The 144,179-nt window shown below is 42.3% G+C and overlaps 1 protein-coding gene and 1 pseudogene across 2 annotated transcripts; both read right to left on the bottom strand.

The window, feature by feature from the left end:
- Positions 1-24,265: 24,265 nt before the first annotated feature.
- DCAF5 (DDB1 and CUL4 associated factor 5) lies at positions 24,266-121,761 on the bottom strand. Of its 2 annotated transcripts, none has more exons than XM_034992738.1 (9): positions 121,473-121,761; positions 95,491-95,634; positions 92,373-92,409; positions 91,337-91,476; positions 89,484-89,613; positions 66,207-66,420; positions 49,361-49,427; positions 32,241-32,368; positions 24,266-26,328 (listed from the first exon to the last, which is right to left on the bottom strand). In XM_034992738.1, the coding sequence occupies exons 1-9, from the start codon at positions 121,684-121,686 to the stop codon at positions 24,559-24,561; spliced, it is 2,844 nt and encodes a 947-aa protein (XP_034848629.1). In that variant the 5' UTR covers positions 121,687-121,761; the 3' UTR covers positions 24,266-24,558. The 2 variants fall into 2 exon arrangements, with proteins under 2 accessions (XP_034848629.1, XP_034848630.1); XM_034992739.1 differs by having other exon boundaries at positions 121,652-121,733.
- LOC118002351 lies at positions 34,343-37,249 on the bottom strand (annotated as a pseudogene).
- Positions 121,762-144,179: the final 22,418 nt, after the last annotated feature.

Genomic DNA, 144,179 nt, shown 5'->3' with positions numbered 1-144,179 from the left:
CCCTGACCCGGGGCTTGATCTCACAACCCTGAGATCACAAACTGAGCCGAAATCAGGAGTCCGATGCTTAACTGACTGAGCCACTCAGGCACCCCTATTAAAGATTTATTTATTTAAGTAATCTCTAAACCCAGCGTGGGCTCAAACTTATAATCCCGAGATCAAGAGTTTCATGCTGCACCGACTGAGCCAGCCAGATGCCCCTGGATCTGACTTTTTTTTTTTTAATGTTAATCACCATAAATTACATTATTAGGGTTTTTTTTTTTTAAGATTTTATTTATTTATTCATGAGAGACAGGGAGAGAGAGAGGCAAAGGCAGAGGGAGAAGCAGGCTCCCCGCTGAGCAGGGAGCCCGATGCGGGACTCGATCCCAGGACCCTGGGATCATGACCTGAGCTGAAGGCAGACGCTTAACCGACTGAGCCACCCAGGTGTCCCTACATCATTAGTTTCTGATGCAGTGCTCCATGATTCATTGTTTGCGTATAACACCCAGTGCTCCATGCAGTACGTGCCCTCTTTAAAGCCCATTTAAAAAAGATTTTTTATTTTTAAGTAATCTCTGCACCCAACATGGGGCTTGAACTCATAACCCCAAGATCAAGAGTTGCAGACTCCACTGAATGAGCCAGCCAGACACCCCTGGACCTGATTATTTTAACTTGTGACAGAGTGAATGGGTTTCTGCTCCTGGAAACCAAGCCAGTCCTGACTGAGTCCCTGCCTGAGGTCCCTGCTGGGCCAGTCACTTTGCGCTCATGCTTGATACGCTCGTCTAGCTGGGATTGTCGCTACGGTCTCCCAGCTGGTCTTCCCATTTCAGACCTGGCCCCTTGGTTTCTTCTCCCGGTGGCGGCACACACAGGGGATTCTGTTAAAATGTCAACCGGGTCTTGTCATTCCCTTGCACAAAATGCTCTAGTGGCTCCATGTCACTCGGAGCAAAGGCTGAAACCCTTCCCGCGGACCGCAAGGCCCATGCAGTCCGACCTCATCTGCCGCCACTCCTCCCCCGCCCTACAACAGCCACAGGGGCCTCCTACTCCGCAAACACCAGTTGTCCCCCTGCCTCAGGGTCTTTACACTTGCTGTTCCCTCTGGCTGGAACCCTCTCACTCCAGAGGCCTGCGTGACTCACTCCCCCACCTCCTTAATCTTTACTAAGGCATCCTCTTCTCAGTGAGGCCTTCTATAACCACCCTGGTTGAAAATGAACCTCCCAGGGCGCCTGGGTGGCTCAGTCGTTGAGCGTCTGCCTTCGGCTCAGGTCATGGTCCCGGGGTCCTGGGATCGAGCCCTGCATCAAGCCTGGCATCGGGCTCTCTGCTCCGCGGGAAGCCTGCTTCTCCCTCTCCCACCCACCTGCTTGTGTTCCCTCTCTCGCTGTGTCTCTCTCTGTCAAATAAATAAGTAAAATCTTGAAAGAAAGAAAGAAAGAAAGAAAGAAAGAAAGAAAGAAAGAAAGAAAGAAAGAAAGAAAGAAAGAAAGAAAGAAAGAAAGAAAGAAAGAAAATTGAACTGCCCAACATTCGAAACCTCCTTACTTGATTTATGTTTTTAATATAGCACAGAGTATCATGGAACATACCAGAGATTGTATGTTTATTCTAAGTCCTCCTTTACTATCACATAAGCTCTATGAAGTTGGAGATTTTTGCCTGTTTTGTTCTTTGATGTACCTTAGTTATCTAGAGCAGTGACTGCTATATAGTGTGTGCTCAATCAATATATGTTGAATTAATGCATTATCTCATTTAATCTTCACAACAACCAGGAGAGGAAGGTCCTGGACCCTCTCATAACCCGTGGTTAAGTGGCTATGTACTTGTCGAATAAGCCCACAGAACTTGACTTATTGGATCAGAAAACTTTCCTTACTGGTCACTTCAGGAAGGGGTGAAACTATGTCTCAAATGCAAATATGTCACCTGATGATAGGTCATCAGTCATCAACACCTTGGCAAAGATTCACTTATAAACTGTAATTCAACTTACTGGATTTTTTTTATGGATAAGCTAAGAGCTGTGAGAATTCCCAGAATGAAGCAAAAACATAGAGCTATTGAGGCAACAGTGGAGATACTATTGATTCATAAAAATAATCAGAAAGAAGGCAGGAAAATGAACAAAGAAAAGTAGAAAACAGGGGTGCCTGGCTCGCTCAGTCGGTAGAGCAAGAAAATCTTGACCTCAGGGTTGTAAATTCAAGCCCCACACTGGGGTAGAGATTACTTAAAAATAAAATCTTAGGGGCACCTGGGTGGCTCAGTTGGTTAAGCGACTGCCTTCGGCTCAGGTCATGATCCTGGAGTCCCGGGATCGAGTCCTGCATTGGGCTCCCTGCTCGGCGGGGAGTCTGCTTCTCTCTCTGACCCTCCCCCTCTCATGCTCTCTGCCTCTCATTCTCTCTCTCAAATAAATAAATAAAATCTTTAAAAAATAAAAAAATAAAAATAAATTAAAAAAATAAAATCTTAAAAAAAATAATAAAAAAGAAGGGGCACCTGGGTGGCTCAGTAGGTTAAGTGTTCGACTCTTGATCTCAGCTCAGATCTTGATCTCAGGGTCTTGAGTTCAAGCCCCACATTGGGCTCCAAGATGGGTATGGAACCTACTTAAAAAAAAAGAAAAGAAAAGTAGAAGACATGTAGTAAAATGATACATTTAACCCCAAATGTATTGATATTTACATTAAGTAAAATAGTCTAAATATTCCACTTAAAAGGCAGAGATTGTCATTTTATTGAAAAAGAGGAAGAAATCCACTTTATTGTTTCTTTAAGTTTATTTATTTATTTACTTATTTTAGTAATCTCTACACCCAATGTGGGGGTCAAACTTACGACCCTGAGATCAAAAGTTGTGTGCTCTTCTAACTGAGCTAGCCAGGCAGCCTTAGAAGTCCACTTTAAATATAAAGATATAGATAAATTAAAAGTGAAACAATGGGAAAAGACATACCATACAAACACTGTCAAAAGAAAGCTGGATTGTGAAGATAGTTTCATGGGTGTATACATATATCAAAATTTATAACCAAATTGTATTCTCTAAATATGTACAATATATTATATGTCAATTATATCCCAACAAAGCTGTTAAATTAAAATAAAACTTGGGGTGCCTGACCAGCTCAGGCAGTTAAGCATCTGACTCTTGATTTTGGCTCAGGTCATGATCTCATAGTTGTGAGATTGAGCCCCACATCCAGCTCTGTGTTGGGCATGGAGCCTGCTTAAGATTCTCTCTCTCTCTCTTCCTCTTCCTCTCCCCACCCTCTCTCTCCCTTTCAAATAAATAAATAAATAAATAAACCTTAAAAAAGAATGAACACTGAAGCATTTTTAAAAAAATAAGCTCTACACCCAGCATGGGGCTTGAACTCATGACCCTCCAAGATCAAGAGTTGCATGCTTGGGTGCCTGGGTGGCTCAGTTGGTTAAGCGACTGACTTCAGCTCAGGTCATGATCCTGTAGTGCCAGAATCGAGTCCTGCACCGGGCTCCCTGCTCAGCGGGGCGTCTGCTTCTCCCTCTGACCTTCCCCCCTCTTATGCTCTCTCTCCCGTTCTCTTTCTCAGATAAATAAAATCTTAAAAAAAAAAAAAAGAGTTGCATGCTCCACTGACTGAGCCAACCTGGTGCCCTGAAGCAATTATTTTAATATCAGACAGAGTACACTTCAGAATAACAAATATTACCAGGGATAAAGAGGGACCTTTCAAAATGATAAAGGATCAATTCATCAAGAAGACATAACAATCCTAAATGTATATATACCTAATAATAGGGCTTTAAAACATATCAAAAGATAAAAGGGAGAAATTAGAAAATCCATAATTACAGTTAGAGGTTTCAATGCTTTTCTCAGGAATAGAATAAATAAAAAATAAGAATATGGACTAACTTGATCTGATTGATATTTATAATACACACTTAAGAACAGCATTATATAAATTCCTTTATAGTGCACATGAAACAGTCAACAAAACAGACCATATTCTGGGCCATAAAACAGTCAGATAAGTGTAAAGTGATTGAAGTCAATCAGAGTATATTCTCTGACCACAGGGGACTTCAACTAAAGACCAATTTGCAAGATTTCTGGGAAATTTTTCAAATATTTGGAAATTTAAAGAACACTTCTAAATATACCTAGGGTCAAAAAACCCCAAACCACAAAAAATCCAAGGGACACCAGGAAATACTGTGAATTGAGTGAAAGTATAACATCTCAGAAGTTATGGGATACAGTTAATGCAATGCTTAAAATAAAACTCATAGTGGGGAGCCTGGCTGACTCAGTTGATAATACATGTGACTCCTGATCTCAGAGTCATGAGTTCGAGCCCCACATTGAGTACAGAGCTTACTTAAAAAAAAAAAAAAAAAGATTTGGATATGTCAATTATATCCCAGTAAAACTGAAAAAAATTATAAAAACTCATAGCATCAAATGCTTATATTAAAAAAATTAAAGGATCTCAAATCAATAAACTAAGTTTGCACCTTAAGAAACTAGAAAAAGAAGAGCAAATTAAATTAGCCCAAGTAAAAAGCAGGAAACAATAATAATGTGGAGATTAATGAAACAGAAAATGAAACAACAGATTAATGAAACAAACAATAGAGAAAATTGATGAAATCAAAAGCTGGATCTTTGAAAAGATGAATAAGATTCATAAACACCTAGGGCGCCTGGGTGGCTCAGTTGGTTAAGCGACTGCCTTCGGCTCAGGTCATGATCCTGGAGTCCCTGGATCGAGTCCCGCATTGGGCTCCCTGCTCAGCAGGGAGTCTGCTTCTCCCTCTGACCCTCCCCCCTCTCATGTGCTCTCTCTCATTCTCTCTGTCTCAAATAAATAAATAAAATCTTTAAAAAAAAAAAAAAGATTCATAAACATCTAGATAGCCTGATCAAGAAAAAAGAAAGGAGACATAAATTATTTCTATAGGAGGGGTGCCTGGGTGATTCAGTCAGTTAAGCATCTGCCTTTGGCTCAGGTCATGAACCCAAGTTTCTGGGATTGAGCCCCAGATCGTGCTCCTTACTCAGTGGGAGCCTGCTTCTCCCTCTCCCTCTGCCCGCCGCTCCCCCTGCTGGTGCTCTCTCTGTCAAATAAATAAACAAAATCTTAAAAAAAAAATTATAAACAAATAAATCAATAAATCCTTCCTGCCGAAGTGCAAGACTTACATATTGAAAACCACAAACAATGTAGAAAAAAATTAAACAAGACCTAAATAAAATTGAAAGATATTCCATGTTCATTGATTGAGTTAATATTGTTAAGCTAGCAATACTCCTCAAATTGATCTACAGATTCAGTACAACCCTTGTCAAAATTCTGTTGGCCTTTTTTGCAGAAATGAACAAGCTGATCCTAAAATTCATATGGAAATGCAAGGAACCCAGAATAACCAAAACGATTTTGAAAAGGAAGAACAGGGGGTGCCTGGGTGGCTCAGTAGGGAGTCTGCTTCCCCTCTGCCCCTCCCCCCACTCACCCTCTCTCTTTCTCTCTCTCTCAAATAAATAAATCTTAAAAAAAAAAGAAAGAAAGAAAAGGAAGAACAAAGTTGGAAGACAAACACTTCATGATTCCAGAACTCACTACAAAACTATCATAATTAAAGCAATGTGGTATTGACAAAGGATAGACATGTCTATCAATAGAATAGAACTGACAATCCAAACATAAACTTATACCTCTATGATCAGTTGATTTTCTATAAGGTTGTCAAAACCATTCAATGGGAGAGAAAGTCTTTTTTTTTTTTTAAGATTTTATTTATTTATTTGACAGAGAGACACAGCGAGAGAGGGAATACAAGCAGGGGGAATGAATGGGAGAGGGAGAAGCAGGCTTCCCGCGGAGCAGGGAGCCCGATGTGGGGCTCGATCCCACACCCCTGAGATCATGACCTGAGCTGAAATCAAGAGCCAGAGGCTCAACCAACTGAGCCACCCAGGCACCCCTATGTAGTAGTTTCCTAATTATGATACTAAAAGCACAAGCAACCAAAGGGAAAAAATTGAATTAGATTATTATGCATCAAAGGACACTATCAAAAACATGGAATCACAACCCACAGAATGGGATATTTACAAATCATGTGTCTGATAAAGGTCTAGTATCTAGAATACATAAAAAACACTTTTATAACTTAACAATAAAAAGAAAACCCAATTTAAAAATGAGCAAAGGATTTGAATAGACATTTCTCTAAAGAAGATATAAATATGGCTAATGTCATTAATCATTAAGGAAATGCAACTCCAAACCACAATGAGATACCACTTCACACGAACTAGTATGACTATAATAAGAAAATGGAAAATAACAAGTGTTGGCAAGGATATGGAGAATTCAGGCACCTCATATATTGCCGTTGGGAGTATAAAATGGTGCAGTCTTTTTGAAAAACAGTCTGGCAGTTAGTTCCTCAAGAAGTTAAACAGAGTTACCATTTGAACTACCAATTCCACTCCTACCCAAGAGAATTGAAAATATATGTTCACATGAAACTTGTACATGAATGTTCATAGGAGCACTATTAGTAATAGACAAAAAAATGGAAACAACCCAAGTGTCCATCCTGATAAATGGATAAACAAAATGTGGCATAGCCATACAATGGAATATTATCCAGCAATAAAAATGAATGAAGTACTAATACCTGATACACATAGATGGATCTTGAAAATATTATGCTAAGTGAAAGAAACCAGACACAAAAAGCCATATATTATAAAATATCCAGAATAGGCTAATACATACAAACAGAAAGTAGAAGTGGTTAAACAGAGGATTGGGTCGGGGGGGGGCGGCGCCTGGGTGGCTCAGTCATTAAGCGTCTGCCTTCTGCTCAGGTCATGATCCCAGGGTCCTGGGATCGAGCCCCGCATCAGGCTCCCTGCTCCGCGGGAAGCCTGCTTCTCCCTCTCCCACACCCCCTGCTTGTGTTCCTGCTCTCGCTATCTCGCTCTCTGTCAAATAAATAAATAAAATCTTTAAAAAAAAAAAAAAGGATGGGGGAAAGAGGGAATTGGGAGGTATGAGGTTTCTTTTCAGGAAAATAAAAAAGTTCTGGAATTAGATAATGGTGACAGTTGTACAATGTTGTGAATGTAGTAAAACTGAATTATACACTTTAAGATGGTTAAAATGGTGAATTTTATGTTACATGGAATTTATCTCAATATAAAATTGATTTTAAAAAAATCTTCCCACAAAGAAAACTCCAGGTCCAGATGGCTTCAGTAGCAAATCCTACCTAACATTTTTAAGGAAGAAATAAGATCAATTCTACACAAAGTCCTTCAGACAGTGGAAGAAAAAGGGCCACTTCCAAGTTCATATCTTAAGGTCAATACTACCCTGATATCCAAGTCAAACAAAAGATTTGATTAGAAGATTACAAGGAAAGAAATTAATCCGTAAAGAACATAGACCCTTAACAAAATTTTAGCAAATCAAATCTAACAATAGATAGAAAGGGAAATGAGGCATGTCCAAATCAGGTTTACCCCAGGAATAAAATGTTTGTTTACCATTAAAAAATTAATCAATGTAATTCCCTATACTAGCACAATTTAAAAAAAAATCCTACATGATCATCTCATTAGAGTCATAAAAATGTTGACAAAATTCAAAAGCCATTCAGTAAACAAGAAATAGAAGGGGATTTTCTTAACTTGATAAGGACATCTTTTTTTTTTCCTTTTTTGGTGGGTGCCACAGTGTGGAGCCCAACACAGGGCTTGAACTCATGACCCTGAGATTAAGACCTGAGCTGAGAATAAGAGTCAGATGCTTAACCAACTGAGCCACCCAGGTGCCTTGATAAGGATATCTTTTAAAAACCTTAGGATGCCTGGGTGGCTCAGTCGGTTAAGCGTCTGCCTTCGGTTCAGGTCATGATCCCAGGGTCCTAGAATCAAGTCCCACATCAGGCTCCTTGCTCAATGGGAAGCCTGCTTCTCCCTCTGCCTGCCGCTCCCCCCTGCTTGCGTGCTCTCTCTCTCTCTGGCAAATGAATAAAATCTTTAAAACAAAACAAAAACCTTTAGCTAGGGGCGCCTGGGTGGCTCAGTCGGTTAAGTGTCTGACTTTTGGTTTCGGCTCAGGTCATGATCTCATGGCTGTGAGATTGAGCCCAGTACCTCCAGTACAATGTGGAAAAGAAGTGGTGAATCAGACATTTTTGCCCTTTACCCAATCTTTGGAGAAGAGCATTCAGTCTTTCACCATTATGTATTATGTTAGCTGAAGGTTTTTCTTTTTTCTTTTTTCTTTTCTTTTCTTCAAAAGATTTATTTATTTGAGAGAGAGAGAGAAAGAGAGTGGGGGGAGGGGCAGAGGGAGAGAATCTTCAAATAGACACCCCGCTGAGGATGGAGTCCGACAATGCAGGGCTCAACTTGGGGCTCGACCCCATGACCCATGAGATCCCAACCTGAGCTGAAACCAAGAGTCGGATGCTCAACTGACTGAGCCACCCAGGTGCCCCTTACTATGAAAATTTTATGAACACCCAATTAAATGGACAGATATACCATGTTTATGGATTGATAGACTCAATATTGTTAAGAAATCAACTCTCCTCAAATTAAGCTATTTGTTCAAAGCAATCCCAATAAAAATGCCAGTTGGCTTTGTTTGTTTGGAGAAATTGAGAAGCTGACTCTAAAATGTACGTGGAAATAGAAAGTATGTAGAATATTCAAAACAATTTTATGAAAGAAGAACAAATTAAGAGGACTTATATTATCTGATTTCAAGACTTATTACAGGGGTGCCTGGGTGCCTCAGTCGGTTAAGCATCTGCCTTCAGCTCAGGTCATGATCTCAGGTCCGCTTCCCTGCTCAGTGGGGAGTTTGCTTCTTCCTCTCTCTCTACCCCTCCCCCCTGCTCATGCTCTCCCTCTCTCTCTCACTCTCTCTCTCTCTGACAAATATAAAATAAAATAAAATAGGGGCGCCTGGGTAGCTCAGTCATTAAGCGTCTGCCTTCGGCTCAGGTCATGATCCCAGGGTCCTGGGATCGAGTCCCGCATCAGGCTCCCTGCTCCGTGGGAAGCCTGCTTCTCCCTCTCCCACACCCCCTGCTTGTGTTCCCTCTCTCGCTGTGTCTCTCTCTGTCAAATAAATAAATAAAATCTTTTAAAAAATAAAATAAAATAAAAAGAAGTGCAATTATTTTGTATATTGACTTTGTATCCTATGACCTTGCTAAAGTCACTTGTTAGTTTTGGCTAAGGAGATGGGCAGGCAGGACAGAGAGGAGAGTGGAGTGGGGGTCATGCGTGGGGCTGCCTAATTTAGATCAGGTGATCAGGGAGAGGTGACATTTGAATAGATTTGAAAAAGGCAGGGAAACAAGCTGCGGAGAGCCAGGCATGGAGCTCTCTGAGAGGGGAGTTAGCTTCTCCCAAGGCTGCCCGGAATCTGTACTCACAACAGTGGTGGGAGCAGAAGCTGGGGGCTGAGCCCAGGTGTGCCCCTCTGAAACAGCCCGAGGGAAGGGGCTTCTCTGGGGTGGGGGTAATGCAGGCTGTACCTCTGAGCACCCCGACTGATGCTGGTAGCAGGCTGACTGCCTGCGGGAGCAAGTGCCTATTGTCTGGGTAGAGTGGTGCATGGAAAGTCACTTGTCACTTCCCTGGGGTGGCAAGGACACCGGCACCCTAGCTGGGAACCTAGGAGCCTCCTAATGTCTACTGGAACACAGCTTGTGTCACAACATGGTCCTTTTATATACTCATTCACTTGTCATCTGCCTGTGTCATGATCTCCATAGGGATAGGCACCCTCAAAAAGCAAGCAAGTGACCCCAGGTTCCATGTTATGAGCAATCTGGCAAGCCCCCTCTCCTCCCCCTAACCCTGTGAGTCCCCTGGGATTCCTGGGGAGGAAGTCAAAGTGGAGGGCCAGATGCCCGAGCACATAGGTGGTTCAGGCTCTGGGAAAAATACTTGAACAGGGGCTGATTCATAATTCTCATCCCACACAGTGAAACTGGAGACTACGCTGCATATTCTTTTTTCATGTAATTCTCACGACTGCCCTATAGGGTAGAGTATACTATTGCCATTTCCCAGATGAGGAAGACCCAGCTCAGAGTTTAGGTAACTTCTCCAAGGTCCCACAGCTAATAGGTTGCAAAGCTGCTTCTCTCCAGTGCCCAGTGTCTTTCTTTCCAAGCTCATGCACACCTGCCAGGACGCTTGGCGGGCTGAGCTTTAGAATGGAGTTTGCAGCCGTCAGTGTTTGTCACGGCAATGGGATGGGATGGTGAAGGTGAGCTCCGATAGGTGTCCTGAGGGGCTGTTGGCTCCTGTTAGACACCAGGAACCCTTGGATAGGAGAGGAGACTGGATTAGAGCCTACTTCACGTGTGGGCAGCCATCTTGCCCTAGAAACACTGCTACTCTGGGGATCACACAAGGGCTGGCCAAAGACCCCAGACACAAGGGCAAATCCATTCAAATGGAGCGAGGATCCTGTGACAAAGGGAATCATCGGCCAAGGACCTAGCTTGGAGCATCCGTGAACTCGGGGCGGGGGCATGGCGGGGGGCGGGGGGGACGGCACACCTAGTGAGTCATCAAACATAAAGCACCTGATGCTGCGGCGGCTGACTCATAGTAGGTTCTCAATCTCTGGTTGCTGTTATTATAAAAAAGACTTCATTTCCTTATGCAAAAATTGAATTGGAAGCAGAATTTCCTTCTGAGCTGAGACCCAGAGAGCTCTCCAGGGTGAGGGCTGTGGAAACCAGATGAAATTTGTTCCTAATGGGGGTTCTGTGGAAGCTCAGCTAGTAGTTCTATCAAATTAGCAGGCCCAATGGACACGAGGGAACAGATTTCTTCCTGAGCCTGGGCCTTGCTATCCCTCATCCCTTGGAAATCAGATTATGAAGAGGGCAGGGCCAGGGAGGAAACTGAACTAACACAATTACCAGTCCTGGCTTGTCCCCCTCAGCCTGGGAATTGGGCAGGGAGGAGGGGGAGGAGGGGGAGGAGGGGAAGGCAGAGCCTCTCTCAGGAAGCTGCAAATCCAAGGAAGTAGACAGGATGAACCCATTCCTGCTGCAAGGCCCCGTCTCCACCATCCCATCCTGGGATTAGTTGTCTCATCTCCACACTGTTCGCATGCAATGTCAGTAAAAGGGGCTTCTGTCCCCCTTGGAGATCAGTGTGGTCGTTCCTTTTATAGCTATGATGCCATGTAGCCTCGGCTGGAATCTCCCTAGTGATGGGGTTTTATTACCCATCAAGGCCTTTTATTCCATTATTCATTCAAAAGCAGCCAACTCTAGGCAAGACCACTAATATCTGGTCTTAGATTTGCCACAAACTGGGCGTACAAACTTTGGCCCCAATTTTCCCATCTATAAATGAAATATGTGGTCCTGTGGTAGGCATTGTGTTCATGTTCTCAATGTCCTTCCACCCTCTCCCGTTGTGAGGCAAGTTGTGATTTTCCAGGTGAACTCTGACTTATCAAAGCTCATCAGCCCAGCACCATGCCTCTTGCCATCATGGTCTTAGGAGTTGTCATGGGCATTGCCCTGGCCGTGGTGGTCCAAAGAGAGAAACTGAGACTTATAGAAATAGCATTTTAAAATCACACAACTGGGGTGCCTGGCTGGCTCAGTCGGTAAAGTGTGCAACTCTTGATCTCGGGGTTGTAGGTTCAAGCCCCACACTGGGTGTAGAGATTACTTAAAAAAAAAAAAAAAAAAAAAAAAACTTTCAAAAAATAAAACTAATGCTGGCAAAGCCAGGAAGGAAAAACATGTCTTCTTAGAGTCACACTGTTGACTAATGATAAACTTATGGTTGGTTAACAGAACGCATAAGGCCCTGCATACGTCCCTTCTAACTTCCATTGTGAGAAAACCCTCCGTTGCAGCCTGGCTGTGAGCCCCTTTAGGCAGTAGAGGAAGGGATCCATGTGGAGCCAGTCAGTCCTGCTCTGGAATCAGGTTCCAGTCAGTTCCAGGGAGCCCTTGGCTGTTGCTGGGTTTTCGAGCCGGAAGGCCAGAGGCAAATGTGCGCCATTTCAGGGCAGTGGCCCATGGGCAGGGTTAAGGTAGGTGAAGCTCACCCAATTCCAGTATGAAACCAGAAGCACAAAGAGGAAGGACCCAAGGGCAACCATGTGAGCATACTCTCCCTCTTCTGTTTTTTTCTTTTCTTTTCCTTTCCTTTCCTTTCTCTTTTCTCTTTTCTTTTCTTTCCTTCCTTCCTTCCTTTCTTTCTTTTTGTTTTTTTTTTTTAAGATTTTATTTATTTATTTTAGAGGGAAAGAGCACGCGCTCAAGCTGAGGGAAGGACAGAGGGAGACTCCCAAGCAGACTCTGAGCTGAGTGTGGAGGCCAACACAGGGCTTGATCTCACGACCCTGAGATCATGGCCTGAGCTGAAATCAGGAGTCGGAAGTTTCATTGACTGAACCACCCAGGCGCCCTGTTTTTCTTTTTAAATATATTTACTGAGGGGCACCTGGCTGGTTCAGCCAGTGGAGCGTGAAACTCTTGATCTCGGGGTTTTAAGTTCGGGCCCCATGTTGGGTGTAGAGATTACTTAAAAATAAAATCATGGGGCGCCCGGGTGGCTCAGTTGTTAAGCGTCTGCCTTTGGCTCAGGTCATGATCCCAGGGTCCTGGGATCGAGCCCCGCATTGGGCTCCCTTGGGCTCCCTGCTCAGCGGGAAGACTGCTTCTCCCTTTCCCACTCCTCCTGTTTGTGCTCCCACTCTTGCTGTCTCTCTCTGTCAAATAAATAAATAAAATCTTAAAAAAATAAAAATAAGGGGCGCCTGGGTGGCTCAGTTGGTTAGGCGACTGCCTTCGGCTCAGGTCATGATCCTGGAGTCCCGGGATCGAGTCCCATATCGGGCTCCCTGCTCAGCAGGGGGTCTGCTTCTCCCTCTGACCCTCCCCCCCCTCATGTGCTCTCTCTCTCTCATTCTCTCTCTCAAATAAATAAATAAAATCTTTAAAAAAATAATAATAAAATAAAAATAAAATCTTAAAAAAATAATATCTTTATTGAGATAAAATTCACATACAATGAACTTTTGAAGTGTACAATGATTTTTAGTGTATTTACTGAGCTGTACCATCATTACAATCTATGTTTAGGACATTTTAATCATCCAGCCCTAGGTAACCTTAACTTATTTTCTTTCTTTAGATTTGTCTATTCTAGATATTTCATATAAATGGAATCATACAATATGTGGGGTCTTTGGTGACTGGCTTGTTTCACTTAGCATGATATTTTCAAAGGTCATCCATGTTGTAGTGTGCATCCGTACTTCATTCCTGTTTATGGCCAAATAATACTGCATTGTATGGATATACCACATTTTATTCATCCATTCACCAGTTGATGGACGACATCTGGGTTGTTTCCACTTTCTGGGTATTATGCATAATTCTGCTATGAACATTTACCTACACGTTTTTGTGTGGCCCTCTCTTCTCTTGGTTTATTCATGCATTCATCTCATTTTCCTTCCCCCACGGGTGACAGTTCCAGTGTATGTAATGTGTATCTTTTGTTTGATGTGTTCATGATAAACGCATATTCCTCTTGTGTGCATGCATTTTTAATTTGTGTCCATGGTATGGTGTTACAGTTCTTACTCTGTTTTGCTTTCTTCACTCAGCCTTTTGTTTTTAGGATCCACCTATGTTGCCATGAGCAGTACATCTGATCCATTACTGCCAATGGCTGTGTGGCCCTCAGGGCTGGGCTGCTACCACATTTTTCATACCTACTCCCCAGGGACAAATACTTCCCTGGCACCACCCACAAACCCACAGTGGACATCTTGGTACAGGTCCCCTTCAGGACCTTGGTGAAAATGCCTAGAATATACGTCCAGGAATGGACTGCTGGACAGAGAGTACGTGCATACTTACTTTGAGTAGAGCCGGCGGGGAACAAGATCGGGGACACAAGGAGGGGCAGAATTGCTTTCATCCGTGTTTCCCACAGAGACATAATAGCCAAGAACATACATTTGCCAACCAACCTTGCAAAGCCCCAGGACCCCAGTACTGAGATGCACCACGCCTACTGAAGAATAAAGGTAGACCTTCATTTCTCATATCTTTTTCTTTCACGTTGCATCACTCTGCTAAGTTTCTAACTTAATCCACTTAAATCTTCTGGTCTCATAAAGTAGGGTTGTTCTTTATCCCTTGTGGATTAAAATTCTGAAGGAAAACTACTGTCCTAAACACTTTGCTCTGTTCTTGGGGTACAAAGATCTTTGACCCTATGATAACCATTTTCTCGTTTTGTAACTGGGGAAAAGGTGCTGGTGGGAACCGGCTCCTAAAATCCTGGCCAGCACTCAGGAGCGCCAAGGAATGGGAAGAAAAGGGAGGATTCAAATGATCCACTGGGAATTTTTAGCTCTGATGTCAGTGACTTCCTAGAGAGAGAGATTAAAATCCTTATGGATAGTGGAACCTGAGAAATTTCTTCCATGGGGGAAGTTCCTACATTTTGGGACGATCAACCATTTGGGCAAGGTTCGGGGTTAACAGATCACTGAGCGTCTACTGAAGAGGAGTGGTTTCTTGGTGAAGTACTCGCTCAGAGCTTACCTTACGTGCCTCCACCCAAGGGTGCCTCTTCTTACACAGCAGATGGGTGTCATCAAAAGCCTTTTGCAACGAAGCCATTTGTATGTAATATGAATCCCTTTGTCCTCATTTTCGTTTCCTAAGTTTGGATTTCTCTTGACTGGCTTTTCTGAAAGTGAAGGCCATACTCCTGCTGGACAGACCAAAGCTCTCTGGAGCCCCAGCAAGCCCCTGGGAAGGGACACAGCAGCTGTAAGGGCCTCCTGCTTCCTCTCCCTGTTGCCACTTCTTCCCCTCACCAGCTGCTGGCTTTCTTTTTCCTTTTTTTTTTTTCAAGATTTTATGTATTTATTTGACAGAGAGAGACACAGCGAGAGAGGGAACACAAGCAGGGGGAGCGGGAGAGGGAGAAGCGGGCTTCCCGCGGAGCAGGGAGCCCGATGTGGGGCTCGATCCCAGCACTCCCGGATCATGACCCGAGCGGAAGGCAGACGCTTAACGACTGAGCCACCCAGGCGCCCCAGCTGCTGGCTTTCAAACTCTACCTCTGGGGAGCCGCTTCTGTGGCTGGCTTTACCCAGAAGTATTTAGGACAAAAAGAGAACCCAGCATTTCCCAACACTGAGTTTTATTTCCAGTGTCAAGTTCTTGTAAAGGCCGAGAGGGAACAGATGTGAGGGGGTGACATCTTTGGAGAAGTCACCGGGACTCCCTACTTCTACTTGTCCTCAACGTCGTGCTTAACACCAGCATCAAGGACATGGGGCCAAAGGTCAGCAGGTCACTGGACCTGAGAGGAGAACACGATTATGACGACAGCGGTAGCAGCTCTCCTTACCCAAAGCCTGCTGCGTGCTGGACGTCGTGCCAGGGGCTGTGCGCGAGCTTCCGCGGGTCTGCACGATAGCATTGCAAGGTAAGCCTCATCTCAACTGAAGAAATTCAGGGTCAGAAGCGTTAAGTGACCTGGCCCATGTCACAAAGCAGAGTTTACCGAGGTCTCACTGGTTTTACTTTCTACTTCCCCAGGGCTACCTTGGACCCCCGCTTTCCACCCCTCCTGGGCCCCCATCTCTCCTTGACTCACTACTTCTGCTATTCTAAGGCGACTGGGCTCTGACTCAGCATGAGGGAAGGAGGTTTCTTGGCACCAGGAAGGGACACAGGGCTCAGGAGACAGTTTACAGATGGAATAAAGCTTGTTAGTTCCCTCTCTGCTGGGACTGAGGGGAAGCAGCAGCTGGAGAGAAACGGCCAGACGTGGGCAGGAAGGGGCTAAGCAGGGCCTGCTCACGAGAAAGCAGGGCCGATGCAGACACCACTTCTCAGTCTTGCCCTCTGACCCCACGGCCCCTCCCAAAGCGAGCCCCAGTGAGCCCTTGAGGGAGGCAGACCGAACAGCAGAAGCCGCCTGGACAATTGGGCAGCTGAGCCTCTCCTAGGCCTTGAAGTCACACTGGGGACCAAGAGGAAGAAAGTTGATGTGACTGTGGGGCTCAGCAGGTGTCACGGATTTGCACTGGGCCTAAGTTCTCCCTCCGTGTTCCCGCTTCCTCCCCACCGGCGACGCCGTGACCTGGGCTCCCAGCCTGGCTGGCCATGGGGCTGGCTGGCCCCGTCAGGAAAGGGCAAAGGAAGGAAGACCGGGTAAGGGAATGTGCAGAGTTCTGGGGAAAGAGCCCACTGAGCACTTGGCATGGCAGCAGGGGGAGAATAAAGGAGAACTGTGGGCCTCAAATGTCTCCCTTTCTGGACCTGGAGCTCCACCTGATGGAGCCTGCAGGACTGTGGTGTACAGCTGAGCAGGTAGCGCCCCCCAAAGCTCCGGGAGGGGCTATTCATACAGAGGGCAGCGAATGGCAGCCCGCAGGGATAGGCAGGAGCATAGGCAGAGTCTTGCCTTCCAGGTGCCTAGAAGATCATCTTAAGAGGCTTCCCATCATTCCAGATCTTGAAGGTGGGCACCCTGGAGCTTGAGGACCATCCAGGAATTAAAGAGGCCGTCACTTATCGTGGGATCAGGTGTCCCCAGCAAGGACCTGGACAGAGATCCCCTTCCTTTTTTTTTTTTAAGAATTTATTTTTAAGTAATCTCCACCCAATGTGGGGCTTGAACCCGCAAGCCCGAGATCAAGGGTTGCATGCTCTACCAACTGAGCCAGCCCAGTGCCCCCAGAAATCCCCTTCCTGACTGCCAAGGCCTTGTTCCTGGCCCCACGGGCACCCAAGGCTGATGTGGCAGAGTCTTTGATCTATTACTACAACAGCAATCACAAGAGCCAATCCCAATTAAAAACAAAATCTAAATGATCTTGCTGGACACAAACAAGCTGATTGTCTTGGATGTAGACAGAGCTTGGCCTCTTGGGCCTGCTACCCCAACCACTCTAGTCTATCTCATAAGATTGACTTCTTTCTGAAGGAGACCCCAGAGGCACACTCACCTTGGTCCTCCGCCTTTTTAGGCTCCCATCCCTCCTCCTGGTTGCCCCTTGCCCCTGTTGTCTAGTGCACCAACATCAGGATCAGCCCAGCCAACCCTTTTCCCTCCCTTCCAAGTGGAATCCAAGGACTTGCTTTTTCCTGAGTTCTTCATTTTACACGTTAACATGAGGAATGAAGAGGTAAAACCAGTGTAGGTGTTTAGCAGGCAGGGGGTCCAAACCCCACTCCTCAGGGATATCTCAAGCATACTTGCTGGTCTTAGGGGGAAGGATGGTTGCTGCCTGGACCCCGAATCAAGGGAGGAGAGGTAATTGAGCGAGTCTGATGTAGCTGCTGAGGGACTCAACTGGCCTCATAAGGAATACCCTAATTCAACAGGAGCCCACACCTGGGACATCCCCACAGGTCTCTCCACAGAAGCACAAGCTGGGGCAGCTGCAGGATTTGGACACGACCTGAGCAGAAGGACAAGCTTGCCTTTATGCCATGCCTTGCCCCACAGTCAGACAGACTTGGAATGAGGCAGAGTCTCCACCAGCCCTTCCCAGGAAGGCGAAGCTTGGCAGCTCCTGCCCAGGGAGTTCCAATCTGCTGCTTGGGGAACAAAATGCAGGAGTTTCCTTTGGGCAGGAAAGTTTAACACAGGAATAAAGATAAAGAGATCTGAGCTGTAAGCTGCTTCTCCAAGCTCGTTTCGGAAAAAGATCTCACCAGGATCTGACGGCTAAGAAGAACACAGTGATTTGAACCAGTCTTCCTGGGCCTGCAACTGGGCAGATACCATTTAAAATTTGTTCCATCCTCTTCTGGTCCTGGAGTGCTTACAACTTGAAAGGGTCTGCTTCTATTCTTAAGTCCCTGCATACCTCAAACCTCACAAGCTCAGCTCCCACCCTCTGGTTCCTTTTATCTTTTCCTCCAGTCACCCAGCATGTTTATTGCTTCTTTCTGAAAAGTCTTCCAAGGGATTTATTGACATCTCCAGGGGCTGAAATGTCAGGGCGGCATTCAGCAATCCGGGAGGGGTCAGAGTTGCTGAATGGTGCAGGGACAGGTCGCGTTAGTCTGAGTTTAAGGGACCTTGTGTTGATTTTCTGGGGGTGAGGGTGGTCCGGGCTAGGCCAACCTGGCTTTTCCTTTGCACCAGGCCTTTCTCTCCTCACAGTGCCTCCTTGCCAGCCATTTTCAATGCCTGCTGCTCTGCATATTGTAATCAGAGCCTGGAGTCACGCTGGGTGAGGGTGAGATCAAGGTAAGCTCCTCCGCCCAACCAAAAAACCACTTTAAGAACAGCAAGATGTCAGGAGAATGCTAGCCTCAGAAGCCAGGCCAAGCCATTTTCTAACATGAGGAGACTGAAATGGATGATGCAGCTAACCACCCCCACCTCCTTCAGGACAAGGTCAAAAGGGCTAATTTAAGCCTGAACACTTCCATGCCCTCCCAGTCTCCCCCACCCTGGTTCTGGCTTCTCTTCTGGAGAATGTGTTCTATTTGAAAAGCTTTTTCCCCCAAGTATAATTCCATTGCCTCTTTCCACTAGCAATTCAAACCTCTCCTGTCTCATGTTTCTCTGCCTGTCCTCTCCAAGTGCCACGAGTATGCTCTTAGATCCCTATTCCAGATCTGTCCTGAGCGTTTAGTGGGCTGGGACCCAACTCTGACCCTTTCACCCCTTGGCCTAACCAGACCACTGTTGGCTTTGTTATGGCTTAGCTTCTTCTTGAATCAGATGTTACAGAATATTACACACACACACACGCACACACACACACACACACACGAAACAATCCTGCATGGAAAACTCTGGTCAAAACTTTTCCTTGGAACACACACAGAGCATTTCCATGGCTTGCCACTTTCCTGATTTTCCAGGGCTGGTCCAATGCCAGATTGGGGAGTTTCAGCTCTGCAGGCTAGAGACAAGTTTGCTGTCCCAGCTCCTGAGGTCTGGGCCATCTCCAGTACCACCATACTAAGACTACAGTTTCATGAAATCTGCCACCACCCCCCCCTCCGCCTGCAGATTTACCCTTGTAAGCACGGAGATGTGATTCCCCAGTCAGCCAGGCCTGCCCTTTTTTTGAAGCTCCCAGCTCACAGGCATAGCCTTTAGATCGCTGGCTTCCCAAATTGGAGGTGATGTCCAAGGCCCTAGATTCTGCTTTAGGCAGGTCCATTTTAATGGGGATAATGTATTCTTTTCCTACGGTTTCCGATTAAGGCTTGCTAATAAATAGTAAATTCCTTCTCTGAGAGAGAAACTTACTTTCTATATTCCTTGGCAGACCCCATTTTAAAAAGCCTTCTACATGGTATATACGTTAGCAATAAGCAAGGAGAGCAAAAAAGAGAGGATGTGTTCATGGTAGCAAACATTTTAGTGCTATGTATCTGGCACTGTTCTAAGCTATATTTATATTTGCTCATTTAATCCTCTAACAATATGCAGAGATAGGCACTCTCCCCTTTTTATAGGTGAGCGGCTTCAGGCTCTGAGCAGTTTTATACCTGCCAAAGAACTCGGCTCACCAGCTGGTTCTGGTAGACATGACAGGGATGTCTCAGGAATGAGAACGCCACAAGATGGGACCTAGAGAGCCCATGGAATTGAAGGAATCCAATTTTAGAGTTGTGAGGGACCTCAAGAGTTTGAGTGACTTGCCCAAGGCTCAATGTAGCTATTCCATTGAAGAATTAGTATAGAATCCACTTCTTTTGCTAGTTCAATGCCATTTCCAGCCCAGGCACAGGTCGCTCTTAGAAGGAAAAGAAGTTAGCCTTAACGATTTAAGGTAGGGTCTTGGAGAGGCTAGAAAGTTTAGAAAACACTGACATGAAAAGAAAGTAAGAGATGGTGGTAGGGGTAGGTAGGCCCCAGATATCATGACTAACCAGTCTAGGACTAGTCAAGATGTTTGGTACCCCATGAAGACCTATGCAATCTCCAACAGCCACACACTCACCTGTTTTTGGTACACGCGAGAGTGTGCTGGTGTTCAGATCATTACTTCGTGGAATTCATGCATTCTTGCTGAGAGAAGTTCTCTCAAACCAATCCTGCATGTTCACTGACTTCCATCATGTTTTTATTTTTTAAGATTTTTAAGTAATCTCTATGCCCAACAGGGGGCTCAAACTGACGGCCCTGAGATCAAGAGCGGCACTCCACCGACTGAGCCAGCCAGGAGCCCCTTGACTTCCATTACAAATTAAGGATTTTACTTGGGGATTTTGGATCATCTTGATGACCAAGTGTTTTACAGGCCAGTCCATGGCATGTTCGGTGCTAATTCTGTGGATCTGGAAAGCTGCTGAACTCACCTAGCATTTCATTTCTTCCATGCAGCCTTCCCTCCCAGCTTCTGGGAGCTTCTGTTCAAAAACATCTCTCATGCCTAAGGATCCTGGGTTGGCATCCAGTTATCTCAGTGGTTTATTGCCTTTCTCCAGCCTTGGTGGTGGTACTAACAAAGCCAGAGAGAGGGAGACTTGCAAGCTAGCATTCTATACTTCAACTGGAATATTCCATTAGCTCATGGCTTTGGGTTCCAGAAAGGAGCTCATTTCCCAACTTCAGTAATTTGAAATACTAGCTATCCCATTTCCCTGCAGTGTGACTGTCTTGTCGACAAGCACTGCAGGACCCTTCTGCACAGCTCAGGTAAACCCTGTTGAGTGGAACAGAGCAACTCCTCCTGCTTGTCCCTGGCCATGTTAGTGCTGGCCCCAGGGAAGTTTCTCTTTGCCTCTGAGCCTCCGTTCTGAGAACCATCTTATCACCTTTGCACTAACAGTGAAATGCAATTACTGTGTACATGGCTCAGATTTCTTTTCACAGTTTTCTTCTGTTGCATGTGAAAAAATTCAAAATTACTTCCAAGCCACTTGAATTCATGTCCCTTCATTCCCGTATGAGCACTCACACACAAGTGAGCCCTTAGATTGAACTATCCCGTCTGAGACAACCGCACAGATTGTCCAAAGCCATCATCCTCTGTTGTAGGCAAGTCTGGACTCACTGAGGCTTACTTCACCTTAGTGCTTCAACCCTGGCCCACTGCCTTGCTCAGGTCATAAGGGGTGGATGGCCTTCCTCTGGAAGCATCTATTTTCCTCACGAGTGTCTTGGTTGGCAAGAACTTTTCAGTTAATTGAAGGAGGCAGCTTTATAGGCAGGATATAAAAGGTCTTTTTTCTTTTTTTTTTCTTTTTTTTTTTAAGGAACACGTCTGCAAAGCATGCTTGGTATAGGGCAGAAAAAGCAACTTGATATTTGGAAACATCAAAAACTTTCTTTTGGGGCTGTTTGTAATGTCACTTCACTGCATCACTCCCTCAGCTCCAACTAATAAAAGGGTCAATTCCAGGATCTCACTATCCTGAGTCCAAGGAGACCAAGCAGGTACCTCCTCCGACCCTACATTTCGTTGTCTAGATGTGACCTTTGCTCTATACCTAGAAGAGGCAATGACCACTGGCATGGATGTGGAATACCAGTTTTTCTTCTAGTCTTCAGAGTGGCTTTGAATCAAGTTTCAGCTAGAAAGAATTAAAACAGGAAAGAAATTAAGGATCAGAGGTGTCTAAGCAACCAAGTCTTCCCTGGAAGAGAAGAGAAAGCCGAGAGAAGTGAGTAATAGGTTTATTTGCATATACACAAGAGAAGAGCTAGCATTGCTGGGAAGTCACAAGAGGAGGGGCTTGTGAGGAGATAAGGCTTCAGCAGAGGAAGGCACCTTGACAAACAAGGGACTCCTGGCTTAGTAAATCAAGCACAGTGGCAACCTTCTTTTGCCCCAAGCCAACTACTCATTTTAACTCATTTACTGCTGTCCTAGAGACACAGGAATCACTTACAAAACCAGGCAGAAAATAAAGTGGAGAGAAATGGTTTTACCTATCTGGACCAGCCACTTAAAAATTTATGTACAGGATGCAGGAAAAAAAGAAAAAAACAACAATCATAAGAGGCACTTTTGAATAGTTCTTAATCTAATCAGTGCCATCTGTCCTGCTAGTAAAAATACCAACATGGAAAAATTTGGGGATCAAATGTGCTTCCAAAGTTGGGGCCTCAATTCACAAGGATTTTGGCAAAGGATTCTAGAAGTGGTTCCTGCCAGGTTTCCAGGCCCAGGATCACAAGACAGGAGATTTCTGGAAAGGAGAGTGGAGTGGCTACAGACACAAGCAATTCTCAGCCTCCTCCAGTGAGTATCTTGTGGGCTTATCTCCTGGCAAGTTGAACCTGGGGTGCTGGGAAGAGTCTCTCGTTGCTAAAAAAACGATCCTTCTTGAACACTAAAATCGAACCAGAATGAACTCTGACTTCTCTTTGGAGTACCCAAATGGGATTAAGGCTTTTAACATGAAAAGACCAAGTTCTGCATTTGGAAACTGTAACTACCAAGTGGCTAGTTCCCAAGGGAACTTCTTTTTCTCTAGGAAAAGTGGACTGTCCTTAGAGAAACCAGAAGAGGCTAGCTACTGATTAGATTAAATAAAATAGAACAAAAAGATTAGGTAGGCTGACTAGGAGGGGGAAGAGAAACACACACTGAGTGATTAAATCTTTTTTCTGTATATAAAGGATTAAAAAATTCCAATTTAATAAGTTTTGGAAAAGCAAATGTAAAATGACTTGGGCTTATAAAACCAGAATTTACAATTATCTGTGAATAGTCAAAGACAAATCATAGAACCATTTAGATTACAAATCCAAAGTAATTCTAATGGTTACAGAATCACTCTCCCACTCCCCCCGTGAGATTACAGTTGTTAAATCATAAGCATCCCCACTGCTACTCACACTCCTTCATCTCCTCCTAAGACCGTGTTTTCACACCCAAGTCACATCATGCATACCAGGCACGTCTTTCCTTTCACAAAGCTTAGCCAGATGATGCCTCCTTTTGGCTTAGATCAACAACCTTCCTTTTATAAATAATCCCTCTTCCCCCAGTGCCTAAATTCATCCAAGTCTTCATCCTCCACATGGTCCCAGTCCCAGTAGGCCAAGTCCTCCTCTAAAAGGAACACTGGACTGGAGAGGCTGCACCAGTGACACGTTCGGTCCTCTCTATGCCGATGCTGGCTGCACCCCAGGTGGTCTAGCACCTTTGCACCCAAGAAAGTGATAGTGTGCTTCTTTCTCTCTTCCTCGTTCTTGCCACTACTCTGCCTTTTCGTGACATCTGTGACGACGAGATATCTGGTCCTTCCTAAGTCTTCCTGGCTTGTGCAACCCTTCATGCATAACTGACTGGCAGGACCACTGTGATGCTGAAAGTCTCTTGGTCTTTCTCCTTCGCAGTGAAATGGAGTCTCTTCTAGCGGCCAGGAGTCTTAAACCAGAGACTCCTCTCTGCCTCCTAACCCACCAACTCAACAGCAATCTGTTTCTTTCGAGATGCCCACTGCTCTGCAAGATCTAGTCAGGACACCACAGCCTCTGCTACATGCAAGCCTGCGGGAAGACGCCAGTTCCTTCGATTCTGACCAATCATTTTGGGTTGAATTAAGTGAATATAGTACCACACCCTGTTCTTCACGACACTTCTTCATTAACAGACCTAGAACATCTGCTTCAGTAGTCTGAGCACAAAGCTCTTGAGGCTGTCTTTCCCCCTCCTCTCATCACGTGGGGCCGGGGAAGCGCCCGTTGGCCTTTACAGTGCCTCTTAGGAACTAGCACCCCAGCAGTTCGCGCGTTCCCCACCACCAGTCATAGTTTACGGCCTCCATGCAGAGTGTGGTGCAGCCCTGCTCAGTCTGCCATGGGTGAAATTTATCAGGGGTCTGTGTCCTCTGGAATCTGATCTTACGCGCTAACCTCTCATTTGCATTAAAACCGCTCCACTTTTAGTACGTCCACATTCAATGCTCAATGAAGAAGTGCTACTGAGAGAAAACATGGACGATTTCCCTACGAAAGGACCCATGCTTTCCATTCCAGCACAGCCAATGGGCTGAGGGCCTGTTCCCACTCTCCCCGTCATTCTTTCAGCACAGATCCATGACTCGGCGACAGCACAGCCGGGTCCAGCAGGCCCTCGCTGTTAAGACCCGAACACCTACAGCATGTATACAAGGTGAGATGGCAAAAGATACAGATCCACAGATCCTTTCTCAGGGAGAACTGAAAGCCTCTGAGACAATGAGCTCACACGTGCCGGTGAACACACACAAGAACAAGTCAAACGTCTCAACAAGGATTTACTTTAACAAAACGCACAGGTACGCGATGCTCGAGTCTTACTAGAAAGGAGTCACTTGGATTTCTTTCCCTTTCCTTACACAGCACAAGCCAACGGCCAGCTAAACATCCAGACCCATTACTGACGAGAAGGGAGCAGCATCAGACACGGAATTTCAGGCCCTGCTTTTATGTGCCTTTAATACTTTTTTCCTTTCCTCTGTGTTCACTAAACAGGATTAAAAAATTTTTTGTAAAGCTACATTTCATAGCTTTTTGTTTTCCCTTTGTATTTATCATGTTTTTAATTTCTTCTCTGAGGAGGAATTCTCTGAATCTGCATCTTCCAATTCGACTCGGTGCCTTTTGAGGCCACTATGGCCATGAACGGCCCTGCTGCTGTCTGTGTCCGGGGGGTCAGTGGGGTCCTCTCTCGTTCCAGCACTAGGGGTCTCACAGGCCATTTCAGACCCACAACAATCTTTGTGTAGGAGTGTCCCTGTCAGGGACAAGTTATCATGGTCAGTGTCCGAATGTCCTGGAGAAGAGCACACCACTGCCTCCAGCTCTCCAAAGTTCTGCCCATTGTTGTGGGGGTGAGGGGGGCGGGGGTGTAAGCGTCCATTGTTGTGGTTGGCACAGATGGTTTCGAGGCTCCTCTCCTCACTGTCATCAGACTGGGTCCTGGGACAGCTGCCAGACCCGCTGCCGAGAGTGGAGCCAGATGCCTTGGGGACAGGAGGAGAGGGCGGCTCCTCAGCCCGGCTGCTCAGGGCCTTGCTCAGGGCCTTCCCATTGAGCTTCTTGGTTTCAAAAGAGTGTTCTACAGATCCAGCATTGTTAGTGTCCTGTGAGGGGCCCTCCGGGGCCTCTGCCCAAGGGTGGCTGCTGTGCTCCTGGCCTGGGCCATTGCTGGGATTTCTAGCAGAAGTCCCTTCTTTGGAAGCATCCTTGCTGCGACCTTCAGGGGGCAGGTCCTGGTTCCGCGGGCCGACGGTCGTGCCAAGACAGGCTTCCTTACTGGAAGAAGGGGCTGGGCTGTCCTTGTGGCTGGTGCCCGCTCGCCCTTCATCGGCCTCCCCAGACACGAGCGAGCTCTCTCCATCTTTGTTACTGGAGTAGGAGATATAGGAGTAGCGGAGCCACTTGTAAGCTTTATAAATCTTCCGCTCGACCGACTCGATGTCAGAAGTTGGCGAGGCCCGGCTGGGCTGAATCTCCAGCGTGGAAGTGCTCCGCTCAGGGGAGGAGTGGGGAGAGGAGGAGAGGTCGTCCACTTTGATCTGGGGGTAATCGTAGTTGTCTTCTCCGATGTAGGTGCTGGCGGGCTTGCTGGGGGGGGCGGGCCTCTCTTCTCGGGCCGCCTTCTGCCGGCGCCGCAGGGTATTGCGCTGCCGTGTGGCCGTCCGCCGCTCGTTCAGCTCCTCCTCATCCTCCGAGCTGCTGGAGCTGCTCGAGCTGCTGGACTCGTCTTCGGGGCTGGGAGACCGCGGCCGGGGGAAGAGGTCTGTGTCCAGCTCCACCTCACAGGCGTTCTCTTCGGAATCGGACTCGTTGGAAAGGGCCAGGAGGCGTTTGTCCTGGTAGCGCCGCAGAGCAGACAGGCGCTGCTGGCGAGACGCGGCCTCTTCACACGTGGGCGGCGGCGGCGGCGACGCCCCTGAGTTGGCGGTGGTGACCCGAAGGGGCCCCAGGTGGAAGGCGCTGTCGGCATTCTCGTCCACTGTGGGCGGAGGGGAGCGGGGCAGCGAGGCCGAGGACTCGGAGTCGGTGTAGCCCGAGCGCTCGCTGACCCCCGCGTGCAGCTGGAGGATGGTGCTCTCGCTGAGGTCGCTGTCGGAGTCAGAGCTCCAGCCCTCGATCTCGCGGCGCACCAGGGAGTCAAAGAAGGCCATCATCCGGGGGTCTTCCTGCACGGACTGGTTGGCGTAGTCATGTGACAGGCCACTCCCACTGTTCAGCACCAGGCTGATGTACTCTTCGTGGGTATAGAGGCAGCGGGAATCATCCTCAATCCGACCGTCTAGGTCTCCTGTACATCCTGGCTGCTTGTATGGGCTCCAGATCTGCACAGAAGGCAAAAACAAAACCAAGGAGGCCTGATTGGAAAGTACTCCAAAGCTGGTGGAGATAAAGAACACTAAGGCAGAGCTTCTCCAGGCCCTTCCTGTCAATCAGCCAGGACTTGCTAACCAGCTTTAAAAATACATTCTTTACCAGACTGGATTATGTGGGCCACATATGAAAACAGAGGCTTCGGGAGTCAGGTGTTGGAAAAAGCACTGTCTAGGCCATAGGATCAGCCTCGGTGTCAGGAAACCTAAATCTTGTCTCTTGACCCAGGATAGTCACACACCATCCCCCCTACGAGCCCCCTCCCCTTTAGCTACTCTGTGAGTAGCTTGGAAATTACAATGACTCCCTTCATAATCGTGAAGGATAGGGGATGACTTGAAGGTTGGCCAATGTGTTCTAAACTCTCAGAAGACTGAAGCTGCGCACAGAGAGGTACCACTTTTCCAAAGTGAAAACAGACCCAGCAGTCAGTCCCCTGTGGTAGTTATTATTTCAGCCTATAACTCCACTTCTCCCCAACTGCAACATTTCTATTTTTAACTAATGGGAATTGCTTACTGGCGCTTGATAAGAATAGCCAACTGCCTACACTGCAGTTCCCTCTTGGACATGCAGGCAGTAGTTACCCAGGAAACTGGGTTCTCTTAACCAGTTGCTGCTAACCTGCTCCCCAACTCTCCTGTTAGCTGCAGGAATAGGCAGGACACCCCCCGCCCCAAGACCATGGCCCCATCCCTTAACGCTCCTCCACTCTATCATCAGACACATGGGCTGAGAGCCAAAGGAACTAGGCAGAGCTAGGACTCAAACTCAGGTCGGCCTGACTGCAAAGGCCCAACTTTACAAGTGGAATAAGTTAGGCGAAAATCAAGTTCAAGGTAATTAAGCTGTCACTGCAGATGAGAACAATTAGCTTCACCTGACTACCAGACTGGTCCACAGAGCAGCACACAGACGCTCAGTTACATCAGCCGGTAGCCATGGCAACTCAGATGAAATTCCAGGCGATTTTCTTGCCTGACAGGCTGGTGTCTATCTTTAGATGGCACCCAACCCAGAAAACAGGGCTCCTCATTCTCTACCCTCTATCAAGACAATGGCTTTGCTTCCCCAAAGCTATCCAAGGACAAATTCACCTCCTTGTGAGCACTCATCTGAGGCCCCATCCTTCCCGTGCTCTACTTGCAACTTCTGAGAGGTAGCACCTTTTTGGAGGAGGATCTCCAGTTCAAAAGGGGCTGGAAAAACCTAGGTTAGCTCTCTTCATCAATTCCCAACTCAGATTCATTTCTCCTTCGACTTTCTTTGCTGCCTGCAACTCCTCAGGTGTTCTCCCCTCTCCATCCTCACTACCTGACCCAGCGGAGGTTTAAGGCAGTGGTTCTCACACTCAGGAGTACACAGGGGTCACCTGAAGAGTCCTAACGGTGTTGACTCCTGAGCCCCACCCTTAGAGATTCTGATTCACTAAGTCACCAGCAGGTACTGGGGCTCTGCGTTTTTAACAAGGGGGATAGCAACTTTTTAAGAAACACTAGAATATAGTTAGAAAATAAGTGGCAGAAAATAAAGGATTTGTCTGAAGAGATCCTCAAATTCTATGTTTTGAGACATTTAGACATCGCCTTCAACAATAGGCTCAACTACAAATGACTATCTCTGCAAACAAATGTCCGAGGGAATAAAAGTTTGGTGGCTTAGAAAGGAAACTGAGGGGTCCCTTAGAACTTTTGGGGGGGTCTTATCCTATATTCCGGGCCAGATCTCTTACTCTCCCAGTTTAAAAATGGTAAAATTTTACTAACCATATTGTCTTATATGAAGATAAATCTATACGTGCTTCACAGAAACACAGAATTTGTTAACCGAAGTACAAAATATTAATGGTGGGATGCTGGTCCAACTATGCAACAAGCCAATTTCTAGGTTCTAATCTACCACCCAGCCCCTATGTCTTCACTTCAGGAATGAAAATCATTAACACTGAAAGTCAGCTTTTATTTGGGCTCTGGAATGTATTAAGCTGAGGTAGACTTTCATTCCTGAAGCTTGGAGTAATGGAACAAAACGCTGGATCAGGAGGCAGGAGACTTGAATGTGGGTTCCTACTCAGCTTGGGTTGACCTTGGATAAAGCTCAGCTCCCTGATCTAAACAGTGAATTAGATGGGTCTCATCCAATCCTAAGGTTCAGAGCAGAACAAAACCATCATCCCAGACAGCTAGTTTGCAATCCTCCAGGAACTTGTGGCTCAGAGCTGCACGGGCAGGCAGAACAGGTAGGAAACCCAGCCCCACCACTTCACAGGGCCCTGGGCAAATGACTTCACTCTTGAACACATCTTTTCTCATCTGTAGAAATGAGAATGATGAAAATACATAACCTATACCAAAGCACAGAAAAATGTGATGCTTTCTCTTTCACGTGGCAGCTAAATACCTCAACCAGGAAGTTTTAGACCCATCCTCAAAGAGATTTTCGAACATCAGAAGTACTGACCATCCCCCCTATTATCTTAGTCCTCATCCTAAAAATAACAGTTTCAAAATATTTGTTAAAGTGTTTATTTCTTTGCACTGAAAGTCAACAACTCAGAAGTAAAGCACCAAAAACACAATCTCCTGTTGCTAACATGTTAAATGTGGCAAGGCAAGCCTCCTCTTGGGGCAAGGTTCATGAGAAAAGGAGGAGGGATAAGCAGATTTCTCTCCAAGCCCAGTGAAAAGTTTAGCTCGGGGGCTGCTGAGGGGAAAAGATGCTGTTCAATTCTTATTCAAACACTGTCAAAATGGAAAGCAATTAAGTAGCAAGTGTTCTGATCCACACAGGTACCCATGACATGCTTGACATAGCAGCTCTAAGCCCCCTCCTCTTTGTGCTATTGTACTAAATTAGGAGATCTGACTACCAAGAAAATCTACACTGATAGGGACCTAAATATTTAGGCTATTTAAGGGTTCTCCGCCCTCTCTAATCTGGCTTCCGAGACCTTCTGGGCCCACCTCCTGCCCACCTTCCAGCCTTGTATCTTAGTCCTCCCTTTTTTTTTTTTTTTTAAGATTTTATTTATTTATAATAGACAGAGAGAGACACAGCGAGAAAGGGAACACAAGCAGGGGGAGTGGGAGAGGGAGAAGCAGGCTCCCCGCTGAGCAGGGAGCCCGATGCAGGGCTCGATCCCAGGACCCTGGGATCATGACCTGATCTGAAGGCAGACGCTTAATGACTGAGCCACCCAGGCGCCCCTTAGTCCTCCCTTCTTGTGCTCTTCCCTTTGGCCAAACATGATCATTTTCTGAACAGGTCCTACGCTTCACTGCTTCTGAGCAATTATTCGTAAGTATAATGCCTGGAACACAATAGGTGATCAATAAATATTTATTGATTCAACAAAATAATTAACTATCCATTGCCTCCACTTTTATTCCTCATATCTTACTCCTTCCTTTTGCAGTCTTTATTCTTCAAATTCTAGCTCAAATGTTACCTGCCCGAGATGATCCCAGATGGGAAAAGATCTCTCCCTCCCCCAGAGCATTGTTTCCATCTCTTGTGTAGCTATTGCGCTTTTCATTGTATTTATTTCTTGTCTCTCTTACTGGGTGACCTGCATTACCTTTTTTTGCCTTTATGTTCCCCAGAGGGCCTAGCACAAATGGCACACATTAAGTACATCACAAATATCATAGGTAAATAAATGAATATTGGTCTTTTCAGAAGAAAATGTCAGCATTTGCCCTACCTTGCCCCTCCAGGCTTAACTATAAATAACAAACCCCCTCTTTTGCTAAGCATGGACATTCGGGGGCTAGAGACCTGTTATGGGTAAGAAGAAGCTGGCCCCGACAACTGGGATTCTTCTTTTCTGGGCTCGGACGGCAGCAATAAAGGACAAGGGAGAAGGTGGAGTGAAGTGGAGAGAAAAAAGGTCTCAGGCTGGGCTAGAACATTATGCTCTTTGAGCCATTGATCCTCTCAGAAATACAAGCAGGAAAGTGACGCTTATTAAAATAGTCAGTTCAGGCATAGGTAATTCACAAGGCACTCCAGGATGGCAAGTCCCTGTTAGCATCCTCACTTGACAGCTGGGGAGCAGACTCAAAGAACTGTTTAAGGGTACCAGCTGTACTGACTTTAGGTTTCAAATGGCTAAATGAGCCTCCTGGTGGGGCAGGGTTCAGACACCACTAGAACCTGGAAGCAGTGAGCTCCATAGTTCAGTCTGGATAACCTTCCAGAGAAAACATTTTCTTCTCTTATTCCTCTGAGAACTTGGCTAGTTTCCACACTATGACCTTTAGGTTAAAGACTCCAGTTGACTAAACAATAACTGGGGAGACTAAGTGCAGAAGCATCCCAGAGTACATGGCCAAGCAGGAATCTCTCTACTAAAGGAGATGCCCGAGCAGAGCTATCTGAAAAAGAGAATGACATCAACAGGCCTAGAGACAACATGCTACTGTGCCAACCCATTAGTCATAGGCCAAAGGAGAAGAGATGGCAATTCAAGGAACAGGGCCAATCCATGATGTCCAGTGAAGGACTACTGAGATGACCACCTCCTGCAGAGGCCTCTGACTGCCTGCTGCCTTCTCAGCAGCATGGGGAGGGTGAGAGGCCACTGGGAGGAACAAAGAACAGGGCTCTATCCTGACTTTACCACTAATTAGCTGTGTAATTAACCTCAGATGTGTAGTTTATAATTGAAATCTCACCATCTATTAAAAAAAAAAAAGTCGGTAAAAATGATCTAGAAGTCCTGCTCCAGCTCTGTGGGAAAATGTGTGCAATCATGAAAGTCAGCCCTGATCCACAGGACCAATAAAACTTACATAAAGGAATTTGGAATGAGGACAAATAAAAATATTGACCCATCCTCCAACGTTACATTTCTGATAGCTTCCCTTGCCTCAGAAACAACTTGGTTTAACTCTATACGGAGGGAGGGAGGGAGGGAGGAAGAGAGGGAGGGAGGAAATGAAAACCACCAAATCATCACAAACCAATTTTTACCTTTTTCCTGATACCTTCCCTCAGGTTTTCAGTATCATTTTAGGGAAAAAAAAAAAATAGGAGTTTTAACTTTTAGGGGGTGATTATCATCTATCCTTACTTAAAAATCAAGTTATCAGAGAATCCTAAAGGATTCATCATTTGCCCCAAACCTTCATTTACACAGATGTGGAAAAGGGTCAGTAGCAACTGGAATGTGAGTGACAGGCAGCGGGCCGTCCTCCTGTGGACACAGGCCAGGCCGGGTCTCTCGGTTGCACGCTCTAGATACATTCCTTGACCGGGTTAAGTTCATTCAGTCGATGTGCAATTAATGCAAGCGTTTAGCCTCAACCACAACCACATGCCATGGTTTTTGATATGTTCTGCGACAATTTAGCTACAGTTCTGGCAGTCACTTAGTGATGTCTGTGCCATATCAGTACAGCAATTAATGCAAAGTCACACCGAGTAACCGAGGGGATGGTGGCTTCCAGATGAGGTTTGGAAAGCAGAATGCATCAGACTCAAGATCAAAGGCCATTGGAAATGCAGTGGCATACAAGTGGTGTCTAGTTTCAAAGCCTAGTGACTATTTTAAAAGTGGTCCTGAAAGGAGGGTTTTAAACCACTCTTTTAATATCAATTTTTCAGTATTTTACAATATGTTAAAATAATCGAAAAAAATTCTTAAGTAATCTCTATATGCAACGTGGGGCTTGAACTCACGACCCTAAGATCAAGAGTCACATGCTGTACTGACTGAACCAGCCAGGCACCCCAAAATAATGGAGAATTTTGACAGACCTTTAGTATGTTTTGGTATGAGGTCCTATATATATTGATCTAGTTTCTTCCAATTATGAATTGTAATAATTTGTCTAAAGAACAGAAGGGGAAGGTGCCTCACCTTGATAATCTTTTCTACACCAGAAGAGCAGATCATGTAGGTGTGAGGGTTAAATCGGACCTGGTTAACAATAGACCGATGCCCTTTCAGCACCATGAAGGCTCCGTTGACCACCCTACCAATGCCACCTGGGAAGACAGAAGGAAACAAAAATCAAATGATGAAATGGATAAAAGTAAATAGGTTCCAGTAATGGCAGACAAACAGCTCTGAAGTGGAGCCAAGATCTTTATTAACTATGCCACCAGGAGAATGCTTAATCTTACAGATAAAGTTGCTATGGAAAGAGGGAAGATGAAATATTCTCTCAGCATATGTGCTCTTACCAAGAGCCTTTATTTAGCCTTTAAGCATTGCCCACGCCCACCCACTGCAATTCCATTGTCAATGAAGCCCCAGCCACTTAAAACATTTCGCAAGTTTTTGATCCTCAAGATAGAACCCAAGTGTTACCTTAGAAAAGGCCAGTCATGAGCAAAATAAGACTGAACTACTTGGGAACAGTTAGGCATCTGAGCCAGGGACATGCAGAACCAGAAGCATACAATTACTTACACGCACAAAAAAACCTCTGATCCATTTGCCCTTAATTTCTTTGATGAAGGTTGCAAACAAACAAACACACAAAAGCCACTGGGAAAATAATGGAGAAAATCCTTTTGTTACCCTGACAGCAGGGAGAGCTAGGGATAAAGAAAGATTTGTGCCACTTTCCCGACAGGGAGAGCCCAAGTACTGAGAATCTGAATTAGAATAAGGGGCTTAAAGACACCATGTATGGATTAAAATCAAGAGGCCACTAATAAAAAGTTATATTTTAAGGACCATCCTGTAGGCTTTCTTCTTCTGTGACTGAGAAAAGCACCAGATGCCTGGAACTTATAACACAAATTAAGATGTCATCATTTATAAACTTGGAATAATCTCAAAGGTTCAACTTCACTGGTAAGGGCATCACACACAGAACACATGCACCCATGTTCTCAACAAGGTCGCTTCTGAGCAACCATCAACAGCTCAGTACACATAGGCCAGCCTGTGTCCCCAGCCAACTGGCAACCTATGATGCATTCAGGCACAAACAAATCAGCGTTCACTCATCTAAGCAGTGAACACCATCTTAGCCACTACCGGAAGCATGGCCACTAGGGCACAAAGTAGCAGCAGGCAGTTTCTGCTCCACATGCCTCCACCCTACTCCCAATGCCACCTTGTTCAAACCTTCATTCCAGACATTTCTCATCTCAGTGTCTAGAGGGACAATGACTAGCACAACATCCCTTCTCTAGAAATAATCTGGTTCTGGAGAAGATGTCTTCTGCTTTTGGCCTCCTGACACGCCTCCCCTTTTGACTCATGGAAGATATCCCTCTTGATTGCCATGTACATACACATCTCTTTTTTGACAGCAAGAGCTTTCAGATCTGCCAACTAGCACTAGGTGCTTACACTACTTGGTCAGTGACAAAATGTTCTTTGCCTAATTTTTCCATCATATTTGATGTTATTTTTTAAAAGGTTTGATTGATTGATTGATTGATTGATTTGAAAGAGAGAGAGAGTGTGGGGGGAGAAACAAAGGGAGATGGACAAGCAGACTCCATGCTGAGCACAGAGCCTGATGGGGGGTTTGATCTCACGACCCTGAGATCATGACCTGAGCCGAAATCAAGAGTCAGAAGCTTAACTGACTGAGCCACTCAGAAGCCCCTGACATTATTAATATTTGAATTATCTGGGATGGATAACACACGTAAAGCTATTCATATCTCAACCCAACATCATCAAGTTTGCTAATAAACCATAAAGGAGAATGACTAGGGCATAGAATTGATATGTTTTCATTGATCAGGAAAGGCTAGGGGCCCCTAGGTGGTTCAGTAGGTTAAGCTTCTGGCTCTTGATTTTGGTTCAGGTCATGATCTCAGTCATGAGATCGAGCCCTGCGCTGGTCTCTGTGCTGGGCATGGAGACTGCTTAAGAGTCTCTCTCTCCCTCCTCTCCCTCTGCCTCTGCTCTTCCTCCCATCCCGCCTGTGCTCTCTCTCTCACTAAAAATAAAAAATAAATAAAAATAAATAAAAATAAATAAAAATAAAAGGAAAGATTTAGCACCAAAGTAGGCTGCCGTGATGGGAAACCCTAGGTAGCCTGAGTGCACTGGGCTCCTAGAGTGGAGTGGGAGGAGTGGAAGGTAACCTGAGCCTAGTCAAAATAAAAATAAACAAGAAAATTAAGGAAAAGAGATCCATGGGAATCTAAACAGTTGTCTCCATACAGGGATCTTACCACCCTCCAAGGAGTTCCCTTGGGTATATATAGTTTTTTCTATATAAGGTTGATTCAAAAAGTAGCATTCCCACTCATGGGTCCCTTCTGAACTCCACGTTTCCAACACCCTACTCCTACCCATACCTGCACTGGAGTAGTCACTAGCAAAGAAACTTTGGGTTAAACCTAGTAAAATCTCTTATTTAATCCTACTGCCTCCAAGAAAAGTAATTTAAGTGACTCAGAGAGTTTGAGAGACTTCTTGGTCAAGATTTGAACCAGTCTTTTTGGCTATAATGCCCACTATCCTTTCCACTGTAACAGCGGCCTTTAAGAGATGAAAGGATTTGAATAGGGATGGAGTCTGAAGCTCATAAAATATTTTGCAATCTTTCTTGCAGTTACCATATGAGTTGGTTTTCTTTTTAAGCTCTCAACTTAAAAATGGGAAGGGGGAGATTCTATCCAATGGTATCTTGAGCACAAGTTCCATAGTATCACCACAGGAATTTCATCACATTGCCAACACTGAATAGTTCATGAGAGCAGAACTGGCTCTCTTGCATACCTAGAACTGGGGGTGCAATGCCTGAACTAAAGTAGGTGCTCAGTAAGCACTTGTTGAATGGACAGTGTTTCAGGAGAGGGCAATTCTAGAATATTACCAAAGAAAGACAGATGGAGGGTCTCACGTCTTAAAGAATCAACTACCATGGAACTTAAGTTTATCAACCAAACTGACCTTTCTGTCAAAGGTTATTTGGAATACAATTACAATAACTTTTGGACCTGAAGAATAATCGAAGGATCTCAACATCTGTAAATTCAGACCATGGGAAAACTTTCTATTCTTCCATGCAATGTGACCTCATCTGGTTTCTTTTCATGGCAGCAACTTTATTTATTTATTTACTTTTTCTTTCAAATCATTTTAATAACCTAGCAATGATTCAAACTATGGAAAGAAGATTCAAACTTGTTCCCTTAAGAGGGATGCTATCACAATTGCTTCACACAAGCAAGATCAAAGGCAACAATGAAACCAGATTCCCAAGAGCAAGGGTGATAAGAAGGCTTCAAGGCTCAGTTTGAAGAGCTTGGTTTCAGAAAGTCTCTGAGGGGTAGCAAAAGAGACATGAAATTTAAGGGACCCTCAGAGGGCACGGTTGCTGGGTCATGAGCACCTTGAAGCATTTCTTGACAGTGATTTGGTGTCGAGAGTATTTGTCATCTGGGGAGAACTGAGCAGGATGAGTCAAGCAGGTCTGCTATCCCAAAGGGTCAAGCTTCTTCAGCATATAGACCCAGTCTCCGTGCTCGTTGAGGTAATACTGGAGAAACACAACCACACCGAAGCCAGAAGTTCCAATTTCGCCCATGGTAACAATTTTAATACAGGTCTTTCCTCCTTCTTCCCACCCAAACTGATACCTAAGAAATCTGAAAAAGATACCTAGGAATTCCACAGAGCCAAGAGACTGATGGTGAAAACAGGTACAGGAAGAATTATGGCTGCCATTTGTTTAAGGCATCCAACGCTGTGTACACAGAATCAGAATAATGAATGGGCTTCAGGGAGGTTCGATAGTCCCTCTCCTGGTTTCCAGGTTTCAAATGATTGAATACAGCTGCTACTGTATAGTTTAGACACATTGATTATTAGAGAATACATTTTTATCAGTCCTGGAGATTTGTATAAACCAGATTTCTTCAATCAGAAATGGCTAAAGTCAAGATGCCAATATCAGTAAAAACTCAGCATCTCCATTACCTAGCCAGACTGCGCCCATCAACAGCAGGATCAAGTTGGCAGGAGTCAGCCAGGGAATATTTTTTTCTAAGAACTATATAAGCTACAAAATCTCCCTTCAGGATCATCTCTAAGACTGTGGTGAGGGGCCTGATGAAGATCAACCTCAACCCATGGTTACCTAGCTGAGTCAAGACCTAATCACTAATAATGGGTACCAATGACTAAACCAGCACATACCTGGGAAACACCACCTTATTCGTTCTTGAGCTGTCATTTGTTTATCCACTTCTATACAAACCAATGCTCATTTCTCTGAGCCATCTGCTCTGGCTGGCCCACCACACATTGGCATCACTTTGTAGTTTTTTTGGGTTTTTTTGTTAAGTCAAGGCCAAAATTCCTGTTTCTCCATCTTTCCTTTGGTTCAGATGGGATGCTAGGGAGGTTAAAAAGGCTATAAATCCCCTTACCTATTCTACTGCAAGACTTTAGAAAAGGAGTGGGCCATCTCATAAGATTCTAGTGTCAGTGACTGATTCACTACCTAGGGAAACACAAGGGACTCAGAGAAAACACCTTACTCAGAACCCCAATAAACACCATTCTAAAATGCCAAGGCCAAGTGTCCCTCCAGAGAAGACAAAGGGCTAAGTGTATAGTACTCATTTCCCTCCCCTTTCCTACCTATGCTCCCTTTTCTACAACATTCAGCCAGAGATTTGTCCCCTCAGGACTTTCAAGGGACAGGACACCACTCCCATTTCTTGACAACTTTAGTTACTTCTGTTCCTTGTCAATTTTATTTGCTTCAACAAAACCCTCTAAGAATGACTATGCTTTCAGCTCCAAAAGTAAAAGCAGCCTGGTCAAGTTTTCTTGATGCTATAGTCTAAGAGCAACTTATCAATCATGTTGGGAAGAGGTCCTCAATGGCACTTGGGGCTATAGAATAGGACACTTAAGTATTTTGTAATGAAATCAATCCCAAATCAACCCCAAATCAATCAACTGTATAAAATACCAGTATTAATTTTCCTGTCAGAGTTTTTGGATTTTCTCCCCTTCCATTAATTAATGGGTAGGACAAACACCTTTGTGAGGATGGGATGGGGACATGGTGGGTAACACTGAGATTAGGGAGGGTGAAGTGTGAAAGTGGTAGTGAGGGACCAGATGACTGGAAGGGGCTGATGGAAGATAAGAAATTAAGATGGCAGGAGATAAATTTGCATTTCCAAGCAACACAGTACTGGCCATTACGGAGAGGGTAAATATCCTTGATCTTCCAAGATTTATGCTGACGTATCCAAGAAAGTAGTAACAAAGCTGGGCATATAAGAAGAACTTAACAAATGATTGTTAAATTGAAATTAGTGGAGAACATAGTTTGTTTTTTCAAGTTTGGTTTTTTTTTTTAAGATTTTATTTATTTATTTGACAGAGACACAGCGAGAGAGGGAACACAAGCAGGGGAAGTGGGAGAGGGAGAAGCAGGCTTCCTGTGGAGCAGGGAGCCCGATGCGGAGCTCAATCCCAGGACCCTGGGATCATCACCTGAACCGAAGGCAGACGCTTAACGACTGAGCCACCCAGGCGCCCCTTTTTTAAAGTTTTAACTTCTTTTTTTTAGTAATCTCTATACCCATCGTGGGGCTTGAACTCACGAACCTGGGATCAAGAGTTGCATGTTCTTCTGATTGAGCCAGCCAGGTGCCCCTAGCAAACACCATTAAGAGTAGTATTTAGGGCGCCTGGGTGGCTCAGTTGGTTAAGCGACTGCCTTCGGCTCAGGTCATGATCCTGGAGTCCCTGGATCGAGTCCCGCATCGGGCTCCCTGCTCGGCAGGGAGCCTGCTTCTCCCTCTGACCCTCCCCCCTTTCATGTGCTCTCTCTCTCAAATAAATAAATAAAATCTTAAAAAAAAAAAAAAAAGAGTAGTATTTAAAACAAAAAAAACCCTTGGTTGCCTGGGTGGCTCAGTCAGTTAAGCGTCTGCCTTTGGCTCAGGTCATGATCTCAGGGTCCTGGGTTTGAGCCCTGCATCGGGCTCCCCACTGCTCAGCGGGGAGCCTGCTTCTCCCTCTCCTCCCTGCTCGTGCTCTCTCACTATCACTCTCTCTCAAATAAGTAAATAAAATCCTAAAAAAAAAAAAAAGACAAGACTCAGGTAAAAATGACAGATTATGGTAAAGGAAATGCTTTTAGCATTTCATGGGAGAACCTTATCTGGTAGGTTCTAGGTTGGAATATCAAACAAAATTATGCAGAATGTATTAATAGGGCAAGATGATGAGCAAATATATAAAGGAGCAGTACCACTTTGTAGGGGTGGTACCACTTTGTAAGTGTGGGGGTGCAGAGAAGTTGAAAAAGGCGACAGTGGTTACTCAAATGATACAATGGCAATCAAATCTCTGTAATTACGCAGTCCTTCCCTAAGCAATAAGACCTGGGCTTGGTGATACTCACCAAAGAACCCAATGGTTAAATTCAGTCCTCACGTTACTTATTTGACCTATCAGCAAGATCCAACATAGTTGCCTCCCCTTTCTTCACTGCCTTCCTAGGATCACCCTCTCATGGTTTTTCTGTTACCTCTTTGGTCACTCCTTCTTGCTTTCCTTTTTGGCTGCTCTCCCTTTTTTTTTTTTTTAAGATTTTATTTATTTGACAGAGAGACAGACAGTGAGAGAGGGAACACAAGCAGGGGGAGTGGGAGAGGGAGCAGCAGGCTTCCCGCGGAGCAGGGAGCCCCATGCGGGGCTTGATCCCAGGACCCTGGGACCATGATCTGAGCCCAAGGCAGATGCTCAATGACTGAGCTACCCAGGCGCCCCTTTCCCTGACTTCTTAACACTGGAATGCCTTAGAGCTTAGTCTTTGCTTCCCTTCTCTTGACTAGCTATACTCACTTGCTTGGTGATCTCATCCAGCCTGCGGCTTTAAATACTACCTATATGCAACCAAAACTCAAATTTTTATCTCTAGTCCAGAACTTCTCTTGAACTCCAGAATTTCATACCTCTATTATCCAAACTGTTCAACATCTATCTTCACCTGGATGTTTAAGCGACATCTGAAACTCTACCTGCTCCCCCTCTGCCCCAGTCAAATCTTTCAGGACATCCTGATCAGGATTTACCTTCAAAATACATCTAGCCTGAAACCTCTATTACCTTGGTTCAAGCCACCATCACCACTCGCCTGTAATATGGGAGACTCCTACTAGTTCTCCTCATTCCTATCTTTGGCAGCCCCACTCCCACCATCTATCCTCAACTCCGCAGCCAGAGTGATGCCGTTAAAATAGGTTAGATCATGTCACTCCTCTGCTCAGAATTCTCTAATGGCTCCCCTGTTTCACCCATGGTAACAGCCTACAGAGACACCCCTTGTGCCCCACTCACCCCTATTATTCCCCCCCCCTTACTCTACTTGAACACATTGATTTCCTTGTTATTTCTCAAACATGCAAGGCACATTCTCACTTCAGAACTTTCCACAGGTTCTACCTAAAATGTTCTTCCCCCAGATTTCTGCATGGCTAACTCCCTCACCACTTTGAAGTTTTGCTCAAATGTGATCTTCTCAAAGAGGTCTATACTGAACATCCTATCTAAAAAATTGCATTTCCCTGACCCCCTAATACTACTTCCTATCCCCCTTATTCTACTCTATTTTTTCCTTTTCCATAGCACTTCTAACCTTTTAAACATAATATAATTTATTGTTTATTGTATGCTTCTGTTGGTAGAATGTAAGCTCGATGATGTCAGGGTCTTTTGCTCCTTTGCTATACATCCAAGCCTCTAGAACAGTGCCTAGCATGGAGTAGGTTTTCAATGAATGTTTGACACATGAATGAAAAGATGTGAGTTTATTTGACTATAGAATGTAAGTATACTGGACAAAACTCAATCTCCGTTAGTGTGCCCCATCATCCAATGTGTGGATTCCTTCTGTTACATTTGGATGTTTCTTCTACAGCATTTTTACCATAGTAAGAGCAGAGAAATAAAGGGGCTAAAATCCTACCTCTATCCTTCATGGTCCTCTGAAATGCTAATTCCATGAAAACTTTACTGATCCCCAAAATCTCTTCAAGCCTCCCTTAATTACCTTTTCTATGGGCTCTGGAACCCACTTTTAAATTTAGCATGTGCACACACACATCCCCTTTTCTCATATTTCTAAGACTGTAAGTTCTTTGAGGGCAAGAAAGTGTTTATTCTTTCAGTCACCCATAGGGCTTTGCATAATGTCTTATGTCAGGATACTCAGTAAGTGAACAAATTGAAGTAAACCCCCTCATCATTTTCTCTGGAACAAGGCTTGAAAGAGAAGGCTAAAGCTATTATCTACAAAATGAGGTTTGGCAGGTACCTGTTGAGGCAATTAATCTATTTCATTCCTGACACCACTGGTAGAATAAAAGGTTACTGCTCTGAGGGGCAAGGGACTACTTCTTTTTCTTGCTATATCTAAAAGAGTTGTCCAAATAACCTCAGTAATTCCAAAAGTCCCGTGTGAACATTCTCTGGGTCTCTAAGTCTCAAACCGTAAGAATTAAATCAGGGTAGTGAGGGGTGCCTGGGTGGCTCAGTTGGTTAAGCATCTGCCTTCAGCTCAGGTCATGATCCCAGGGCCCTGGGATCGAGCCCCGCATTGGATTCTCTGCTCAGCGGGGAGCCTGAGTCCTCCTCTCCCTCTGCCGTTCTGCCCACTTGTGCTCTCTCTCTGTCTGTCAAATAAATAAATAATCTTAAAAAAAATTAAATCAGGGTAGTGACAATACAAAGAGCAGTGGCTGCTTCCTGGGGATCACATAACCACCTAAGAGTTAGGAAAAAAAAAAAAAAAAGTCAGACGGGGACAGCCAATGCTGTCAGTAAAGCTCAAAGAACTCCATAGACAGCAATGCTTAATTGCACAAAAAAATCAATTCCACTAGTTCTTCTTTCATCATCTGTACCTCACATGTGTTTACAACCAACTACTTGTGACCCATTAGAAACAGTTGTTCTTCCAGTCACAAGGGAGGTAAAAAGGAGATGCCTAGGCCTAACCCACTGAGAGTGAAGGCATGTCTAGAAAGAGGAGAGACAGAGCACACACACACACATGCAGGCCCGTGAACACGCATTTATCGCCGTCTCCAGCCTACTCCCTTGGCCTGCTGGCAGTGGGGGCGGTTGCGGGGCACTGGGCAGTGGAAGTGTGTGTTTCCCCCTCTATTCAGGGAAACATCTGTCACAGAGCGTTCCCCCTCTTTAACTACTGATGAATCAAGAGCAGCCTTGATGTTAACAACAACTCAACCAGCCATTCCTGAGGGCACCAGAGGAAGACAATGCCTTGGACTGTAAGTTTTTCCAAGAAAAGTTAAAAGGGAGAAAGCTTTCTTCATGCGGAATAACAATCATTGTAGAGTAGCTCCTGAATACCCTCAACAATATCCCTAAGAAGGTAGATATTATTACTATGGTTGTATTGTTTATATTGCTAATGTTCTTGTTTTACAGATGAAGAAATAAGTTTGGCAAGATTAAATTTTTCCAAAGCCGAAACTAGAAGACAAATGGATCAGGAGTTTAAATGCAGGCCTCCCGGGGCGCCTGGGTGGCTCAGTCGGTTAAGTGGCTGCCTTCGGCTCAGGTCATGATCCTGGAGTCCCGGGATCGAGTCCCGCATCGGGCTCCCTGCTCGGCAGGGAGTCTGCTTCTCCCTCTGACCCTCCCCCTCTCATGCTCTCTCTCTCTCTATCTCATTCTCTCTCTCAAATAAATAAAAATAAAATCTTTAAAAAAAATAAAAATAAAAATAAATGCAGGCCTCCCAACTCTATTAGTTATGTTTCCTTCCATAAATAGTAAGGTCTTAGCATAGAAGTATATCTCAAGGGAAGCAAGTCTTATCTGTAAAAACCCTAAAGTCCTTTCCAACAAGAATTAGGGGAAAGGGAAGGAGAAGATAATATGAAGATTTTCCAGAGACACCCACCTCCACCACATGTTGCCAAATTCATTACTTCCATACCTAAGTTACGAGGGAGCAAATGCTTTGCAAATTATGGATCTGTGGATGCTGATCTTACTATACATAGCAGTAACAGTGTCTTACATTTGAAAACACACATTTTTCAGAAAGCTTCCGAGACTGTTTAGTCATTTCACGATATGAGGCGCATTGGGAGGGGGAGGATTTTTACAGAAGAAACTAAAGCTCAGACAACTGCTGTTACATAACCTGCCTAGAATCACTCAATCAGGTAGTCAGTGGCAGCACTGGACTTGAATCCAGGTATGATTTTAAGCCTAATGCTCTTTCCAATATACCACACTGGCTCTATACATAACTGCTGGCCTGTTTATTTTATCTTCAGAATCACCGCATTAAAACAGATGCTCTTCCTACATACTTCAGAGGTGTAAAACATTCTGATGGGCTTTTACTTTGCCACAGCAAAATTCCCAGTTCTATTCCTTTAATTTTTATTTTATTTATTTGACAGAGAGAGACAGTGAGAGAGGGAACACAAGCAGGGGGAGCAGAAGGAGAAGCAGGCTTCTTGCTGAGCAGGGAGCCTGATGTGAGGCTCGATCCCAGGACCCAGGGATCATGACCTGAGCCGAAGGCAGATGCTTAACAACTGAGCCACCCAGGCACTCCTATTCCTTAAATTTTTAGAGAGGTTTTTAGAAAATGAGTTATTATTTGACATCAACTAAAAAACTAAGCCTAATCTTGCCCAATCTAGCGAGTTTTATGGTGGTTATTAGGTCTCACATCTCAAAATGATTTCCTCAGCCTACTGTAAAGCCCTACGCAAATTACTTAACTGATTTGCTAAGTCCATACTGTTTATACGATGAAATGTATTCATTTGGAGTTTGGAACTGGAGTTCCCCTGTGACTTTCGGTCTTTTTGAACAGGAGAGTGGAGGAGAAAAGGCTGTCCTTGCTTTTGGCTCACGTTCAGGACTGCTCCCCATGTAGTTCTCTTCAGCATTTCGTATGCACTGTGAAGCACACAGCAGGTATGCAATAAATGCTGATGGCCCGTCGGACCATGAAGGCATAGAACAGCAAGGCAGCTTCCCCATGTTAGCCTGCCTTAGTATCTCTGTGCAACTGGCACACAGGCATGCATTGAGAGAGCGAGCTCAGCCTTGTCCCATATTTTGTTTAAATCAAAGAGGCGGTAGATTAGAGTAGGAATTTCCCCACAGAGTTTTCATCATCTAAGCATTCAAAGCTAGAACCCAAGGGCCGCATCTAGTCCTCATATGTTTGGCTTGCCGAACATTGCTGATTTTTAGTTTTAAAATTATGAATTAATAGCCAACACTTAAATATAGAGAGGTTACATATAAAGATGAGAGGTGCTAAATATCCCTGAAGCCAGGTTTAAGGGTAGGGCCAAAACCAGGAGGAGTGAAAAGCCTGTATAAAGAGCAGTTACGCCATTGTGCTCCTCCTCTGAGCACATATGGCCACGAAGCTGCCCATTCCCCACACAGGCAGAGACCTAGGGGTTGCCAGCTGAAGTTGACCTAAAGAGGTTTTGGCCTAGAGACACCAGGTGCAGTGGAGGGTGGGATTAAACAAAAATCTGTGCACGGATCTGTGAAATTCACACCTCTATTCGGCTCTTAGAATTATGGCTCAACTGCCAGGCAAATACCCTCCAGATACTAGATCAAACATTCCCATTCTGGAAAGGCAGCTGATTTCAAGAAAGTCAACAGACGATGTCCAAAACTGAAAATTCAAAGATAGCCTAAATTACAGGAAGAGAAAGGAACTGTTGCATTTTTAAAAAATAAGTTTTGTAATATATTAATTTGATTTAAAAATTATGTACCTGTATTATTTTGGTAACAGGAAGTACTTAATTATAAAAATAGTGAAAGTTATAAAAAAAGAATAAAAAGAACAAAGAGAAAAAGGAAAGATATATGAACAAGGGGAAAGAAAAGAATGTGGGTGGGTTGTCAGAAGAGTGGCTGGAAGGCTGAATTCCCCAAATGAACCAAGGTTTATGGAAAATAATCCAAAAAGGTGCTGGTTACATGCAGAACAAGATGACGATCAAAGAGACAGACTTATTGTGATAGGCTGATGATGTAATGTTGAAGGGTAATATAGAGAAAACAAACCCCTCAATTACCAGTTAGGGAATCCAACAAGAAAGATAATCATAAGGTCCTGTTCTTGTCTTGTGTACAAAGAAACCCAAGCATCAAGTAAAAGATGGGGATCTAGGACCAACCACAGCCCACGTGGAAACCATGGGGGCTCCTAGTCAACTCCAAGTATGAGCAGATCATGGGTTCTGTGGCCTCCAAAGACAGCTTTTGTGATCCTGAGTGTACCTCCTGAAACACCCTGTAGCACACTTAATATCAAGAAGCCAAGATTTTCTCTGGTCTAGCCAAGCTACATCCGATGAGCTTATTTAGTTAATCCTTAAACAAAGGTAGAACAAATCCGGAGGACAGAAATCAGTTCAGCAAAGAAACTAACACCATTTCTTTGAGGAATTGCTAAACTGAATGTTGGGGAGGAGGATGCTATCTCTGGAGAGGATCTAGAAGGGGACATTCTCAGTAAGCCAGCACTCAACTACCAGGAAACAGAGTAAGACTTATGGAAGAACTTTCTAATCACTGGAGTTATCCTGGAGCAACAAGCACATCCTGGCATAGGTTTAAGTTATTCCTCAATAAAAGTGTACTTTAATATATGTAAGTTATAACTCAAGAAAAAAATTATTGTGGGGGTGGGTATGTGAAGAGAAAATTTTATAGCCAAATACCCATGTAGCATCCATGGGATGAATGCCAGGATGTCATGTTTTCATCTTATTTAGTTGAGAAAATTGTATTTCTATTGTGATTTATTCTTTGACCCATAATTATTTACTAATTTTTTTCTTCATTGAGAAATTTTAAAAAGATACAGAAAACAGCACAAAAAGTGGAGCTTAATAAAGTTTTTTAAGGTAAACACCCCTTAAAACCAACATCCAAGTCAAAAAATGGAATTTTTTTCTGGCCATTTTCATGCCCCATGTGCATCATTCCAATTACAATCCTTTTCCTCCCCTAAAATCAACTATTATCCTGATCTCTATAGTAATCACCTCTCTGCATTTTTAATAATTTTATTTATCCAAGTGTACATTCCTAAATAGTTTTGCCTGGTTTTTGTTTTATTTAATATGTCTTTTACATTTCTTAAACAATAGGCTTCCTCCTGTCCATCCTTTCCTTTTTTCATTAGAATGTACTTATTGGAGAAAATGGGCCCTTTGACCTATCGTTTCTGAAGTCTGGATTTCGTGGACTGTATGCTCGCAATGTAGTACAATATACTCCTCTGTCCTCTGTGCTTCCTGCAAACTGAAAGATGGATCCTGAGGTTTTATTCAGAGTTGTTTGGCAAGCCTATCAGTAGTATTGTGTTCTTTTTATCAGGAGGCACATAATGTTTAATTGCCTTTCTTTTTAAGATGTTGGCACCTGTCACTACTCAATATTTAGATGTATTAATTCATTGAGGGCTGCTGAGTGATTGCATTAGAATTCTATAATTTCTTTTTTAAAAGTGTCTTTATTAAACCTACATTTTTGGTAGGTATTTTCCCTGGATATAGAATTCTAGGTTGGCCGGTTTTAATTCTCTAAGCACCTTAAAGATATCATTCTATTATATTCTGGCTTCCATAATTTGGCCATCTTATTGTTGCTCATTATAGATGATTTGTGTATTTTCTCAGGCTGCTTTTGGGCTTTTTCTCATTATCTTTTGCCTCTAATAGTTTGACGTATGATGTGCCTAAGTGTATTATATTTATCCTGTTTGTGGTTACAGTTTCTTAAATCTGAGAATTAGTCTAGTTCATTTGTTTTAGGAAATTCTTTTAGTTATTGTCTCTTCATATATTGCTTCTGTTTTATTTTCTCTTTCTTATCCTCCTGGGACTTCAATTTCATATATGCTAGATCACCTGCGCTCTACTTGTCTCTTACACTGTTCTGCTCTTTCCATTCTCTGTTAAATGAAGTTATAATCCAATGAGACTGGTGTCCTCATAAGAAGAAGGGACACCAGTGATGTGTGTGCACAGAGAAAAGGTCATGTGAGCACACAGGGAAAAGGTGGTCATTTGCAAGCCAAGAGAGGCCTCAGGAGAATCAAACTTGCCAGCACCTTGTTCTTGTACTTCTAAGCTCCAGAACTGTGAGAAGATACAATTTTGTTGTTTAAGTCACCCATTTTGTGGGATTTTGTTATCGCAGCCCTAGCAGACTAACACAGAGACTAAAGCTGATTTCCTCCATATGGCATTTACCCATTCTACTCTTGAGAAAATAAAGTAAGGGGTTGACCATTCTCAATTTAATCAGAAGGAACTAGGTCAGCGCTGGGTTGCTTCTTTAGTAGGAATGCGTCTACTTCTGGTTTCAGATGTCTCAAAGTCCAGACCTGGAGGGTGCTTGTTGCAGGTGCCTTTCTCTAACTGGAGTCTGTGTCCTAAGCACCAGGAAATTACAGGATAGTTCACTCAGCCTTCCTGGTCCAGCCCCATCCTCGACTGTAAGCCTCTTAGGCTTTTTTTTTTTTAATCAATCCCTATGCCCAATGTGGGGCTCGAACTCACAACCCTAAGATCAAGAGTTGCGTGCTCTACAGACTGAGCCAGTCAGGTGTCCCACCTCTTGGGCTTTTAGTGGAGAGTCTGACAAGTCTCTGTTGTCCTCTGCTCTGAATGTTCTGTCCCTTGGAGATTTTAAGCTTAGTTCTTTATTCTCCTTCCCCTGAGCAGGTTCAAAATCTGGCAAAAGCTCCATGGAGCAGACCCCTCGCACTGGGGGGGAGGGGGACTTTGTCTCCAAAACACTGTGTTAACGTGGGACCTGCATTCTGCCTCTCCAGCCCAATCCCATAGCTCCCAGGACAACCCCAGCACTTAGCAAATGTCCTACAGGGAAGATTGGCCATGTGGTTGGGGCACCTCTAGATTCTACTCTGTCCTATCAACCCATGTGGCCATTGCAAATTCTGATTTCTTCTGACCCCAGATGCAGCCCAATCTGCAGCCTCCATGCAGAAGCCCCTAGAAGAGACGATGGTCCGCACCTCCGAGTGGGCTAGAGGGGCTCTTCCTTCTTCAGAACTTGAGTTCTTCTAGCACACTTTGTTACCACACCTCTCTGACACCTTTATGGTTTTTGTGATGTAACCACATTGTAGTTATTGCAGTGTGAGCCACCCACTGCATCCTCTGGGGGATCTGAAGTCCTACAAGTCCTTTTTTAATAGAAATTTTACATCGTTCTTTTTTCCTCCTTGAAATAATATTTCCACATTACCTATTCCACACCCCCCTCAGTTTTTTTGCACCTTGGAGGTTTTTATACCTCACAGCAATGCACCATGTGCTAGGGTTCAAATGGTCAGAAATTTGTGGAGTATTTTTGGTTTTCCGGGGTTTTTTTGTTTTTTGTTTTTTCTAAAGTGGAAGAAAGGTAAAGGGGAAGTGGAAAAGGAGAATGGGTACTCTCTTAGGAACACTGATTTTATGAAAGAATACATACAGAATTTGAGAATCTAGAACTGGAGTTCCTTTAAAGCAGCTGTGCCTAGAAAACCCTTGGAAAGTCTGGGTGTCCATTTCCCAGTTTTAATATTGGAATCCTAAATCAGCTATGAGGTCCCTGCCAACCCAAAGACTGCATAGTCATCTATACTTAAAAAGTCAGCCCACTGTGGGCCATACCTTAAACCAGTACAAAAATAAGCTGGGAGAGGAAAAAAATCTGTAATACTATTGCTGATTCTTCCCTATTCTCTATACAAACGTGAAAAAGATTCCAGAGAACAGCCCCAGGAGAAGGAGGTTATCCACTTTCTATTTTAAAAATCAAATTGACTTAATAATTAAAAGCTTTTAAAGATCAGGTAAAAGATAAAATTAAGCCCAAGGATTAATTCTCAGATAATCAATCTATAAGATTAGGGGGTAGGAAACGTAATAGTCTACTGCTAAAATACCACTTTTGTTCAGCTAGACCGCTGCTGTCCCATCTGGTTGGGCTTCACAGGTAAGCTGCTTCACTCATGCTTTCCAAATTCCAGAAGGGGAAAAAGGCCTTTTGAAAATTGTTTAGTAACCAGACCACAGAAATAGGATAGTTACATCAAAAGTGGGCTTCAACAAGTTTTGAAAGGCAGATGTTTGGTAACAAATATTGTTAATTCAGCAATAGGCAAGCCAACAACTTCCCTAAACATTGAGCACTAGACGAATTTTATGTAATACACTTGGCACAGTCCTCTATTACTTTCCTAATGGCCATTTTCCAGTTTGATGCCATGTATCACCTGGAGCAGATGGTATATTGAGCTGTCCTGAGAATAAAAAATAGACATTTTTCTACCAGTAGGAAGCAACCAGTGTGAGACTCAACTGAGCACGTGAAGACACTATTATCAAGAATGAAGAATGATCCATGCTGTTTGAAAGCTGATGGCCTAGATCCAAATTTATGGAAAGATGCAGGCATTTTTCAGAATACATCTAGAGATATGATGAACTCTTTCTTCCTAATTTCTTTGATATCTGGGGTCAGCCAAACCCCAGGGAGTAAACTTGTCCATCAACAGTTTCCCTTTAGTTAACATCATCAGGGAGGCCAAAGGAAAGGAAGAGACCCTAATAACTCTTTGTAGAAAAATAAACAAGAATCTGCAGATGGATAAAAAGGAAAAGCAAGATAAAAATATTCCAGGTGTGAAATAGGAGAGAGGAAAATGGGCATAATGGAGATCCATGAAGTCTAAAGAAAAGTTCTTAGGAGAAAGAAATCTGAGCATCACTGTGTCAGTAAGGGTCTGTATGAAGGTTATAGTGAAATCTGGCTTCTAATTTTTATGTTTAAATTTCCCTTGGTCACTTTTCTGATAAACTTACTACATTAAAAGAGAAATATCATCCTCTATTTCTACAAATCAGTCCTTTCAGGGTACAACATGCCAAAGGTCAACAGAGCCAACATTAGCAGTAGGTTCATACTAGGGATATACTCACCTGCTTCTGGATCTGCAGGAATTCTCCACATGTACAGGTTAAAGTCATCAGAGCCTGAAAGGATATACTGTTGGGATTAAAAAAAAAAAAATACATATTTATTATTTATATCTTGATTGATTGATAAAATATCTACATCTATCTACCTATCTATATAAAGATTTTTTAAAAAATAAACGAGACAAAAAAAAATAAATAAACAAGACAAATGGGCATATATTCATAAGGCACCATGCACAGCAAATACCCTCTTTAAAGTATTTGCCAATTAAAAGGTCCATTGGCTAAAATTCAGCAACAAAAACCAAACAACCTAATTAAAAAATGGGTAAAGGACTTGAATAGACATTTATCCAAAGAAAATATATAAATGCCTAATAAGCACATGTAAAGATGATCAGCATCACTAATCATTAGGGAAATGAAAATCAAAATCATGGGGTGCCTGGGTGGCTCAGTTGTTAAGCGTCTGCCTTCGGCTCGGGTCATGATCCCAGGGTCCTGGGATCGAGCCCTGCATCAGGTGCCCTGCTCTGCGGGAAGCCTGCTTCTCCCCCTCCCACTCTCCCTGCTTGTGTTCCCTCTCTCACTGTCTCTCTGTCAAATAAATAAAATCTTTAAAAAAAAAAAATTCAAAATCACAACGAGATAGCATTTCACAGTCATTGGGATGGCTAATACCAAAAAAACAAAAACATAACAAAACAGAAAACAAGTGTTGGCAAGGATGTGGTGAAACTGAATCCCTGTGCATCACCGGTGGGAATATATAATGGTGCAACCACTATGGAATACAGTATGGAGGTTCCTCAAAAAGTTAAACATAGAACTACCATATAACCCAGCAATTCCACTCGTAGGTATATGTCAAAGAACTGAAAGCAGGAACTTGAGGTATCTGTACACCAATGTTCATAAAAGAATGCTTACAATAGCCAAATGTGGGTATAATGCAAATGTCCATCAATGGATGAATGGATAAATAAAAGGTGGTATATACATACAACAGACTATTATTCAGCCTTAAAAAGGAAATTCTGACCCTTGTTACAATATGGATGAATCCTGAACGCATTATGCTAAGTGAAATAAGCCAGATACAAAAAGACAAATACTGTATGGTTCAACTTATATGAGGTGCCTAGGGTAGTCAAATTCATAGAGACAGAAGGCAGAATGGTACTTGCCAAGGACTAGGGGGAGAAGGACTGGGGAGCTGCTGCTTAATGGGTATGGAGTTTCAGTTTAGGAGGATGAAAAAGTTCTGGAAATGGATGGTGGTGATGGTTATACAACAATCTGAATGCAGTTAATGCCACAGAACAGCACACTTAAAAATGATTATAATGGAAAGTTTTGTTATGTGTATGTATGTGTATATACATATATTTAAGATTTTTATTATTGAAGCATAGTTGACATACAATGCTACATTAGTTTCAGGTGTACAACATAATGATTTGACATTTCTACAAATTATTCAATGCTCACCACGGTAAGTGTAGTTACCATCTGTCACCATACACCATCACAGTATTATTGACTATTCCCTATGCTATACTTTGCCATCTCTGTGACTTATTTATAACTGGAAGTTTGTGCCTTTTAATCCCCTTCACCTATTTCACCCATCTCCCCAACACCCTTCCCTCTGGCAACCACCAATTTGTTCTCTGTATTTATAAGTCCGTATCTGGGTTTTGTTTGTTTTGGTATTTAGATTACACACATAAGTGAAACGATATGATATTTGTCTTTCTTTGACTTATTTCACTGAACATAATACCCTCTAGGTCCATCCACATTGTTGCAAATGGCGGGATCTCATGCTTTTTTATGGCTGACTCACATTCCATATATACATACATATGCCACATCTTCTTAATCCATTCACCTCTTGATGCACACTTGGGCTGCTTCCATAGCTTGGCTACCTTAGTAAATAATGTTGCAAAAAACACAGGGGTGCACATATCTTTTCAGATTAGAATTTTCGTTTTCTTTGGGCAAATACCCAGTAGTGGAATTACTAGATCATATGGTAGTTCTATTTTTAATTTTTCCAGGAGCCTCCATACGGTCTCCACAGTGATTGCTATGTTATGTATATTTTATCTCAATTTTTCAAAAAAAACTTCTAATGCAGAACAAAAAATTAGGGGCTCCCCAGAGATCTTTTTTCAAGTGTAAGCATCCTGAATGTCCCTGCTGTCAACTGACATCTTTGAACAGGAAGCCATCGCCAGTCCAGCCATGAGTTAGTGCTAGGGGCATAAGCAATCCCCTTTTATGTGGCAGCTTCAAACTACTTGATCTCAAATAGAACACTGAGCCAGACTGATCTAATTAGGACTTAAAAAAGCACTGCCTAACATTGTCTAACAGCAACAAGTCACCAACCCTGACAGCTCATTTATTTGCAAAGATTAACAAAAGTGTATTACTTTAAGTTGAAGTCAGCACTACTTCCTTTCGGTGTCATCTCCTTATTTCCCTAGAAAAAGAAAGGCCTACAGTTTTCTTCTTCTTCTTCTTTTTTAAGAGAGACGAGGAAGGGAGGGGCAAAGGGAGAGAGAGAGAATCTTAAGTAGGCTGCACGCCCAGCGCGGAGCATAACGTGGGGCCCGATCTCACAACCCTGAGCCCATGACTTGAGCCGAAATCAGGAGCTGGACACTTAACTAACTGAGCCATCCAGACTACCAGGGCCTACAGTTTTCTAGAGAAAACTTTTTACTTAAAAATGTCACCATGAACAATTCCAAAAACTGTTAAGTTCAACTTACACACAACCTCATGCCTAATACAAATACTTTACAATAATTAAAAATCAATTCACCAGTCTTCAAAATACTTGTAGGAACATGAGAGAGGAGGCAAAGAAAGACATATTTAAAGATAAAGAAAATGCTATCCACAGGGTTAGGTGATTTAGCCCAGGGCACAGTGGAAAAAGAAATGGGTCCAATTTTCTCATCTGCTTGCTCTCTGTTATTATTGTCTGAATGTTTGTATTCCCCACCAAATACACATGTCGAAATCCTAATGCCCAATGTGATGGTGTCAGGAGGTGGGGCCTTTGGGAGGTGATTAGGTCATAGGGTAGAGCCTTCATGAACAGAATTAGCACTCTTACTAATAAGAGACCCAACAGAGGTCCCCAGGTGCCTTCCGCTCTGTGAGGACACAAAGAGAAGTCCACAGTCTGCAACCCGGAAGACGGCCTTCACCAGAACCCAACCATGCTGGTACCCTCATCTTGGGACTTTCAGCTTCCAGAACTGTGAGAAAGAAATTATTGTAATTTATAAGACACCCAGTCTGTGCTATTTTGTTATAGCAGCCATAATAGACTAAGACACTCTCTGAAGCTCATTTAATTCTAAGATTCTATGCTTCCTCTGAAAAGGAATGGGGGAAATCAGATCAGAGCTAAAAGTCTCTAAGCTGCTGGCTCATGGTTACTTGACAAGTCACTACATAAATACGCTCAAGACAAGGAAACCCAAAGACTAATCCCACAAGACTTCAATTGAAAAGTTTCCTTAACAACATCAAAAAACAACTTGATTTTAAAAATGGGCAAAGGACTTGAATAGACATTTCTCCAAAGAAAAAAATATGTAATGGTCATACACAAATGGCCAATTAACACATGAAAAGATGCTCAACATCACTAATCATTAGGGAAATGCATATCAAAACTACAATAAGATACTATCTCACACTTATTAGGATGGCTTATATCAAAAAACCCCAGCAAGTAGTTCCTCAAAAAATTAAAAATAAAATTACCACATGATCCAACAATTCCACTTCTAGGTAAATACGCAAAAGAACTGAAAAGAGGATCTGTAAGGGATTTTTGTACACCTGTTTATAGCAGCATTATCACACTAGCCAAGAGATGGAAGCAACCCAAGTGTCTATCAACAGATGAATGTATAAAAAAAAATGTGGTATATACATAAAATGGAACATTATTCAGCCTTTAAAAGGAAGGGAATTCTGACTTGTGCTACAACATGGATGAATCTTGAACATGCTAAGTGAAATAAGCCAATCACAAAAAGATAAATACTGTATGATTCCACTTATGAGATATCTAGAGTAGTCACATTCATAGAGACAGAAAGTAGAATGGTAGTTGCCAAGGACTGGGGGGAGGGAGGAATGGGGAGCTGCTATTTAATGGGTATGGAGTTTCAGTTTGGGAAGATGAAAAACTTCTGGAGATGGATGGTGGAGATGGTTACATTATGATGTGAATATACTTAATACTACTAAAGTATACACCTTTTTAAAGTTTCCTTAAAACAAGAAGAAAAAAAGAAAAAGTGAATCCTCATTGCCCTGACTTTAGGATTCATCCAGTAAATCCCTATAGTTTATGATACCTTCCTCATAGGAAGTTAGGAAGCTGGAATTCAGGAACCCAAGGGCTTTCCTCTACTAACCAAGCACTTATGTGCCAGGTACTCTGAGACTCACGAAGACATGTAAGGTAACACCCGGGGTCCCAAGGAGCTTAAGGTAGAAAATATACATGTAGGTACACAACTACTGTGCCAGGAAGTAGAAATCGCTAGGTGCCATTACGACAAATAAGATGCCTGGTGATTCACAAAGAGGCAAAGCAAGATGGAGTTGAGCACTGAGCTGACCTTGGGTAAAGACGTGGAAAAGGTGAAAGGAAGGGGCAAAGGGAAAGTAACGGGTGCTGTTTCAGCAGAAACAGGAAGCATGGCATAGCTCAGTCCTTGATACCCTGCTCATATCCCTCAAGCCTTACTGCTTCATATACTCGACCTCACTGCCAACCGCCAGTATCGAAACCAAAGCCTAGGAGACTGCAGGCTGCTCTGGTGAATGAACACTTCTTGGAGGCAGCACTCAGCCAATGACTGATGGAAGCTGGTGTATCAATATCCCAGCTTTCTTGTTCCCAGGTGGAATGAAGTGGGTGCTCAATACTCTCTCCTCTCAGGATCAAGCTCCAATTGCCCACAGTTGTTGCTGGCTCACCCTTCCTTTCCCTACTTACTCCCCTACTCCTCTAGTATTTCTTGCATTTCCAAATTAACCATGTGCACCTGAAACTTGAACCCAAAATAAGACACATGGAGAGACAGAACATAAGAGAACTATCCACTAATTATTTGTATATATAATATATACTTTATTACTCAACATCTCATTTCATGCTCTATGTTTAAAAGAGGCTATAAAACTTCATATAGAATTCCTGCTATCCTGCCCCCCCCATACCTTTCACAAACTAAACAAACAAAAAATAAATATTACCAAAAAAGTGGAAAAAAAAAGTGAGACAGGCTTGGCTTATCAGAGGTTTACTATTTCATAGGGAAGGATCAGCGCTTTCCTATTTGCTCAGCTATTCAGCAGGGAAAGTCATGAAAAGGTAAAAGGGGACTCCCAGACAGAATGCTGACTCAGAAGACTGCCTTAGAAGGGAGAAAACTCCCACAGAGTAAAAGCCTTTGGAATTTAATATGACAGCTCCTAAAATATGTAGAAAATGCATATAATGTACAGGCGTCCCCTCAGGGATAAGGGCAATTCCTGACCCTCTCTTCCTCTTGGAACCATCACAAGGGAACAGCTTGGGATGATTTCCAAGGCGGGGGTCTTGACCCACTGCCGTCTAGTCAGACCGTTTAAGTGTTCACACACAATGGAATCACAAAACTGCCCTGGAATTCATTTATGGCATTTCATGGTTGTCTGCTGGGCCCCTTCCAACATTAAAAGTTGGCTGCCTGGGATACTGCTGACTGTGGGAGACTGAAATAAAAATGATTTCATCCTTTATTCATTAAACAAATATTTATCCAATGTCTACTATGTGTTGGGCACTGTTCCAAGGAAAGAAATACAGAATTGATCAAAAAAAGATGCTGTCCCTGCCCTCATGAAGCTTCTTATATTTTACTGGGTGAGGAGAGAAAAAATTACATGCACAGGTAATGTGAGAGGACAATGGGTAGAGGGAAAAAAGTTAAGAATATATGTGTGTGTCTGAGGGTGATAAGTATTATAAGGAAAAATTAAATAAGAGATTAAGACATTTATAGGGTGCTGGGGGTTGGCTGTTTCTGTTTTACATAGACTGATCACACAAGGCCTCTCTGATAACACGGCATTTTGAGCAGAGCTCAAATGAGGGAACAAGTTGTATGAATATCTGGGAGAAGAGTCCTCCAGGAGAGGGGACAGAGTTCTGGGCTAATTTAAAATATAAGATAGCCAAAAGAGCTCCTTTGTCTTTTTTTTTTTTTTTTTTTTAAAGCTTTGCAAAAACACAGATTATTTCAAGCAGGCTGAGTGCAGAGATACGTTTAACATCATCAGAGCAGTTGGAAATGTTTCCCTCTTCTAAGGGTGTATTGGAAGGGCCCATCTCCTCCTAGAGTCAGGTTGGAGCCTCCGACTGAGGCCGTGCTAATAGATAGCGCTCAAGAGGACAACTGGGGCCTGCTAGTCTTGACTGGCCTTCTCACAGATATTTAAATATTTGCTGTGGGATGCAAGGAAAAATTAGCAAGAGAACAAAGACCAATCACTACCAAAAGAAACCCAAACTGCATAATTATATCCAAATCTAGAAACACGGTAATTATTTAAATTAACCAGAAAATTGAACTTCACCTCAAGTGGTAAAACTGAAGGTACAGGTTTCTCTTTCTTTTCCCTTTTATGTTGATATCTAATTTCAAATAGTCTCTGCATATTTTTACCCAGGGAATCTGGTGTTGAATCTGAGGCTGACCTGGAGTAAAGACTTCTGGCCTAGATAACAGAATGGTTCAGCAGCAGATAACCCTTTAAAAATAAGTAAGCTATAGAAACGTAACAGAAAAAATGTTTGCCCCAAATTCCCACATTTAACATTTTTACTCCCTTTTATGATGAAGGACTTCACAAGCAAAATTCATATTTAAAACACTAGCATGAAAAAACTTAAAAGATTGCTGTTCAGTTCTAGAAAAGCCAAAACTAAACAAGGTGATATTAAGTTTATGGCCAAGTGTGACATGAATATAAAGAATTACCTTCTCTTAGGTCTTTTCTTTGACTTTATTCTAAACACTGTGGGGGGTAAATGACAAATTAAAAACTCACTTCGTAAGAATTTTTTATCTTATATCCTGAGATGAATAGGGCAGGGCTCCAAAGAAGGAGAAAAATATTTTAGATAGTCTATTATCTAGGCAATTAAAGCCCCATTTCCCAAAATGCTCTAGATTGTGGGGGGGAGGGGGGAGTGGGAGACCCACAGTCTAGTTCAGATCAGAGAGTGGGAGACGTACTTAATTTTAATTTGGCTTTGTGAGTAAGATGGGTGACACCACTGCAAAAAGTTGTGTGGATTCTTATCATCCATAGTCCTTCCCAGCTGGCCACAAAGGTTAAAGGCTGGCCACACTCTGACCCATCGCACTGTTCATTCATTCTATAGTTACTCATCTCGATGCAGCCTAGTTGTTCTAAGCAGAGTTAACCTGAGGCCAGTGCATTTTATCTAATCCACTGTCAGTATGGAATATTAACTTGGTCAAGCAGAGAGACTCAACAGCTGTTCTTCTCAAAGGTTTTAAGAAGGAACCACCCCATCAACACGAAAAAAGATGACTGCATTAGCACTCTGTCACTGTCTCATTTGCCCACATATCCTTGTCAATCCATTAACCGTTATAGAAAACAGCCATTCACCTAACACTTCCTACTCGCTGGTAGGCTGCTGCAGCGCCCAGCATCCCCTCCAGGAACTCCTGCCCCTTTCATCTCTTAGCATTCTCCAACTACACAAGCTCTGAGAAAGACCTTTTTCTATTTGCAAAAGCATTTTGTTAGCTGAATACCCAGAGAAGTCCATGCCTCTAAATATAGAAACCACCTTTATAAAGTCACCCAAGTCACAAGAAATTTTTAATAACCTGAAGGTTCAAAAAGGGATCTAAGCATGGCCTGGCCTGCCACAGCAAAACTGCCTACTATTTAGAAGCCGCTTAGAAGAAAATAGAAGAAAAAAACAAGCAAAAAAAAAAAACCAAACCCAAATTTATTAGCCATCTCCTAGCAAAGCAATTATTTTTCTTTCCCCAATACCTTTACTTAAACGTGTTACAGATAACCCTACCAACAATACTCTAAGGCCTCACCGGGCTTAGAAACATAGATATAAACAGAAACTGCCCCCTTCTTCCCACCCAAAATCCACATTAAAAAGAGGAAAATGTTCTAGACAGCAGGAGGGATAGGCCATCACCTGATATGCTTCAAGAATAACCCATTAATGTCTTAACATGCCTTTTGCTAACAGAAAAATCTCTTTCTGCTCCATTTCTAAGTGTATGTATATGTATGTGTGAGTGTGTGCCTGTGTGTTTGCACAGCATGTGATATTCCCAAACATTTGTTGATAAAGGAGGGAACATATCAATCAGTTACTATTCATTGAGCACTGATCAGCTTGCAGTTTTCTCCAAGGCTCCTTCCATAGTAATTGATTAATTAGTTTCTAGTAAATGGCATGCCTGTCTAATTAACTGTATTGACTAGGACAGAAAAACCAGATGGCTCTTCTAGCCTAGATTAGTAACAGCAGAGAGACTGCTATTTAAATCTTACTTCTCCCTGACCTTTTGTCAGAAAGGGGGAAAAAATGTGATTGAACAATTTCGTGATGTGCTCTTTCGAAGACGATTTCCAGAAAAAGGTTTGCAACTGGTATATAACATTCATATCATTTACACCCAGTACCTGCCACAAATGCCATCCAAAGCAATCAGGGCAATTTTGCTTTGGAAATGGCCAAAGCCATAGGTTCATTTTATCTTATTTGTGGTAGGAGAAATAGAATTCCCTTGGCTCCCAACAAAAAAAAAGCAAATATGCATACCCATAAGACTACCACTATTTTTCGCTCATGTGAAGTTATATGACTCTTGCTTCTTTGGACCACTTGCCATTTCAGCTCCATTAGCCTCCTGGAATTCTTTGGTTTATTAAAATAACCAAGTAGGAAAAATTCTATTAATAAAGAAACATTCCGTAAAGACAGCCAGTAATAGTCAAATAATCAGTAGTAATGTAATGTAAAAATGCTCTAAATCTCCAACAGCTGCTTGTAACAAAGTAGCCCGCATTACTTAAAGATAACTTTTATTTGGCAAAACTCTTTTGGAAAGCTGGGCAAGATACCGGCAATCAACCCAATGGCCTTCAGCACTGATCTCTCCTCTGTGGGCCTCAGCTGCTGTATGTGGGGCCTGCGCAGGGGAGAGAGGGCATCACTCATTTCAGTCTGTATATGAGTATTTATACTCTTCATTCAAGCAGGGGTCTCCAACCACTCAGAGGAAGAAACATTACTTTCCTTTTGCTCCGAAGTTTGAAGACACCCAAAAAAGAGGCAAATCTCTAAGGAAGATAGGGCAGGTAGAGCAGGAAAGGTTATACTTTGTTCCCTTCATGAATATCTACTGGCAATTTCCTAGTAGAGTCCAGCCTCCGAGCCAGGAACTATACATTAAAGGAAAAGTGTCATGTTGTGTCACCAGATCACATCAATTCCTTTTGTTCCTAAGAAGAAATCAGCTCACCTGTGTTCCTTCTCAGCTAAACACTTATAAACCAGACCATATGTAGCAGGCCTGCTATACTCCAGAACCTTTTAAGCTTTCTAAGCTCTAAAACTGCATCAGTAAATGGACTAAAAGATCTAATCCATGGGTAAAATCTTTTTTTTTTTTTAAGATTTTATTTATTTATTTATTTGAGAGAGAGAGAGAAACAGCATGAGAGGGGAGAGGGTCAGAGGGAGAAGCAGGCTCCCCGCTGAGCTGGGAGCCTGATGCGGGACTCGATCCCAGGACTCCAGCATCATGACCTGAGCCGAAGGCAGTCGCTTAACCAACTGAGCCACCCAGGTGCCCTCCATGGGTAAAATCTTAATTCAGGATTGCTAACACCCGAAACCTCTAGGCTTCAGGAATTCCACAAACTCTTTAATTTTATATGCAAAATGATGTGCATATGTACATTTTTCTGAAATAAGTGTTCATAGCTTTTAGATTTTCCAAAAGGTTCAGGATTCAAAAAGAGTTAAACATGGCTGATTTAATAAGTTATTTTCATGCTACCTTCTCTCTATAAAATAAAAGCCTCTAAATAATTCACCTAAATAATATATACAACAAGGAATTCCTCTTCCTCATTAGCCCAGGGAAGATGCTACCAACACTTGCTCTGTAGAACCCAGGCGGCGGCATGTCTATGAGGAAGAGAAGAGAGCACGATCACAAGCTAGAGACTTAGTTTAGTCCTCCTTCTGTGACCGAAGACATCTGCAGTTTCAAACACTATAGGCCTCAGCTTTGCATTGGGGTGAAATCTGTCACTGGGAGGATTCAACATGAAATGAAAGTGCTTCAGAAGCTAAAGGGCTAAAAATATACAAGACAGAAAAGAAAGATGAGGAGAAGAAAATATTAGCCTCAAGTCACAAAGCAAGTCAAAGGATGGACCCCAAGAGTGTGTCTTTATTTCAGATTGAGGAGAACATACGGCATGCCATGCCCCCAGGGAGCTGAAGCTGGGCTACATGGAGTTATAAAAAGAGCAAAGTTACAACTTTGCGTGCTTCACTGGCCCAGAGCACCCTTACTGGTGAATGCCGGCACCTCTGCCATACCCATATAACGTCAGCACAGAAAGGCTGAGTGATGATGTAATGTCTGGGGCCAGGCCACGTATTCAAGGCCATTTTGCTGGACTCACAGGGAACAAGTCAGCTCTCCTCTCCAGGGGATAAGTTAGAATGATTTCATTCTCATGATTTTGGGGGCCCTGCCATCTACCAAGTTTAAAAGAAAGACCTGTGTAAGTCATCCCAGTACTCAGACACTCCAATGCTCAGCCCTTTCGAAAAAACGTTATCATACTTTCCCTTTCCTTCCCCATCCCATTTTCAGCAAGAGGTAGGAACTTACAAGGCCAGGCTTTAGGTAAGACCAAAGCAAAAGAAGATTTAAAAATTACCACACCAAGGACGCCTGGGTGGCTCAGTGGGTTAAGCATCTGCCTTCGGCTCAGGTCATGATCCCGGGGTCCTGGGATTGAGCCTGCTTCTTCCTCTGCCTGTGTGCTCGCTCTCATGCGCACGCTCTCTCTCTCTCTGACAAATAAATAAATAAAATCTAAAAAAAAAAAAAATTACCACACTGTCCATTTCCAGGCTACATATACCTGTTAGCCTGAAAGACTTACTTCCCAGAAGCCTGAGCTCTGCTGGACTGTCACAATCTAGGGCAAGACCCATTTAAGGAATTGTGAGAGAAAGGGAACAAAAGCTGAGTGCTGCCTTCCAAGTGTGTGCCAGAAGAGCTAGCAGGTGGAAACTTGGCCTTCTTTTTTAACCCTGTTAAGAGACTGGCTCACTAAGTATGCAGAGGGGAGTGTGAAGCTTGGGAGACAGAATGTATCCAGTCAGGCTTCAGGGAGAAAAGGAAAAACAAAAAAATCCAAGTAGGATAGTGATAGCAAGGAGGAGAGCCCTTGGATTCAGGCAGCCTCCAGAGGAAGGAGTGCTATTTTACTGCAAGATTTTTTTTTTTTTTTAAGATTTTATTTATTTCAGAGAGAGAAAGCACAAGCGGAGGAGACAGGCGAAGGGAGAAGGAGAAGCAGACTCCCCACTGAGCAGGGAGCCCGATGCGGGGCTCAATCCCAGGACCCCAAGATCATGACCTGAGCTGAAGGCAGACGCTTAACTGACTGAGGCACCCAGGTGCCCCAACTGCAAGATTCCTCACCATACTTTAAGACTAGAAGGTAGGCTGGTTTAAAAAAAAAAAAAGTTCAAGGGTGTATTTGGCCTAATTGTTTCTGTTGCTATTCAGCCAATCTGATGTCACTTATGCCACTTTATCTGATGACAGAAGTTATTAAACTTGAATAATAAAAAGATTATACTAGAAATAAACAAACTATGTATTTTTGGCCAAAAGTAGGGAAGAGAGATTGTAATAGGGCTTTCAATGAAAATCTTGGGACCCCTCGCTGGCTCAGTCCGAAGAATGTGCGACTCTTGATCTCAGGGTCAGGAGTTCGAACCCCACATTGGGTGTAGAGATTACTTTAAATAAATAAATAAATAAATAAACAAACAAGAAAAAAAGAAAATTTCAAAGAGGTTATTATCCAGCAGTCATGTGTCTTTTTTTTTTTTTTGAAAGATTTTATTTATTTGAGAGAGACAGACAGACAGAGACTGAGCATGAGCGGGGGGGGAGGGCAGAGGGAGAGGGAGAGGGAAAAGCAGACTCCCCACTGAGTACAGAGTGGCAGTCATGTGTCTACCACAGCCTCTGGCACACAGTAGATGTTCAGTAAGTATCTGCTTTCTTATTTTAAAAGATGGGGGGAGAGGAAGGCATAAGTAAGGGTCCAGTAGGAGACAGGAAAAAGAAACTTGTCTCCACTCACCTATGAATTAGTGACAGACCAAGAAACCAAAAATGAGAGAAAAATATCCTGCTGAAGCACAGAGGTTTCAAACTGGTGGCTCTTAATGCAGAATAGGTATGATGTACAGATTTATTTTATCCATACAATAAGGTATTAATTTGTCGTGATATTTAAAAAAAAAATCAGGGGATTTTACGCTAAAATCTTGATTTCTGGCTTCACTTGAAAAAATTCAGAGACCCTCATGGCAACAATGGGCTGAAGCTGAGCCAAAGCTTCATTTAGATGTGACTCATTTATATTTAGATGGGGTGGGATCTCTATAGTTGGCCACAGTCACCACCCCCCCCATTGATGATTTCTAACACAGTTCACTCATTTTTGCTGCTTGCCTTGCTTCTCCTGGCATCAAGATGTAGAGTGAGAAGGGCTGTAATGTGACTCTTGATCTTGGGGTTGTGAGTTTGAGCCCCCCCACCCCGTTGGGTATAGAGATTACTTAAAAATAAAATCTTAAAGGGCGCCTGGGTGGCTCAGCCATTAAGCGTCTGCCTTCGGCTCAGGTCATGGTTCCAGGATCCTGGGATCGAGCCCCACATCAGGCTCTCTGCTCCACAGGAAGCCTGCTTCTCCCTCTCCCACTCTCCCTGCTTGTGTTCCCTCTCTCGCTGTGTCTTTCTCTGTCAAATAAATAAATAAAAATAAAAATAAAAAAAGATAATGCCTCCCCCCTTTCTTCCTCTTTAAAAAAAAAAAAAATCTTAAAAAGACAAAGAAAAGGCTCTACTGAGATCTCAAAAATCTGGGTTCCAGTCCTGGCTCAGCTACAAACATGTCTATGTCTTGACTTATGTCCCCAACATCTCTGAGCCTCAGTTTTCTCATCTATAAAAGGAGGGTTATCCAAAATGATCTCTAATAGCTCTATAATTAGAATTCATCTACAATGGTGGCGCTGAGCATAGGGGAGACACAAAGTAGGCTCAGCCTATTTCACACTCTATTCCCTGAGTCCAATTTCTTGAAATGTTAATTTCATTTGGAGGCTAAAGAAGTACCTAGTGAACCTAGGATAGTCTAAAAGGAAGTATAGGTTCTCTGGCACAGCATCTGGTCCATTTGTGTGGAAAGACTATCTCACTGTAATTAAAAGCCAGAAGACTGTCTCAGATAGATAGATCACTTAGTGTCTTTCTTGACCATGTTCATTCCTATTATGGAAATTCTCAGATTCCTCCCTGGGATGGTTATCCAGCCCATGACTAAATGAAGAGTTCCAGAGCACAGAGCCTCCAGCTGTGGGTGTTCTCAAAGTATACAAGAACAAGAGCAAATATAAAGACCAGTATAAGGAAAGAGTAGGCTTTGGAATCTGAAAGCAGCAAAAAAGATCCTGTCTGGACTAGTCAAAGACTATACATGTCAGTCCTGCAGATCATACTGTAACCGTGGCACCTGCTGCTTTAGCTCTGAGTGTGGAAAGAGCCGGTAAGTCACCTCTTAGAGACATGTTCTAGCAATGAGACAGTAAGTTTGGCCTCCTGTACAGCACTTACAAAGTATAAGCTCAGTAGGTTATTCTCACTAAAAATCTATTACTTAATTCATCCTCATAAAGTCTCTGGAAGTTGAGCAGGAGAAAACGGTACTTATCAATTCTGATTTATAGTTAGAGAAGCCTTAGGCCTAAAAAGCTAAAAACCACACATTGACCAAAGTATTCAAGATTTGCTTCAACAAATATTTATTGCGCTCTCACTGTGTGCCAGGTATTAGAGACAAGGCAATGATGAGTTCACCACACTTCATTTCTTAGTCCCTAAGGAGTGAACAAAATAGCCTAATATAAATCTCTGTACTTCCTATTCCCTAGGTTATATACTTCTGATAATCTCTATGGGGACTATGAAAAGACTTGAAAGACTTTACCTCTGAAATGGATCCAAAGTTAGATTCAATGACTTTGCATCCTCCTTCACAGAAAACCAAAAAACCAATCTAGTTTGTCAGAGAGGATACAGTACCCATAGACTTTTCCCATTGGATAAAAAATCACACATAAGGGGTGCCTGGCTGGTTCAGTTGGAAGAGCATATGACTCTTGATCTCAGCAGGGTCATGAGTTCAAGCCCCATGTTGCGTGTAAAGATTACTTAAATATTTTTTTTAAAAACACACATAATAAATTAGTCAAATCTGAATAGAAAAAAATGAAAAGCTATTCAATGTTTTTATCACTATATATAACCTTAAAGACAAAAACAACTACATCTTGGCAATGTACATAACCAGGACAATCACAAAATACCTACTCAGGTTCTGCCTGTGGCAATACCTGTCCCAGTGTATCTGGGCAAAATGGGTATTATAATCCAGGTCAGAGGTTCTCAGTCAGGGGCAATTTTCCCCCAGGGGACATTTGGCAATGTCTAGAGACATTTTTGGTTATCTGGGGGATGACAGGGCAGACATCACTGGCATCTAGTGGGGACAGGCCAAGGATGCTACTATCTTGAAATGCATAAGAGAACCCCACAAAACAAAGAATTATTCAACCAAAATGTCGATAGTACAGAGGTTAAGAAACCATGGTCTGGGTGTTCTACATATTGGCTAGAGGCCTGTATTCTGGGTCTTTTAAGGGCTCCATGCAGACAGGTTCTGGCTGATAATATAGGAACTGAAAGAAAATTAACATCTATTCTCCTTTACATCTTTCATTGTTCCCTCAGCCCCTGTGTTTCTGGTGATAAAGCCTAATAAACCATTACATTTAGCGCCTGTTTTTTATTGGTCATTGAAATAAGAATCACATGCATAAGAGAGTGACAGAAGATAGAAAAATTAACTTAAAAGCAAGGAAGAAAGGCAAGAAGGAAGAAACGAAGGGGGAAAGGGAGGGAGAGGCTTGGTTGTCATTTCTACATCTAAGTGAAACTAAATCAACCAATCTAAAGAGTAGACAATGATCTGTTCTGTTGTGAGTCTGATCGTATCTAGAAACGGCTTCTTCCCACCCAAGAAACAAATAGCCTGTAAAAACTAAGTAATTTAAGGCATTATGGCTTCTTCAAGGAGACATCGCTTATATAACTGAGGCCACCTAGTGGTTTCCAGTGTGGATCACAGCTAAGTAGGCCCTAGGAATCTGCCTTCAACATAAATTCTGAATTTAGATATATATTCTCTATTTACAAAAGGGACATCCCTAGTCTAGACAACTTAAAAGATATTTTCAGTTTCTTTAACATTTAACTCAATTCAACAAGCATTTATTGTGCTCCTATTGCATACACTAGTCTTTAAGCTCTGATATTGGGGAGCATGTAGCAATTCCAGTCTAGGAAGAAAAACCCTAGGTTCTGCCTTCAAAGAGCAGGGTCTTCACAGGTTCCCCAAGAACTGTTTCTTTTATGTCCCTTGCCCACAAATAACTCTAAAGAGGTGAGTACAGCATGTGAGAATTATGTTAAAGATGATGATGAGCCCAAAGAGAACACTAAGCATTAACAAGAGACTAAGGTCTCTCTTTTTCCAACCTAGATGTGAAACAGCCGAATATTTGTTCTGTTTGAGAAGGGAAAAAAAAACACCTATGTGTTTGTTTCATCAATGCTTCTTTATATTCATCTTTACTCAGCTTGATTACTGAGACCAGTCTAACTGGTCCACTCACTGACACCCACACACCCACTTCAGAACTTCTGTGGCCAAGACAGGTGCAAGAATGCCAAGCATGTTTTTTAAACTGCCAGCTCTAAGTCAACATCAGTATCTCAATTCCAAGTGAGACTGTGAAAAGACTGGAAACACAGCTTGGGTTCTCCTTCCCAGTTGTGATGCTGGCAATAAAAAGTAAAAGAGTCAGCATCTGGCTTCCTCTCAAACAAGGCTGCTCAGCCCATCTCATCCAAGAAAAAGGTGCCATCCAAAGGGGCCATTCAGGATATATGTCTCTCGGATGGTACTTAGGGTGTTTCATTCATCATTGTGTTTTATTGATACACACACACACAAAAAGTCTCTCTTTTTTTTGGCAGGCTAATATTCCATGGACTCCCTCCTTTCTTTTGAAATGACACATTCTTAGAACCTTAAAGTCTGTTCACAAACCTGGCAAAGCTAGGCTGCTCAGAACTACACTGTGGCCAGCCTTAGTTCATGGTGTGTGCCTTATATTACTCAATGGAAACTCTGATGAAGAGACTCAATATTATGCTAGAATGTCCAGAGACACTGTGTGCCTCAATTGTTTCTACCTGACATGATGCTAAGGAGAAATAAAGACCAGCACAGAAGGAGCAATCTGAGAGGAAAGCACGAATGTGGGATGCAGGAGACAGAGGGCACCTACCTGGTCACGATCCCCTGCAAAGCAGCAACTTTTCATGGTGCAAGAGTTGAAGTAACCCTGATTGTCAAACTGGAACACAGGCAGGCGGGAGTGGATGTCATAGAGCACAGGGGGCAGGCGACGCCTCAGGGCCAGGAGCTGGGTGCCGTTGCTGTTGAATCGCACGCTCATGGCACTCTGCAGGGACAGATTGCCACCATAGCGCAGGAGAGAACTGGAAGGCAGGAAGCACAGGGATTGGGCATGAGGCAGGCTGGACAAGAGTCTGCAAAATGACCACATTTACTTCTTCCCAAAATGTGTCCAGAATCTCCTGTCAGGCTTCTACATCTGAAAGGTATTTCAGAAGGTTAACAATGGGATAAGAATGGCTCCTTGATTTCATTAGAGTAAGTTATCTAACCTATCAGCTCCTCTTTTCAATCTCCAAAAGGTGAATTACCAGTAAACTTACAGGAAATAGAGAACAAAAGCATCATGAAAGAAAAGACGTATTAAAATGATTCGTTTTTATTTCATTTGCCTGAGCCAACTACATAATCAAGTAGATACTCACACTCAGCAAGTCCCTGCGAGGTGAGTCGTGTCCACTCTAACTGGCTAATCATGGATGACATTTAAGGGACATATTTATCCTTGTATTAGAGATACAAAGCACCTTAGCAAGAAAAGCAGATACTTTACTGTTTATTCTGGGTCTATTTTATTTTATTTTTTTATTTTATTTATTTGAGAGAGAGAAAGAGAGAGAGAGAGCACGAGAGCGGGGAGGGTCAGAGGGAGAAGGAGACTCCCTGCCGGGCAGGGAGCCCCCAATGCTCGATCCCAGGACTCCAGAATCATGACCTGAGCCGAAGGCAGCCGCTTAACCAACTGAGCCACCCAGGAGCCCCGGTATTTTTTTTTTTTTTTTAACAATAATCATTTTATTACTGGGGTGCCTGGGTGGCTCAGTTGGTTAAGCATCTGACTTCAGCTCAGGCCATGATCCCAGGGTCCTGGGATTGGGCCCCTTGTCGGGCTCCCTGCTCCGCGGGGAGCCTGCTTCTCCCTCTGCCCCTCCCCCAACTCATGCTCCTGTGCACTCTCTCTCTCTCTCTCTCAGATGAATAAATACAATCTTTTAAAAAATCATTTTATTACTTAAGCATTTATTTTTGAATTTTTAATCTGTTCACAGGAACTTTATATTCTACATGGCATAACCAGACAGTAAATATTAAACAAAAAATTTCAATTAAATGCAGGGCAAGTAGTGTAACAATTAGAAAAGCAAGATGACTTGTTTTCCTATACAATTCCCAACAAGGTTATATGTACTTTGGTTAATATATTTATCTATCTTCACTAGGGAGAGTGATATGCTCTGGTTCACCTACTATTCTTCTGTAGACTCATAATATTCCTAACATTAAAAAAAAAAAAAAACTCAGTATGATTCCAAATAATTTCCTTTGATGACTCAGAAGATACTTTCAATTTTACAGTGAACCAGGATGGCCATGAACATTAACAATTATATAGTACTAAGTAAAAAAGGGCGCATATCTATGTGTATATCTTTCAGTAATTAGTACCCTTGATTAGCTAGACTCCATTTTATTATGAAGGGATGAACTACTCACTGACCACATCATAACCAACTTCTTTTGTATTCTGGGTTCAATTCCTGGGGCACTGAATTACTGGTAGGAAAGTGAGGTTAAGTATAGACATTGGGAGTGGTACAGAAATTCATGTGACATCAAAACTACAAACTCATTTTGCCTCACACAGACATTGTTGTCCTAATAATCCTAGTAGTTTTAGGAAAAAACAGTTTATAAATTCCAGGGAATCACAGAGCTGGAAAGGGCCTTGAGAGACCTAAATTAGAGCCTGGCAGATTTATCTGAACATTTCTACGGAAGTTTTAATAGCATTTTACCAAGTGAAAACTTAAAAGAGCTATATACTACCAGAAGAGATTTAATATTGAATGAAGACAACACATTTTCTTTTTTTGGCATGAGCGTGATGGGTAAGATTAAGAGGACAGGAAAGGAGATATCCCGTGGGAAAAGGAGCCCCTGGAACCACGTCCAAAGGCAGCTGCCAACCTGGCCTAGTCATCAAAACCATCTATATCCCCACTAGCGCGGGTCAGTGCTGTGTCTTCCAGAGCAGTCTTCTCTCTAGAGGGAGGCATGCCCTGGTACGTGGCAACAAGGCTTGGGGCCAAACAGGCTTTAATCCTTTTAGGATTGAAAAGAGAGAAAAGACTTAGGAAACCGACCCTAGTACTCCAAACATCAAGGAGAAGGCTGGTAGCCCTGCAGGCCCCAAGTAATAATCTCTGCAAAAAAAATGTTCTTATAATGGTCCTAAACAGAGGCCACACTCACTCACATACAGAGAATGAATGACGGGGCTGTTAGAGTCCAGGCATTTCCTTTACAGCGTGCCCTAGCTGCCACAGGCATGTGGTGTTATCTAAACACTGAGCTCAAAAACAATGAGAGGCTTTCAATCTAACATCAGCATGGAGTGTACAAATAAACCACCATCTGTAGGACTGGAGAGGAGCTGGGGGTGGAAACAAGATTGAACAAAAAGAAACTTGGCCAGCCCCACCAGCAACAGCAGCAGGGATTTGCATCAGCTCCAGCATCCCTGACAGGACAGCTGGGGCCTCTGGCCAACGCTCATTCCATCGGTTAACAGGAACTTCCTCTGCTGATTCTAGTCAGACCTGTAGAAGTCTACTCAGGACAGGCATCGAGCCCATCCCACCCCCACCGGAGCTCCCTGACCTATGTCTGTATTCTAGCCACTCTACAGAGGCCTGTTTGTGTGCTCTAGGAGAGTCACTAACTTCTCTTGCCTGTGCTTCTAGGCAGGGAACTCCTTTCTCTCACACAGAGGGTAGGTATGTAGAACTCGCTCCTGGAGTGTTTGGGGGTGCCAGCTGAAGAGCAGCAGCTGCTAAAACGGAACACTTCTTGTTTGGGCACAAAATTCAATTCCTTCCAGAGGGCAGAATGATACCCGAAATCCAGAAAGTGAACTATGTTAACCATGATTTCTCAGCAGGGGTTCTACAGCTGGCTCTTCCTGATGCAAATGGTAAGGATGATCTAGTTCATTAGGAAGAAAAAGCTTAGAAGCAGTTTGCCCTCACAGTCAAGATATAAAGACTATGTCAAAGATGCTATAGTTTAAGGTTCCAAATGTAATGTGCCTGGAGAAATCATCTGGGACTCTTTAAAAATGTGGATCCACCCCCAGATATTCTAATTCAATCTGGGAAGTGGGCCCAGGAATCTGAATTTAACAACCCCAATTAATGCTGATGCATGTGACTTTCTAACCACTTTGAGAAACATGGCTCCATTTTGGGATTTTGGGGGAGAGGAAGCAGGAAGAGACGGGAGAGTGGGGCCAGGGGGAAAACAAGGTGGAGAGAAGGCAGATTACCAGAGGTTCAACAAAAAACAACACAATATGGCACTTTTTACAGCCCCATGTCTATTAGCAGAAAGGACTCTAATTCCTTTTAAAAAATCAGAGTTCCTCTCTACCAACAATGCCTGAAATGTCTTTTTCCTGTCATCAATACATTCCCCAAAGGAGAAGTTTCCCATTTCCTCTTGGAGAACTGAGGGAAGACTGCCTCAATCTTTTGGAGATGATGGAGATTGAGGTCACTATCCCCACTCTTCAGAGAAATGGCCACCATTACGCACCCAGACAAGATGAGCAGTATCTTGAAAGAATGAGCAACAAGTTAAGATGAATTCAACTCAAAATATCCCTATTTAGAAAAAGAAAAGCAATAAATCTATTCCCAACCTATCTTCAACAAATGATCTGTCATAAAATGCAACAAGAATGGGGTAGGAGGTAATCCAAGGGTCAGCATGTAAAAGATCCAGGACGAAAAGCAAGAGAACCACAGAACAACAGGAAAATATTTCTCACTAGTGTGGTCTCCTGGATTTTTCCTTTTTTGCTCCCTCCCACCCCCAGTATTCAAATGGATTTCTTTATTGCTCTGGCAGAGTAAAAAGAACATTTTTAAAAGTACTTGGCCAAGGCTAAGGCCTTGGAATAGAAGAGAAACAGGCTAAGGCTGTTTCCAAGGAAAGTAACTGGGAGTATCATGTTCAGCACAAGACAGGGCATTGATAACGTTTCCAAGATCAGATTCCACGAACCTAGATTTCCATAAATCCATGACTAAGTAATTCATCCGATGGTACCAACATGATTTACCAATGCCCACCAGCATAAACTTCCTTACAGTTTCTAAGTGAAAGCTTTAATAACACCCATGAAATACATTGTTATTCCAAATCACAGACATCAGACTTGGTATTGTATAACCAGAGTGGCAAAATCAAGGTCCTATATAGGTGGGGGGAAATCTCTTCCTCCCCTCCAGTTTCTGCTGTAGGATGGGATGACCTATAGGAATAAAGGACATTTTGTACTTGCACAACCCATAGAATATGACAAATCCTAGAGAACACTAGAATCAGGTAGAGAACACACAAGTTCAGGGAGTCACAGCCCACACCAATCCTATTTAAGTGTGTTCAGCGTCCCAATAATCCCTTAACCATTTCTTTTATGTGAGTTGGCAGGAGAACCTGGGCTTTCTCTTTTGTTCTTTCTACACAATCCTCAGTTCCAAGATTGAGACTTCTCTAGAGGAAGCCAGAACTATTAGACCACTAGTATGAGAGAGATACATTGTGATCTGTGTCTAAACAAACTCACTTTCCTCAGAACATGATTTTCTGCCAAACCTCTCTGGCTTGAAATATAGTTATAGGTTCAGTGTACCTGGTAAAATTTCCTTCCCTTCTTGAGCATCCAGAAATTTAAGTTTGACTGAAGCTGGCAAAAGGGCTTGATAAATTTCTGATAAAGAGATCTTTGGATAGGGGTGCCTGGCTGGCTCAGTCAGTAGAGCATGCAACTCTTGATCTTGTGGTTGTGGGTTTGAGCCCCACAGTGGGTATAGAGATTACTTAAAAATAAAATCTTTTAAAAAAGAGAGAGAAATCTTTAGATGATCAAATGGCGTATCTAGTCCTCCCACAAAGCAAACGTGGATGGCAGGCATTGTAGTGTTTCTCATCATCTTCTTCCAGAACAGGGACATACCCAAAGTTGAAGTGATCTGGAATCTAAATTTTTGTGTTTGGTCCAGAGATCCCGAAAGCCACACAGAACCAAACAAGATCTCAAAATAAATTCAGAGGCACTGCCATCATCATAAGATTTGTTGTAGGACACTCATGAATTTCCCTTAGAACTAAGGACTCAACATTTAGTCATCTCAATTCATCAGATGGCTTGGCTTACTCAGAATCCCCCTTCTCAAGCTGCAGAACATAAAGAAGGGTTTCATAAGCAGCCATTTAATCTTCACCTTACAACTACTCCTGGTCCTACCTTCTGACAGATTTTACATTAGCATCAGCCCTGACCTCACAGTATATAAAACTGCAGAGGGAGAGTTTAACGAACAGTGGCTGGCAAGAGGGAGGAAAAAGCAAGGGCAAGAGGGAGACTGGGATGGCAGTTGCCACAGCAACGGTAACAGTGCTGCAGGAGGGGGTGGGAATACATGCAGGTAAACAGGCAGTCCCCGATGGCAGGAGAGGAAGCTGGGTCGGTGCACTAACTGTTAGGGTGCAAGACCACAAAGCTGGAGGAATGTTAAAGAGGAAAGAGGCAAAGTCTGGAAAAAATCCTAAGCAAAAGAGGGTCTGAAAACAAAAATCACAATTTGTTACCTTCTAGGAAGAACTACTATGCAAACAGTTGAAAACAAGAGACAACAGGGGTGCAAAGGAAAGGGAGAGAAGGCCAACCTGCTGACTGATGAGACACGAAACAGGAAGCCAGCCTGTTTCTCACAGGAGCCGCTCGCTGAGATGTATCCAAACACCAAAGTCCCCTCTAGTTGGCAGTAACAGGAGTGTCTTAGAATAATGGCTTTGAAACTTTTTTTTATAGCAACCCCTTGTAAAGTACATTTTATACTGCATTCCAGTACACCCACATTTTTAGCATAAATTCATTAAACAATACTTACCACCTACTATAATGCTATGCACTGATTTTCTAGTCTATATTTTTTTATTTAATAAATACTTGTAACCATCTAAATTGATTTCATGGCCTACAGAATTATTGAAAGAGCTTCCTACCTTAGCCTCCTTGCTTCCACTCTTGCCCCATGCTTCATTTATCCTGAATAACACAGCCAGAGGGATGCTGAACCATGAGTCAGAACACATCATTCCTTTGCTAAAGATCCTCCAGTGGCTCCCCATTTACATCAAAGAAAAACCAAATTCCTTAGGACACCAATAAAGCCCTAGACAACCACCTCCCAATCCCTGTATCTCTGACCCCACCTCTTAGCACTCTTCCTACCTTACTCTACTTCAGCCACATGATGCCTCCTTACTGATCCCAGAACAAGTCAAGCATGCTTCTGCTTCAGGGTCTGCATTTGCAAATCCTGCAGTCCAGAATGTTCCTCTCCAGATATGTCCATGACTCATTCACTTACCTCTTTATTCAAGTATCCTCCTCAATCAGGCCCTTTCTGATACCCTGTGCAAAAATGCAAGCTCCCCAATTGCCTGCTTTATTTTTCCCTAGTACATCAATCACCATCTTACATACCATATATTTTTATGTATTTACTTTGTTTCTTATTTGTCTTTTCCCACTAGACTACTAGCTTTTATATCTTTTCCCCATATATCCCAAGTGCTTAAATAGTGCCAGACACCTCACAGTCATTTAATAAATAGCTGCTGAATGAATGATCTAATGGATCATGAGAAGCAGTTTGAAAAACCCTGACTTTGGGGCGCCTGGGTGGCTCAGTTGGTTGGGCGACTGCCTTCAGCTCAGGTCATGATCCTGGAGTCCGGGGATCAAGTCCCGCATTGGGCTCCCTGCTCAGTGAGGAGTCTGCTTCTCCCTCTCCCACTCCCCCCTCTTGTGCTCTCTCTCTCTCATTCTCTCTCTCAAATAAATAAATAAAATCTTAAAAAAAAAAAAAAAGAAAGAAAAACCCTGACTTTGAACATTAAAAAGGAAAATGGGCTCCACCACCCAATCTGAGAGGCAAGCCTCAAAGCAGCATAAAATTGGAGAAATAGCAAGAGGCAGAGCGCCTGGGTGGTTCAATCGGTTAATCGTCTGCCTTCGGCTCAGGTCATGATCCCAGACACCGGGATCAAGTCCCACATCTGCTCCCTGCTCAGTAAAGTCTGCTTATCCCTCTCCCTCTGCCCCTTCCCCCTGCTCGTGTGTCCTCTCTCTCTCAATCTCAAATAAATAAAATCTTTTAATAATTAATTAGTTAATTAATTAAAATAGCAAGAGGCTTGGAGATCATCTAAGTCGAAGTCCTCCTGGACAGGCAAAGAACCGGCCCAACTTGCCAATGACCACCCAGGTTACCCCGTCTTTGTGTCACCACACATCCTTCAAGTAAGTTAAATTCATCTACCTGCCAATAAGTGGCCAACAAGAAGGAAGAGTTTAGCGGGTAGGAAGGTATCTTAATTATATCTTGTACTTTAAAGTGAGGTTCTAATATTTGAAGAACAAAAAGAAAATTAATAATTACATTTGGGGAAGTCAAGTTAAAGAAAATTCATCTGTCAGGTTTCAGAAAGTGAAATTTTGAATTTCAGGTTCTGAATCTACGCCCTATACTATTATATTTATGAATAGATAGTGATAAACATTCAGACTGATGGATGTACAAAGACCAACAAGAAGATATATAAATTAGACTATAGGATTTAGGTAATTTTTATTTTTTATGCCTTTCATTTTATTTTTCTGTTTTTCTACAATAAACATGAATTTTTCCTGTAATCAGTAGAAAATATTATTTTAAAATACCATCTCATACACAGATCCTTTTATCTTTATTTTTTTTTTAAGATTTTATTTATTTATTTGAGAGAGTGAGAGCGTACAAGCGGGGGAGTGGCAGAGGGAGAGGGAGAAGCAGGGTCCCTGCTGAGCAGCGAGCCTGATGCGGGGCTTGATTCCAGGACCCCGAGATCTGGCAGATGCTTAACCAACCGAGCCACCCAGGTGCCCACACACAGAACCTTTTTAACTAGGGGACAGTTTGAGACAGCTTTTAACTAGGAAGACAGCTTTGAGAAAAGTACAAGAGTAGGGAATTTAAAGAGCCTCTTAATGAAAACTTCAAATAATATGCTGCCCCATAGGATTCTGGTACAGATGCTAAGTCTGAAATTAAATCATTAGTTTAAGTTCCGTGATAGTCCAACAAAAATTTTCAGAGTCCTCTGAAAACTGCAGTGTCCCTTACCATCTTTCTCAATGAGAGCAAATACCCCTCCTTTGATAGGTTTCTAAGTACTAAACAGCCTACCTTGGTTAGCACTGAACAGAGTCATCAAGTTAGGTCTGAAACTACACTCAGTTTGACTTCTTTCTGCAGATCCTCCATCCCACTTCCAAAGCACCCATAAATAAATGGCAAGGTCATATTATTAGAATAAAAAACAGATTCAAAACAGTATTTTATGCAGAATCCAGAAACATTTGCAATGTCCTTGGAAAGTCTTCCATACATGGGTAAATTCATGAGTAAATGAAGCCAAAATGATTAGAGTGTACCGAGAAGTCTCTATCTAAAATATGTGACTCACAACAGATAAAATATAAATGATCAAACCTGTTACCACAAAATAAAAAGTTCAAACTATGAAGAATTCACTGAAGGAATTAAATCACAATAGATAACCTTAAAGGACCAACAAGTTCATTAAATTTAGTTTACAAAATGTTTGTGTGTAACACTGTATCATCTAATCCTTACAATAATTCTATGAGGTGGACAGTGGGGATAACATTATTATTCTCATTTGGAGGAAACCAAGGTCCTGAGCAGTTACGTGATTTGGTCCTGAGCACACAAAAGATAAGCAGCAGATACAGGACCAGCAAATTTTTCTGCTTCTTAGCTCAACAAGATTTCACAGAGGGGTGCCTGGGTGGCGCAGTTGGTTAAGTGTCAGACTCTTGGTTTCGGCTCAGGTCATGATATCAGGATCGTGAGATCAAGCCCCATGTGGGGCTACGCGCTCAGCGCAGAGTCTGCCTGAGTTTCTCTCTCCCTCTCCCTCTGCCCCTCCTACCTCTCTCTCAAATAAATAAATAAATATTAAAAATAAATAAATTGCTAGCAACATACAAGCCGGCCGTATTAGAGAGATGGAAATAAAGTTTCCTTAATGTTGTAATAAATAAATAACAAATAAATTGCAAAACAAAAAACAAGATTTCACAGAATACATGGAGGAGATGGATTATTCCACCCAACCAAGAGAATAGTATCAGATGACAATGCATCAAGGCCAGAAGGATTCATCTAAGTCATTCACTTCACACACTTTCCTATAGTTCATTAATTCATTTACTCATGCATGCATTTACTGAATAAACACTTACTGAATACCTGCTAACTACTTTAGATACTGTACTAGGCCAATAGATTCAAAAATGAAATAAGATAAAGGAGACACCCTCAAGAACCAATTAGGGACAAGGAAACCAAAAGTTTCCTTCTATAACGTGAATAGTGTGGTAATAAGGGGAACATGTGCAATGAGAGACATAGGAAGAATATCTACCCTCCACTGAAGAAACAGGGGTGGGAATGGTTACAAACGACTTCCTACAAGAAAAATCAAAGCTAACTCAACAGAATGAGTCAGAGAGTTGACTCAAATTCTTAACTGGCAAAAGAAATGAGATAAATTCAGGTATATTAATATATGGGTAAATTTCCAACACATACTTACGAGTGAAAAACATACATGCATACAGAGACAATGCCATATGTTTTCTATGGGTACATATATAAGCATATAAAAGCAAAAAAAGGGGGGTTCTGGAAGCATATACTACAAACTCCTAACAGTCATTACCCCAGGGGAGGGGGCAGGGGACCAGGACTGGAAGAAGTAGTAGTCAGATGGGACTTCAGCTTTATTGAAAGTTTTAAAAGGAGAACGTTAAGACGGAGTTCGTATTTTTTTAACTTTTAATTTTGAAGTAATTAGAGATTCAGAGGAAGCTGCAAAGAAACATACAAGAAGGTCCTTTGCACCCTTTATCCAGCCTCTCCCAGTGTTACCATCTTACATAACAACAGTACAATACTGGAACCAGAAAATTTACATTAGTACAATCTACAGAGCTTATTCAGATTTTGTCAGTTATACATGCACTCGTTTGTGTGTGTGCATGTTTGTAGCTCTATGCAATTATATCACATGCACGGCTTCATGTAACCACTACAATTAAGATACTTATGTGTACTATCATAAGACTCCCTCATGCTACCCTTGTACAGCCACATTCATCCCCACTCTATCCCCATTGCTAACACCCAGCAACCACGAATCTGTTTTCCATCTCTTCAAATAAATTAGCTTGTGAATGTTATGTACATGGAATCATGCAGTATGTATCCTTTGAGACTGGTAAGTTCGTTTTTAATTTATAAAGGAACTACCAAACTATGTTCCAGAGTGGCTGAACTATTATACATTCCCACCAGCAATGTAGGAGTGATCCAATTTCTTCACATCTTCACTAGCACTACTTGTATTTTAAAAAGCCAAACTAAGAAGTCGGTCAATGTATTTTAAAACAAAAGGAGAGATAAAACTAGACATTTTTAGCTTCCTTATTGATATACCTAACACCATCTATGAAATATTTTTGTAACCAAAAAAAACCCAAAAAACAAAAACAACCACCCACAAAACCCTGAATCAGTTCAAGCCCCTAAATCTAAAACCAATTTATAGGAAAAAATGGGTCAGAAGGAACATGCTAAATGACAGTATAAAAATGCAATCACTATAATCTAAAATGTGAGAAATTCCATAAGATAAATAATACAGTTTCTTTAACAAATAGATTTGCAAGGAAAAAAAGTGAAAGGCAAGAATACTTACAGATTAAAAGAGACTCAGAAGCCATATTAACTAATTGCTTCGTATGAACCCTATCTAAATCCTGATTCATTTGTAGCATTCATGAATCAATTAAGGAAATTTTTTTTTAAGATTTTATTTTTAAGTAATCTCCATACCCAACGTGGGGCTCAAACTCATAATCCCGAAACCAAGAGTTACATGCTCTACCAAATGAACCAGCCAGGCGCCCCAACAATTAAGGAAATTTAAATACTAATTAAATAGATGCAATGATATTAAGAAGTTATTGGTATTTTTTAGGTGTGATAATATTGGGATTATGTTTTTTAAAAGAATTATCTTTGGGCGCCTGGGTGGCTCAGTTGGTTAAGCGACTGCCTTCGGCTCAGGTTATGATCCTGGAGTCCCGGGGTCGAGTCCCGCATTGGGCTCCCTGCTCGGTGGGGACTCTGCTTCTCCCTCTAACCCTCCTCCCTCTCATGCCCTCTGTCTCTCATTCTCTCTGTCTCAAATAAATAAATAAAATCTTTTAAAAAAAAAATTAAAAAAAATAAAAGAATTATCTTTTTATGGAAAGTAATTTGGCAGTTCCTCAAAAAGTTTAACATAGGATTACCATATGACCCAGCAATTCCACTCCTAGGTATATACCTGAAAGAACTGAAAACAGGTACTCCAAACAAATACTTATTCATGAATGTTAATAGTAGCACTATTCATAATACCAAAAAGTTTATACAACTTAAATGTGTATCAATGGGTGATTAACAAAATGTGGTATATCCATACAATAGAATATTATCCAGCCATAAAAAGGAATGAAGTACTGATACATGCTACAATGTGGATGAATCTCAAAAAACATGATGGTAAGTAAAAGAAGCCAGACCAAAGGTCACATAGTGTATGAAATATCTGGAACAGGTAAATCCATAGAGACAGAAAGCAGATCGATGGTAGCCAGAAGCTACCAAGAGAAAAGTATTCTGGGGAGTCATGGCATAAAGGGTATGAGTTTTACTTTAGGATGATGAAAATGTTTTGGAACTAGATAGAGGTGGTGGTTGTAAAACATTGTGAATGTGCTACATGCTGCTGACTTTTTCACTTTCAAATGGTTAATTTTATGTTATGTGAATTTTACCTCAATTTAAAAAAGAATTATCTTTCAGAGATACATATTATTTACAGAGAAATGATATGTTATGGAAATCGATTCAAAATCATTGGGAAGGGAGGTCACAGATGAGGAATAAATGAAACAAGATTGTCCATGGGTTAATTACTGAAGCTGAGTGATAGGTATATTAGAACTCATTTTATTATTATTTAGATCTAAAATTTTTTTACCATAAAAAGTTTTTTTAAAAAGAGGAAAGTCAAGATTTGATTTTACAACAAGAAAGTCCACTTGATTTAGGGATTTGACATCACTTCCTTCTGAATAGCAAGACTTGAGGAATATTAAAGGAAGAATATGAACTGGTACATGCTTCCAGAACTCCCATCCATTCACGAGACATTCCCCAGATATTCTGAAGTCTCTTGTTATAAAAGGCACATTTGTGCTTTGTGCAAAGGAATGGACATGGGGAAGCTCTGGTCTAAAGTTCAAGTCCAAAGACCCTGGATCAGAATGAACACAGAAATAAATTCAACACGGACCTTTTAATAACCACAGCTCCCATCTTGCAGGATATGCAAAGTTGCTAAACCATCTGGAATATCTGTTGCAAATGGCAGATTCACAGGTCCTGCCTCAGGTCTTAACAATTCAATCTCTGGATCTGTGCTCCAGGAAGGAGCATTTTAACAAGATTCCCAGGTGATTCTGATGCCCTCTAAAGTTTGAGAACCTCTGGGTTAGGATACCAGGGCCCTGGTGTGTTCCAACACACAAAGCTGATTCTAGAGCTCCACCTCGTGGCCTAGACAGCAACTTCACCAGAATCCCCAGTTTCCCCACAGAACTCTGACAGGCAGTCAAAACCCAGGAAGAACCCTTCCAACCAACCTTCCCTAGGAATTTATTCCTACAACATTTTGATCCATGCCATTACACTCAAGGAATTAACAGGTCCAGAAAACATTACAGAAAGCTTGCTTTGAAAATACAGACTATTTGTGGATAAGTATAAAACTGCATTCATTCAATATTTACTGAAGGTACACAATAGTCTAAGTGCTGTGCTAGGCTCTGGAGATTAGAGAAAATAAAACATGGCCCTGTCCTTAAAAATCCATAGGAAAACATGACACGTAATAGTACAGATCAGGACAAGCACTTCATTTCTGAGAAGCAATTCCTGGGTACTGGGAAGGAAATAAAAAATATAATACCTGTCTAGCTGGAGATAAACCCTCATATTAAAAGATCACTAATGATGGCAAAAGCAGCAACTGAGCCAAGGAACATGCATGCCACAGACCGTAAGTACTTTACAGAGACTCCGAGTAGAGATCCCTTCCTGAAGAAGAGAAAGCTTCATTCATTGGCACATATTCTGTGCCCAAACTGCTAGGTGCCAGGGACACAGTGAGTAAAGGAAGCTTTTTTCCCCCTTCTTTTCAGAGTACCATTCATTCATTCATTCATTCATTCATTCGTGTGTATTTATGTATTTATTACGTTCAATTAGCCAGCATATAGTACATCATTAGTTTTTTTTATTATGTTCAGTTATCTTTAGTTTTTGATGTAGTGTTCAATGATTCATTAGTTGCGCATTAACACCCAATGCTTAAGAATATGTAACAGGGGGTTCCTGGGTGGCTCAGTCGGTTAAGCGTCTGCCTTCGGCTCAGATCATGATCCCAGGGTCCTGGGATTGAGCCCTGAGTCAGGTTCCCTGCTCAGTGGGGAGTCTGCTTCTCCTTCTCCCTCTGCCCCTCTCGCCTGCTCGCACGTCTCTCTTTCTCTCGCTCTCTCTCAAATAAATATAATCTTAAAAAAAAAAAAAAGTATGTTAACAGGGAGCAAGGATGCTTTTCCTGATGAGTTACCGTTTGATTGTGGACCTTGAAAGGTAACTAAAATTTGGATAGACAAAGAGAAGCAAGAAAGTAAGAGAAATCCTCCTCTATGTCTGTTTGTATTTGGAAGAGAGTATAAGGGGAGAGAGTACAAGGGGAGAGAAAAGGGACACTGGCACCAGAGAAGGAGCAGATTGCTTGCTGAAAGAGTTATTTTATCCAGTAAAGTAGGTCATATATTAATTCCAAAAAACATTTTCTTAGAGCATCCGACATATAGGTTCTGGGCATATGGCCATGAACAAAGATAACAAGAATCCACTACAGCCCCCAGGTAGGGGAATGGCAAGAGTGATGTTTAAGGATATGTGCTATATGGCAGAAGCAAGAGGCAAGTTAAGAAGCCAGTGTAGCCAGTCCCTTCTGGAAATAGTGCTATGGGCCTGAGATGGAGCCGGGGCTTTCAGAACTGAAAATAGTGGCCAGGCACTAACATGCAGCAAGGCTGGGTATGGCAGAGGGACAGAGAGACAGAAAAGGAAAATGGGACTCTGGGATTGGGCCAGGATGACTGTGGGAGTGACAGTGACATTGATAAAAACAAACAAGAAAGGAATACAGTTCTAGGGAGAAAACATGCATTTATTACAGGTTTTGGTGGATGGAACACTTACCTGAGTATGGTATATGTATGTAAAGATGGGTGAGTGGGGAGTCAAACAGAGAAAGACATGTATCATATGACCTCACTGATATGAGGAATTCTTAATCGCAGGAAACAAACTGAGGGTTGCTGGAGTGGGGGGTGGGGTGGGAGAGATGGGGTGACTGGGTGATAGACACTGGGGAGGGTATGTGCTCTGGTAAGCGCTGTGAATTGTGCAAGACTGTTGAATCTCAGATCTGTACCTCTGAAACAATGCAATATACGTTAAGAAAAAAAAAAAAAGAAGAAGAAGAAGGTAGCAGGAGGGGAAGAATGAAGGGGGGGAAATCGGAGGGGTAGACGAACCATGAGAGATGATGGAATCTGAAAAACAAACTGAGGGTTCTAGAGGGGAGGGGGGTAGGAGGATGGGTTAGCCTGCCTGGTGATGGGTATTGAGGAGGGCACGTTCTGCATGGAGCACTGGGTGTTATGCACAAACAATGAATCATGGAACACTACATCTAAAACTAATGATGTAATGTATGGGGATTAACATAAGAATAAAAAATTAAAAAAAAAAAAAAAGATGGGTGAGTGGGGGAAGAAAGAAAAAAAAAAGGAGTGGCTGACCATAAAGCATGTCCCCCAATTAGAGCTAATCATTCTGACAACTAAACTCCAATGGTCCCCAGCTTTCCTCTTGCAGTTTTCTACAACACCATCCAAACTACTGGGTCCTCCTGACTCTCCTCTCCCCGTCTTTAGTCCCTTCAAATCATTCCCTAAAGAACTGGTAATATTGCTACAACCACTGGAATCACAGGGAAGGCAAATACCCGTGTGAAGATAATAGTGACCTTGGAATTTTTTTTTTTTTTTAAAGATTTTATTTATTTATTTGAAAGAGAGAGACACAGCGAGAGAGGGAACACAAGCAGGGGGAGTGGGAGAGGGAGAAGCAGGCTTCCCGCGGAGCAGGGAGCCCGATGCGGGGCTCAATCCCAGGACCCCGGGATTATGACCTGAGCCGAAGGCAGACGCTTAACCAACTGAGCCACCCAGGCGCCCCGACCTTGGAATTTTTAAATGTATTTTAAATACATTAAATAGGGACGCCTGGGTGGCTCAGTCAGTTAAATGTCTCCCTTCCGCTCAGGTCACGATCCCAGATTCCTGGGATCAAGTCCCGCATCAGGCGCCCTGCTCAGCGGGGAGCCTGCTTCTCCCTCTGCCTGCCACTCCCCCTTCTTGTGTGCCCTTGCTCTTGCTCTGACAAATAGATATAATTTAAATAAATAAATACATTATATATACTTTAAATAGTAAAGTGCACTAATTCTAAGTATATAGCTCAATAATTTTTTTTTTTTTGCTCAATAATTTTTTTACTAAAGTATATATCCATGGAACTACCACCCAGATATAAAACCGTGGAAGCTTCCCTCATGCCTCCCTAAGTCAACACCCTTCCCAAATGTCACCACTATTCTGACTTCTACAACTGCCTGTTCCTGAACATCATACACTTTTGCATCTCTCTGGCTGCTTTCATTCAACAATATGACTGTGAGATTCAGCTACATCCAAGTGTGTACCTATAGTTCATTCTTTTTATGTCTATGTGCTATTCCACTGTGTGGCTATTCTGCAGTTTATTTATCCATTCTCCTTCAATGGTCATTTGTGTTATTTCCAGCTTTTGGCTATTATGAATAAAGCATCTGTGAATATTACTGTACACATCTTTGGTGGAAGTCCATACTCATTTCTCTTAGATATACCTAAGGGTGAGATTGCTGGGTCATGGAGTCACATGTTGAGTTCTAGCAGATGTTAACAAAGAGTTTTCCCAAGTGGTTGTACCAATTTACCCTCACCTAAAATGTATGAGAATTTCAGTTGCTCCACACCCTTGTACAACTTGGTACTATCAGTCTCTTTAATTTGAACCATTCAGGATGTATAGTGATAACTTACTGTGGTTTTAATTTGCACTGCCCTCAGGAGTAATGAAACTCAATACCTTTCAAATGTTTACTAGCTATTTGGTATATCTTCTTTTGTGCAGCACCTATCCAACATTTCTGCTCATTTTAAAAGTTTTCTTTTACTTACTGATTTACAGTTCTATTAGGATAGATTCTATAGATAGGAATTCTTGTTCAATACATGTATGATGAATAATTTTTTCCCAGATTATGGCTTATCTTTTGGCTCATCTTTTCACTTCACAGTGTCTTTGATGAACCAAAGTTCTTAATGTGAATGAAATCCAATTTATCATCTTTTTTCTTTCATGTAGAGTCCATTTTGGGTCATGTTTTAGAAATCTTTGTCTAGGGGCGCCTGGGTGGCTCAGTCATTAAGTGTCTGCCTTGGGCTCAGGTCATGATCCCAGCGTCCTGGGATCGAGCCCCACATCGGGCTCCCTGCTCAGCGGGAAGCCTGCTTCTCCCTCTCCCACTCCCCCTGCTTGTGTTCCCTCTCTCACGTCTCTCTCTCTGTCAAATAAATAAATTAAATCTTTAAAAAAAAAAAAAGAAAGAAAGAAATCTTTGTCTACCCTAATGGCCTTGCATTCTGGTCTGGACAGCCTCATTCTTTAAAGTTTCAACAAGCATCAGAGCATGAGCAACTTTTCCAGCCTCTGAAGCTGTACCCTGAGCTCCATAATAGTATAAGCAACCCTCAAAATGCAATGTGGTGGAGATGGTCTGGTTTGCTCAGAAGGCAAGGATTTACACTTAATTTGGTCTCTACAGAAGAAGGATTGACAGAGGCCCTGCAAAACAGACATCTAACCTAGAGGCCCCCAAAGCCAGGTGAGGTCCTGAGAGCAATTCCTTTTTGATAGTAGGAATTTGCACTCATTGCCCATTTTCAGATGTGTCATTTACACACCACGTGAAAGCACCATCTTATAAGGTAAGTCTTTACAGAATTCCTGGCTTGCCCTAGTTTGATGGTTGAGTGGGAAAGAATCACTCTATTATCCTTGTCAAAGCAAGACTATTACCTGTCATAGAACTTACAGTTTCTGACAGAAAGTGACAGAAATTAAAGATATGAGAAGGGAGAGAGGTGGTGAGTGAGCAGTCAGCTGAAACAGGGAATGAAAAGGGTGAGACAAGCAGAGTAACAGCAGGGGAATCTTTACTTTTTCTGAACTCCCTCGATGTTAAAGGATGGCAGATCTGAAACCTGTTCAGAGGCCACTGCACCAGTCCAAGCAAGACATTAACTGGGATGTTGGCAGTGACAAAGAACAGGATGGTTGTAAAAAGACATCAGCAGAAATAACCCGCATGAAAGGAATGGCACCTTATCCAAACATGCAATGTCTATTTGTGTATGTGAAGTTTTTTCTCTTACCTAGTTCACCCTATGGCCCACTCATTACCACTCTGATCCCTAAAGCAGACCTTTCAAACTCCGATGTCTATAGGGCCAGGCAAGTAATGGAAATGAAGGAAGCACCCCTGGATTAAGACATCAAGGAGTGGTGGAACATGTCTGGAAGATTTGAGGAGGAACTCATGACAGCTTCAGCTGACTGTTGCCATATGAGAAGAAAGATCCAATGATACCAGACCTTTTGACTTTTTCAAGAGGTGCTAGAAATTATGATTTTTCTGTGTAATTTCCCAAACACTATTAATGATGTAGGCCAAGCAAAATGTCTCTGTGGGTTGAATTTGACCTATGGGCAGCTAGTTTACAACCTCGGCTCTAAAGCTTTAGAGCAAAATAAATAGTTATGTGCAGGTTTCCAGGATTAGAAGAGCAAGAAACTTGGAAGGCCAGCATGTAGACAGGGGCTGGACCAGGAGACAGTGAAAAGGGGTTTAACTTTCAGAGGCAGATGTCTAAAGGACTCAGACTTCAGAGTTGGACATATCTGTAATGGAAAAAATGGAGGAATTCTGACAAAGTTCTATTGCAAGGAAGCACAAATGAAAGAGAACTAGAATGTATAGGGGCCTGATGTGCTTTAAAAGAGGGGGTGGGACGCCTGGGTGGCTCAGATGGTTAAGCGTCTGCCTTCGGCTCGGGTCATGGTCCCAGGGTCCTGGGATCAAGTCCCGCATCGGGCTCTCTGCTCCTTGGGAGCCTGCTTCTCCCTCTGCCTCTCTCTCTCTCTCTGTCTCTCATGAATAAATAAATAAAATCTTTAGAAAAAAAAAAAAGAGGGGGTGGACATGATACACTCATACACACACAAGCTATTTCAACTCTCTGTGCGTTGATATCCTTATCATTAAAATAAAAACAATAGAACCTACTTCACAGGGCTGTCATAAGGACCAAATAAGGAACTGTTCATAAAATTGTCATTATCCCTTGCAAGTAATGCTTAATAAATGTTAGCTATTATTTATTATCATGAGGCACTGAGAGGTGAAGTGACTTACTCAAGATCACACGGCTATTAAGGTATACTACCTGGATGTGTGTAGCCAGTATGATGGCTTTAGATCCTGCGCTCTAAACCACCAAGCTCTTCTGCCTCCCCTTACCTTACTGGGATGGTTTCTTCTTCAGCTGTACAATGAGGAAGTCAGATCAGATGATAACTAAAGTCCCCTCTAGAGCTGACATTTTATTCTACCAGCCAGCCCTCTAATCAACTTATTTCAGGGAAGGAGTGGGGCACACATGACCCACTCACACTCCTACAGACTACCAACCTAAAGTAGAGAGGTACAGCTTAGGCTTGGGGTAGGCTCAAGAAACCATTTCAGCATGGAACAATCCATAGGTTAAGCCAGGAAGAAAAATGTGCTCCGTGTGAGGCCCCCTTATTGATCTATGACGATTATATTTGTTTCTAGGACACCAGTAGGCCTCCTGAGTAGGCCCAGAATTCACTCATATGCCCAAGCTATTACAGGCTGAAAATTGCTTATAAGCCTGCTAAGGTACCACAGTAGGTTCTAAATCTAGAATTGTTAGTACACTGAACAACTTTTTCCTCTTGGGGGCCAAAGGTATCTATGAGAACCTAGTAAAAACTCTCTCCCAATCCCTAGAAAAAACTGACATGTGTGCTCAGTCAAATACACAAACACACAATTTTACCTGCAATTTCAAGGGGTTCTCAAATTTCCTAAAATATTTCTGTAGACTTTAAGTATCCCTTGGAACAGATCTACCTTGTTCCAGGGTTATCCTCCCAGGGGATTCAGAAGTGCCCCAAGATCTAGATTGAGGTTTCTAGGTAGCTGTTTTCAGGAGACAAATCACCTATTGCAACTCAGCATAATCAATCCTGCATGGAAAAGACAAAGGGCCCCCTCTTCCTCTCCCACACGAATTTATAATGAGAGAATTCAAACAGAAAATATCTGTAATTTAATCCCAAAATACCAGCAGATGAAGAATAGGACCCCAAGAATATTTCATGCCCCTTGTCTGCTTCACTCCCATAGAACCACAAAGAACCTTAGAAGAGTTGAAAGAAACAGGTAAAAACATCCTAGTCCACTATGCTCCTCCTTTTAGTCCAAGAAAGGAATCAGTCAAGATTATCAATTAACCTTATTAGATGACTTTTCTCCCATATGGGCTTTGAAAACTACAGGTTACCAAAGAAACCATATAACCTCACTCATAATTAAAGACATAATCAAAACAGGAAGGTAACATTTCCCCCCACAAGACAGTATAAGTATAGACAAGGGTCTGGACAAATGTGTAGTCTCATGCATAGTTGGTAGGTTTGTAAATCAGTGTAGCCTTTTGTGGTGGCAAGACAATGTGACAGTTTTTATCAAAAATATAAAAGCATAGGGGCGCCTGGGTGGCTCAGTTGGTTAAGCGACTGCCTTCGGCTCAGGTCATGGTCCTGGAGTCCCGGGATCAAGTGCCGCATCGGGCTCCCTGCTCAGCAGGGGGTCTGCTTCTCCCTCTGCCCTCTTCCCTCTTGTGCTCTCTGTCTCTCATTCTCTCTCTCGCAAATAAATAAATAAAATCTTTAAAAAAAAAAAATATAAAAGCAAACACCCTTTGATGCAGCAATTTCCTACAGATATTTTTGCAAAGGTAGGCCAGGTGCTATGCAACCAAGCTCAATATAGCACTGTTTATAACGCCCACTGGAAACAAGAAGTCCTGGCTATTGGATACACCATATAAATGGAATATCATGTAGCCATTAAAAGAATGTGCTAGAGGGGGCACCTGGCTGGCTCAGTCAGTGGGGCATATGACTCTTGATCTCAGGGTTGTGAGTTCAAGCCCCATGTTGGGTGAAGAGATTACTCAAAAATGAAATCTTAAAAAAAAGAAAAAGAACATGCTAGATCTGTAAGTACTGATAGGAATAAAGCTCCAATACATATTAATTGAAAAAAGTAGTTGAAAACGGTGGGTATTAATACATGGTTCCTTTAGCCTAAAGTTTTTAAAGGATAGATATACATGCTAGTATGTGTATTAAATTATGTTCTAATACATAAGAAACTGTTCATTATAGTTACCTTTGGAGAGTGACTAGAGACCAAGAATAAGAACCATACTGATGTACAAACATGTACAAAATGTAAGTAACAGATATAATCTGGAGATGAGATTTTTTTTCTTTTTTCTTTTTTTTTTTTGGTTTGTTTCGTTATACTTCTCTGGATATAAACCTTAAATCTGCATGGAGCATTGGGTGTTATACGCAAACAATGAATCACAGAACACTACATCAAAAACTAATGATGTACTGTATGGTGACTAATATAATAAAAAAATAAAATAAAATAAACCTTAAATCTAATAAATGTTACTTTAAAAATAAAACAATAGGGCGCCTGGGTGGCTCAGTCATTAAACGTCTCCCTTCAGCTCAGGTCATGGTCTCAGGGTCCTGGGATCGAGCCCCGCATCGGGCTCCCTGCTCGGCGGGAAGCCTGCTTCTCCCTCTCCCGCTCCCCCTGCTTGTGTTCCCTCTCTCACTATGTCTCTCCCTGTCAAATAAATAAAATCTTTAAAAATAAATAAATAAATAAATAAATAAATAAATAAATAAATAAATAAAAATAAAATAATAATCTCACTTAGATTTTTTTTTTTTTTTAAAGAAGTCATGTTCAGTGAGGAGATAAGTAGAAAGAGAAGGAAAGCCCAAATACAACACACAGTAGGAAACCGCTGGGGGGAAATTAGAATTAAAACACTCACCCTCTCCTCTACTCTCAAGACACTGCTGACAGTATGCACTACTCAAGCTTTCCATTGGAAATGAATAATAGCTCAGGGCCCCACTCCAGTCACTAGCTATTCATTACAATTTTAAGTATGGGAGGTAGTAGGTTGGGAGAAGACTGGCATAGTTAGTCCTGTTCCTGCCCCTTGTAAAATGAATGAGGCAGAACAGCTGTTCTTAAAGAGTCTCGAGTGGCAGAGAATGTTACAGCCGAACACTGGGAAACACAAGCAGGGAATGAGCCTCCCCAAGCACACAGTGCAAAGGCACAATAGGGATCCTGCCACTGTATACATTTCAGTAGGGTGGAGAAGCAAGGGCTGGGTGTATATGCACCAAAGGGCAGGAGAAATCTCTGCTGCCCTACAGAGCCTCAGGGAGCCCTGCTCAACAACAGGAGCACCCCTCTGGCCTATACAGATCTGCTGCAATAGTTCTAGATCCCTCTGACAGCCCCATGGAGAGAATTAGCTAGAACTAAAAATCACCAAGGAAGATAGCCTCTGTACCTAATTGCCCCTTTCATCTGAGGCCCATGAAATAAATCATAACCTCGCTTACTTTCTATGATATACTTCTGCAATATTGCTTTACAAAGTAGGAAGTTACCTCCATGCAGAATTTCCAGAACAGCCGACAATGCATGTAAGTCTTTTATAAAGCAAAGCTAGCTTTAAGTACAGGTGCCATAAAAAGTTGTCCCCCCACCATGGTATTTAGAGAACATGAAAAAGCCTCCTACTCGCCCCCATCCACACACTTCCCTTAATGATGCCTGAAATTCTCCCATTAGTGACTTGTACCATCAAAGATTGTCCTCAGCGTACTCTTTTAATAATGCAAACAGAAGGGAAAACATGTTAGGTCCCTAACACTATAGTGCAGTGGCTCTTAACCTTTATTGTCTTAGCCACTGGTCTCTTTGAGAAACTGAAAAAAGCAAATAAACTCCCTTCATAGAAAAATGCACTTAGATGGGTACATAATATAATTTCCACACAATCTGGGGGATTCCCAGTTCTCCTGAAGCCACGTAGAAATCCCCTCCTGCCTGGAGTTAAGAATCAATGGTTCAGTGGCCACAGTTTGACAAATTCTCCCCCTCCATCTCCTCCATCCCCCCCTGCAAGAGCTCCCAGGCATCTGGGGAACCCTGGACCTAAAGATAGAAGGCAGTACTGAAGGGAGGCTCTCATCTATTTGCCTAGAATTGACTTGTCTAGAGTCAGATTACAATTTATGACTCCCTCAGCAAGGAGTGTGGATTTTTCACACTGCCTGTCTCTTGGGGACAGGGCTCCCCTGGCTTCACAGGCACCGATAAATGTTAGGAGATGGCCAACTGAGAGCAATGGCCAAACAGGTTCTCACAACCCTTGCTGGCTGATCACATTACCTGAGAGTTGAGGCAAGGGCAAGTTTTAACACCATATGAATTAAAGGGGGCTCACCTCTGAGGTTTTCGAATATCCCAGAGTCCCACTCCTTCCTTTGAATTGGCTGTGGCCAATAACCTGGGCTCCACAGGGTTAAACATGACACTGTGAAAAGCTGATGGATAGTTTGCCAGGCAGAAGGGCTCTGTGAATAGAGAAATGACAATCAGCCCCATAGCTCATTCAGCGCCTCTGGGCCAGAGGCAGGCAAAGCAGGAATGTGACCCTGTAGAAACCGGCCCTAGTAGCTGGAGCCCCAAAGCAGTGCATCATCCCAGTAGCCAACCCTGCTCACAAAGACTAGCACACACTCTGTACACACCAAGTCTGAAAACAGCAACTCTAACACATATGAGCAAACTGGAAGCTATAATACTCAGAAACACTGAGTATTCTACCTCTTCAGATCCTGTGACAAAACGGAAATGGTCACAGGAACTAAGAAGGTAAGCTGTTTTACAGTAAGTAAGATTGAATTCCACATGAGCTGAAAAAATTCACAATTACTGGTAGGATTAATGTACCTGCATCCAAATTTATTAGTTTTAGAAATTAAAAGTTTTACAACTACACAAAGATTTAATGAAGACAAAGCAAAACAATGAGAAAATTGAAGGCGAGGAAAAACAATAGCACAGTCTTCCCTTCTCTCTAAATTGCTCCCTAAACTGAAGAGAAAATAGCCTCAGTCTAGAATTTTATCATTTCATTCCCCGTACTGGAATATTACAAAAAGAAAAAAAGAAAAAAAAAAAATAGGCACCTAACACTTGAACTCTTACATCCAGCCAGCTCCCAATCAACTTCACTTAGAAACCCTGCATCCCTTTGCCTATGTTAGCAGGCTCCAGGCAAGGAAGGAATCACTCTGCTACCCAGAAGGACATACTCTTGTGCAAAGTGTTTACAAGCAACAGACAGAAAGCACACTCCCCAGTCTAGGATTTCCACGCGGGACACTGCACAGGCCTCTAGGCAGTCCAGACAGAGGAGGCTCTCACCTCCCCAGCACATGGTGACTCAACCACAGCTGCTCCTTGCAGTTACCTTATCTGCCTAACCCCAAGAACAAGCTTTTCTTATAGCCTGAGTCTCTATGATGAGGCACAGGCCAGCACGTTAAATGCTCTGAATACAGAATAATAAAAAGATCCAGATCCTGTCAGACAAGACAGGCAGGAAAGTAATTCTGTGTACACGGGTATGATCATGACAAAGCTGCACCAGAGGTGGGGGCCAGGGAGGCACTGAGGGTAATGTTGGAGGAAAAAGTCTTTGAACACAGGCAGAGTTATAGAATAAATGCTCTATTCAGGAAACGAGCTGAAAAGATGCATTTCCTGAAAAACTTCAGAGAAATTCAACAGAACAACTCTTCATTTTACACTTCAGAAGCCCAAAGAACACATCTGGAGGAGGAACTCACCTGGACAATCCCTCTTAAACAAAGCGTATCTGTCATCATTTTCCGTTTCTATACACATACCTAAAATTAGGACACGAGCACAGAACACCCCCCGTGCGTGTCAGCACCATACAGAGCTGGCTCCTGGGAGCTACCCTCTACAATGAAGTACTGCATCTTCTATTCCTTGGGGCCGCTAAACACCATGGTACGGTGGGGTTTCCGACAGGTCCAAGAGTTCGTGGAGGCTCACAAGCGGCTAGAGAAGGCCTGAGAAAGGTGCCTCACTTCTGGCTTAGGCATAGGATGGGACGTCTACAGACACACATCTGTGCCCCACCGTGAGAGTTGCCTCTCCCTTTACATCTCTCCCACTCACATTAGTCACCCAGGTCATTAACTGCCTCTGCAATGAGCCTGACATCAAACTCTCCAACACAGTCCAACAGCCCTTTGACCCTACCTCCATGGGGAGACTCCCGGATGTCCCAGATGAGAACCCGGCCATCATCTGAGGAGCTGGCAAAAATGTTGTCATTCACTGGGCTCACCGACAAGCCATATACTGCATCTTCGTGAGCAAACACATCCAAGGTCTCGCTGCTGAGAGACAGAGAGCAGAGAGAGGCACACAGGCACACACATGCACACAAAGAGTGCAGAGTCCCAGCCCTAGAGTTCCTCACGTAGGACTCTCCCTCATTTCCAGTGCAAAGTCAATCAAGTGAAACCCAAAGGATATTGTATTTCCTTAAAAAGTAGGTACTCAACTTTCAGGTAAAAAAAAATTCTATTAGAAAAACTTTTTATAGATTTCATGGTGAGTTTGTTTTTTTGCACTAAATGAGCACAGCTGAAAGTGACTTGATAGATGAGTTTAGTGTTTTCACTTCCTGCAGAATGTATCTGCTTCTGTAGATTTGGGGGTGGTGCCTGATTTCCAAAAATAAGGGAGCACTTTAAAGTAACCAGATCTGATATCAGCAGGGGAAGAAGAGGGTCGATGTGGCTGTCTGGTATGTGAGCAAGAGCATGGCTCTGGAACCAGGTGGCCATGTTCAGATCCCAGCACCACCTGACCTTAAGTTACCTAACATCCCTAACACCTCAGCTTCCTCATCCACAATGAGACCAGAATAGTACTGCTTCATAAAATCATTGTGAGGGTGAAACTGATGAACACATGCAAAGCACTTAGAATAGTACCTGGCACATAAAGATTAGTTATTATTATGTCGTTGTTTCCTTCTCTTCCAACCTCTCCCTTTAAATTTTCACCTAAAAAGTGTGTAAGTTCATTCCACCTTTACAAATCCTTTTCTTTTTTTTTTTAATCAAAATTTTATTTCAAAATTATTACAGAAATCTGTTTCAGAAAAGGACAGCTGGCTTCATGTTATTTCCTTCAAAAAAACGACTACTTTGGTCTAAAGAGATATTTGCCTTTCTTCATATGAAAACCAGAGTCAGTCACCTTCACATACCAACAATCTATTTACCTTTCGACATCATGGAGGATAACTTGCTCGTCATTTCCTGTAAGGGAGAAAAGTAGACATTTGATAATTCCTGCCAAGTGCTACCTGCCCATATCACATGAAATCTTAAAGTTTTCAGAAAGCATATGAGCAAAATCAGTGTTAATATAAATTAGGAGTATTAATTAGAATTAGAAGAAAAGTTTTATAAAAATAACTTCAGAAGGATATAAACAATTTTTGAAAGCCTAGTAGCAACTAGATATGTTTCCAAAATGAATTATTCGACAGAATATATATATATATATATATATATATATAATATAAAAACAACAACAAAAAACTATGGCCATTAAGAAAAAGAATAGGGGCGCCTGGGTGGCTCAGTCGGTTGAATGACTGCCTTTGGCTCAGGTCATGATCCTGGAGTCCCGGGATCGAGTCCCGCATCGCATCGAGCTCCCTGCTCGGCGGGGAGTCTGCTTCTCCCTCTGACCCTCCCCCCTCTCATGTGCTCTCTCTCTCTCTCTCATTAAAAAAAAAAAAAAAAAATTTTAAAAAAAAAAAAAGAAAATGACAAAAAGAACAAAGGGCGCCTGGGTGGCTCAGTTGGTTAAGCGACTGCCTTCGGCTCAGGTCATGATCCTAGAGTCCCGGGATAGAGTCCCACCATCGGGCTCCCGGCTCAGCGGGGAGCCTGCTTCTCCTTCTGACCCTATCCCCTCTCATGCTGTTTCTCTCTCTCTCTCAAATAAAGAAAGAAAGAAAGAAAGAAAAAGAATAAAAAGAGTAAATGATCATGGGCAAATTAAATCATTCATCCAAGCTAGCTTTTTTTTTTTTTTAAGCAAAACACTCAACTGTGAGACTTAGAATACAGATAATCTATGCCTCTGTTTTTTTAACTATAAAATAGGGATAATTGTACCTACTTTGTAGGGTCATTGCAGAGATACGAGTACATTTGTAAAACCATTCAGAATAGGGCTGAGCACTTAGTAAGTCCCCAATAAATGTTTGCTATTACTCATATCCTTATCATCTCATAGCATTAAAATCTGATGACTTTGTGATTATAAGTGATGGGAAACTTTTTCTCTTGCATTTTTCTTTATTCCATCAAAGAATCTAAAAATAATACATTCACAATATGTGTAATCCTGCTTTCAAAGGGTTTATATAACGAAACATAAAAACCTGAATATGAAAAGACAAAAGTAAAAAAATTCCCACTCTACACTGAAAGCACAACCAACAGTCACTTAAATAGAAAGTAATAGTAGCAGTAGAGATGTGGCCCGGGACATCTTAAATCCCTGGCTATCAACTCTATTGTGGGTGCATAACAAGTAAATCAAACCCATACTAATGCCTTCTAGGTAACAGGCACAGCTGAGGTGCTAGGGATACTAGAAGAGGAGGAAGATTCTGCCCGACCCTTGAGGAACTCCCAGTTCATCTACACAAACAACTAATAATGACAAAATGGGTTAACTTGTTGTAGTGAAATGCTCTATAATGGGCACACAGATAAAGGAGCAACTGTTTCCTTCAGGAGCAGGTTGAAAGTACATGGCAGAAAAGGAGAATGTTTTTATGGGGAAGAAGACATCTGAACAAAAACTCCAATAACTCAAAACTCTTACCAATGGAAGACTTAGGGGAACTGGTGGGGACTGGACAATTAATCATGATCCATGAAGGAACAGCAAAAGCAAACGATACAAGGGCACCTAAGATGGCAAGTGGTTTAGTGGGCTAGAGTACAAAATGCTGGGGAGGGGGATGAGGCTAGAGAGGTAGACAGAGGTTTACACTTTATCCTGTGGACACTGTGGGGTCAGAGGTTCACACGGTAAAACTTTATTTTTAAAAGAAAACTTGTGGGGCACCTGGGTGGCTCAGTTGGTTAAGCGACTGCCTTCGGCTCAGGTCATGATCCTAGAGTCCCGGGATCGAGTCCCACATCAGGCTCGGCGGGGAGTCTGCTTCTCCCTCTGACCCTCCCCCCCTCATGCTCTCTCTCTCTCATTCTCTCTCTCTCTCTCTCTCTCAAATAAATAAATAAATAAATAAATAAATAAATAAATAAAAAGAAAACTTGTGATAAATAAGAAGGAGGGTTAGAGACTGGTTGCAGAAATCACAAAGGCCACTGCAACAGTCCAGATAAAAGATAAGGACCTGAACCAGGGCAGTGGGTATAGAAAGAGCGCACAAACTAAAGGATGAATGTGAGAGGCTTTCAAGTCTAGATGGTGAGTGACAAGATAGGTAAATGAAAGAAAGGAAGGTTTGAGGATGACTTCAAGATGACTATGTGGAACTGTCATTTTTATAGTTAAAAGTGCTTCAATATTAGCAGTTTCTTAAAGTTAAACCTAATAGCTTAATCATTAGGTGAATGCTGATAATAACTGAGAAAAGGAATCCAGGGAACAAGAGGAAATATTTGTGCAGGGGAGAAAGACTAATAATTTTGGTTTTAGATCTGCTGCACTTAAATTGCTTTTAGAACACACAGGTAGATATTCCCTGGGAAAATCTGCAGTGCAGAAGAGAGGTCAGGGCTAGAAATGTGGTGGTCAGAAAGGAGTCTGGCTGATAGACAGAAGACATCACCAAGAGGCTGGCTTGAGCACAAGCCATTCCAATTGTACCCTAACACAACGTTTTTCAAACAGGAGCCATCCATGGATCAGGACATCAATTTGAGTCACAACCTTTAAGATCTTTAAAAATGAAATAGAATTTTTTAAAAACCAGAATGTACCACACATAGTAAGGTTAAGTACTATTTTAAGTATGTGTGTGTTTCTGCATGCCAGATTGCAATGTAAAAAGTTTTCTATCAAAAAAGAATGAGAGTGAAGGATCAAAAGAACAAAAGGAAGGAGGGGAGGAAGGACAGAGGAAGGAGAGGAGGAAGGACAGAAGGAAGGAGGGAGGGAGGGAGAAATTGCTCTCATATACCTGTTCGTATTTCTGCTGTAATGCAGAAAAGACAAGCTATGGGAAACCAGTAATTCTACAGCTCAGTGAAATAAAGGAAGAAAAACAAGGAGTTATTTTAGCACTCCTTTATCTAAAATCTCAGCCACAGTGAATTGCCCAAGGTAGAAATCTCCCTTCTTCTCACCTCCAGAGAATACTTTGGTGTTCCCACTGTTGAAAGCCAGGCAAAAAATGTTGGAATGGTGCTCTCCTTTCAGCTGTATGGGCTTGACTCTGGAGTGGATAGCTTGTTCCATGTGCCATAGCAGAACCCGGCGGTCATCTCCTCCTTGAGAGGGGAGTAAGAATCTAGGGTTAAGATGGCTGACACTTCAAGGCCGACACTCAGTTTTGCCAGCCTTGAATCCCATGCTTTCCAAAACTGCAACTCCCCAACACCGTACGATTCTGATGGGGCACATAAACCCAGGACTCTACCCCCTTTAACCATCAGTAGACACATGGTCTCTAAGCCACTCACTTTTTCCCAGGAAAACTTGAACAGACATACAGAAATGGAAAGGGATAAACACCGATATTGAAACCCTCAAAGCCCCCCTATGCCTGACTTTCCAGAGACTCCGTTGTTTAAATATTTCTTCACTTGTGCTGCCTGGGTGGCTCAGTCCGTTGAGCAGCTGCCTTAGGCTCAGGGTCCTGGGATTAAGCCCTGCATTGGGCTCCCTGCTCAGCAGAAAGCCTGCTTCTCTCTCCCTCTGCTGCTCCCCCTGCTTGTGCTCTCTCTCTCTCTGTCAAATAAATAAATAAAATCTCAAAAAAAATTTTTTTAAATAAATATTTCTTTGCTTGCTACCTAAAATCCTTCTATAATGCCCCCCACCACCATTTTTTGTCTAACAGAAGCTGAGTTGAGTTTTTAATGCTTGCAACCAAAGAACTCTATAGTAATATTTCTAGCACACTAGATTTCTCTCCTTGAGGTGATCTCATTGACTAGGGAACAGCATGTAAATGACAACTAAGGAACTGCCTACCACAGCACCATCTAGACAGGGCCTTGCTCTCCTGAAGCCCAGTCCAGCTCTTTCCTCTGCATAACTCACAACAGTCTGAATTAAATGAGCAGACTGTATATACCTACATATATCTAATGGTATTATACTGCATGAGCCAGCTCCTAAAGAATGAGAATATGTATATTCTATGTATTTTTTATATTTGCAGTTGCACTAAAAATGCCTGGAAGGATGAATAACTTTTAATGTTAACAATGATTAACAACGGTTACTATTTTCAGGGAATAGGATTAAAAGAGGGGGAGGGCGCCTGGGTGGCTCAGTTGGTTAAGCGACTGCCTTCGCCTCAGGTCATGATCCTGGAGTCCCGCATCGGGCTCCCTGCTCAGCTGGGGGTCTGCTTCTCCCTCTGACCCTCTTCCCTCTCTTGCTATCTGTCTCTCATTCTCTCTCTCTCAAATAAATAAATAAAATCTTAAAAAATAAAACTAAAAATAAAAGAGGGGGAAAGAACTTTTATTTGATATATTTGGCACTGATTTTTTTATAACACTGATTTTTTATATTATTCTAATAAAATTTTAAGTTACAAAAGGGGCAAAGGGGTGCCTGGGTGGCTCAGTTGTTAAGCATCTGCCTTTGGCTCAGGTCATGATCCCAGGGTCCTGGGATCGAGCCCCACATCAGGCTCCCTGCTCGACGGGAAGCCTGCTTCTCCCTCTCCCACTCCCCCTGCTTGTGTTCCCTCTCTCTCTAATAAATAAAATCCTTAAAAAAAAAAAAAAAAAGGGGGGCAAACACGAGCAGCAAACCACAGCAATCTCTATACCTCTTCTTCCCCTTGTCCATTCCATACAACAGCCACAAATTATAGCACATCCATATGAGGGCATACCATGCAGCCATGAAATCAGTAAATCGCTAAGAACTAACTTGGAAAGATGTCCAAAGGTCTTTGTTAAGGGGAAATGTAAGGTGTAAAACAATATGTGTACCAAAATCCATTTTGTGTAAAACAAAATTTTAAAAAGCTCCATGACCAAAGGAACCTTGTCAATTTTGTACACTGCGGAGTCCCCAGCACCTAAATGAGTGCCCCCAAAGAGTAGATTTTGAATTAACATGTTCATATTTGCATATCTACGCTTACATTTGCCTATCTATATGGTTATAAAAGAAACTGTTTATAGTGGACACCACCTCCAGGTTAGAGTTGGGAAACTTTTTTTACTGTGGTAAAATACATATAACATGAAACTTACCATTCTAACCATTTTTTTTTTTAAAGATTTTATTTATTTATTCATGAGAGACAGAAAGAGAGAGAGAGAAGCAGAGGGAGAAGCAGGCTCCCAAGGAGCAGGGAGCCCGATACGGGCCTCGATCCCAGGACCCTGGGATCATGACCTGAGCCGAAGGCAGACGCTTAACCATCTGTGCCACCCAGGTGCCCCATTCTAACCATTTTTAAGTATACAATTCAGTGGCATTCAGTATATTTGCACTGTTGTGCAACCATCACCACCATCCATCCCCAGAATCTTTACATCATCCCAACTGAACCTCCATACCCAATAAACAACAACTTCTCCCATCCCCAGTAACCACCACTCTACTTTCTGCCTACATGAATTTAACTGTTCTAGGTAACTCATATAAGTGGAACCATACAATAGTTGTCTTTTTTATTCACTTCGCATAATATCTTCAAAGATCATCCATATTGTAGCATGTTATCAGAATTCCATTCTTTCTTGAGGCTAAATAATATTCCACTATACACACACACCATATTTGTTTATCCATTTATCAACTGATGGATATCTGGGTTGTTTCCACCTTTGGGCTATTGTGAATAATGTTGCTAACAACATGGGCGTACAAGTATCTGTTCAAGTCCCTGCTTTTAATTCTTTTGGGTTTATACTACTGGGAAACTTTTATATTTTAATTTTTACTTTATACCTTCCTATAGTACTTGCCATAAACATATTTCCTTTTATAATAATAAAAAAAATCAAAGAAGATAGAGCGGCTAAGTCAAACTTATTCTCCTTCCCCTAGAAAGAAGTTGCCTTTGCTTCTTCAGTTTCTTCTTTCTTTCATGTAGGTCAAAATCAAGTTCTATGTTCTCCTCCCCCTTCATTGTCTACCAAGCTGAACCCTTAAGTGTAGTCCAGTGTTCTGTGTTTATGATTTGCCTATTTCAACTATGACTTCTCTGGCCTGGGATGGTTATCTAAATTCTGTATCTTGGGGTGCCTGGCTGGTTTAGTCAGTGGAGCATGCAACTCTTGATTTCAGGGTTGTGAGTTCAGGCCCCATGTTGGGTGTAGAGATTACTTAAAAATAAAATCTTAAGGGGGCGCCTGGGTGGCTCAGTCGTTAAGCGTCTGCCTTCGGCTCAGGTCATGATCCCAGGGTCCTGGGATCGAGTCCCACGTCAGGCTCCTTGCTCGGCAGGAAGCCTGCTTCTCCCTCTCCCACTCCCCCTGCTTGTGTTCCTGCTCTCGCTATCTCTCTCTCTGTCAAATAAATAAATAAAAATCTTTAAAAATAAATAAATAAATAAAATCTTAAGAAAAATTCTGTATCTCTTTTAAGTTAAAGTTATAAAAATAAAGGTGTGGGTTTTTGTTATTTTAATGAATAAGGACACAAGGAATTTTTTAACCTATTAATAGATTTATACAGGCAGTGGGTACTTTAGTTCTCCATAGTTCTACTCTTACTGTTTTTCCCTAACACTGAAGCCACAAGTCAGGGACCTATCATGGCTTTTGCTACAGTGTATCCTATATTACAGAAATATTTTCTATACCCATGTCTCTATCAAAAGTGTAAAATTAGGGTGCCTGGGTGGCTCAGTCCTTAAGTGTCTGCCTTCAGCTCAGGTCATGATCCCAGGGTTCTGGGATCGAGTCCCGCATCGGGCTCCCTGCTCAGCAGGAAGCCTGCTTCTCCCTCTCCCACTCCCCCTGCTTGTGTCCCCTCTCTCGCTATGTCTCTCTCTGTTGAATAAATAAATAAAATCTTAAAAAAAAAAAGTGTAAAATTAAAAGATAAAAAGGCCCACATGTTTCTTCTACTTACTCATGTTTCTAATCTAATCTCTCTGAGCCTGAGTTTCATCAAATATAAAATGGGGATCATAACAGTTCTACCCTCATGAGTTTTAGAGATTATAAAGACAAGTACAAGAGGGTTAAGTAACTTACCGTGGTCACACACAGTAAGTAATGTGGCTGAGCCAAGATTCAAAAGCAAGCAGTTAAGACTCTATCGCCTCCATTCTTAACCCCTATTCTAGGCTGCCTGCCTTACAGAACCAAAAATAAACCATAAATGACAAAGCAGTTCATCTAATGGACAATTGAAGGGATTCCCCACCTTGGAAACATAACTCAATAATGTGTAGGTTAGAATAAAACAAGGGAGCCTAGGAATAAAAATAGAAGCTGACTGAACTGGAGTAAACTGAAAAACCAGGAACAGGGAGGGACCAGGAAAAGACTGCCTGAATAATTGAAAGATTCTAGCAATACACAAAACTCACAATGGCTTGGTATCCAAAATAGACAAAGAATTCCTACAAATCAATTTTTAAAACCATTAGGAAAAGAGGCAAATATGACAATTCACAGAAGAGGAAATCCAAATAGCCAAAAAATATTACAGAGGAAGTCAACCTCTAAATTAATCAGGGGAATGCATGTTATAATTTAAATACATTCTTACAAAGTGGCACAAAGAAATGTACAAGAATGTTGACTGCATCACTGTTTATAATAGCAAAAAGCAAACAAAGCTGTAGACAACATAAATATTCACAAACATATATATTAATAGTTCCATTGGAATACTAATACAAATTAAAACTAAACCAAACAGAATACCATACAGCAGTTAAAATGAACTAGAAATATGTGTAACAACATGAATAAATCTTGAAAACCTAATGGTAAGTAATAAAGTTTCAGGAGGATATGTAAAAGTTAACCATTAAGTATATATTTTTAAATATACAAAGTAATACCATATATTGTTTGTAGATAAACACATCTAGTAACGTTTATCTTCGATTAACTTCTATTGTATCTGCAGTTTTGTTTCTTTAAAAAAAAGACTACAAGCAAATTTAACAAATAGTCAACTTTTCTCAAATCCAATTACTTTTTTTGCTTTTTAATTAATTTTTTTCAATTTCAGTATATTTAACATACAGTATTATATTAGTTTCAGGTGTACAATATCGTGATTCAACAATTCTATACATTATTCAGTGCTCATCTCTCTTTTATGTTTTATGATATTAAGAAAGTATTGTTACGTCTCTCTTATTTTAAGTAGGCTCCACACTCAACTTAGGGCTTGATTTCACGATCCTAAGACCAAGAGTCACAGGCTCTATTAGCTGAGCCAGCCAGGTGCCCCAGTATTGTTATGTCTCTTAAGTATAATAATGGCATTGTGGTGCTGTTAAAAGAAAAAAAAAAAAGTGCTTATCAATTAGGGATGCATACTGAAATAGGTGAAATAGTATGTCTGGAATTCCCCTTAAAATATTCCAGAAAAAGGGGCACCTGGGTGGCTCAGTTGGCTAAGCGACTGCCTTCGGCTCAGGTCATGATCCTGGAGTCCCGGGATGGAGTCCCGCATCGGGCTCCCTGCTCAGCAGGGAGTCTGCTTCTCCCTCTGACCCTCCCCCCTCTCTTGCTCTCTCTATCTCATTCTCTCTCTCAAATAAATAAATAAAATCTTTAAAAAAAAAATTCCAGGAAAAGGGGGTGCCTGGGTGGCTCAGTCGTTAAGCACCTGCCTTTGGCTCAGGTCATGATCCTGGGGTCCTGGGATCAAGCCCCGCATCGGGCTCCCTGCTCACCGGGAAGCCTGCTTCTCCCTCTCCCACTCTCCCTGCTTGTGTTCCTGCTCTCGCTCTCTCTCTGTCAAATAAATAAATAAATCTTTTAAAAAAATAAAATAAAATATTCCAGAAAAAAAAAGGTAGGGGGAATAGGTGATCAATAAAATGTTGGTAATTATTATAGATGGGTATACTATACTTCTGTGTATGTTTGAACATTTCCATAAAATAAAACATTTTGGATTTTTTAAATGTTCATGATAGAGGGGCACCTGCCTGGCTCAGTCAGAAGAGCATGTGACTCTTGATCTCAGGGTTGTGAGTCTGAGCCCCACATTGGATGTAGAGATTACTTAAATAAAACTCTTTAAAAAATGTTCATGATAGAAAAAGGAAAAATGAAAACTAGACTCCCCAGGATGGGCTGGGATACTCACGGCAAGAAATATAGAACTGACGGCACTTCTATTTATTCACTCAGACCTATGCCAGGCAGCACAACCTCTCCTGAATTGAAGCAGCTTAAAAAAAAAAGTTTAATAAAAAAGAAAATAATATCTACACCTATGCACTTAAAGACATAACCATTCTCACCTAAGGGTCTTCCCCCATCATCCAGACAGCATTACCTTTAGTGTTCCCTGTAGACATTCATAGGATGATTTAATTTTGCCAAATAATGCTTAGTAATTTAAAATACATGGTTATTCGTAGAATGCCTCGGGATCACTTAAAATGATGTGTCCTTAGTATCTAACATGATGATGACAGCCCAAGTCCATAGGAGACTGGAATCACTGAGGCAGAAATTAGGCAATGGCAGGGCCTGCTTCTTCTACTTTGCCCTCGAGGTTAGTGTCAGAAGATGTAAGGTGCACCCCCCACACACACTCACACACACATTTCCTTAGGCAAGGTATTAAGAGTTCTGTGCAAAGACAACACTTTCCAACCATGTGTTGGCAAAAACCACAGTGGGTGCAAACTAGGTCATCACCTGAAATTGCTGAGCTGCTTTTAAGCCAGTAGAGGGAGCATAACAGCTGTGGCTAAATCTCTGACCCCACAAAGTAAAGGAGGGCTGGTGAATCAAGGCTAAATCAATTCAGAACCTCAAAAAAAACTGGATAGTTCTCCTCTCTCTGTGAATCATCTAGTCAAATTCAAAAGAGCAGAGATGTATTGTATGCCTCCATGCAGCGAGACTGTCGGACCTGCAACTAGTCCAAGTGAAGAGTTTGATCCTTTAAGCCGGCTCTGCAAGCCTGGCAGTTGGGTGCTGCCATGGGGTTGGCCCCAGTCTCTCTAGGGCTCCTCTACGGCAGCACAGGGACCTCATAGGAAGGCAAGGCCTTTCTGCTTGGCACCAGGACCATGCAAGGAACAAGCAGAGGACAAGGCTTCTAAGCCTGGTTTCCTCATGAACAATTGCTCAGCTTTAATTCATCTGAGAACTCCAAAGGAACATAGCTACTCTGATGCTGGTCATTTTGGGTTGATTTAATTCTGCACTAAACTCACCAACTCATCCCAAAATGTACTATAATCACACTGTGGCAGCAGTATTGTAGTTACAAAAAAAACTTTATATTTAAAAGAGTACTCTTAGGGCGCCTGGGTGGCTCAGTCGGTTAAATGCCGGCCTTCAGCTCAGGTCAGGATCCCAGGGTCCTAAGATCAAGCCCCACGTCGGGCTCCCTGCTCAGTGGAGAGCCTGCTTCTCCCTCTCCCTCTGCCTGCCTCTCTGCCTACTTGTGCTCTCTCTCTCTCTGTCAAATAAATAAATAAAATCTTTTAAATAAATAAGTACTCTTTCAGGGTGCCTGGGTGGCTCAGTCAGTTTAAGCATCTGACTCTATCTCAGCTCAGATCTTGATCTCAGGGTCATGAGTTCGAGCCCTGCGTTGAGTTCCACACTGGGCATGGAGCCTACTTTAAAAAAAATAAAAAAGAACGAACCATGAGAGACGATGGACTCTGAAAAACAAACTGAGGGTTCTAGAGGGGAGGGGGGTGGGAGGATGGGTTAGCCTGGTGGTGGGTATTGAGGAGGGCACATTCTGCATGGAGCACTGGGTGTTATGCACAAACAATGAATCATGGAACACTTCATCTAAAACTAATGATGTAATGTATGGGGATTAACATAAGAATAAAAAATAAAAATAATAAAAATAAAAAAGAATTATAAAAAAAATAAAAATAAAAAATAAATAAATAAAAAAGAATACTCTCTTCAAAGAGTCCTGAGCTATAATATAAGCAAAAACTACACAAGCCCTCATAGCATACTGTAACAAAAGTAATTATTTAAAATTTTTCTTATTTTATAGCCCAGAAAAGCTGAGGCCCAGAAGGAAGAGAATTTGTTTTGGGCTTCCTCAGAAATTCAGCCAAACAGAGGACGGGACTGAGACAGCATTCTGAAACTCAGGATCAAATACACCTGCAGCACATTGTTTGAAGAGCAGGAGACTAAACCATTTAAAAGTCCATCAGTAGAAGTCGGGTTAAAATTACTGTTCAGTGAGGGGCGCCTGGGTGGCTCAGATGGTTAAGCGTCTGCCTTCAGCTCGGGTCATGATCCCAGGGTCCTGGGATCGAGCCCCACACTGGGCTCCTGGCTTGGCGGGGAGCCTGCTTCTCCCTCTCCCTCTCCCTCTGCCTCTGCCTCTCCCCCTGCTCATGCTCTCTAACTCTGTCTCAAATGACTAAATAAAAAATCTAAAAAAAAAAAAAAAAATTACTGTTCAGTGAAATAAACCAAACACAAAAGGACAAATACTGTACAATTCCACTTATATGAGGCATCTAGAGTAGTCAAATTCATACTGACATAAAGTAGATGGTGACTGCGGGGAGGGGCAATGGGGAGTTGTTAAATGGGAACAGAGTTTCAGTTTTGCAAGATGAAAAAGTCCTGGAAATGAATGGTGATGATGGTTGCATAACAATGTGAATGTACTTTATGCAACTGAACTGTATAGTTAAAAATAGTAAAAATGGTAAATTTTATGTTATGTATATTGTATATATATGTTATGTATATTTTACCACAATAAAAATGCAAAAAAGCTTATTGTTCATGTATGTACCATGTATTGTGATACCAGGAAAAAAAAAGAAAAGCATGAGGCACTTCTGTCTGTACTGACATGGAATAATCACAAAAACAAAAAAGTGTTAAAAAAAAAAAGTTTTCTTCTTTTTAAAAGAAGAAAATTTTCTTTTTAAAAATGGCAGAATGGGATAAGATCTAGCAAAGGTGGTACTCTAGAAGGCTACATGAAGTACAAGCTTTTGAAGAAAAGTGCCTAGATATCCTGGGGGCGAGTTATTCTACTTCTCGAACCTCAGTTTTATGATTCTAAGATGAAGAAAATACCAACTATCTCGCAGGGTTGTTGTGTGTATTGAGATACTACATGTAAAAACACCCAGTGCATCATGTTAGGTATACATAACCCTCAAGTTCTAGTTTCTTGTACATATCATTAATGAATTTGTCCTAATGTTTCCAACTCGTTTTAGGTAGCATAAGAGTATAAATAGCATGATACATTTTTTTAAGATTTTATTTTTAAGTAATCTCTACACCCAATATGGGGCTTGAACTCACAACCCCAAGATCAAGAGTCACATGCTCTACTGACTGAGTCAGTCAGCACTCTGATACATTTTAATAAAAAATACACAAATTCGTACATGGAAGGGTAGAATCAAAATGTCTAACAGAGGTTACCTCTTGGGAATAGCAATTTTAGTTAATACCCTTTTATATTGTAGGGACGGACGCCTGGGTGGCTCAGTCGTTAAACGTCTGCCTTGGGCTCAGGTCATGATCTCAGGGTCCTGGGACCCAGCCCTGCATTGGGCTCCTTGCTCAGCAGGGAGTCTGCTTCTCCCTCTCCCTCTGCCACACCCCCTGCTCGTGCTCTCTCTCTCAAATGAATACATAAAATCTTTTTTAAAAAATACCCTTTCATATTGCTGCAGTTGTTTGGTTTTTTTTTTTAACTTACAAAGACTAAAGGAAAATTATTCAGCCTGGCTTAAATCTTTTTAGCCTATTTACTCCTTCTTTGCAGTGTATATAATCGCCACTTTGTGAAGCCAAACTTTTTGTGTGGCCCATACCTCTCCTGAGTTCTAAGAGGCCGCATGAAGATACAGAGGCAGAGCCTGTGGGCCACACAGCCAGCCACTTCAGTGAATAGGAAATAAAGTCTGTTTTGCTATTTTCCCAAAGATGAAAATAATTAGCATTATTATAAGTACAGAAATTCATTCACATACATCTTTGCTTGTGAGGTAAGGATTATATAAACCCTTTTTCCAGATGAGGATCAGAGAGACATAATGACTTGCTAATAACCCAAGGAGCTAGGCCTGGAGCCTAAAACCAAGTTGTATCCCTCTTACCAAAGTGGGGAGGCCAAAACACTCCTTAGAATTTTAAGTGAGTCTGCCCTACCACATTACACAGGAAAGAAAAGCATTTTCCATTTTGTCTCCAATTTATTTTTCCTAGACATGCCTAACATTTTGCTGGGGTTTTTTCTTAAGTCATTTTCAAGTGTAGAGCTTTGTGGCATTAAATACATTCACATTTTCACATTGTTATGCAACTATCACCACAACCCATCTCCAAAATTTTTCATCTTCACAAACTGAAATTCTGTACCCACTAAATAATAAATCTCCATTCCTGCCTCCCCCTGTCTTTGGCAAGCATGATTCTAACTCTAGAGACCCTATTTCTGTCTCTATGAGTTCAACTACTCTAAGTACTTCATATAAAGGGACTCATACAAAATTTGTCTTTGATTAGCTTATTTCATCATAATGTCTTCAAGGTTCATCCATATTGTGGCATGTGACAGAATTTCCTTTTTAAGGCTGAATAATATTTTTCCCCCCAAAGATTTTATTTATTTGAGAGAGACACAGCAAGAGAGGGAACACAAGCAGGCAGAGTGGGAGAGGGAGAAGCAGGCTTCCTGTGGAGCAGGGAGCGCCATGCGGGACGTGAGGTCAAAAGCAGCTGCTTAACAACCGAGCCACCCAGGCGCCCCAAGGCTGAATAATATTCTACTTCATGTATATGCCACATTTTGTTTGTCCATTCATGCTCCCACCCTTTGGCTATAGTGAGTAATGCTATTATGAACATGAGGGTACAAATTATCTGCTCAATTCCCTGCTTTCAATTCTTTGGGGTTTATACCCAGAAATGAAATTCCTGGATCATATGGTAATTCTGTTTACTTTTCTGAGGAACTGCCACACTGTCTTCCACAGTGGCTGTGCCATCTTACATTCCCACCAACAGAGCACGAGACTTGCAATTTCTCCACATCCTCCCCAACACCTGTTATTTTGTTTGTTTTGTCTTGTTTTTAAGTAATAGCTATCCTAATGGGCTTGAAATGTTTGTGGGTGTTTTTTTTTTTTTAAGATTTTATTTATTTATTTGAGACAGAGAGAATGAGAGAGAGCACATGAGAGGGGGGAGGGTCAGAGGCAGAAGCAGGCTCCCTGCCGAGCAGGGAGCCCGATGCGGGACTCGATCCAGGGACTCCAGGATCCAGTCGCTTAACCAACTGAGCCACCCAGGCGCCCTTTTTTTAAGCTTTTATTTATTTATTTGACAGAGAGCGTGAGCGAGAGCAGGAACACAAGCAGGTGGAGTTGGAGAGGGAGAAGCAGGCTTCTCGCGGAGCAAGGAGCCCGATGTGGGGCTCGATCCCAGGACCTCAGGATCATTACCTGAGCTGAAGGCAGACGCTTAATGACTGACCCACCCAGGCGTCCCTAGGCTTGAAATGTTTGCTGGCCTTTTTGACCCTCAAATAATAGACCAAAATGACTCTCAAGTCCTTACTGATTATCTTGAAGCATATCATGCAATCTATTATTTTTCTTATTTCATTTTACATTTACCTACTCTGAAAGTCAGTACTTATCAGGAGCACCTGGGCGGCTCAATCGGTTTAAGTGTCCGACTCTTGGTTTCGGCTCAGGTCATTACCTCGGGGGTCATAAGACTGAGCCCTGGTTCAGCTCTGCTGGGTGGGGAGCCTGCTTGAGATTCTCTCTGTTCCTCTCCTTCTGCCCCTCCCCTCCCATGCTCTTACTCTCAAAAAAAAAAAAAAAGAAAGTCAGTAGTCACTCTTCAGCTCACTCACTCCATCCAAAGAGTTGCCTACAGTTTATACTTATTGGTTTGGTGTTTCACTACCGGAATGAAATGATGTCATATATAAATTTGAGATATTTATATGCATACTCTCCTCAAATCACTTACAAAAACATTAAGAGCACTAATCTCCATTTACCCAAGCCTGCCACTTCTGTAATTAGACCTATTTTAGAGACAGATGTAGCATGAGGCAGTACAGCATTCAAAACCACAGGCTTAGAATTCAAAGTGCATCGGTTCAACTCTTAATGTTGATACTACTTACTAGCTGAGTGCCTTCAGGCAGGTTACTTAACCTCTTTCAATTGTATCCTCTCATCTGCAAAACTGAGAAAATAACTCTACCTGTTTCATAGTACTATGTTAGGATTGATGAGATAGATCTGTGTGGAGGGCTTGGCCCATTGCCTGATATGTAGTATGAGCTACAGAAATGTTAGCCAATTATATGCTGTTTGAACTCCAACAACAGCTAACTTAGCTAAATTTACTCTGGGCCAGGGGCTATCCTAAGGGTTTTACATTTAGTGGCTCTTCTAATCCTTTTAACAATCTTATGAAGTAGGTATTGTTGCTATCCTTATTATCCAGATAAAACTACAGAAAAGCTAAATATCCTGAAGGTACACAGCAATCAAGAGTGGGAGTTGGGATCTGAATCCCAGCTCCTTACCATGATACAATTCAGCCCCTCGAAAACAACAGGGGCCAGGCCACAAAAGGCCGACTGGAGAAGAGACAACCCTTTTAAAGAACAAGCCGCTACTCAGCTCCAGCCAGTTACTGCCACAGAGAAATGCAGCCTCAAGGTTGCCTGGTCTTTGAATTTTTCAAGAAAAGCCAGCAACCTAAGGGGAAGATTTTTTTCTTAAAGTTTTTATTTATTTAGAGCAAGAGAGAGCGTGTGCACACATGTGCGTACAGGGGTGAGGAGGGGCAGAAGATGAGAGGGAGAGAGAATCTCAAGCAGACTCCCCTACTCATGACCCTGAGATCATGACCTGAGCCTAAACCAAGAGCCGGTTTTAACCGACTGCGCGACCCAGGCGTTCCTACAGACTAAAGGATTTTAATGTAACATACTGAAAATTTCTCTGATAATGGTTTCAGATTCTACATTGCAACTAATCTTTAAGAAACTTCCACTTGTTGAGTTTTGATATAATCTCAAAGAATATGCATGGTTATCTGATAAGGCATTAAAATACTCTTCCCTTTTCTAATTATATACCTGTGTAAGGCTGAATTTTCTTCCTCTGTCAGCTAAACCAATTATTTCACAACAGATTAAATGCAAATGCCTTCGTAATGTCTATTACGACATTAAAGAGTTGGAAGAGGTAATGTAACTTCTCTATTTTTTATTTTAGAAAAGTTACTTTTTGTTAAGACATTATTATGTTAATATAAGGTTTATTATTTCTATTCTTAAAAGAATTTTTTAAGCTCTATCAGTTTTAAATTCTAATACAATAAAAACTGATAAAAATGACCTATATAAACTAAAGTTCTTTGAGGTCTTCAATGACTTTTAAGAGGACCTGAGACCAAAGAGTCTAAGAATTTTTTATTTAAGACAGTGGTTCTCACCCAGAGTGATGTCCTGCCTGGACCATTTGGCAACATCTAGAGACATTTTCGGTCATCACAACAGGGAAGATGCTACTGGCATATACTGGTTAGAGGCCATGGATGCTGCTAAACATGCTACAATGCACAGGACAGCTCCCCATAACAAAGAATTACCCAGCCCCAAATGTCAATACTGTTGAGGTTGAGAAACCCTGCTTTTGAGAAATATTCAATGGCGTACCAAAAAAATGTTAATATTAAGAAAACAGCTACAAAACAGCAGAGATGACCTAATCCCAATTTCTTAAATTTTTTTAAAAAGATTTATTTGAGAGAGAGAGGGAGAGAGTGTGAGAACACAAGCAGGAGGAGGGGCTGAGGGAGAGAGAGAATCTCAAGCAGACTCCCAGATGAGCGAGGAGCCTGACCTGGGGCTCCATCCCAGACCCTGAGATCAGGATCTGAGCCGAAATCAAGAGTCAGACACTTAACTGATTGGAGCCGCCCAGGCGCCCCCCAATTTTATTTTTAAACTATGTACACATGCATACCAAAAAAAGGCTAAAATATGTCCCACGTGTCAAAAATGGTCATCCTGAGTAGGTGGTATACTTCCTTTCTTTAAATTCTATTTTCTGAATTTCCTATAATTAATACATGATCTTTTTAAAAACGTATGAATAAGTAGGAAGCCTGTCTTCTAAGTGTCCTATTCTATTGACCTGCATGATTCAACAGGAAATTCTCAATAGTAAAGTATGGAATTAGTGAAATGTCAAAGAACAAAAGCTCTTCAAATAGAGCTAAGGGAACACTAAAAACAGATTCTTGGATCTATCAACAGTAAGGATTTACAAGGAAGTTATTAAGATAGTATGATGCACTGTAAGGTACTCCCAGACCACAGATCATGTCCAGTCTCACTTCTGCCGTACAGAATTAACCTGGACAATACGTTCTCATGATTATATCACAGGCACTCTCTTCATTTATTGAGTAGTTTCTGATTTTTTTTGTTTTTTAAAATAAGAGCACTGCCTGCCTGACTTTTGTAAAATTCCTTGCATAACAACATTAACAACCTAATAAAGCTTTCTTTTCTCTTCTTGAGAAATTCTAAGAAGGTTGAACCAATACAGGCCCAATGCTTTAGTTCTTTTAGGAAGGCACACAATACCCACCCACAAGCAGGTATAAACAGAGATGTCAACCCTGAGACTCAAGGGCTGCTTGAAGCTGGTTGCCAAACATGTAAATTTCAGTTGTTTTTTTGCCAGTATGTGGAAGGCAAAAACACACGCTTCAGCCATCTATGGCTGCTAGTGATATCTGTATAAACCATCAAACTTGGTTAAGACACCTATAAAAAGGAATGCCTGGGTGGCTCAGTCACCTTCAGCTCAGGTCCTGATCCCAGGGTCCTGGGATTTCATCCCACATCAGGCTCCTTGCTCGGCGGGGAGCCTGCTTCTCCCTCTGCCTGCTGCTCCCCCTGCTTGTGCTCTCTCTCTCTCTGACAAATAAATAATCTTTAAAAAAAAAAAAAAAAAGACACCTATTAAAAAAACACACAACAATCCTCAGAGGTTCCAATTATTCACTTGGCCTTAAGTGTAACACAAAAGATACAATTGAAATTTAGATACAAGACTTGAATGGAAATTCAGAATGAGAGAAGTTGTGTAACAAGATTTTGACAGGCACCTAGGTTTGCAGAAAATTCCTCCTCCTGAGTAATGTTCTTGGAAGGAAACAGACTTTCCAAAGTAAGGGAAGTATAGTCAGACTAAGAATTAAAACTGGAGACAGCCAGAGTGACAGTTTGCCTCCAACCTGGAAAATCTCTACTGACTCATCTCTAAAATAATGGGCACTGCCAACTTAATCAAAACAACCATGTTTAAGGACAATGAAACTGCAGATAGAATGTAGTAGCAGAGGGGTGCCTGAGTGGCTCAGTCAGTTAAGTGTCCGACTCTTGATTTCAGCTCAGGTCATGATCTCAGGTCTTGGGATTAAGCCCTGCGTTGGGTGGGCTGTGCACTCAGCAGGGAGTCAGCTTGAGGATTCTCTCTCTCCCTCTCTCTCTGCCCTCCCCCTGCTCATGCATACAAACTCTCTCTCTAAAATAAATAAATCTAAAAAAATAAGGAAAGAATGTAGGGGCAGAGGAAGCCAACGAAAGTTTAACACTTTACTTGAGAGTAAAGTCCTTTACAGAATCTCATGACTTTCCCTATTGAGAGACGACATCAGAAGACCCCTGAGATTCAGATTTTAATCCTGACTATACTACTTACTAGTTGTAAACTACTGAGCAAATCACTTTACTTCTTTGCTCCTGTGTCCCTATATGTAAAATTAAAAGCTTCAATTAGATGACCATTATTCTTTTCCAGCAATAAAATTCTATGGTTCTACAGAGACAGAACGTTAATAGTAAATGGATCACAGTGACAATGGTGAAATCAGGACTCTAACCCAGATCTCTTAAACTTCTTTATTGATGTCATTTCACAACATGAAAGACATTCTCGAGGCAACTGGCCATATACCTGAAAAACTACAATTCCTGAAAATCCTTCCCAGGGCCAAACTATACATTTGAGGGGCCAACTTTTACTCCAAATGTATTCTGGTACTGGACAGATACTCCATAACATGGAGTTTTAATAACATGGTTTTAGTATCAGTATCACACCTACATTTTGGATAAAAACACCTCAGGAAAAAAAATCCCAACTCAGTGGTGAATCATTCCCCAAAACACCTTTCCTTAAAATCAACTGCAAAAAAACAACCCACAGGAAGACTTTTTAAAAAGAGGGGAGGAAGAATGTACAAGTGAACAGTAGAACAATAACTATAAGATGAGGTATACACAAAGGAAGAGGTAACTCACTAGGCTCTGGATGTAGCATTTTCTTAATGGTTTTAGCTGCCTCTCCTCCTTTCTAATAAGAAACAAAGGGACAGGGGCGCCTGGGTGGCTCAGATGGTTAAGCGTCTGCCTTCGGCTCAGGTCATGATCCCAGGGTCCTGGGATCGAGTCCCGCATCAGGCTCCCTGCTAGGCGGGGAGCCTGCTTCTCTCCCTCTGCCTCTGCCTCTCTCTCTCTCTGACTTTCATGAATAAATAAATAAATAAAATTTTAAAAAAAAGAAACAAAGGGACAAAGGACTAACCATTCTGCCTCTCAGACTCAATCCAGTACCTTAAAAGTGGCAGCTGAAAGACCTGACAGCAGAATGGAGACTTGGAGCCTTTCTCACCAGAGGCATTCAATGGTGAACAGGAGAGCTAAGAGAGTAGGGCTTTGGTTTTAGTTGAGTACCGGCCAGCTCAGGTGATTATGAGTAGGTGGTCATATAACTTATCATTCAAACTAGGACTTCTTTTTAAGAATGAAAGGAGTGTTAATAATTGTACTGGGACAATGGGGAAATTAGGATAGTCCCAAGCAAACCAGGATATACAGTCACCTTGTTATAAAGGACCCTAGCCAGCAGCAAGGTAGGTAGGGGACCTACACAGTGACCTTATCAACCACGTAAGGTAATCTTACCTCGCTGTATCAAGGCGTAGGAGCCCAGCAGAGGAAAAACGGAAGATGGGAATCAGTCTTTCCACCAACATCTCTGCTACTAGGATCTGTTATAAACCTATCAATTTCCTCAGATGCCATTTTCTCATTGATTCCTATATCCCCAGACCTCCAGAGTATAACTTCCATTTTAAAATTGGCCCTAATAAGAAAATGATACTCAGAGCACATGGACTTGACCTCCAATGCATATCAACTCTGCATCCTGAGAGGTACGTGATAGCATCTTGGGTATCAACACTGCAAAGTGCAATGAGTGAGTAAGGTATCAAGGAAGGTGTGACCGTGAAGGTATGGGAAGAGCAGATAACAAAAGTGACAAACTGCTGTTGTCAAGTCTTTCCCTGAATTCCTGACTTAGGATAACTGACATGAAAAGCAAGTGGAATCTAACCCTCCTTGTTAACCTAATCTGTGATTAACCTTGGAAAGGGAACGACTTCTTTTTCACAGAAGCAGAGTGAAGTTGCTGGTGACAGAAGTAAATTTTATTTGCAAGAACACTATAATTCGAGCTCAGTAAGGATTAAACAGGCTTATCATCTGGTCTAGGAGTCATACCTTCCTTTATGATATTATGTCTGTGGCAAAGTACTTCCAAATGACTTACCAGTGCTTTCTGGGCAAATTATCCCATGTTACATTGTTTAAACCTTCCAAAAAGCACTTTATCATTATTCATCTATGTCCTTATGAGGAGACACCTTTTGGCTGAGATCAGGGAAATGTACTCAACCAGCATGCTTTCAGCAGATATCAAACTCAAATTATAGGCTCAGTAAATAGTACGAGTCATGTATGTTGTTTGTACTTTTGGTTGGGCTAATGGAGAAGAGGAACCAAACTGGTAACCAGAATATACCCACTCCTAATTATACCTCACTAAAGCAGGTGAGTTCAACCCAGTGTGAAGTTACATGGTTTATATAAGCAAGTGTGGAACACACAAAGTGTAAGGAAGAAGAAGACTTTAGATAACTGCCAAGACCAACATCCAGCTGATTTCTAGCACCAAGAAAGATCTGCTGGAGGTTTGAGTATGGTAGCTATGACCAGAACTATGCTTATTGGCTCAAAACCCACTGATCCATCCCCACAGCTATACCCCCTCCCTTCATTTACACAAAGGGGGTGAGAGAAGCAGGTAGCAAAGTACCAGTGATACCAGCAAGAGAAGAGAATGTAGGGGAAAAGTCAGGTCCTACAAAACAGTCTAAAAATTTCAGAGCAGTCAGCAGCTGTCTCAGTTGCTCCAGCAGACCCAGGCTGCAAATCCAGCTCCACCGCAAACTACAGGAGCCTTGGAGGTCATTTAACTTCTCTAAACCTCAGTTTCTTCATATGTAAAATAAGGATAACAGCACTAACCCTACCTTAGGAAAAGTTTCTTGTAATTATTAAATGTGGTCACATATATAAATGTGCCTGACATAAGAAACACCCCCAAATAATATGTGATAAATGAATGACATGCTCAAAAATTAGCTATTTTTATTGTTTAACATTCATCTTTGTGAACAGCAATGTCTCAGTTGAACGTCAGGTGAGGCATTCCTATTTAATTTGGTGGACCCTGGGGAGCACTGTAGATTTTTTGAGGGATCAGCAGCGAATGTGTGATCATGAGAGTTAAGTTTTACGAAGCTTATGTTGGCAGTAATGACTAATAAGTATTAAAGCTGAAAAGAACAAAAATCTGGGAAGCAGCTACTGGGACCAAATTTTCTACAACGACCAAGGTAATAGGCCAAGGTAATAATCTTTTTTCATTCCTAGAATTATATTTCACTTCATCTGAACCAGAAACAATGAATTCCAATATCTATTCTTCCACCAATGCCCTACCTGTTCTTTGCGTTTCAGAACCCTCAGCAGTCATTGATCAATGTCCTTTCTTGATTTTTTAGCACTTAGTTATGACAATTAATACAAAACCTTCAAATGCCTGTGTCTTTCTAGACTATAGATAACACTGGTTATTTTCCAAGTGGCAAATAAGACATATATGAAGTGCTTAGCAGAGAGCCTGGCACACATTATAAGCTAAATAAATGATTAAAAAAAATTTTCGCAGTTATTATTAAGATTAAAGAGGCACACATAGTATGTTCCTATTAAATATTTTTAATGAATAAATAAACATAAGATACCTGTGTGGAACAACTTAACTTTATTTACAGCAAAACACAAATATAATTTACCATCTAAGAGGAGCAACTAGAGTTGCACATGTGCTCAGAAATTGCTAATTTTTCCAGCTTTCAATTTTTAAAAGAGATCCAGAAAAGGTGAATTACCCTATAAGAAAAGGGAAAGAAAAATATAAAAAGGCAACTTAGAAACAGCACATGCCTGGGAGCAATGGGCCCTACTTGGCCTGCTGACTGCCAAAGACTAACAAGGCAGCTCTGGGCAAGTCATCTTTCTACTTTTCCACTCCCTCTTCCATAAAATGAAGATCTTCCCCTCTCTCTGATTCAATGAGGAAGAAAGAAGATACAAAAAAGACTACATAATGAAGTATTTCCCAAGCTTCAGTCAATCTCGATCAACTTTAGATTTCTGCCATATCCATGTAAACACATTTACCATTATTTTTCTTTAAATTGACTTTTAAAATTTTAACCTCACCTTAAGCAATAAATTCATTAAAAATATTTTATACATGCTGGCTAACTTTTCCATATATAAAAATAAATGTACTATTAAAACTTAAATATTTATTCAAAAATCACCTAAAATCAGCTTACATATCCACAGGCAAATAGTAACCTCACCCTTATAACTTAAAATCAAAAATTTATTTTATTTTTATTTTTTTAAGATTTTATTTATTTACTTGATAGAGAGCGAGCACAAGCAGGGAGAGTGGCAGGCAGAGGGAGAGGGAGAAGCAGGCTCCTCCCAGAGCAAGGGAAGCCCGATGTGGGACTCGATCCCAGGACCCCGGGATCATGACCTGAGCCGAAGGCAGTCGCTTAAGCAACTGAGCCACCCAGGCGCCCAAAATCAAAATTTTAAACAGAGAATCAAGTAAAAAAGAAATGTAATTTCACATTCTCACAATACTCTGAGGTTAATCCTAACAGATTAATATTCAGTTCTTCAATTGTAAGAGACAATACTTAAAGTGTGGGGCACCAAAAATTGAAAACAATCGATTCCTTCTTAATCTATGTCATCTTCATTTGAATTAGGATTTTAGTTCCTTTAATTTTAAAAGGCTTTAATTCTACCCTTGAGTATCTAAATTCAGACTAAAACAATAATAAAAGCAATTACTTCTTTCTTGAACCCATAAAAAAGAAAAAAATTAAGTGCTGTTTATTAACAAATGGAAGTGCTCTTCACCTGGCTCAATGCATAAGATAAACGCATCTACTTCTTCTGTAAGTTACTTCCTAACTCACAATTCAGAACACAGCATCCATCTGTGTTTCAAGTTTTACTGGTCAATAAAGTTTCCCTGATCTAAATGATTCCAACTGCACTTTACAACCAAATCTAACAATCATCAGTGAATGAGCACACACTTGTGGTCACCAGGATCCATAACTGAGGGCCACTGCTCCTCTTAGGAACTCTTAGTAATGAAAAACACACTGGCATAAGTTAAGTCAGTGATGATCCTTTGAACAATACAGAACACAAAGACAACTTTTTGCTGTGCTAATAACGTCTAATAAGACTGGCGGTCATCAGTTCAACCTCACTAGCTTATTTTAAAGTAGAAGTGACAAACCTGGGCGTAATTCTAAATTTGCCAATCTTTGATAGGTATCAATTAGCTGACTGAAGAACAAGTGGGAAAAATAATGTGCATCTATAAATATCCATGTTACCTTATCCTTATGACACGATCTCTATAATTTATCATAGCAATGTCCTCCAAGGCCATCTCTATGAGCCTTCTTTCTTTCCCACTAAAACTCGTAAGCAAGAGGATTATTTGCTATAATAAGTACTGCAAATCCGAGAAAAATCAGGTATCTATTAAAGTATCATAAAGCAGAGGGGAAACATTTTTTAAAGGGCCATATGCACTATTACAGATGATAAGTAAATGTTCCTAAAATGCAAGCTTGGGGGCATGGTTTATACCTGATATATCATTTCTGTTCTTCTAATTGCTTCTGCTTTATAAACTATGCACTCAAAAACTATTTGTTGAACTAATTAATAGACGAAAGGATAAAATTTAACACCTTCACAGCAATGGATTATCAGTAAATAGAAAGGCCCAGAAGAAAATCCAATAATTGATTCCCTAATCACCTTATTGAAATGTGTACTATGAAAGCTTTTTCAAGTCACAAATCTGCCCTACCACTAGCCATATTTTTCCTGATAAACTAACCACTGGACCAACAAATTCATTCCAATTAAACACCTGAGAAGTTCTAATGAGTTTAAGACTTTATTCCACTGGCTAAAGCCACTTTACCTGTAGATAACATGCTCTTAGATGAATTTATTTACAAAAAAAACTGATTCCATAAAATTGATAGAACTAGTGACTGGGAAACAGGAAATGATCATTATTAATAGGTTCAAGTTGAGAATATGGTTATTATCACAGCTATTATTTGATGCTTAAAAATACGTTTTGATGACAACACTGGGGTTAAGCTTATTTACAAAGCATTTTTAACAGTTCATCTCATTGAGAGCTTTCTCAATTTTTCACATTGTACTGTGCTATGTGCAAATAAATGTTAGATATTGAAAGTGTCAATCTCGGGGCGCCTGGGTGACTCAGTCGTTAAGCGTCTGCCTTCGGCTCAGGTCATGATCCCAGGGTCCTGGGATCGGGCCCCGCATCGAGCCCCCCGCATCGGGTTTCCTGCTCAGTGGGAAGCCTGCTTCTCCCTCTCCCACTCCCCCCTGCTTGTGTTCCCTCTCTCACTGTGTCTCTCTCTGTCAAATAAATAAAATCTTAAAAAACAAAAACCTTAAAAAAAAAAAAAAGCTTCTGAAGGTGCTTTTCCTACATTTAGTCATAAGCACCAGGAAAGAGATCATAATCTCTCACTGAAACTCAAAACTTCATACTAATGGGCTATTAATCTGCTAGCTCTACAGGTTCTAATATCAATTAGTCTTAAATATCAATTCAGGGAAAATAATATTATTAGATGCAACCAAAGACTTAAAGGGTAAACCCAGGATATCCCCCAATATGTGTTCTTACATTCCTTGATGTTGGTAGGATCTCTTATGAGCAGTACTTCAACATACACTGTGCCTTCTCATTCCACATCAAAAAGTCACAAAACTATCCTGTCTGCCCCATTTGCACAGGTCTGTTACCAATACTGTAAGAACAAGTGTCAGCTAATAATAATATCACAAGTTATAAGTACCAAAGGGAAGGAAAACAAGCTCAGCTTTTCTCTGAGAGACCCGGCACTCTGTTCAGCACACAACCTAAACTTTACCTAATGTAGTTCTTTAAAAAAAAAAAAAAAAAAAAAGATTTTATTTGTTTGTCAGAGAGAGAGAGCACGCGAAAGAGGGAACACAAGCAGGGGGAGTGGCAGGCAGAGGGAGAAGCAGGCTCCCCGCTTAGCAGGGAGCCCGATGTGGCTTGGATGCGGGGCTTGATCCCAGGACCCTGGGAGCCAGGGGCAGACGCTTAACTGACTGAGCCACCCAGGCGTCTCCTTAATTTAGTTCTCACAAGAGCCCTTCAGGTAAGTGCTGGTACATCAGGAAACAGACCCAGAGAGTAACTTGACTACAAGGTCATACATTAAATGACACAGCAGTGACCATGTGTGTATGCAATACCACATTGCCTTAGAGAATAGCACAGTAATGCCCTTTTCTGATCAAAATAAAGAAAAATACTTAAGTTAAAAGTATTTTAATGTTTAAAAAAAAAAAAATCCTCCCACTTGTTGCTGTCACAGTCTCACTGCCCAAGAGAACAGTTTTCTCCTTCCTGATTTTCTCTGGCTTACTCTTAATATCTGCTGGCCTCATTGTGCCCTGGAAAAGGGGCCAGCTGTTAGAACAAAATAGCAATGATGTATCCTTAACAAATCGCATTTTATAAGGCCACAGGAATCATGCAAATATTTTTGCCCTAGGTCTAAGTTAATTCTACCAAACAGCTTTGTGTCAGTTACAAGAAATGTGAGCCTGCCCAAACATTTAGGAAATGTAAACAGTGAACAAACTATGAATACACTATCATTTTAATCACCACTTTCTAAAGTCTTTAACCAACCCCGACAAGATACAAGAACAACAACAAAATGCATAAAGGTAATCTCAATACCAGAATCTGGCCTCCCACCACATTTTTGTGAAACACTAGGGATAGACAGCATTAGCCTCAAAACCCTAAGAGCCTCTCCCCTCAGGTGTTAACTGCTAAAGAAGGACAATGATAGATAAGACGTAAACCTGACATTTTAAATAGTTTTAAATTGGGGAAGATTATTGAAGGACTTCCCAGAACAATATTTAATTAGCTTTAACAAGTTAAGGTGTATTTATGACTCCCAGAGGGGGCTTCCTTATCTGAAGCAAACAGGAGGAACTTCCTGTTAGCATAAGTTGTACTGATAATGGAAGGTGAATAGCTAACCAAAAGTATATGTTCAGGAAATAAGTAAGAAAAGCTAAGTATATCTGAGCTAAACTGGGGGGGAGGGGGGCAGGGTCCTGCTGCATGGACTAGGAACAAGGACAGGAGTAGATAAAAAGGAAACAGGAAGGACTGAGCTAGAGGAAGTGTGAGGGGAGGAAGGAGGAGGAAGGAGCAAAGACTGAAACCCAGAAAGTAATGATGGAGATGGGCAACTCAGGCCTAGAAAAACAAGGAAATAAATGCCTAAAACCAGGAGGTTTGCTAGAGCCTGCCCTGTGGAAAGGACTCTCCTCTTCTACAGACTACAATTAAGATAAAGTAAATTAACTGGCTAAGACTAGAGAAAATGGGGTTCATTTGAGACATAGGGGAAGGTCTTGCACAAGGATAACTTATTGAGAATGGAGGCAACATTTTAGTGTTTTTTTTAAAAAGTGTTAACTTAAAATGGGTGAATTGTATGGCATGTGAATTATATATTAATAAATCTGTTATGTTTAAAAAGTGTTAAGCTGGGCAATGTATGACTGTACTCATGATTCAATTACCATGATTAGTTCAGGAATACCCCCCAAATTCCTTCAGCCAGTAGGGAGAATTTCCTTGTACCTGGGGACACCTCTGTTGGAAAACATCAGTCTGGAAAGGAGACGAGGGTATAATGAATACAGAAGAAAAAAACGGTGAGCTCTTTAAAGAGATGTTCCCCATTTTTGCCCTTGGAATTTTTGGCAGTGTTGGGGAAGGAAGCTTTTGTTTGGGGTATGCCTTGAAGTAGAATATCAGGTTTCTTCAGGGGATGATCCAGGGCCAAAAGACACCTAGTCAAAGAGAAAACGATCTAGGGTGGAAAAGTCAAGTCAGTTCTGGAGAAACCCCAGAAGGTTTATCGTGAAATGATCACACAAGTCTTATCTCTGCTACCCCTAAATTGGACTGTACGCCCGTGCCACTTCCGACTGTTACTCGCCAAGAAAACGGATGCTTTGCCATGGTCCCAGAAGTTTCTGGCCAGCTGCCCACTGACGTAAATTAGAAAACCATTCGGGGACCGGCCTGGGTGAAGCGAAGCGCCACGTCCAGGGCTGGGCTCCCGCTCCCTCCCTCTCGATGCAGGAAAAGGGACGGAGCGGAGTCGAAGGCGAGCGGGAACGCCAGATCAGCCGTCTTCGCCCTCCTCCCCTTAGCCCGCTTTCAGGGAGGCGCCCCCAGCGGGCCCCATCCCCACTCGCCCGCCTGGGGCCCGAGACCCCCGGGAGAAGGGGGGCGGTGGCGAGCACCCCCACGGGCAGCAGGCGCACCTCCCCCGGGGCAGCAGTCGCTGCGGCCCGCCCGGCCCGGGCCTCCCCGGGAGCAATAGGCTATCGATTCAGCTGCCTGTCGCTAGGAGCCCCGGGAGAGCGAGGCCTACACCGCCCGGCCGGAGCCCCGGCCTCGATTTCGCCACTTTCCCCACACCAGAGGGGGAGCCCGGGGGCAGCCGAGCCCAGCTGCGCGGGAGGGAGGAGGAGCGCAGACCACCTGCAACGGCAGCGGCCGGCAAAGGGGGTAAGGGCGCGGGGCTGCAGCCAGCAAGTCTCCGGGGGTCGCCCACCCACCACCCCCCGCCTCACAAGTTACGCATTCAAGTTCAGGCCGGTGCCCCTTAGCCTCCAGTCCCCGGCACTGCCCACATCGTAAGAAAAACACGACACGGAAGAGGCCACTACAGAGAAGGGAGATGGAGCTGGGCCCCTCAGGGCGCCGACGGGGGCGGCCAACAGCGACCCGCCCGGCGGCTCTCCTCGCTCACCCAGCCAGCCCCCCGAGTCGCGGCCCCCGACCCCTCGGCGGCCGGCCCTGTCACCGCCCGGCCCCCAGCCCCAAGGCCCCTTCTCCCTGACGCCGGCGCCAGGGACTCGAGCTCCCCCTGGCCTCCGGCGCGCCTCGGCCTCCTCCCCCTCCGAATCCCCAAAATGCCCCCGCACCTTTTAAAGTACACGGAGGAAGAGTTTCCCATCAAACTTTGTCAGGCGGTAATCTCGCCCCCCCTCCCCGACCCACACTTCCAGGGCAGTCATCAGGAGCGATCACTTTGCACTTGGGATAAAGCGAATTAAGGACCTGTCAACCATTTTAGGTCTTTTTTTACAGAAGACATCCTCTCCTTCCCCTCCCTCCCCCGTAAGGGTTTGAATTTGACACCAAACCTTCCCACCGCAGAAGGGGGGTTGGGGGGGTTGGAGGGCAGAAGGAGGGTGGCGAGGGAGAGCGAAAGGGGAGGTTGGAAGGGGGCCGGGAGGCGTGGGGCGGGGAAGGGGGTTGATTTACCTGAGACCAGCCACTGGCCTCCATTGTTGGAGAATTCAATGGCATTGACACAGCCGAAGTGGCCGAGGAGGTCCTTCTTGTAGAGGTTTCTGCAGCCCCGCAGGCGTCTCCTCTGAAAGTCCTGAGTGAGCAGGGGGTCCCCATGCAAGCCCCGCTGGGACAAGAAGCCCACCACTGACCTCATGCTGCCCCCCAGGCCAGCTCTCCTCTTCATGCTGGAACCGCCGCCGCCGCCGTTCGCGCCGCCGCCCCTCCCTCGGCCTCACGCGCGGCCGCCGCTCTCCCCCCACCCAGCCCTCCCCCCGCGCTGCGATCCGGATGGTTCTTTAACCAGCCATGGCAGACGGAGCGAGGTGTGCAGACACTCGGTGGCGTTCGCGGCTTCCTGAGGGTCCCCTCCCTCCCTTTCCCCCCTAGGCTCCTCCCTCTCCTTCTCCGCCTCCTCCAGCAGCTGATTCTCAGCTGCGGCCGCGCTTCCGCGACGCGCGGCCCTTCCGCCGGCCGCCGGTGCCGGGAGAACGCGGGCGGCGGCTGCCCCTCCCCCGCCGCGGGCTGCTGGCCGGAAGAACGCGGGCGGCTGGCCTGGAGACCGCGGGCGGCGGCGCGGCTTTCCCGCCGCAGCTCCTCCCCGCGCGGTGCCCCCTGAGCGCCGCACTCCGTGAAGTTGAGGGCGCGTAACAATCGGAGCGGTAGCGGGGCTGCGGGCTCGCCTTCCTCCCCCGGCGGCCGGCGCTAGGTCGAGTCCCCGCGCTTTTTTTTTTTTTTTTTTCGGTGGGGAAAATGCAACCCCGGGGTGGCAGAGGGGTGGAGGACAGGCTGTGGTCGCCCTCCCTCAACCCGGTTCGTCTCATCCTGGGGCCGCCCGAGCCCTGTCCAAGGGAGGGGAACCAGCAGTTAGGGCTGGACTTGGGGTAAGGCCGCTTGGGGGTTTTATGAGTGCACCCGTCCCTCCCCCGCCAAGTAAATTTTTAATACTACTTCCCCCCCGCCCCTCCCCCCACACACACCCTGTTCAGTTCTCCCTTCCTACAGCCATTCAGTAAAAAGGCTAAACTGTTCCGTCTGGTAGATAATAAGAGTGGTATATGGGAAGCGGGGGGGGGGGCGGGGATCTTAATAAGTAGTACGAAAATTGCCCAAACTGAGTTGAGAAAGCTCTGAGAAAACAGGTACTTCTGTCCATTATTTCCAGCTACATTCGCAAGACGCAAGAAGCTTTATCCGAAAATAGCAATATACGTTATTTAATTGGGTGCAGTGAGCTCCTCTTCAAGGTCTTGAGTGTGGAGCTCTGAGGCTGTACAGCTGTTAACCAGCAGCTGCGTTCCAGGCCAGAAGTAGCTGCACTTCAGCAGGCGGGGAGCCTCCGTGTTGTTGACCCCAGCGAGGAGACTGGGTGTTAAGTGCTTTGGAATTCTACCAGATACAGTAAAAGTCCCCCTGTCAGTGTATTGTATTTTTCCTGGAAGCTACGCTCTGTCGTTGAAATAAACCATGGTCACCTACTAAAATAGGCAGGTGTCAGTTTCACCTTTTCAATTTAGCAGGAATTCCATCCTCTATATCAGAGAGCACATGGACAGTTGAGTATACACCCATGAAAGGTGGGCGAACATGGAAGAGGACACCCATCAGGCAAAATCACCTACTTCTACTTTTTGCAATAAGGTTAATTATACCAATAACATATGCAAGTAAGTGTTTAAAAGTCAACATTATAACAAATGTTGCTGAACTTAGATATTCACCAAATTTCAGAAATTATGGTTTTAATGGAATATTGTTTTCCTAAACAGGAAAATGTGTAGTGCTGTCTTTTTAAAAACTTTTGTTCTCAGGATGCTTCATGGTGTTTATTCATTATAATAGCCCCATAAAGATCAGTAGTAGTATACCAGATTGTTGAATGATTTTTTAGCACCCAACATCTTTTTTTTAAGATTTTCTTTATTTATTTTAGAGAGAGAGCACGAGCTGGAGGGGCAGAGGGAGAGGGAGAGAGTGAATCTCAAGCAGGCTCCACACTGAACTTAGAGCCCAAGGCAGGGCTAGATCCCAGGACCCTGAGCTGAAGCCAAGAGTCCCTCGCTTAACCAACTGCGTCATCCAGGCGCCACCCAACATCTTTTCTTCATAGCAATGTCATAATGTGTAATCAAACATGTATTTTTGTGATTTTATTGGAGTGTCCCCAACTCTACGCTCAAAGCAGGGACCATGTCTTTCTGCTATGGGTATATGTCCCGAGCCAGTACATCTTGGCACTCAGTGACCGCTTGAATATTTGTTGAATATTTGAATGAACTTAGGGAGTAGAGAAGAATTTGGAAGGGAAGGTAATGACTTCCGTTATAGAAGGATTGAGTTTGAGATATCTGTGCTTCATTCCAGTGGAGATGATTTCAAGGCCAGTTTCCCATCTCACTGTTCCTTTGCTTGACATACTTAATCCACATATTCAAAAACAGGACTCATCTGGCACCTTCTAGATTAACAAGGCATCATTTATACCTACCTTATTTGTTTGGGATGGGAGAGATGGACACAGTAATGATGTGGTTGAAGTGGCCTTTAATGTGGCAATATATGACACACTCTCAAGCTCTCCCCTCTTTAAACATATACCTCTTCTCCACAACTTTAAATGTGACTTGCTTTTCCCCAATCCCTGGAATAACTGTCCCATTTACCGCAGCCTAAAAATAGACCAGGATCTGATCACAAGCCAGCCCAGTTCTAGGACTTTGCTAGAAACTTCCTTAACTGTTCAGTGACCAACCAGAACAGAAATGTAGGACCACTCAGTCTGTTTATCGCCTACTGCTAGTCTGGGCAGGTTTTTGTAAGGAGAATGCATAAAATCTCTCTCTCCCTTGTCCCATAATTGGGGGTGCCAAGGAAATGCAGGATGCCCACTTCAATATGAATTCCAGATAAGCAGTAATTTTTAGCATATGTATTTTCTGTACAATATTCAGAATATACTTATATTAATGTAATTACTCATTGTTTATCTAAAATTCAAATCGAATTGGAGCATCCTATCTTTTCCTAAATCTGGCAACCCTACCTAATATAATGTAATCCAGCTTCAAAAGATTAAGCCCCATTATATCTATTTGCTTTTGTTACGAATTTAACATAATCTCTTGTGTTATTTATTGCAAACTAAAAATATCATACATAACTATATCAACTTCAGTGATCATATGAGCTTGGCCTTTCTGATATAGGCATTTATAGTGAAAAGTCCAGTGTACTTAGCTTAAAAATAGCAAATGAAACTGGACACTTGAATGATCTATCCACTGCATAGAATGTACAGGGGAAAAGGAAAAAGAGTGAAAAATTCATGTTTTTCTTACCTAGGCCCAGAAAATCCTACATAATGACACCATTTGAATTTCATTCTGAAAAAACACTATTTTGAAAACTCATTCTGGAAAAACGAAGATATGGAAATTACTTAACATGGGAACCCTTCCTTACTCCTTGCTTCACCATGGATTGAATACTGATCAAGCATAGAGTTCCCAGAAATTCATTTGTTCTTAGGCTTCTATTTTGTTTGACCCCAATATCACCGAAGAAAGAGTAAAAAATCTTTAAAAACTTACTAGATGCTAAGAGAATGCTCAAACATTAGAAATTATTTGTTAAAAAAAAAAAAACCTAAGAGGGGCACCTGGGTGGCTCAGTTATTAAGCGTCTGCCTTCGGCTCAGGTCATGATCCCAGGATCTTGGGATCAAGCCCTGCATCGGGCTCCCTGCTCCCTGGGAAGTCTGCTTCTCCCTCTCCCATTCCCCCTGCTTATGTTTCCTCTCTCGCTGTGTCTTTCTCTGTCAAATAAGTAAATAAAATCTTAAAAAAAAAAATTAAAAAATAAAGGATTTTATTTATTGGCCATTTCAAATAGACAGCAATTTTAATTTTGAAAAAAAAATCTATTTAAATACAAATTCCTCCAACAAGATCTATAGGATCAGAGGATATAATTTTATAGTTTTAGCTCTTACATTTAGGTCTATGATCTATTTTAAGTTATCTTTTTTTTTTAAGAATTATTTATTTTAGAGAGAGAGTGTGTACAAGAGATGAGCTGGGGCAGGGGCAGAGGGAGAGAGAATCCTCAAGCAGATTCTCCACTGAGCAGGGAAGCTGACTCGGGGCTCGATCCCACGACCCTGAGATCATGACCTGAACCAAAGTCAGCTGCTTAACCAACTGAACCACCCAGGTACCCCAAGTTAACTTTTGTATATAGTGTGAGGTAGGGGTCTAAAAGACTGTTTTTCCCCCATTGAATTGCTAGTAAATAGAAACGCAATAGATTTTTGTATATTGACCTTATATACTGCAAACTTGCTCGACCAATTTATTTATTTATTTTTTATTCTTATGTTAATCCCCATACATTACATCATTATTTTTAGATGAAGTGTTCCATGATTCATTGTGCATAACAGCTCGACCAATTTATTAGCTCTAATAGTTTTTTGTGTGTTTCTCAAATTTTCTATATACAAGATCATGTCATAGACTCAGAAATAGTTTTAATTCTTCCTTTTCAATCCAGATGCCTTTTATTTTATTTTTTTTCTTACCCAATTGCCTTGGCTGGAACCTTTGGTACAATGTTGAATAGAAGTAGTAAGAGTGGGGGCGCCTGGGTGGCTCAGTCGTTAAGCGTCTGCCTTCAGCTCAGGTCATGATCCCAGGGTCCTGGGATCTAGCCCCTCATCAGGCTCCCTGCTCCGTGGGAAGCCTGCTTCTCCCTCTCCCACTCCTCTTGCTTGTGTTCTCTCTCTTGCTGTGTCTCTCTCTGTCAAATAAATAAAATCTTAAAAAAAAAAAAAGAAGTAGTAAGAGTGGACATCTTGTCTTATATTAGGGGGAAGCCTTTAGTCTTTTAGTCACCACTAAACAGTATGTTAGCTGTGGGTTTTATGTGATTCTCTTATCAGGTTGCAGGAGTTCCTTTTTATTACAAGTTGTAGAATGTTTTTATATGAAAGGGTGTTAGATTTTGTCAAATGCTTTTTCTTTGTCTATTGAGATGATCATATGGTTTCCTCCTTTACTATATTATGTTGATTGATTTTGTTAAACCAATCTTTCATTCCTAGATAAATCCTATTTGGTCATGGTATCTAATCCTTTTTATATGTGGCTGGATTCACTTTGCTAGTATTTTGTTGAGGATTTTTGTGACATAGGGTTGTCTTTATTTTTCTTATGATATCTTTGTCTGGTTTGGGATCAGGGTAATACTGGCCTCATAGAATGAGTTGGGAAGTCCATCCTCTATTTTTTGGAAGAGTTTGTGAAGGATTAGCATTAATCCTTTTTTAAACATTTAGTAGTGGGGCACCTAGCTGGCTTAGTAGAGCATGTGACTCTTGCTCTTGGGGTCATGAGTTCAAGCCCCACATTGGGGGTAGAGTTTACTTTAAAAATAAATAAATAGGGGTGCCTGGGTGGCTCAGTCAGTTAAGTGTCTGCCTTTGGCTCAGGTCATGATCTCAGAGTCCTGGGATCAGAGCCTCACATCTGGCTTTCTGTTTGAAGGGGAGCCTACTTCTCCCTCTGCCCTCTCCCCCCTATCCCCCCCCCCCCCCCCCCCCCCCCCCCCCCCCCCACTCAAAAAAATAATCTAAAAAAAAAAAAAAAACCCTCTTATTTAAAAATAATTAAAATAAATAAATAAAGCTATTAAAAAAAATTTTTTTTTAAATAAACATCTGGTAGAATTCACTAGGGAAGTCACCTGGCCTGGGCTTTTCTTTGTGGGAAGGTTTTTTTGTTTTGTTTTGTTTTTTAAGATTTTGTGTATTTATTTGACAGAGTGAGAGAGCACAGCAGGGGGAGCAGTAGAAGGAGAGGGAGAGGGAGACGTGGGCTCCCCACCACAGAGCAGGCAGAGAGCCCAATGTGGGCCTCGATCCCAGGATCTGGGATCATGACCTCAGCTGAAGGCAGATGCTCAACCATCTGAGCCACCCAGGCGCCCTGTGGTTAGGTTTTGATTACTGATTAAGTCTCTTTACTTGTTATAGTTCTATTCAGATTTTCTGTTTCTTCTTTTTTTTTTTTTTAAAGATTTTATTTATTTATTTGAGACAGAGAGAATGAGAGAGAGAGAGCACATGAGAGGGGGGAGGGTCAGAGGGAGAAGCAGGCTCCCCGCGAGCCGGGAGACCGATGCGGGACTCGATCCCGGGACTCCAGGATCATGACCTGAGCCGAAGGCAGTCGCTCAACCGACTGAGCCACCCAGGCGCCCTTTTTTGAAGATTTTATTTATTTATTTGAGAGAGAGAATGAGAGAGAGAGAGCATGAGAGGGGGGAGGGTCAGAGGGAGAAGCAGACTCCCTGCCGAGCAGGGAGCCCGATGCGGGACTCGATCCCAGGACTCCAGGATCATGACCTGAGCCGAAGGCAGTCGCTTAACGAACTGAGCCACCCAGGCGCCCAAGATTTTCTGTTTCTTCTTGACAGTTTTGGTAGTTTGTGTGCTTTAAGGAATTCATCTAGGTTATTTAATTTGTTGGCATTTTGATAGTATTCCCTTATAATTCTTTTTCTTTCTGCAGGGTTGGTAGAATATCACCTCTTTCATTCTTGATTTTAGTAGTTTGAGTCTTCCGTCTTTTTTTTTTTTCTTGATCTAGTTAAAGATTTGTCAATTTTGTTGATATTTTCAAAGAACCAACTTTTGGTTTTGTTTATTCTATTGTATTTTTTGTTTTCCTATTTCATTTATTTCTGCTGTAAGTCTTTATTATTTCCTTCCTTCTGCTTGCTTTGTGTTTAATCTTTTTCTAATTTTTAAGTTGGAAGGGCTGTTACTGATTTGAGATCTTTATTTTTAATGTAGATGTTTACAGCTTTTCATTTCTAGTTAAGCACTGTTTATCTGCATCCTATAAGTTTTTGTATGTTGTGTGTTTTCATTCATCTCAAAGTGTTTTCTAATTTCCCTTGTAATTTCTTCCATGACTCATTGGTTATTTAAGAGTGTATAGTTTCCACACATTTGCAAATTTCCCAAATTTCCTTCTGTTCATTGATTTCTAATTCTTTTTTTTTTTAAGATTTTATTTATTTGTCAGAGAGAGAGAGCACAAGCAGGGGAAGCGGCAGAGGGAGAGGGAGAAGAGGGCTTCCCGCTGAGCAGAGAGCCCAATGCAGGACTTGATCCCAGGAACCCCGAGATCATGACCTGAGCCGAAGGCAGACACTTAACTGACTGAGCCACCCAGGCACCTTAATTCTTTTTTTGAAGGGGGGCATTTTTTAAACGTCTTGAAGTGAGTTCCCAGGCTGTGTAGTAATTGAATTTAGTAAAGTCAGAATATTAGTTGTTACTAGAATTTTCAAATCACATTCCAACTTACTTTCCAAACCTTTGGTTCAAATTTGCCATGCATAATTCTTCATGATGAATGAAATTCAGCTTGAAATAAGCTTTATGGAGTGAAAGTGGACAGAAATTCTCAATGGCCAGGATTATTCATTTGGTTTTGACTCAGTGACATTTTCTGTGCTCTTGTATACCAACCATCTGGGTTTTGTATATTTGAAGTTTTCTTGACAAAATCATCATAAGCCAGCTACTTTTACTTATTTTTAATTTTAGGCTTCCACATGAATAGTGAGTGTCATAAGAAACTGTTAACAGTTATTATTTATTGCACCAGGTATGTAGTCACATAGCCAAAATATCTTTTCCAGAGATGGTCCCATGGATTTATGTTTCTTGAGCATCTTTAGTGTGCCAAATACCATTTAGAAAATAAAATTGGGCAATTCCCTTTCCCCAAAGTAGAATATGCTCAAGGAGAAGCAAGAAGATTCTCTGGTACAGAAGTCAAATTTAAATTGTCTTTATGGGGCGCCTGGGTGGCTCAGTCGTTAAGCATCTGCCTTCGGCTCAGGTCATGATCTCAGGGTCCTGGGATCGAGTCCCACATCGGGCTCCCTGCTCAGTGGGAAGCCTGCTTCTCCCTCTCCCACTCCCCTGCTTGTGTTCCCTCTCTCACTGTTTCTCTCTCTGTCAAATAAATAAATAAAATCTTTTAAAAATAATAAATAAATAAATAAAATAAATTGTCTTTATGGGGGGTGCCTGGGTGGCTCAGTCGTTAAGCGTCTGCCTTCAGCTCGGGTCATGATCCCAGTGTCTGTCCTGGGATCCAGCCCCATATCGGGCTCCCTGCTCAGCAGGAAGCCCTCTACTCCCTCTCCCACTCCCCCTGCTTGTGTTCCTGCTCTCACTGTGTCTCTCTCTCTGTCAAATAAATAAATAAAATCTTTTTTAAAAAATAAAAATAAAAAATAAATTGTCTTTATGGGTTCAATGGTAATCAAGGACAGGCTGCTGGAAAATGAACTGACCACAGCATGTGTTAATAAATTTGTTCCCCCTTCTTTTTTTTTTTTTTAAGATTTTATTTATTTAGGGCGCCTGGGTGGCTCAGTTGGTTAAGCGACTGCCTTCAGCTCAGGTCATGATCCTGGAGTCCCAGGATCGCGTCCCGCATCGGGCTCCCTGCTCGGCAGGGAGTCTGCTTCTCCCTCTGACCCTCCTCCCTCTCATGCTCTCTGTCTCTCATTCTCTCTGTCTCAAATAAATAAATAAAATCTTTAAAAAAAAAAAAGATTTTATTTATTTAACAGAGAGAGACACAGCAAGAGAGGGAACACAAGCAGGGGGAGTAGGAGAGGGAGGAGCAGGCTTCCCGGGGAGCAGGGAGCCCGATGTGGGGCTCGATCCCAGGACCCTGAGATCATGACCTGAGCTGAAGGCAGATGCTTAACGTCTGAGCCACCCAGGCACCCCTACCCCCTTCCTTCTAAATAAACTGCATGAACTCATAATATAAATACTACAGATCCCATTTAAGTTGGAACTGGTGATGTACCTGATTATCTATGAGCTTGCTGGAAGATACTTATTATTCAAATCACAAAATGATAAAACTTATGACATCTCAGAAATCACCTGGTCAAATCCCTTCACCATTCATGGTTTGTTTTGGTCACCACCAAATCTACAGCATGAAGAGTTCCTGACTCACTTGTTGTTGGGTGAAAGAATCTTCCTGCAACGCCCCTGCTCAGGACTCTCCCTTTTCTCTTTCATGTCAGGTTCAGATTCCTTTATTTGCCTGTCAAGTCCCTCCATGATTTGTCTCCACCATATCTATAATAAGATTCCCTGTTACTCCTCATCACATACCCACCAGTAGCTGGTAGTTACTTCTTCCCTATACCTCTATGTACTCTCCACAAGCCTCTACATATTTTGAGGTCCGCTTCATCTATCCAAATCCTATACATCAATGAACCCCTTCTCTGATAAATCGAACCCACATCAGTTTTTTTTCCCCTTAGATTCTTGTTATGCTTATAGTTAGCATCACAGTCTACCATTCAAATGTTTCACGTCTCTATATCCCTATGTAGTTTCTAAAAGTACCTTACATACATTTCTTTTAGCTTTATAACAATCCTATGCAGTTGGACATTCATCCATTCAAGCGATGTTTATTGAGCACCCACTGTGTGCCACTGCCATAATAAGTAGGCATAAAGGATATAATAGCAGAAAAGAAGACCCTGACCAATGTTCATAGTACTTCCAGGACAGAGACAGACTTTAATCAAATAATCATGCAGTAAATGTAAGATTACAACAATACTAACAATTGCTAACATTTATTGGACATTTACCACGTGACTGGCACTGTTCTGAGTCTTTTACAGATATGAACTCATTTAATATTCTCAGCCACCCTATGAAGAAAGGACTATTGTTCCATTTTGCACAAAAGGAAAGTAACAGTTGTGGTACATGAAAGTATGTGATGCCTCAGTTTCCACATACATTCAATGGAGTTGTTATGATAAATAAATTCTTTTTTTTTTAAAGATTTTTTAAATTTATTTATTTGAGAGAGAATGAGAGAGAGCAAGCACATGAGAGGGGGGAGGGTCAGAGGGAGAAGCAGACTCCCTGCCAAGCAGGGAGCCCAATGCGGGACTCGATCCAGGGACTCCAGGATCATGACCTGAGCCGAAGGCAATTGCTTAACCAACTGAGCCACCCAGGTGCCCCGATAAATAAATTCTTATTGGTAGAGCCCTTAGATCAGTATCTGACTGGTATTAGCTATGATGATGACGGCGGTGAGAGATTAAAAGGGAATGCTTTCAGAGACATTAAAGAGAACTGTGATCCGAAGAACGGGTAGTTGTGGATGAGGCCAAGTGGATGGTTGGGGGTGGTGCTCCAAGCAAAGTAATAGGACACCCAAAGGCTCTGTGGGGCGAGAAACCTAGAAGGCCCATGTGGCTGAAGGTGGGATGGGGACACTGTATCAGCAATTAGACTGCTGCAGTTAGAATTCTGCAGGGACCTGGCCCTATTTAAGATTTCAGTCTTTTTTTTTTTTTAAGATTTTATTTATTTATTTGAGAGAGAGAGAATGAGAGAGAGAGAGAGCATGAGGGGGGTGAGGGTCAGAGGGAGAAGCAGACTCCACGCTGAGCAGGGAGCCCGATGCGGGACTCGATCCCGGGACCCCAGGATCACAACCTGAGCTGAAGGCAGACACTTAACCAACTGAGCCACCCAGGTGCCCTAAGATTTCAGTCTTTACCTAAGAGTCACTGGAGGGTTACTAACAGGGGCCTTATATGACCAAACATGCATTTTAGGGGCGCCTGACTGGCTCAGTCAATAGAGCATGCAATTCTTGATCTTGGGATTGTGAATTCAAGCCCCACGTTGGGTGTGGAGCCTACTTTAAAAAACAAACAAATATATATTTTATAAGATTATTTTGGCTGCTATAAGAAGAAAGGATTAGAAGTGGCTAGGAGTGGATTGAAGTAGATGATTAAGAAGTTTTACAGTAATTCAGGGGAGAGAAGATGGCAGCTTAGACAAGGCTACTGAAAGTGGAGTTGGGGAGAAGTAGATGGATTTAATATAAAAAGAATCTGGTGATGGATTTGAGAGAGTAGGGAATGAGGGGACAAGACATTAGGAAGCGCCTAGGCTTTTTACTTGTATATCCACTGAAATAGAACCCCTGGAAAAGGCTAACTTTTGAAGGGAAACCATGACTTCAGTTATATGCATACTGAATTTGAGGCGTCTCTGAGGCTTCCAAGTATTGACAGTAGCCTGAGCTCAGATACATATCAAGGCTGGAGTCATTGAAACGGAAGTGGTGGTAAGGTTTTAGGCATGGAAAAGAATATTCAGAAATATCAAGTGGGAAGAAGAAGGGCACCTGGGTGGCTTAGTTGTTAAGTGTCTGCCTTTGGCTCAGGTCATGATGCCAGGGTCCTGGGATCAAGCCCCGCATCGGGCTCCCTGCTCAGCGGGAAGCCTTCTTCTCCCTCTCCCACTCCCCCTGCTTGTGTTCCCTCTCGTGCTGTGTCTTTCTGTGAAATAAATAAATAAAATCTTAAAAAAAAAAAAAAAAGAAATGGAGGTGGTAGTAAGGTCTTAGGCATGGACAAGAATATTTAGAAATATCAAGTGGGAAGAAAAGAGGCGCCTGGGTGGCTCAGTCATTTAAGCGTCTGTCTTTGGCTCAGGTCATGATCTCAGGGTCCTGAGATGGGCTCCCTGCTGAGCAGGGAGCCTGCTTCTCCCTCCCCCTCTGCCTGCCATGCCCCCTGCTTGTGTTCTCTTGCACACACGCTCTCTCTGTGTCAAATAAAAAAATAAAATATTTAAAAATAAATAAATTTTAAAAGGGGCTGTGGGGAAGAAGAGAGAAGAAAGCTGAAGGCCTAGCATTGAGATGTTTGGGTTTAATGCTTGAGTAGGGGAGGATATACTTACAAGAAGTTGGAATCGCCAGAAGTATAAGGAAAAAATTAGAGTAGTATTGTTATGGAAACTGGGACAAGAGAACATTTCAAGGAGAGAGTGGTCAATTGTGTCAATTGTTGCTGAAACATCAACAAGATGACTGAAAAATGTTGGATTTGTTGACACCAAAATTCCACTAGAGAGACACCCATGATCTCTATCAGAGCTCCTCCAGGGGAGGATGGACTGAACAGGGAGTGGAAGGAAAAGAAATGGAGGCAGTTAGATGAGCAGCTAGAAAGGAACTTAGGATCCAGGAAGGGTTTGTTTGTTTTTAATAGAAAAAAAAAAAATCAAATGTTTAAAAGCCATTGAAAAGGACCCTATTCAGAGGGAAAAATTGAAAAAGATACACAGATGACACTAGACTGTGCAATCTACAGGGAAGAGTTCTGACAAGGCAGGGCAGAAGAGATACAAAGCAAAAGAAAAGAATTTGGCCCTAGTTAGAAGAACAGCTCCTCCATTAAAATAGGAGAGAAGGAAGACAGGTTGGGTACAGGTGAAGGTAGGATTATATGTTTGCTAGGAAGAAGAGTGCCCATGTGATAGTTTCTACTTTTTTCTGTCAAGGAAGATAAGGTCATCCATCTATTGAGGTTATAGGTCAAGAAGAGGGGGGAACCAAAGTTTGATGCAAGAGGGAATGATTAAGTTAACAGAAACTGGAGAGTGGGATGACCCAAACTGAATGATGTTTAGACCTCATTTGGAAACTCTCTGGAGCCAATTTGCCCTATTATATGACTTTCTAAAGCAGTGCACAAACTGCCCATAACCAGGGCCATAGAGAAAGCAGATAATTAAGCTCATTCAGGTTTGGGGATTTTCCAGGTAGATGAAATGAAGAAAGGAAAGAGAACAATGGAGTTTAGGGTTGTTAATGTTGACAAAACAGTGAAATTATAGATCATGGAATCTAACCTGGGTCAGGAGGGAGAATAAGAAAGGAATTGAAAGAAAGCTGATGAGGGTCAATGAAAGAAGGTCTCGATGAGGTCGAAAAAAGCTATAGGATTAGTTTGCAGGCAATTTGGAAAGAGAGGAGATTTTAATTAAAGAAATTGCTTGAATTAGAGATCCTGAAACTGACACAGTTACAGATGATAACTGGGTCCAAAGGATGATGGAAGGAGTGGGTGGCTCCAATGAAGTCAAGAAGGATGTTGAGACCAAAGAAATGAGCTGCCAGGACCCAAGTGGGTGGATCATCATTTTGATTATTGAAGTCACCCAGGATAATGGCAGGGCTTATGATAGAGAGGAATAATAGACCAAAGTCTTTGCTTAAATGAAAGGGGAGTTACATGAGTACAACAGATAAAAAGAAGAAGAGGAAAAGAGTGAGTGACATGGTGAGTGACATGGACCTCAGAGAAGCTAGCTATTCTTTTTCCTTTTAAGCAGAAGTGTAAGAATAATAGCCAGGAAATAGCAATGAGAAGCAAAAAAAACAACAACAAAAAAAACCCCACAACCCTTTGGGGCACCTGGGTGGCTCTGTCCTTAAGTGTCTGCCTTTGGCTCACGTCATGATCCCAGGGTCCTGGGATGGAGCCCCACCTCGGGCTCCCTGCTCAGTGGAGAGCCTGCTTCTCCCTCTCCCTCTGCCTGCCTCTCTGCCTAGTTGTGCTCACTCTCTCTCTGTCAAATAAATAAATAAAATCTTAAAAAAAGAAAAAAAAATAACCCCACCTCTGTTAAAGGAAAATTTAAAAAACTATTAAAAAAATTAAAACCATGACTCTTATACAGATACAAAATGAAATGTGTTAAAGATTTTAGTTAACTATTATTAATGAGAGAACTGGTAAGATGTCCAAAGGTCAATCCACATTTATAGGTCAGGAAAATTGAAATGAACTTGAAGAAACTGGCTTCTACCCATATTAGGGGAGGCAAGTCAATTGAATTTCCACTGGACAGAATTTACTGCATGTCTATAGACAAGAATTATTTTGCATTACTATCAGTTGTCTACAGTTTACAGAGTTGTAAAATACCTCAAAAGAAATAAAAGGCTAGAATCTGATAACCTGGAAGGGTCTGCTCTGAAGAATGCATAGTTTCCCATTGGAAATACTGGTTATAGTTTTTGCTTATTCCAAATTTCCACACACCTCTCATCTCTGAGGTATGTGGAACCTAAAAGTATAAACAGCACCATTTGGGTGGGGCAACAGGAAAATCGCGTCTTTAAGGGAGAGTCAGTCAGATTTTAATAAAGATAAATTGAAGAGAAAGCTTGACAAGACAGGGACTTCTGCAAGTTATGGATAATGAGTTCCAGAGAGCACAGTGGAAGGAAGAGTTTGGAAGGTAGTATGAGGCTAGGAGAGAGGCAAGGATGTAGGGAGTAACATAGGCATAATAGACTTTGCAACTGTGGTTCCCAGTGGGAGAGTGGGGTTGCCCTCCTCCCTCAGGGTTGTCAGATAAAACACAGGAACCCAGTTAAATTTGAATTTCAGATAAAGAATAGGATTAAAAATAAGTATGTCCTTTTGTTTTTGCTTTTGCTTTTGTTTTGTTTTGTTTTGCTAAATCTGGCAACCCTACCCTAAGGGGACCCTTGTCACTGCTGGAGAAGTTTTAGATTGTCACAACTGCTTGTTTGTGGGCCATGCTATTGACATTTAGTAGGCTGAAGCCAGGGATGCTGCTAAATAACTTACAATGTACAGGACAGTCCCCACAAAAAGAATTTTCCAGCCCAAAATGTCAGTAGTACTCAGGTTGAAAAACCTGGTGTTTGAACAATGATCTCCAAATTTTTTGTTGTCATAAACTATCTTTCAAACATTTTTGTAAAGATTTTTTTATTTATTTATTTGAGAGGAGAGAAGGAGAGAGAGCACAAGGTGATGGGGGAGGGGCAGAGGAGAGGGAAAAGCAGACTTCCTGCTGAGCAGCTCTATTCTAGGACCCCTGGGATCACAACGTGATCCCAAGGCAGATGCTTAACCCACTGAGCCACCCAGGCATACCTCCTTTAAACACCTTTTAACATGAGTCTATATTATTGATACATTGTATACATGTAATAATATCCTGATATATTGTGTACATTTTTAAATCACAAAAATGTTTTAAAATTTAAAAATTAAAGGATAAGATGAAGATGAAAGAAACAATATTTTAAAATATAAAACTTTGTTTATTATATATACAAAAAGCCCTTTTTGCTTCCATGAACTTATTTTATTTGTTTATTGTTTTTAAAGTAGGCTCTACACCAAATGTGGAGCTTGAACACGCAACCCTGAGATCAAGAATCACATGCTCTACCAACTGAGCCAGCCAGGCGCCCTGAACTTTTTTTTATTTTATTTTATTTTATTTTTTATTTTTTTTTTTATAAAGATTTTATTTATTTATGTAATTGACAGAGAGAGACAGCGAGAGAGGGAACACAGGCAGGGGGAATGGGAGAGGGAGAAGCAGGCTTCCCGCTGAGCGGGGAGCCCGATGCGGGGCTCGATCCCACGACCCTGGGATCATGACCTGAGCCGAAGGCAGTCGCTTAACCAACTGAGCCACCCAGGCGCCCCCTTGAACTTTTTTTTAAAGATTTTTTTTTTTTTTTTTTGACAGAGAGAGAATGAGAGAGAGCACATGAGAGGGGGGAGGGTCAGAGGGAGAAGCAGACTCCCTGCCGAGCAGGGAGCCCGATGCGGGACTCGATCCTGGGACTCCAGGATCATGACCTGAGCTGAAGGCAGTCGCTTAACCGACTGAGTCATCCAGGCGCCCCCCTTGAACTTTTTTTTAAAGAGCAGGGATTCCTGGGTAGTTCAGTTGGTTAAGCATCTGCCTTTGGCTCAGGTCATGATCCTGGGGTCCTGGGATCAAGTCCTGCATCGGGCTCCCTGCTCCCCCTCTGCCTGCCGCTCCCCCTGCTTGTGCTCCCTCTCTCTGACGAATAAATAAATAAAATTTAAAAAAAAATAAAGTAAGAGCAATCTGATGTTGATTCATTTTTGAAATGGTGGCTTAACATATATGATACTATGATTTCCAAAGTTTGTATCTATGATCTATTACTTGGCTTTAAGGGAAATGAAACTCAACAAAAATATAAAGGATCCAAATGGAAAAAATACTTGGCTGGCTTACTCAAACATGAAACTAATTTTTAGGTCCCATTCGATTTTATTCAAGTCCAGCTGGTCAATTTTTATCTTCTATGATATCAATCAGTTGTATTTGCAAATTAATCAGATGTTATATAAATATATATAATTCATATAATATATATATTTTATTCTGGAGAGAGAAAGAGTGTGTGTGAGTGGGGGAGAAGCAGAAGGCGAGGGAAAAGCTGACTCCCCACTGAACATGGAGCCCAACTTAGAGCTCAGTCTCACAATCCCAAAATCACTACCTGAGCCAAAACCAAGAGTCAGACACCCAACCAACTGAGCCACCCAGTGCCCCAGAAGGTGTTATATTTTTAACAAGCATATTTAAAATCCAATAAATCTCTTTTATTTGCAAGATTCTTAACACAACAGAAAAGTATTTCCAAGGTTTTATCTGTGCAAACATGAGCCTTTTTATAAATGACATACTTCTTTTTTTATTTTTTAATTTTTTTTAAAGATTTTATTTATTTATTTGACAGAGAGAGAGACAGCGAGAGCAGGAACACAAGCAGGGGGAGTGGGAGAGGGAGAAACAGGCTTCCCGCTGAGCAGGGAGCCCGATGTGGGACTCGATCCCAGGACCCTGGGATCATGACCTGAGCTGAAGGCAGATGCTTAACGACTGAGCCACTCAGGCGCCCAAAATGACATACTTCTTTTTTTTTTTTTCAATTTTATTTATTTATTTGAGAGAGAGAGAATGAGAGACAGAGAGCATGAGAGGGAGGAGGGTCAGAGGGAGAAGCAGACTCACTGCTAAGCAGGGAGTCTGATGTGGGACTCAATCCCGGGACTCCAGGATCATGACCTGAGCCGAAGGCAGTCACCCAACCAACTGAGCCACCCAAGCACCCCAAGTACTTCGAGTTTTTTTTTTTTTTTAAGATTTTATTTATTTATTTGAGAGAGAGAGAATGAGAGACAGAGAGCATGAGAGGGAGGAGGGTCAGAGGGAGAAGCAGACTCCCTGCCGAGCAGGGAGCCCGATGCGGGACTTGATCCCGGGACTCCAGGATCATGACCTGAGCCGAAGGCAGTCGCTTAACCAACTGAGCCACCCAGGCGCCCCCAAAATGACATACTTCTAACAAGGTGCCCGGTTGGCTCAGTTGGTAGAACATGTGATTCTTGATCTCAGGGTCCTGAGTTCAAACCCCATGTTAGGTGTAGAGCTTACTTTAAAAAAAATATGTAAATATGTATATATATATATATACACACACATATATACATATATGTATAAATATATGTACATATATATATATACACACACACAATATAAATAAATATATATATGACATCTATATTTTTTGGCAAAAAACTACCCACCAAAATTAACATCACTTTTCAAAATATTTGTTGGTAGTAGCTTTCAACAACCAGTTTTTTCTTGTCCATTACACTATCAACTTTAGCTTGAAGGAACAGCTGTAAACATGTTTTTTTAGTGTTTATAAAGTAGCATACTACTGATAGTCACCTTATCATTGAAAAAGTCAGCAAAGTGCAAATGTTTGTCTTTTTGTTAAAGAAAAGTCAAAGTTATTTATAGGTTCTGACAACTATTTTAACACCTTGACTAGAAACACCTAGCAAATCTGAGTGAAGCCAAATACCTTTGTCATCAGTCCCCATTCCATCAGAGACCACTGGATTAAAGATTCCGCTCCATGAGTCTTGTTTCTACAAAAATGAACACATTGATGTCATCCCTTAAGCACAAAAAATAACATGGGCAAGCACCACTATCAGTCCATCTGCACCACGGAGCTCCTATGTCTCCCTCAAGATACCAAAATGACTCACAACCAGCTGGCATCCAGGCCAAATAAAGATGCCAGTGTCCATCTGTATATTAAATAGTAACAAAGCTGGATTTCTTTAATTTTTTTTTAGATTTAAAATGTGAATAGAAATCTAACATTTTCTTTTAACATCCCGATGAACCATCATGGACACCCTGGATGTGCCCATCCTACTCCACTTTAGGTACCATTCCATTAGAGGATGGGGTAGTGTGGGCCCATTTCCACATCATTGCTGAGGAGCATGAGGCCTAGACAGGTTGCAGTTCAGTGAAGTCAGAGGGGCCTGGGTTAGAGCTTACTAAAATGGCTCCATCATTCATCAGCTATGTAGTCTTGTGCACATTACATAATCTCAGTCCTTCTGTTTCTACATTTGTAAAATGGAATCTTGTAAAATAGAGATAATACCTCATGGGACTGATGAGAGGATTAATAAAATAATTTTGTTAACATAACCATAATACCTTTCCTAAACCCTCACAAATTGAGCACATTCTCCAAACCCTTGCCCTTAGCCTTGACCCCTCCATCCAATCACAAGGATCATGGAGGCCATCAGTTGAGAACTCCTTCAATTTTAGGTCTCCCCATGGCAAAACTCCTCTTATCCAAGCACAACACTTTAACTGTGCTCTGCAACCATCTAATGTTATCTCTTTGTGGACCTTGTTCCATCAATTATTCCCTTTCTCCTATATACTAACCCACTCCAATGCTACTGGCTTTTTCTCCTAAGTTGGCAAGTATGTTCAAGTATCTCCCAATATTGGGATGCCTGGGTGGCTCAGTTGGTTAGGCATCTGCTTTCAGCTCAGGTCATGATCCCAGGGTCCTGGGATCGAGTCCAGCATTGGGCTCCTTGCTCAGCTGGGAGCCTGCTTCTCCCTCTGCCTGCCATTCCCCCCTGCTTTGCATGTTCTCTCTCTCTCTCTTTCTGATGAATGAATAAAATATTTAAAAAAAAATACTCCCAACATTGAAAAATTGAAAAAAAAAATTTTAACTTAGATAATAAATTAAAATCCATATTTATGCTCTTCCTTTGTTTCTGGAAGGAAACTAGAAATAACAGCTTCTTTAGTATGTATAGATCTACCTCATTATTTTTTTTATTTATTTATTTTTGGAGAAAGAGAGAGAGAATGCATGTGGGTGCATGGGGGGAGAGGGGCAGAGGGAGAGCGATCTTAAGCAGCCTCCACACCAGCCCAGAGGATGAGATGGGGGGGGGGGGGGGGGCGGGATTCCTCCAGGGGGCTCAATCTCACAGCCTTGAGATTATGACCTGAGCCAAAATCAGTAGTCTTTGGATGCTTAACTGACTGAGCCACCCAGGTGCCCCTACCTCATTATTTTAAACTGCATAACATAATGCTCTGTAGTCAACAAATACTTCTTGAGTGTCTACATCATTCTTTGCACTGATGATATAGCTTTTTTTTGCGGGGGGGGCGGAGGTGAGAGAGCAGAAGCGGGGAGGGGCAGAGGGAGAGGGAGGAGAGAGAGAATATTAAGCAGGCCCCATGCCCAGAATGGAGCCTGAGGCGGGGCTCAATCTCACAACCCTGAGATCATGAGCCAAGCTGAAATCAAAAGTGGAATGCTTAACCGACTGAGCCACCCAGGTGCCCCAAGGATATAGCATTTAAGCTGAAGCAGGAATCAGAAAGTCAATAAGGAAAAAAAAAAAAAAAAGAAAGTCAATAAAGTAAACAAGTAAAATATATTATGTTAGATAAGTACTTTGAGTTTTTTTTTAAGATTTTATTTATTTATTTGAGAGAGAGAATGAGAGAGAGAGAGAGAGAGCACAAGAGGGGGGTGGTCAGAGGGAGAAGCAGACTCCCTGCTAAGCAGGGAGCCTGATGTGGGACTCAATCCCGGGACTCCAGGATCATGACCTGAGCTGAAGGCAGTCACCCAACCAACTGAGCCACCCAAGCACCCCAAGTACTTCGAGTTTTTTATTTTATTTTATTTTATTTATTTATTTGAGAGAGAGAGAATGAGAGACAGAGAGCATGAGAGGGAGGAGGGTCAGAGGGAGAAGCAGACTCCCTGCCGAGCAGGGAGCCCGATGCGGGACTCGATCCCGGGACTCCAGGATCATGACCTGAGCCGAAGGCAGTCGCTTAACCAACTGAGCCACCCAGGCGCCCCTTAAAGATTTTTATTTATTTGACAGAGACACAGCGAGAGAGGAAACACAAGCAGGGGGAGTGGGAGAGGGAGAAGCAGGCTTCCCGCAGAGCAGGGAACCCGATGCAGGGCTCGATCCCAGGACCTTGGGATCATGACCTGAGCCGAAGGCAGACGCCCAACGACTGAGCCACCCAGGCGCCCCAGTACTTCGAGTTTTAAATAGAGTGGTCAGAGAAAGCATCTCTGAAAAAAGTAACATTTGAATAAAGATTGAAAGGAGGTGAAGGAGAAGCCCTTATGGATATCTAAGGGAAGAACGTTCCAAGAAAAGGAAATAGCAAATGTAAATACCCTGAGGCAGGAGAATGCTTGCCATTCAGTTATAGTTACAGTATCCATATATGAGTGATGTTAATGACTACTCACATTCAGTCAAGGTCCTATCTGAATATACTAAAACCCAAAGACTAAATTGTAAAGTTAACGGCTACCAGGATTCCTTATATAAAATAAAGGGGAATCAGGAGAGATTCTTATTATGTACACACATAAAAAGCTAAAAGAAAATATGCATAGCTGTTATTGTGCTCATTCTTTTTTTTTTTAAGATTTTTTTTTTAATTTATTTTTTTAACAGAGAGAGAGACAGCGAGAGAGGGAACACAAGCAGGGAGAGTGGGAGAGGGAGAAGCAGGCTTCCCGCCAAGCAGGGAGCCCGATGTAGGACTCGATCCCAGGACCCTGGGATCATGACCTGAGCCGAAGGCAGACGCTTAACGACTGAGCCACCCAGGCACCCTATTGTGCTCATTTCTGTAAGTGGTTACAAGGTTCTAGTTGACATTTATAACTGTTGTCTTCCACTATCCATTCATTATTTCATTTGCCCTCCACTAGAACCTTTGGGTTTTTTACCTGGTGGGGTGAACCAAACTTTCATTCCTGAATCTCTTTCAGGGTCCTACTTTCTTCGGATTGCTTTAATTTCCCATTAATCTTTCCTATTAGATGTGGAAGTGCTCAGAGGCTTACCAGAGAATCTCCTGGATTCCAGAGAAACTCTCAAGAAACTGTCCCTATTATGTAACAGAGATGCAATTCCCCCTTGGTAATTAGGATCAATCCCCTCACCCAGTGACTAATCTTTTTTTTGGCTGTTGATTCCATGGCATGAAGAGCCCCAAATGGCTAGATGACATCTCAACTTCCCATTCAATGGAACTATTACTGTGTTTTGTGGTAGAAGCTTTTCCCTGTTGGGAACTAAGACCTCCAAACCAACAGAATTCAAAGTTGCAGAAATGGGAAGTAAAAATTTGGGGAGTAGATTATTAGGTGTAAGAATGAGGAAAACCACTTTCATTTCCAACCTTTGATTTGTGGATCCATTCATTCTGGCTGTCCATTGAAGGATATGTTAATTTTGTAAGACAATCCCAATCTTCCAAGATGCTATCTCCCCACTGGCATTGGCATTGAAACCAAGCTATCACTAGGCTATTCCAGCATTCCATCAGGCCAGCTGCTTCTGGATAATGAGGTATGTGGAAAGATCAATGAATTCCAAAGACATGAGCACCTTGCCACACTTCTTTTTTGGTAAAACATGTTTCTTGATTAGAAGCAACACTGTAGCAGCACTTGGGTGGCTCAGTTGGTTAAGCATCTGCCTTCAGCTCAGGTCGTGATCCCGGAGTCCTGGGATCGAGCCCTGTATTGGGCTCCCTGCTCAGTTAGGAGTCTGCTTCTCCCTCTCCCTCTCTACTCTCTCTCTCAAATGAATAAAATCTTAAAAAAAAAAAAAAAGAAAAAGTAACACTGTATAAAACACCATTACAGTAAATAAGGCATTCTGTTTAAGTCCACAGATGATGGTGCTGGCAGAAGCACCATATGAGTAGGGAAGATAAATCCATACCCCTAATATATGTCTATTTCATCAGGACAGAATGCTGTTACCTCTGTGATATAAGGAGTCCAGTGCAATCAATTTGCTATAATTGGCTGACTGCTGCCCCAGGGAATGTCATACTGAGGGTCCAGCCCTAAGTCCTTAACTGTAGGTATGTTAGACTTACTGGGGGCTTAGCCAGGTCAGACTTATTGAGGGGAAGTTGATGTTGTTGAATTCATGCATAGTCTTCATCCCTGTAACATGGCCACGCTGTACTTGAACTCTTTGAACAAGAAGGGTTGTGTCTGGAGAAAGATAGAGTCACATTTATACTACATGTCATCTTGTCCATCTGATGGAGAGCCTCCTCTGCAATGGATGACCTTTTGTGAGCATTTTTATGGGACTCAAATATCACTACAGTTTGTCCATTTGAGAAGTCCATCCACATACCTCTTTCCCTACACCTTCTTTCTACTTATCTTCAAATGCCACTGTTCTTTCCAAGTCTCTAAGCATACATGAAATCATTAGCAACTCTGGCCAGTTCACCGTCCAGTTAAAGTGGACAACCAAATATATTTTCTGGAGATCTACCCACTGAGAGGATTTTCCTTCACCACTATCCTATCTTTCAAGGATACTCCTGTTGAGGGTTGTAATACTACAGCACTGTCTCCTGTTGGGTGCAGAATTATCTCTAAATTAAGCATGATACAGGTAACTTATGTTGGTTGATTGTCAAATGTTAAATCAACTTTTAATTCCTCAAATAATTTTTGTCTTTTCTCTTTTTTTCTTGGTAATTCTAACTGGAGGCTT

This window comes from Mirounga leonina, unplaced genomic scaffold (assembly GCF_011800145.1).
Source record: "Mirounga leonina isolate KUSES-001 unplaced genomic scaffold, KU_Mleo_1.0 Mir_82, whole genome shotgun sequence".
Lineage (NCBI taxonomy): Eukaryota > Metazoa > Chordata > Mammalia > Carnivora > Phocidae > Mirounga > Mirounga leonina.
This window is presented reverse-complemented; position numbering and strand designations above follow the sequence as displayed.

Excerpts from the sequence above, each read along its gene's own strand:
- DCAF5 (XM_034992738.1), bottom strand. The coding sequence starts at position 121,686 with ATGAAGAGGAGAGCTGGCCTGGGGGGCAGCATGAGGTCAGTGGTGGGC. Across the intron at positions 89,614-91,336 it reads CCGGGAGTCTCCCCATGGAG|AGCCCTTCTGCCTGGCAAAC; the intron begins GTAGGGTCAAAG and ends CTCTATTCACAG. Across the intron at positions 32,369-49,360 it reads TCCTGCAGATCCAGAAGCAG|GTGGCATTGGTAGGGTGGTC; the intron begins GTGAGTATATCC and ends CTGTCTTCCCAG.